This window comes from Silene latifolia, chromosome 4 (assembly GCF_048544455.1).
Source record: "Silene latifolia isolate original U9 population chromosome 4, ASM4854445v1, whole genome shotgun sequence".
NCBI classification, from domain to species: Eukaryota; Viridiplantae; Streptophyta; class Magnoliopsida; order Caryophyllales; family Caryophyllaceae; genus Silene; species Silene latifolia.
This window is the reverse complement of record NC_133529.1, coordinates 5,936,496-6,078,749: the sequence shown is the minus strand read 5'-3', so window position 1 is coordinate 6,078,749 and position 142,254 is coordinate 5,936,496. Positions and strand designations below refer to the sequence as shown.

The following is a 142,254-nucleotide window of genomic DNA, read 5'->3' as shown; positions in this document are numbered from 1 at the left end:
CAACAAATCTCACCCTAAAGTCAAATGTAACCCGAAAAACTAGCTCAATTATGCAAAACAAGCATTTAACTTCAATCCATAATTAATGAAAACCAAATCTAACAGCTTTAACCCCCAAGATTTCACTAACCCAACAAAATTATTAGGTTTTCAGCTCAATGATCATAATACAAGCTCATTAAATTATCAAAATTCAGCTAAAATAGAAAGTTTCCAGCTCAACTATACAAACTAATTGATAAAAAATTGTGATAATTACGTACCATATACACGCTCTGAAATTTCGAGAAGACGATCAGGTGGCTTACGATAGAAGAATCGGCGAAACAGCGCCATGAGATGGCGCTGTTTTCCCCAAAATCGGATCCAAAACGGGTAATCTTATCTGGATAACCCTAATTTAGAATCAAATTAGTTAGGGATCCAACAAAAATCACCTTAATTTCAGGTAAAATTAACAAAAATTGAGACACACCCAGAAGAGAATAATTAAAACCCTTTTCGTAATTCAGGATTTTATGAAATGGGTCAATGATCAAATCTTGAAACGTTCAAGAAAAATTGAGTCTTGAGAAAAATTCCCAAAAATGTGAATATAATAATACTATTATATTATATTATACAGAAAAATTGAAACACACCCAGAAAAAATTAATTAAAACCCTTTTTGTAATTTAGGATTTTATGAAATGGGTCAATGATCAAATCCTCAAATATTCAAGAAAATTTGAGTTCTTGAGAGAAAAAATCAGAAAAATTGAATATTTTTACTATTATTATGAATATATCGAATATAATATTGATATTTTATTGTAATTAGATCCAAATTGTGAAAATTAAATTGGGAGAAGAAATGATGATGATGATTGAAGGAAGAGGGAGCTGATCACATGGGGAAGGAAGGTGGGTGGAGGGAAAGATTAGTGTGGACTGAAAAAGGTACAATACACTCTCCTTCTCTCTTTCTCTCTCTACAACCTCTCTTCTTTCTCTCTCTTCTTCTGCAAAAAAAAATATTAAAAAGTGTTTATTGTAATGTCCACGTGGAAATTGAATTTTTTTTTTTACAGAGAAATTTGAGAATTTAGTGAAGGTTGTGGAATTGAAGAGAGGGAAAGAGAAATGAGGAAAAAATGATGAGTTATGATTATGGATGTGAAAGGAGAAAGGGAAATATGGGGAAGAAAAAGGGAAGTTTTTTTTGGGGTCATTAATGTGTTTTGTTGGGTAAATGGTGAGAAAATGAGTTTGTGATTATTTTTGGTGGAAAATGTAAGGTTGAATCATGTGTTGCATGTTCTTTTTTTTGCTACTTGATGGGTCAATCAAAATTATTACTAGGGTTTTGATTAAATTGAATTTAAGGTATTGTTGTTTTTTTCTTTAAGAGGAAATAAGAATGTTGGTGTTGTTTAATTGAATTGTGGTATATTTACGTTAGTTCTATTAATTTGTTTCGTCGATAAAGTTGACGATACCCGAAATTACATAGCTCGAATATGACACGAGCCGGAATTAAGCACATCTGACAGACCAGGTCTGAACACTTGTTGGACCCAAAATTGACAAGATCCAAAGTGACCTGAGTTCTAAAATCACCCGATCCAAAATGCTCTACAATGACAAGGGACGGCGCAAAATGGCTAATAGTTAGCCATATTTGAAAGTATTTTCTCTTTCACACACACACTTTACTAAATTGTACTCCGTACTATGTCATTTTCATTTTACCCTTCCATTACTTAATTTACCTTAACAAAGCATCACCTCCTCCCATCACTCCCTCATCCAAATGCACCCATGTGTTGATCACGACCACGCTTCCACTCACCACTCTATATCACCATATGACAAGACCCACGGGCCACTGGCCTTCTTCTACCGCAAATGTCATACATTAATACCTACGACCAGCCTCCCACACCAACACCATCCCCACATACATTGAGGAGTTTTGCCACTGAAGCACGAAAAGAAGTAGAGTTGTCTCATTTTGTAGGATGGTTGAGTAGTTCTATTCTCATTTCCACTTCTCGAGTATTGGAAAGACCAATTGGAAAGAGGGTTTATTGAGAAATTGCATGAATAATAATGAGATACAAGATGTCTATTTATATTAATACAAGAGTTCTAGTATCCTAATCTAAGTTGACGAAATACAATTGATGGGGCATATTCTGCACCGCTGACCAAGTCAACATATTGAGCAAGGTCAAAGATATCCACAGCAAGTCAACGACTTAGACAAATTAGCCGTCTGACCCCTCGGCTGTCGGCTGGTCTCGGCATGGCAACCCTTTGCCCGGTAATGGCACATATCCGCGTACTCATATCCAAGAACCCTCGGTCGGCCTGCCATAGGTCCATCGGCCGAGGGTAGAACGGTCTTTTCACCTGCTAGCCATTTGGCCACTTGGCCACTACGTGACAAAAGGTGAAAGGCTATAAATACTCCTCAACCTTCATTGAGGAAAGGATCCACATTTTAACCTAAGAAACACTATTCATCTGGTATTATCTTCCTTATCTCTCTACAATATACATTTAGTCAAGTAACAACAACTTATCCCATAAGTTTACTAACTTGAGCGTCGGAGTGAGTTCGCTCGGCCCCAAGCCGAGCCCTCAGTTTGTTCATCGTTTCAAGAGACCGAAAGGAGGATTCAAGCAAAGACGTCATTCTACGAGCTACGAGTGGTAACAAATATCTCTGCTGGAATTACACCGGAACAATTGGCGCCGTCTGTGGGGAATCGCTACTAGAAGCTAGTCACATTCATTCCCAAACAAAAAAAAACAAAAACCCACCCAAAAAGCTAAGAGGATGTCGAAACAACAAGACGCGATCGTGACCGACGAAACCGCACTCTACCAAGATGATACCTTCAACAATGCAGGTCGTGCGGCCCTCCCACCTACGTGAGTAATCCAACCGGAGTTCGGGATGCCAATAATACCGACACGCCGCTACCCGCCAACCAGTCACCATCATGGGACATGTGGTTGACGTAGCAAAAACCGAAAATGCTCCCCGGACCTAATGGTAATACGCTGCTCACACCGTCACGCCGACAAGAGCGGCGGAAACCGTCCGGGAGATCGGGGCCCGAAATGTGACTCCGAGAAATTTGAACGGAGCACTAGGAGAAGTCGACCCGGTCAAGTCGCCGGGGGAGCCCAAAGTGGGCGTGGTAGACCTAAGTCCTTCCCGCACTCATGGGAGGATAGCGTCCCCGCTTGCATGAACGAGGCTTACCCCAAAGGAGCCAGGAGTCCGACTCGGCGAGTTGGAGAAGAAACCCGAGTCGAAGAAGGAGTCCTTCCCGCTACGAGGGGAGGAGCCGGACTAGGAACGCGAGGAGCCGATCGCCGCGTGTCGTTCGACACGTGGTCAGACAGCCCCTCAGCGCCTACGTCCTAGAAGTCCAGGTGCCAACTAAGCTCAAGTTGCCACCCATATCATACAAAGGAGATAGTGATCCGGCCACCACGCCGAGGCTTTCGAGTCTTACATGTCGGTATGGGAGCAGCCCGATGAGGTCCGTGCGAGTTTTCCCAACAACTTTGCATGGGATGGCTCAAAGTTGGTACAAGGGGCTTCCCGACGGCTCGGTATACTATTACGCCGACCTAAGGGACGCCTTTTTAGCCCAGTACTCTTGCAACAAGAGAAGGGCCGTGGAGACGTCAGACCTCCTAACTATCAAACAGGAGGGGGGCGAGTCTCTACGAAGCTATGTGAAGAGATTCGACGGAAAGGTCCAGCAGATTCGAGAAATTAATCCCGAACTGGCGGCCTTCGCGCTGATGAAGGGCCTCCCAAGGGGAGACTTAAAAAACGAGCTCATTAAGTGCGGAGGCCTGGGTTTGGATGCCGCCAGGAAGATGGCCGACCAAGCCATCAAGGTAGAGGACTATCACAAGACCTGGGTAGGCCTCGGCGAGGCCGAGCACTCGAAAAGAAGAGCGCCGGGAGGACAACCGGATGAAAGACGCCGTGACAACAATAGGTCACGGTCGACAAGTCTGCCAGAAATGGGACTCGGCGGATGCCGGGGGGAGCTCAGGACCGTACTACCGAAAACGGTACGATGATCACACCCCCCTAGTCGTATCGGCCGCCGAGGTCTTCGCTTTGAGCAAAAACGAGGGTCAGAAGTGGGAAAGGCCCCCTAGGCCGAGGAGTGACGGTGACACGAGCGATCGTGAGTACCACGGCCACACCCCGCCACTTAACCAACGATTGCCGCCATCCCCGAAGAATGCCATTGAAGAACTAATCCGGAAGGGGAGCCTCGGCAAATGTTGTTGCGGTGGCCATAAACCGAGATCTTGGCGGGTCGAATAAAGCAATTCCGTCTTTGAACGGATAGGAGTAATCCATGTTGTCATCAGGGGCAACGAGAACGGTGGGTCCGCTCATGGGCACAAACAGCACCTGAATGAGCCATATCAGGCCATCAACTTTGTGCCCAACATAGCCACCCCCGCTTCCAACATCCCCGATATGACCATTGGGAAGGAGGACTACGAGGAGTCATCGCTCTTCACAATGACCCACTTACATCCACACTGGACATAGCCAACCACTTGGTGAAGAGGTGCCTGATTGACACAGGCGCCTACACAAACATTATGTACAGAGAATGCTTTCTCAGCCTCGGTCTGAGGGTTGAAAACTTAAGCCCCTGCACCAACCCGTTATACAGCTTTTCTGGGGCCGGTCTGATACCCCTGGGGTCAGTCCAATTGCCGGTGAGGTTCGGCGAGGGAGGTGCAGTCAAGAATGTTATGTCTGAATTCGTAGTCATCGACGGCACGTCTGCCTACAACGTCCTCATAGGCCGGGTCATTTTGAGCGAAATCGACGCCGTAATATCCATCCGGGCCCTGACATTGATATACGCCTCGGACCGGGGAGAAGCACATAAGCTCGTCTCAAAGAACGAGAAGGATCCCGGCGTATGGGAGATACACACTAGCGGCCCTTCCAAGACGGATAACTCGAAAGCCAGCATCGTTATTATTAGCCCGAACGGAGACGTGTTTGAGCACGCCTTGAAGCTTACCTCCTTGGCCTCAATCAACGAATCCAAGTACGAGGCGGTGATAACCGGAGTCGAGCTAGCTAGGGCTGCCGGAGCAGAACACATTGTGTTGAAGACAGACTCACTATTGGTTACTAACCAAATCAGAGGGGAGTTTGAGGCTCGGGACGACGGAATGGTAAGGTACCTAGAAAGGGTAAAAGCCGACATAGCGAAATTGAAATATTTCCAAATCCAATGCGTTCCCAGATCTGAGAACAACCGGGCCGACGCTCTCTCAAAGCTTGCCAGCTCAACCATTAAGAATGTCAGCCGAACCGTGCTGGTAGATATCAGGAATGCAAAAAGCATCACTGAGACCGTCGGCATGGTGGGCAACACAGAGACCGAGACAACGTGGATGACTCCGATAATGAAATACAAACTTACAAGTGAGTTGCCGGAGGACCGCATTCCTCGGCCAAGATAAAACGGATTGCGCGGTACTTGGTGTTCGAAGGGGAACTGTACTGAAGGTCCGTAATAAGACCACTCTTGAAGTGTGTCGGTCCGGTAAACCGACGCAGAGTCTTGCATGACAGAGATTCACGAGGGCGTCTGCGGACACCACATGGGGGCAAGAACACTAGCCCACAAAGCTCTCCGAGCCGGCTACTTCGCCCACCATGCTTCAAGATTCCGAACAAAGACCAAGAAGTGCACGAACGCCGCCGGATCATGCCCCGGTGATACACGCTCCCTCCCGGGACCTACAACCGGTGCTTAGTCCCCTTCCTTTCGCACAATGGGGGATGGACATGCTAGGGCCGTTCCCAACGGCCTCCGGAGGAAGGAAGTTCTTGATCGTCGCCGTTGATTACTTCACCAAATGGGTTGAAGGCGTAGCGATGCGGCGAAGACCACAGCGTCGTCGAAAAAATGTAATCTGGGAAAATGTTATAACTCGTTTCGGATTACCCCAAGTTATGGTATTTGACCACGGCCGAGAGTTTTGGAGTGACACGATAATGAACTGGTTAGAAGAGCTTGGCATCAAATTTGCATACTCCTCCGTCAAAATCGCCACCCACGAGCAACGGCGGGGAGAGCGACCAACAAAACAATCCTCAACGGTTTGAAGAAGACAGTTGAAGACCTTAAGGGAAGGTGGGCCGATGAACTACCCGGTGTCCTGTGGTCCCTTCGAACCACGGAGAAAGAAGCAACGGGGTACACCCCCTTCCACTTAGTCTACGGTTCCGGCGATCCTACCAATTGAAGCGACGGTGCCAACATTCGAACGGCTACCTTTAACCCGATTGGAAACGAGGAAAGCTTGAAAGCCTCCCTAGACCTGGTCGAAGAAAGCCGAAATACAGCACGCCTCAACTTGGCAGTATATCAAAACCGGATGAAAAGAGCCTACAACCGAAGAGTCCACAAAAGGGACTTAAAAGTGGGAGACCTAGTCCTAAGGAAGTCGGCTGCCACCAACAAAGGAAATATTCATGGTAAACGACGCCAACCGGGAGGGTCCCTACAAAGTGGTTGAAGAGATGAGGCCGGGTACATACCGGGCCGACGGACATGGGAGGTGTGCCTTTGATGAGCCATTGGAACATCGATAACTTAAGAAAATACTTTGTATAGCGGCGGAGGTGTCCAAACCCATTGTGGACACCCCAACGCACGATCATAACAAACAAATGAATCCCCCAAGTTTTCCATCGAAGTGTTTGTCCCCTCCACAATTGCCACCAGGCGGGCACTCAAAGAGAAGAATTGCTATCGAGCCATAACCCCGATTACCTCGGCCTTAGCCGAGAGCGACGGGGACACAATGACCGATACGCTAGAAGAATTGCTATCGAGCCATAACCCCGATTACCTCGGCCTTAGCCGAGAGCGACGGGGACACAATGACCGATACGCTAGAAGAATTGTTATCGAGCCATAACCCCGATTACCTCGGCCTTAGCCGAGAGCGACGGGGACACAATGACCGATGCGCTAGAAGAATTGCTATCGAGCCATAACCCCGATTACCTCGGCCTTAGCCGAGAGCGACGGGGACACAATGACCGATACGCTAGAAGAATTGCTATCGAGCCATAACCCCGATTACCTCGGCTTTAGCCGAGAGCGACGGGGACACAATGACCGATACGCTAGAAGAATTGCTATCGAGCCATAACCCCGATTACCTCGGCTTTAGCCGAGAGCGACGGGGACACAATGACCGATACGCTAGAAGAATTGCTATCGAGCCATAACCCCGATTACCTCGGCCTTAGCCGAGAGCGACGGGGACACAATGACCGATACGCTAGAAGAATTGCTATCGAGCCATAACCCCGATTACCTCGGCCTTAGCCGAGAGCGACGGGGACACAATGACCGATACGCTAAAAGAAATACTATCGAGTCATAGCCCCGATTATCTCGGCTTTAGCCGAGAGCAACGGGGACACAATGACCGAGAATGAAAGAGGAGGCGACCAATGTGTCATGTTTAAAAAGACGTTAAACACAGTTGAGATATGCATTCTAACTGCCTCGGCCATGCCGACGGTAAAAACGAAGGCACTCAATTAATGACGCAAAAAGACAAGTGAAGAATGATGATCAAATCCCCGGCCAAAGCCGAGGACCGATAATAAAACTTTATTGAAAATAATTGCAAGGAGAGTACAGACGACGGCCGTCCCCATAAGGATAGCCTAAACTCTACCTACCAAAGCTTTACAAAAGCGAGAAAACAAAAAAAAACAAAAGGTTACAGACTTGTGATTTGAAGCGCCAAAAGATGGCAGGGAGAGAAGGCTCAATAATTGGCCCCCGAACAGCTAAAGCTATCCGAGACGCCGGGTGAGTCTGGTGACGACCGCCCGTCTCCCTATGCCTGTTGCTGCCCTCCATCAGTAGCAGCAGCATCTTCGGTGGCCGGCTCAGAAGAGGGCTCGACGTTTTCAAGTGCCTTTAGCCCCTCAGCCTCCTTCACCTTTGCATCATAGGCCGCCTTGGCCTCAGCTATCTGAGCCGCCTTCGCCGCCTCCGTCTTCTCTGCAGCCGCGCCTCCGCAAAGATCGGCCATCTCGTCCGGAAAGCTGGTCAAATTTATCCCACGGGAAGGAGCCCTCGAACGAGCTTTTGTTTGCCTCCCTGGTCGCCTCCTCGGACTGGTCCCGGAATTGGGCGCACATTTTAGGGAGAAGATCATCTTGAAGCATTTCAATATCCTTCTCCTTTTGAGCAAGGGTAGCTGCGCGTCCCCGAGCGCCTCCGCTTTGGTTATGGAACAGATCCTTCCACTCTTCCCTCTTGCAACCACGGCGTCATAAGCGCCCTTGTACCCGTCCCGCTCCTCCATCATCTTGGCGGTGGCGGCATCGCCTTCTCAACTTTGGCCCTCTCGGCCCCTAGCGACTTCTCGCTTTCCTCCACGCGCTTCTTGGCGTGAAAAGAGATCCACTTAGCCTTCCCGGCTTCCCCTTTGCGGCGAGAGAGATCAAGTTTAAGCTTTGCGATCAGTGGCGAGCTTGGGCCATGGTCTTCTCCTGCTCCAGGATGTGGGAGCCGGCTTGTTGGGTCCACTTGGCCACCTCTTATATAGTTTCACACCCTCGCCACAAGCTCGGAGGGAGGAATCTTCCGAGCCGAGGAGTCAACGATGACATTTCATCACCCGCCTTCTCAATAGCCTTCTCAGTCGCTTCTCTAATTGCCGTTCAGTGAGAACGGCGGCTGCCGAAGGAGGATCTACAAAAATTTACACAGAGCATCCATGTCACCATGCATTGACACATCGAAAAAGCGGTCATCGGGGATGTCCAACGAACCAGCTAAATCCGAAACACAAGTTAGATCCGTACCAGTCTGGACCCTCTTCGTACGAGGGCCGGCTGAGTCAGTCTTCTCCCCAGAGAACGATGGAAGCGGACGGAGGCTCTTTTCTCTTCTTCGAGGAGAAAGGCCCTTAGCAACGGTCACCGCCCCATCAGTGATTTCGATGACCTCCACAGGCTCCTTCGAACCACCGGGGTCGAAGAGGAGAGCCGCACGTACGCACGCCGCCGCCAACCTCGGACGCCTTCTTTGTTCTCTTTGGCACGCCTCCGAGAACCCTTGTCTCCGTGCCGCCGCCGGATCCAGTGACTTCAGCTGCTTATCCATGAGTTCGTTGGGAGACGGTCTACGATCACGCAAGTCAGCCGTAGGATGCTGTTCAACGACCTTCCTGTCCTTATCAAGCCCCAACCTCTGCAAGGTCCTCTCAGACAGATCCTGGCCAAACCGGTCTGCAAGAAATCAAACAAAGGTTACATAAAAGGAGTAAAACAAAGCTCTGAAACAAGAGCATAACAGGCAAAGATGGGCCTCACACCGACCCCACTCACCCTGGCTGAGGGCCGGTATGAGGCCGACGCGCATAGCACTCATCCAAGAATAATCCGAGTCGGGGCAGCCATCCCTTCTCGGATCAAACAAACAGCATCGCCCGCTTCTCATCCGCAGTAAGAGGGACCATCGAAGCGTCCATCTTAACCTTACCCCGGGAGATACATTCCTCATACTCTTCCCGGTCCTCACACCGCAAGTAAACAGGGCTCTGGAAAGACCGAGGCAATGGGTAGTCCTCCGGCACTTGAACATACACCCATCGCCGTTGCCAGTCCTTGCAAGAAGTAAGTCTGGACACGGAGACGAAGTCTGGCTCCGCCTGCACGCTGTACCACCCCACTTTACCGGCGATTGACGGTCGTAGATGATGAAGGCGGCGGAATAAGTTGACTGTCGGGATCTCCCCCCTAAAAAGACAGAGCCACACAAAGCCGACTATCGTCCTCATGGCCAACGGATGCAGTTGGGCCACAGCGACGTTCATAGCTTTGATGATGGCCATGACGTATTTATTCAAAGGAAACCGTAACCCATACTCCAGTGCACGATGTACACGCCGATGTGACCGGTGGAGGGCAACAGACGCTGACCCTCCTTAGGGATAAGGATCTTGTACCCCTCACCGAAGGAGAAATGACCTCCGAAAAATGTTTCGCCGGAACAATGGCGAACTTATAGGCCCAAGCACGGTCAAGACCAGTCGTGCAGGCCTCGCCATGATCCGGGATAGACAGCCTCTCACCATCAGACGGAGTCCTCTCATCATCATCAGCGTCATCATCCTCATCCTCCCACTCCTCCAAAATTGGTGGATCGACTACGGGAGAAGGAGACCTAGGGCCCCCAAACCTTATTGGGATGACGTCTAGTATCCCCTCCCCATCAAGACGCGACGGGGAACCCCCCGGCGCAGAAGTGCTAGTCCCGGCGTCAGCAGAAGACATAATAGCAATAATTACTTAACAAAATAAAAAGTGAAGAAATTTGTTTGTTTACCTTGAAGAAAAACACTCGCCGGAGTAACAACTCTGAAAATTAGAAGACAAAGAAGCCCTTGAAAGTTTAGAGAGAAGAAAATTTTGGAGAATGAAATTGGTGGCCAATTTCACGGAATAACCGCCCTATTTATAGGGAAAAGCCCATAAGGAAGGATCAATCGTGAACGACCCATGAAGCGTCAACCAATCAGCGTGCGGACACGTGTCGGACATGCAACCACGGGATGTCAATCGTTGCAACAGCTTGAACGTCAATCAATGCAACGATGACCAAGCGTCTTCAACACGCCCATTCACATCTCTCCGCCTATTCACCTTCCTCAAAGAAATTCCCAAGCATCTGTCCTCCGCCGGCCACATGATCAACCAAGCTAGGTAGCGCCGGCTGGGGGCAAGCAAAAACAACCGGCTCTCTCAACCCTGGTCTCGGCCAGCGTCAGTTTCTTTTCCACATCGGATGCCCTTTACACATCCATGTGGAGGGGGGATATGGTACGGCCTAAGAAAGACCAGGCCGAGGTAAAAGAAGCCGACGCAGTAGAAGAAGCCGATGCAGAAATTTTTTTACAAATTACTTACGCAGAATATACGCTCAAACATACATCGGAGCCCATACCACGGCATAGACTACGCTGGGGGCAAATTGATGGGGCATATTCTGCACCGCTGACCAAGTCAACATATTGAGCAAGGTCAAAGATATCCACAGCAAGTCAACGACTTAGACAAACTTTAGCCGATGCGGCCCTCGGCACTGTCGGCTGGTCTCGGCATGGCAACCTGCCAGCCGGGGCACATATCCGCGTACTCATATCCAAGAACCCTCGGTCGGCCTGCCATAGGTCCATCGGCCGAGGGTAGAACGGTCTTTTCACCTGCTAGCCACTTGGCCACTTGGCCACTACGTGACAAAAGGTGAAAGGCTATAAATACTCCTCAACCTTCATTGAGGAAAGGATCCACATTTTAACCTAAGAAACACTATTCATCTGGTATTATCTTCTTTATCTCTCTACAATATACATTTAGTCAAGTAACAACAACTTATCCCATAAGTTTACTGACTTGAGCGTCGGAGTGAGTTCGCTCGGCCCCAAGCCGAGCCCTCAGTTTGTTCATCGTTTCAGGAGACCGAAAAGAGGATTCAAGCAAAGACGTCATTCTACGAGCTACGAGTGGTAACAAATATCTGCTCTGGAATTACACCCGGAACAACAATATTCACTTGAGTAATAGTTTTCGACTTTTCGTAATCTAATACATATATTCAAAAGTATAAAACAGTAGGAAAGTCTAACAAGACGGAAACCTAACTTGTTTTAGGAATTATTTTCAATACATGGTACTCTTAAAGAGCACGTATCAGTTACCCAAAAGAAAACCCCCCGTGATACTCTTAATTAAAAAGCACGCGTGAGTAGACCTCTGCCGGGCTGGCCGAGCTCTTTTGGTCGGACCCGGGCCAGACCAAGGGGAGGAGCGGGCTTGGCCGGGCTGGGACATGCTTGACTCGGGCCTAAGCTCGAGGCGGGCTGGGAGGGCCCGGACGGCGGGCCTAACCTTTTTTTATATATATAAAATAGACGAGCCAGGACGAGCCGGGTTGGGAAAATTGAACCCAGGCCAGGCCCGTGGGGTGGCGGGCTGGGGGGTCGGGGCCTGACCGGGCTGGGCTGGCCCGTGCTGTTGGCCAGCTCTACGCGTGAGCAATGGTTTCAAAGGAAGCACTCAAAGATTGTGTGTTCCCGCCCAACCTGCAGGGGCGGAGGGGGTGCAGGGGGTTCATTTGCACCCCAAAAACCCAGAAATGTTTGCTATGTTGTTTAATAAAGAATCAGTGTAAATCAGTTAGTCTAGTGGCCAAATACATGATTAGTGTGCCAGAGGTTTTGTGTTCGACTACTACTACAAGCAACTTGTATGTTTTTTTTTTCATACATAATAAGTTATTATAAAAGTAGCCCAGTGAAAATATACTCTCTTTATTTTTTGCCTTATTGACCCATTAAATTGGCTATGTCTTTAAATTTCATTTTAGAAGTAAACAGATCAAATCTAGGTTATTTACATATTATACTCTCTTTATTTTTTGCCTTATTGACCCATTAAATTGGCTATGTCTTTAAGTTTTAGTTTAGAAGTAAACAGATCAAATCTAGGTTATTTACATATTTTGTTTTTCAAGTTCTTTTTGTTAAAACTATTTATTAAAATATATTACCTGATTCATAAGAATTGCCTTCATTTGTTAAAATAGTACTCAAAAATCTTAAAGATTGGGGACTGTAAAACCATGGATTAGAGCTTGAATACATGGTAACAATGGTGATAACGATCTCCATTGATGAACACAGTGAAAAGTAAAGAAAGCTTAGTATGTTTAGTGAGATAAAGTTTGTTATAGAGAGAGAAGGTAAATAAGGAAAATGTATTATTAAGTTAGTTGAATATTTACAAGATGGTATTTATACAAGTGTGTTCATAACAAACTAACTAGTGTAAACATAACAAGCTAACTATCATATGTACATATTTCACAGCCCCCCCTCAAGGTGGGTTTGCCAAAATGGGATCAAACAACAAACCCATCTTGGAAGAAAGAAATATGTGTTGTTGATACCCCAATGGCTTGGTTAAAACATCTGCTAACTGCATACTGGTCTTCACATGAGCAGTAGTGATGACTCCTTCTTGTACTCTTTCACGCACATAGTGGCAATCTATGTTTAAATGTTTAGTCCGCTCGTGAAAAACAGGGTTGGCTGCAATATGCTGTGCAGACTTGTTATCACAATAAAGCTCGATAGGAAGTGGTACAGCCACATCAAAATCTTGTAGGAGTCGTTGTAACCAGACTATTTCTCCAGCAGTATAGGACATTGCCCTATATTCAGATTCAGTAGAAGACTTGGAAACAGTTTTCTGTTTCTTGGTCTTCCAGGAAATCAAGGCCTTGCCAAGGAAAGTGCACTGACCAGTGATGGACCTGCAACTGAATTGGCACGTTCCCCAGTCTGCATCACAATAGCTTGTGAGAATATTATCATTCTCAGCAGGATAGAAAAGAGCTGCATTTTTAGTGCCTTGAAGATATCTGAGCACATGTATGGCAGCCTTGAGGTGAGGTTCCCTTGGAGCAGTTAAGAACTGACTTAAATGTTGAGTGGAATATGAAAGATCTGGTCTTGTCATGTTCAAGTATAACAATTTCCCAATGATTTTCCTGTAAATCTCTGGGTCAGAGAGTAATGCACCATCCTGTGTAGACAACTTCAGTCCCTTAGGTAAGGGAAACTGTGCTGGTTTGCAGTTCAACATCCCAGCATCTGTGAGCAGATCATTCACATATTTTCTCTGATTTAAGAGCAAACCTTCTGAGGATCTGGTAATTTCAAGACCCAAAAAGTATCTGATTTCTCCCAAATCTTTAATAGTGAAAGCATTATGTATAACACTTTTGAGATGAGTAATATATGTAGTGTCTGAGCCAGTGATTAAAAGATCATCTACATATACTAGGACAGCAATAAAAGAACCTGTAGTCTTCCTGATGAACAGAGAATAATCTGATTTTGATTGAACAAAGCCTTGAGCAATCAATAGCTTAGAAAGCTCAATGTTCCATTGCCTGGACGCTTGTTTCAAACCATAGAGAGACCTCTTCAACTTGCAAACTTGACCGGGAACAGTCTTGGTATAACCTTCAGGTGGTTTCATATATACCTCCTCATCCAAGAACCCATGGAGGAAGGCATTGTTAATGTCAATTTGATTAATGGACCAACCCTTTGAGGCTGCTATGGAAAGTAGGACTCTCACTGTTGTGAACTTAGCAACAGGAGAAAAGGTATGTTTGAAGTCCTTACCTTCAATTTGGCTGTATCCCTTAGCAACTAGCCGAGCTTTGTACCTTTCTATACTCCCATCTTGCTTGAACTTGACCTTGAATACCCACTTGGACCCAATGGCCTTAAAACCAGGAGGTAAGGTGGTGATTTCCCAGGTACCATTAGTCTCTAAAGCTGTGAGTTCAAGATCCATGGCTTTAACCCAATTAGGATCAGACTTAGCCTGAGCATAAGAAGATGGCTCATGAACAGCCATCACATTATTTAAAGAAGCAACCATCTCAGAAGGATAGGTAGTAATGTCAAATACAGAAAAAGAAGATCCTGCAGGTGCTGCAGTAGCCTTCAAGGTAGGACAGATGAAATCATGTAAGTTGGTAGGTGGTTTCACTGTCCTAACAGATCTTCTAGGAGGAGGCTGTTGTAAAACAGTAGGAATAGTAGTATTTTCCCTTGTAGTGGAAGTGTCATGAGGAAGAACAGCATCATTAGAAGTATTAGGTATCATAGAAGTAGCCCTAGTAGTGAGATCAACACCATCATCACTTTCCTGAGGCAAAAAATTTGCAGAAGGAAACTCAGGAGAATGGGAGACTATAGGAGAAATGGGAGATGTTGTATCCATTTTGTAAGGGAAAAGTGATTCATTAAATACCACATCTCTGCTGACAAAAATTTGGTGGGAGGCTAAATCATAAAGTTTGTATCCCTTTTGTCCAAAAGGATAACCAACAAAGACACACCTCCTTGCCTTAGGATCAAATTTGTCCCTATTTCTGGATGACACAAGGGCAAAACATAAGCAGCCTATAATCTTCAATTCATCATAAGTTGCTTGCTTATGTAACAAAACCTCAGAAGGACTCTTCCAAGATAACACTGCTGTTGGCAACTTATTGATCACATAAGTAGCTGCCAACAAGCATTCACCCCAAAAACGCTTAGGTAAACCAGCATAAATCCTCATAGCTCTAGCTGTTTCCACAAGATGCCTGTGTTTACGCTCAACTCTTCCATTTTGTTGAGGTACACCAGGTATGCTCTTTTGATGTACAATCCCTTTAGCTCTAAAAAGTTTGTAACAAACTTCTTGCACTATTTCAGTACCATTATCACTTCTCACATTCTTGATAATAGCATTATATTGTGTGTGAACTTGTGTAATAAAATCTCCTATGATTGTTGAAACTTGCTCCTTAGTTTTCAACAAGAAAGTCCAAGTAACTCTACTGTGATCATCTACTATAGTAAGAAAATAATGTGCACCAGTGATAGATGCAATCTTATAAGGACCCCAAAGATCAATGTGAATGAGATCAAAAGGTTGTAATGCCCTAGAATCACTTCTAGTGAAAGGCAATTTATGCATTTTGGCCATGACACAAGTATCACAAAAATAACTCTTCAAATCCTCATTATTTAATTCTGTAATGTGTTGCATTTTTACACTTGATGTATGTCCTAATCGAGCATGAAGCAACTCAATCCTACTATGAGCATGACATCTATTATCAGCAGAACACAAAAGACAATTGCTAATACAATTATTACCCAACAACACATTACTACTAGTACTGTGGCTATTGTCTGCAGTGTTGCAAACAAGTCTTATTTGCTTGTACTTATAGAGTCCTCCTTCGCTGGAACAGGCAGCCAAGACATGATTATCCTGGTCCTGTATAACACACTTAGTGGCATCAATGGTCACACATAAACCAGAATGTGCACACAATCTTCCTAAAGACAACAAATTGAATTTGAAGTCAGGAACAAACATCACTCCAGAAAGTGTTATTTCAGAAGTTAATTGTATATCACCAACATATTCAACATTTTTGGTGGTACCATCTGGTAGTCCTATTAGAATAGGCTTAGATAATAGTTTCAGATTTAAGAGTAGGTGTTTTTGTGCAGTCATGTGATCAGTGGCTCCAGAGTCAAGAATCCATTCAACTGAGCTAGGTAAACAAGTACTAGAAATCACATTAGAAGCCAGGATAGTACCTGCATAATTCACAGATGCAGAAGAGTAATTCACGTGACCCTCTTTATTTTGAGATATAGCTTGCATAACTTGTTGATAGATTGCAGTGACCAAAGCTTGATCGACTTTGGGTGGTTCTGAAGCTTTGGAAGTGCTTGCTCCCATATGAGACCCTTCTGAAACACCAGCTCCCATCTGAAAACCTTTGTCTTGAAGACTGTCAAAAGGTGAGTCTTCAGCAAACTCCATTGCATTAGCAGCAAGTCTTTGAGCATTGTACTTCTGTTGATTATTGAATTTGCGTGCTTGATAACTTGCCTTCAGCTCAGGATGCAATATAAAACAAGCATCCATAGTGTGACCTCCCTTGTTGCAAGAAGAACACCAGCGTCCATCAACCTTAGGCCTCTTATTATTGTCCTTTTTCCACACATTCCATGGACCAGCCTTGACTCCTTGTGTCTTTGCAGCAAGAGCACTAGAATCCTGATGATTCTGCACAATCTGAGATATATTCTTCTGACTTTCAATTTGCTGAATGATGGAGTAAGCTCTATTGATATTAGGCAGAGGATCCATCGCCAGAATGTTGGACCTTAGATGCTCATAAGAGTCATTTAATCCCATGAGAAAAGTGATTAACTTCTCTTTAGATGCAGATTCCAGAAGCTTCTTAAGGATGTTGCAGGTACACTTATCCAATGCACCACAATTACACTGAGGGAAAGCCTCAATCTCTTCAATATCATCCCAACGCCTCTTCAATTTTGTAAAATACTCAGCAACATTATCATTATCCTGAGCAATATTCTTCAACTCTTTCTTCAATTGGAAAAGTAATGGACCGTTAGATTGACCATACCTTTCGCGGATTTCCTCCCAAAGTGAAGCAGCAGACTTCGAAGTGAGATACGCCTCTTTAATTCCCCCTGCTATTGTATTAACGATCCAACAGCGCACCATAGTATCAGCACGCATCCATTTCGAGAATCGCGTTGAAGTAGCAGCAGGTTTAGCAACCGTTCCATCAACAAAACCTTGTTTATTCTTCGATCCTAGTGCAAGAAACATCGCACGACTCCAGTGTGCGTAATTCTGGCCATTAAAGATCGTATTCGAAAGAATCATCCCGGAGTAATCGGAATTAGACAAGAACATCGGATCGTCATATTGACTGTTAGAATCGTTATCATTAACTTCAGGCATCTTCAATGTTGTTGCGAAAAATGAAGAATTCGCGAGAAAAAAAAAATTCGATAAAGAATTGAAAAATTATGGAAGCAATCACAAGATTGAGAATAGAAGAATGATCGATTTCGATTTAATCGAGGAATCGAAGCAACAGATGATCAAAATATCGAAGAAAATGAGAAAACCTAATTTTTAGGGTTTTTGATTTTGCGATTTGTGCGAAAAATTGAAAGAAAAGGAAATGCGGAAGCTTTGAAGATGTAAATCGAGAGACAGGAACTAGTCCTGCTCTGATACCATGTAAAACCATGGATTAGAGCTTGAATACATGGTAACAATGGTGATAACGATCTCCATTGATGAACACAGTGAAAAGTAAAGAAAGCTTAGTATGTTTAGTGAGATAAAGTTTGTTATAGAGAGAGAAGGTAAATAAGGAAAATGTATTATTAAGTTAGTTGAATATTTACAAGATGGTATTTATACAAGTGTGTTCATAACAAACTAACTAGTGTAAACATAACAAGCTAACTATCATATGTACATATTTCACAGGGACATTCCAAAGAATTGGAGGTAGTAAATAGTATCTACTTTTTTTGTTACGTTTTATTATTGTTGCTTATATTGTTTTAAGGCTAGAATTTGGTTCGTGTTTAAACTCAAAATCGGTTGGCGGAGTTCTTAATCCCCCATTAACCTTATACCATATGTGTTATTGTCCAATTTTCGCACCCCCTATATTGAATTTTTAGAGCTGCCACTGCCAACCTGGATTGTATAACAAAACCAAATTAACCAGTAATAAAATGATCAGATCTAAACCCGAGCCGATTGATCCATACATCACCTCGAACTATGGGCTTAAATTTAACAAGGTTGATGGCCCTGGAATGTTCTGGAAGTACCGAGTAATTAATTAGGTGAAAATCCCGATGGTTATAGGCTTATAGCCTATAGGCTTGTCGGACCAACATCTAGCGTCATTTCAAGATGGTACATAGATAGACCAGTACTGTTGTGCCAGGAAAAAAAAAGGGTAAAATGCTTTTTAAGCCTTGAGAAATGGGAAAGTTACACTGCTCCCGTAAATAATCCTCATCGATTTGTCAGAAAAGTGACAATAAAAAGTGAACTCAAATTATTCAATGTCAACATTCATCCTCAGCTTTTTAAGCTACGCATTTCCCTTTGTCTACATTTTACTCTTCTTTTTTCAACCCTTTTTCCTTCTCTTTCTCACTCCGTCTCACTAATAACCGTTTGCGTTATCTCAATTTCTAAACACAATTAAGTCTATTCAAGTTATAAGATAAAACTATAGAAAATGTCTTTAATGGTTAAGACAGAGGTATTGTGAACAATAGGTTCAAGGTTCGAATCCAAATCTCTTCTATTATAATACGACTAAGTACGCGATTTGTTAGACAAAAATAAATAAATTATACAATAAAACCAGTAAAACCTCATAAAGAATAAATATTATATGATAAAATATCACCACCCCCTACTTCCCCCTACTACTAAGAGAATAAAATTCTCTTAGTAGTTTCCCGCCCAAATATCTTCCCACTTTGATGGGTCTGTCTTATGAATTGTAATAGCACAAACCACGTTCTAAGTTGGGCCATCGACTTAAACTAATTGATTTTACATAATTTGGCATCATTACTAACATTTTAAGTTGATAATTCTTGGAATATAGTTTGCCCCACAAATTATGCAATGCTAACAATATTATTTCGAAAATCTCAAATCACAATATCTCGAACCACAATAAATTACCCCAATATACAATTTTTCATATCAATTAATCAGAGATAAAATTCTAAAAAATAACATCACATCATTTACCCCTAATATATTATGCAATCTCCCTTACTACTAAGTGAATAAAAACTCTTAATAGGTTTCCCGTCTATGCTACCTACTCAGAAAAATGGGCCAGCTCTTTGAATGGCAAACTAGATAATAATTGGGTTATAATAATTTATTGGTCCATAATAAATTGGATCCCACTACAATTCATAAAACAGTGTGATATATTGATCAATTACATCCCCTTACTATTAAAAGAATGAGAGATTCTATTATTTTTTTTCCCTAAACAATATTTACTCATAATTGGGCTCCTTTGTAAATATTAAACTATAAATAAATAATGGGTTACTAAATGGTGTTCCATTATACCATCTTATAAACTATACATAAATTCTTTACTCACATTATTAAATTAGTGTATATTTTAACAAAAATTACAATATTAGTTATACATTTCACATAAATATTTTATATGGATAAAAAAGAATAACGTGTTATTTATGTATATTAATCTGACAATCTTATTTATAATAAACAACTTTTTAATTAAAAAAATAGTTCTACTACAAACTTCATTCAGGCTAAAATGTCTAATTTTATCTCTGTTACCTCTTATTACTACACATTATTAAAATTTACTTTTATAGTGAGTTTAAATATTAAATTCTCTATGAAAAAAACGATCTAAGAAACCGCGCTTTCGCGCGGGATCTACACTAGTTTTATATTAAAAAGTGATAATCTTTTGTTATTATAATAAAGTGACCACTATTAACAGTGTCGTTATTTAACATAAAGTGGTCATTTTTACCCGCTGGACCATGCGATAGTCCACAATAGTTACATTTACCAACTAGTTTTGTCTCGCTGATCTTACTTAAGACAACACGATTTGTTATCCTTTATGATTAATACCTATTTGAATCAATTTTCCTATTGAATAGATATCTTCATCTAAACAATAATTTGTCTATTTAAAGAATTGAACAGAGACATCAGGTCATCAGGTGAGTGTATTGGAATTAAGCTAGTGACAATGCTCTGTAAATTTCAAGGATTTGTATTTAAGAGATTTTGATAAAAATAATGTAGTAAAAATATACTATATATGTTAAAATTTACACGAAAACCAGTAGTTTTTGAATTGAAAAAGGAAAAGTAGGGACTAAAAGAAGAAAAGTATGCTCAACAAATAAATATTTTGGATTTAGAACTCATATCTCTATGATACCATAGTCAAATTCATTATTTCCATTCCTTACTTTTGAACCAAATGACCCAAAAAAAAAAAAAAAACTTCATTCCAAAATACTTTAACAAAATATCGAAATGGATTATAACCAACCAATAGTCCAATACCCTTATATCCTAGATGGCTTCTTAAAATGGATTCTTAATTGCTTGCACTTCCACTTGGGCCTTATTGACAACTTAAAGCAGATGGTACAACTGAGCCCAATAGTTCACCCATCAACTTAAGAGAAGTGTATCAAACACAAAAATGACGGCCCAATAGTTTTCAGTGTGTGGAGGGAGACCATCTTGATTGTCACAACTTTATAAATCAACAATAGAAAAGGTTGCAACTTGCAAAAACTTCTTTTTTAATGTTCATTCCTTATTATTTCACATCGCAAATTATTGTGTAAGACATTTTATATTTTCGTAATGTAAAAACATCGAATAATTCAAGTTTTCAATTTTTTTTTAATGAAGTTAATATATACCAGAGAGACGTGAATTTCACTTCTTATTCATTTAAATCACTGTTTCTTGTAGTTGTTTCACCTTCTTAAGTTTGTAAATTTGTATATTTTTTTTGATGGGATAAATTTCTATAATTTTAGATAAATGTTATTAAGAAACAAATGAGACAGAAAAAGATCATAAGAAAAGGTGAATTGGTGGAAGTTTGAGTTCTCATTATCTATCTATTTATCTCTGTGCTTCTCATAGGATCTCAAATCATCCAAAAATTATGCTGTATGATTATGCGCGTATAGAAATAATTTTGTACAACCATTTATACTTAACAAGAGGAGTATCAACTGTCAGAGACTCATATATAATTCTAATCAACTGCACAGTTGCGTAGAAATTGGAAGTTTATGAGAATTTTAAGGCCCCGTTTGGTTGATCCAGGAATTAAACTAATGCCGGAAAATTCAATTCATGTGAATCACTTTCTTATAGACAAATTCACATGAATTCGGAAAATTCGTTTGGTTGCGGATGTTGGAGTTGAATTCCAAGGAGTTGCCAACTACCTAGGGGAATGTAAGTAGTTCAATTCCCCCATTATGTAGGCATTCAAAACTCCAAGGAATATTGAATGCCTACATTTTGCCAAAAAATTGGCAACCAAAAACTCTCTATTTTTTGTAATTCATGGGATTTTGCAATTCTCATGATGTACAAAGGCAACCAAACGATACCTAAGTTTTTCTATTTGGCAAAATTTTCATTTAACCAATCAATATGTCTAACTATTGTATTTGCAATTTTCCTGTGCTCGGTCTTTTTTTTGGATAACTAGGAAATCCGCAGCCGTTATCTTGAGTGCACACTGGGTAAACTCCCAAGTATAAGTGTTTGACCGTATACTGTTCCGAAATAACACTCCTTTGTGGTGCCGACTACCAACCAAAATAAAATGATGAATATTCAAAGAGACATAAATCACATCAAATGATTAAGAATGACTCCTATCCAAATCATTAAAGCAAGCAAACAGTAACCAACCCACTTCAACAATAATCATCAGACTGTCTTTTTCTCTTTATTACTCTTTTCTCTTTGCTTTTCTTTTACTTTTTTTTTTCCCTGTTGCTTTTGTTAGGGCAAAGGCAAGACAAGCTTGACCCTAGTACAGAAGTACAGCTAATGCTGTGTAGTTCAGACTTCAGAACTTCAATTTTTGATTGAAAAAAGCCAATGTCCCATAAATTACAAGGGAACATAATAGTTATTGAAGAATTAACTTCTCGAGACATTTTCGACAAAAATTAGCCACAAATTTCATGGGCCATATAATTTACATCATAATTTCCTCAACATCTAACCATCTATTAATCTGTACATATTAGTATATTACTTCTGTTAACGGATTGAACTCGATATTTTTATATGGAAGAGAACTAACCAACTTTGGTTTCTTTGACCTAAACCGGAATATATGAGATTTTGGCATCTTGGTTCCATCTTCCATCTCTCCAGCCACATTCCGGTGTTCTCGAGATTTTCAGTCAGTTGAATTATCTCCAGGCTCGCACATTAGACTGACATTAGAAGAAGAGAATTCCAAACCCGTGATATTGTTGAAAGTTCTGCTCATTTGCCTTCTTTTCTGACTGCAGGGTGCCGAATCAACCAATTAGATAATGACAATAACAACATATATACAGAGAGTATACATTTCCCGACATTTAACAGATTGTTATGTAAAGACAGTTAACTTAACCAGCTTATTCAGAAAAACTTTTTGACCAGAATAGTGAGTTACAGTTACCTCTTTGAAACCAGGATCTCCGAACTGCCTGGCGAATATGACGCTCATTTTTCTCTAAAAGTTCATCGATTCTGTGCGATTGAGATAGTAATGGTCCTGAAAATTCAACTTTCTCCTCTTGACTCTGTAATCCAGCATAAATAAAATTAAGAAAAAGCAGTATGGCTAAGATTAATTCAAATTTTCGACATTGGGTGGCCAAGTAAATATTAACTAACCATGTGATTTCTTCTGGATGCCATCTCTTTTTGGTAAAGGGCTAAAGATAACTCCTGTGAATGATACTCATCTGAGGTATCAAAAGAGTCGGGGCGATTGAAGTGGCTCCATTGTCTTCTCACTGTATGCTTTAGAGTCTCATTATGATCATGCCCTCTAGAAAGTGCACGCTTCTTTATTTCGGAATCACTTCTATTATGTGATGTGAAATAAGTTTCTAAACCATTAAAACTATGCTTAGAACTAGACCTACTGTGTGATCTAACAGATGCGTTATCATCTTTCCTACATTTTGCCCATGCAAAGCCGCTTGACCCTGGAACAGGAAGTGGGCCTGAATATGGCACCTCTCCTTGAGATGCGTGCTTCACATGAGAAGGTTCTTCCCGACGATGAAACGATGGCTTTGGTGGGTCCCTTCCTCTTATATCTTCCTCTGGATGAAAGAGCGCTAAATTTCCATTGATTTTGATCCTCTGAAGATCTTGTGGTGGCAATGGCAAACCCTTCGCAAGAAGCATTAATTTCAGTAAAGATTGATCTATTAACCTACTGTCTTGAATGACAATGAGTTAACGTAAGTTAAGAGGAAAACCTCAGGTGGGGCCTGTCGACGGGAGTCGTTTGATTTCTTTGCAGTTTTCCTTCCAGTTTCATGCCCTCGGACTCTTCCATTGGTTTTCTTCCTGTAAATCAGTATGGAACCAAATAGCAAAGCTCAATGTTAATTATATTGTCTGCCAATACAGAATTACAGACTACACCGACAATACCCTAGTGCTATACATGTCTCTCAGTGAAAGACAGTGTTACTGAATGAAGCAATAATAACAATAATAATTGCATCATGAATTGCATCAACGGATTGCCACTTCACATTAACAAAAGTGTCGTGAGTAGTGAGCATTTAGCTCCAATGAATTACCGGGCTATGGATCTCAAAGAGTTGTGTAAACAGATCACTTCAAAATACATTGATAATTCTCCCATCATATACAAAATTGTCTGCGTAATGAGCTTAACTGTTTTGTAGCACAAGTATAAGTCCTTATCCCACTCCAAGATTAGGAAGCAAAAAGCAAAACTACGAAGGGAAGGACCGAAAGTTGCAAAAATTACCTTCTAGCATCATCACGTCCTTTTGCATCAATTTCTTTATTAGGTGGGTATTTTGGCAAAGTTGACGGATCACACGCAAAAGGCTTCGTGGTAAAATACTGAGAGTGAAACAAAATGAACAACATTAGGAATTTGATTAATCTATCTCCATGGACCAAAGAAATTCTGAAGCTGACATTAGCTCGGTCCAACTGCCAACTTGGCTGTTAAAATTCAGAAAAGAAATGTTATACTCCGTAATTAAAAAAATGAGATAATTCTGTACCTCACAATAAAGGGCAGAAGAAGCATTGCCACGCTTGTATGGCTCAACTGAAAGCAAAGTCTCAATAAGGTCCACTGCTGTTCTTGGCAAATCTCTGCAAGTTTCCATAAGAGAACTTTCATAATGCTGCTGTGGCTTAAAAAGAGTCGCATGAGGAAGTTTAGATTTCTTCCAGTATTCATCAGGAGGAGATCCGCATAGCTTAAAGATTTTATGCAGCTGTTCAACCTATATATTGAGTGAAACAATGTCCCTCAACTTTTGCCGTAACAAAAAATGGCCTAAATACTTATACAAGGCAGTTTCACGACAATATTATCGTTGACCCATATCACAATTTATGGTATATATAATATATGTAGGCGTCTTTGATAAAAACAGTTTTACAAGATACTCCCTCCTATTCCAGATAATCGTCCCATTGTCCATTTTCGTCTAGTCGGGTAACTGTCCCATTGTCTATTTTTGGTAAGTGTTGTGTGGTCGAAATTCAATTCCATTTCCGTCTATTCACATAACTGTCCCATTGTCCGTTTTGTGTGGTCTAAACTCACTTTCTTAATTCTTGTGCCATTTTCACAATGGGACGGTTATGTAAAATAGGAGGGAGTACTTTATAAAAGAAAATTATGCTGAGAAGCCGTGAAGACTAATTACCCAAAAAAAAAAAAAAGAAACTTCTCCCACATGTCAAATTTGGTGTCCATTTGACCTAGATGGTCAACCGATTTCAAGTTTGATTCTTTAGAACTATTTTCATGTTATTATTTTTAAAAATTTGTAGATAATGTAAACTGCGCAATAATTGTGGCCAAACTCAAAATTATTTGACTACCATAGTCAAAATGGGACAATAAAAGGGATGCAGGGAGTCCTACATACAGGAAAGGAGGAGTTTGACAAAGTAATCACCTCGGTTCTCCCTTGAAGAAGGGGCTTTCCAAGGAGAACTTCTGCAAATACACATCCAACACTCCATAGGTCAACAGATGGTCCATAACTTGTTGCCCCGAGCAGCAGCTCAGGAGGCCGGTACCAAAGAGTTATAACACGACTAGTCAGTGGTTGTCGGTGTGATGTACTGCAGAAGTTGGCTAAACCGAAATCTGCCACCTTCAGGATCCCTTCATTATTTACAAGGAGATTTGACCCTTTAATGTCTCTATGCATTACACCTCGAGAATGGCAGTGTTCAATCCCAGACAACAGCTGTTTCATATAGCACTTGACCTGCATAATTATTGTAAGTCACATGCACTTTAAGCCCTAATGATTACCTCTGATCAATCGAGAATGAAGAAATAAACAGCGAACATATACTAAAAAACGAAGAAGAAATAGCATTGAACCACTGATTCCATCATTGTTATCTACTAAATGAGAATATCCGCAAAACATTTCAATGCCATCCCAAAATCGAGAGAGCAGTATGGTTTTCCTGGCACCACTGCACCAGTTTTTGAATATTCCTCATTCAATTACCGAGTTGAAGGGATGGTCACACTGATTCCATCATTGTTATCTACTCACATGTGAGCCAAACCCAAATTTTTGAATATTCCTCATTCAATTACCGAGTTGAAGGGCTGGTCTCACAGTAGACCATTCATATAATTTTTTTGTCCTTGAACAGGCACATAGAATGACTAATGATAATCAAGCACAATATACCTGTGACTCTGTAAACTTGATGTCAGGGCAAGAGACTAGGCCAGCGAGATCATGTTCCATATACTCAAACACAAGGTATATGCTGCATGATAATTTGGAAGCAACTATTCCTTCCAGTTTTATAACATTAGGATGATCAAGCCTGCGCAGAATCAAAATCTCACGAGCCATAAACCGCACACTCTCAGGCTCAAAATTATCAAAACGAACTTTCTTTAGCGCGACTATTTTCCCTGATTCAAGGTCTCGTGCTCGAAAAACACTGCTGTATGTTCCTTGACCAATCTACACCACATGAAAAAAAATAACATCCAATGAACTCACAACTCATACAAGACGAACTTACCTCTAAAACCAACTCATTAATCCTATAACTAAATGAAAAATACATAATGGCCGCTGCAAGTTGTTTTTTCGCGTGAAACCGTCTCATACAAATTTTGCATTTCAGGACGATGACAACAACAACAACAACAACAAAAACAACGGCATCATAGCCTTAATCCCATCTGACAAAAGAATAAGGAATAACACAAGATAGACTAAATTTATTCAAATCAATCATCATAAAAACAAAAATCCAAGAATGCAGCCAAATTAGGAAAAAAGCCAAATCCCATATACAACTCCAAATAATTGGAACCATATATCATACTATGTCTACCTTTTTCCATAAAAACCCAACAAAAATTTCCAGAAACAGCATATCACTCTCAGAACTAATAACATTCCCAGCACTTCACATGATCACTGTACCTCTGTACTAACATTAAAAAATATTCCTTTTCATTTCAAATATTTTAAGATAATAAAATGTGTATATACTCAAAACATATCCAACAATTTAGAAAAAACCCTAATTCAAAACTAGATCAACCATATTACAGATGAATTATTATAAGTAATCATTAAATTAAAAAAAAAAAGTTTTTTCCTAATTAACTTTTTTTAATTATTACTCCCTCCGTCTCAATTATTTGTTCAATCGCTACTAAACAATAAAATAGGTAAACAAATAAATGAGACGGAGGAAGTATTATGATCATTAATTCGTCCCACAACAATTCCCAATCAAAATTTCGACTCCTAACTTCAAATCCTAACCCCGTAACCATGTCTCACACAATTCTTTTGAACAAAACAAAACTAGTGCATCAAAAATTGAATTTTGAACCTACATTACAAGTTACAACTACCAAATTTTCAAATTTTAAACAAAATACGGCTTATTAAATAAATGATTGGGACGGAGGGAGTAATAAAAATACGGCCCCACCTTCTCTAATTTCTCAAAATTGTCGACTCGAAGAGGCAACCACCCATGAATAGCTTCCGTCGCAACAGCGCTAAGCCACGCCGGCCAACCGGCAGCGATTTGTTCCCCTTCCACGTACTTAGACAAGTTTCCAAGCCTCAAACTCACTGAGTCAGAACTCACTCGTCCCGAGTCACCCCGACTCGCCGTCGCCATTACTGAGTCGCCACCCACCGAGTTGGAGTAAAATTTCTTAGTGGACCCCGTATTTTCCCGGAAAACGCCGGAAAGGTCGAGTGCTGGAGTTACTGATACTCCACCCTTTGAACTCACACACCCCATTAAATAATTAATAAATTAATAATTATTATATTAAATGAAAAATAATTGGAATTACAAGAAAATTATGGAAGAATATAGTGAAATTGAAGAAAATGGGGTGGACCCAGATGAGATTAGGGACATTAGAGAGTGCCCAGATCGTTGGATTTGTTGTTAAAATTGATAGATTGAATTTTGGGGAAGAATGTGAAGTTATGAAGAGTGTGATGAGTGCAAAAAATTGTGTATGTGTGTTTATATATGGAGAGAGATTTTAATTAGATTCGACTTTCGAGTAACTGTGATTAGTGATCTTGGTTTAGCGCATGGTTTTTGGTTCTTTTTATGTTTCTTGGTTTCTTTTGTCGAATTTAAGAGTTTGCATATAAGACGGTTTTTAGCGGCCTTTGAGACGATAATTTGACTGTTCTTTTTTTACTCATATACTAACTTTTTCTTGTCAATAAATATAAATATTTTAGTTTTTTTTGTATTAATATGGTACTCCCCTAGGCTCTCTCCCAGTCAGCTGTCTACCTTTTATTTTGATACAAAAATCAAGAAAAGATGAGATAACAGTAAGTGGATTTGATAACACGAGGCGGACCAAATTGAGTGCGGAGGATCAAATTGTTCATCAAAACCAGTCCCAAAATAAAAAGATAAATAATTGATTGTGACAACCCAAAATGAATTATGTAAACAAATGATCGGAATAGAGGGAATATTTCTTATCTCTCCATTTATTTATCGTTAAAGTTTTCTAACTTTGACTCCAAAAATAAAATTGAAGAAGATATAAAAATAATATCATAACTGTTTTTCAATGGAAATTTGTGTAATTATATAATTGATTTTACAATAGTATTTTTTTTTAACGTTTCGTGTATATTTTTGTACATTATTAGATAGTCAGCGTGAACAATAATTTTCGAGATTTTTCACTACTCACTTCACTTGTAAGAAGATAAGTGAAACGGATTACTTTCGTTATGAATTTATGATGGATGATGGTCTTGATGGATGATGAAAGATACAACTATATTTTGAAAACTCATGTAAATAAGAAAATGTTTTTGTTTAAAATTACAAATTCTTCTTATATAAGAAAAATATTTCATGAAATAAATTGTTGTTAATTCCATAAATATTTTTGTTTGTTACCACAATTAGTCAACTTTTAAACGCATCTCTTTGAAACATTTTGGTGGGTTTAAAGTACTTTACAATTTAAATTATTTATCTCACACAATCTTTTGATCTTTATTTGAATGGTGGTGGAAAAAATAGTCTTACAGGTGAAGTAATAAACATCTTGGGTCCCCACTAAGATAATCAATCCATCAGGGGCGTAGCAGAGTTGGAGTAATGGATGTGTTGGAACTAAAACAATGTTAATAAACTAATCATTGAGGATATTATAGTATAAATCCGTTCTTGGAATTCTAATCATCGACTTAAATTTTTAATTGAGATGATGACACGGACTACATATTGTTACTCGTATTCATGGAGTGAGTTCAATAACCTAAAGTCTTAAAAATAGTACTATTGAGTTTAAATTCAATTTTGATAATCTGAAAAGTTATGATTGGCACTGACATATTTAAATTGGTCGATCATCATAGTAAAATATCATGCTATCAAAACAAAATTTTAAAATGGCATAAATACAAGTATCATGATTATCATCTAGTAATGGATCATTTTTATTCCGCTCGTCATACCCAAAAACCGTCTTATAAAACTTGTTATTCATAGAGTGAACTCTATAAGAATACAATGACAAATTACATATAAGCTTGATTCGAGCTAGACTACAGCTCAAACTTCAATTTTTAGGCTCGATAAATTTCGGACTGGAAATGAGCTCAAGCTCATAATTTTGAAACGATCTCGAGCCTATTCAACTTCAAATTGAGATTGACTTTCTTACCTCCTGAACAAGTACGGTGATAAAACACGCGGAGTAGGGAGTATATAATTGCTGCCTGCCATTATCTAATCAAAATCATTGGCCTAAGATCATGAGCACACATAAAAAGTCCTTAGTATTTGGAACCGTTATAATTACCAAGGATCCAATTCTTCTACAATTGCAACTAAGCTAAATCGGTAAATCCTTAGTATGTTGACTTAATGATGCGTGCTTTTTCATTGTTAAGTACCTTCTCTTTCGGTTTTTCTCTATAACCTTCTTTTCTCATAAACGAATAAAATATAATATATTTTGTTTATATGGATAACAATTGTAAATGGTTAGAATGTACGGAGTATTATTTTAGGCCTGACATAATGCCATGGGTTATGTTAGTGTATGAGCCGAACAACTTTTTCCAATTACCATTTTCTTGTCGTGGCATTAGTTGATACCACAATGGCAATATCACTTCCCTTTTTTTATCTATTTATGAAAGGAGAAGATCTGAAAGAGACTGTTCGTAGCATTGCGCAGTACTTTGTATAGCGCAAGGCTTTTATCTTTGTATTCATTATGAGTGGATTTTCTACGGAAATAAAATTATCAACCTTGTGTTATAATTGGCTCCTTATCCCCTACAATTCAGTTGAATTCACCTACGAATGTGGCACATTGATAAAATGAAAGAGGAGCAACAATTAGTCCCTAAAATTTAGTTAGTGAGTATACATTTTAGTTAGACATTTAATTTGGAGGTGGGACATTAGCATTAATTGAAAATATTTCTTGAAGTTAAATAAGAATCTTTGATCTGTTTTAAAATTATAAAATGATTACTTACTTTCGTCTTAAACAAGAATATCTACACGAGCAATTATTAGCACCAATAGGTTACAGATTAAATAGCTTATCCGAGAATTAATCGAGTGGGAGTTGAAAAAGTATGCAATGTGTGCACTTTCAAACCAAATACGACCAAACCTGAATAAATAATGAGTAATGGCACTATACTCTTGATTGTAAGGCAAGTTACTGAAGTTAGTGATGTAGGTATGCGGCGTCCATTATAATCAACCAAGTACAACAAAACTAGGCTTCATGTGGATTCACAAATTCTTGTTTCAGACAGACACTTTTCGTCTTATTTTTCAGACGGACATATATGACCATTTTATAGTTAAATGTAACCACAATAGAATAAGCAGTGTTACAGATTATGGTAACTAGTTTTTCAACAATAGTCACATTTAACTGTAAAATGCTTACAAAATCCTGTCTTATTATTTCAGACCAAAAATGCCCGTCTGAAGCAAGACGCACTATTGTGAATTAATTAACTACCTACATAAGATTAGCCCTAATTAATATCATTGTCTTAAGATTAGCCCTAATTAATATCATTGTCTTAATGCATATAATTAGTCCTCTAGTAGTAATGCGACACCACATTTGCAAATCAATTCACGTTTGTGTACACAAATTTTAGAATACAACGGTCTCATATCATGTTACCATTCTTTTGTTATAAAAAATCACTAATTTATTATTAGCAAAGAGTAATTTTTACACAAATAGAATGTCTTATCCCGTGAGAGTAGAACTTTTTCGCATAAATAACACAAAATTCAATATATTAGTATTCTAACTTTCGAGATATACGCACGATAAACACGGATCAAACCGTAATTCCAATGTGGTAATAAACCCACAAATTCTAAACTCATTTCCATTTATATAAAGTTTAAACCTTTAGCCGTTGATGACATTAGATCCACATCCGCAACAATGTGCAAAATTCCCTCCCTTACCTCAATTGACTAAAAGTCTCAACGTCACCGCAACATTTGTTTTTTGGCGTAAAGGGAGCCACAACTACGGCGAATATGATGCTGACAGGGTTCGAACCCAATCACTCATTAGTGAAGACTAAAGATGAATAGACTATAAGTCCAATATATGATGTTTCAGTAACTTTTTACCCCAAATGATGACACAAAATTTAGTCATGGAGTATCCCACTTAGCAATATAGCAAGCATCTCAATGATAGTAGTAAATCAATATTTATGATTATGTTTTACAAACTTCAACATATAGATGATAGCATTCATGATGTATACCCAAACCAATTAACTCTTAAGATTAGTCCGCTATCAATAATGATTAATGAACTTGCTTTTCGACGACCAATATATTTGATGTAATCATCAACTCAAATGTAATTTCATACACAATCACCGATCTTCATGGCTCACATAGTCACATTCAATCTGTCGCAGGGTAATTTCGACAATCCAATAGGAATAGTTAATGTCGGGCAGCCCGGAGAGTCTGAGACTGTCATGAATCTTCAGTATATGGCAACTTGCAAGGGTTGGTGCGATCTTTAGCCTTGAATGTTCCCAACATTTCGGCAACAGATCTGCAGCGACATTCGTTCCCTGGTCGTATGACATCCCCATATACTGCCATCTCAATTATATCAAGCTCCTTGTCTAAAAGAGGACAAACCCTCGTATCAGTAAAGTCAGTGACACGAATTACAAACGAGTTTAGGTAAAAGCAGGCACCGTAATGAAAATATGCTCGTAGTTCTGTTGGGACGTCTGAGCAACAGAGATGGCAGCTTAACTTAAATGCAACAAGGAATATAATCAAGGTTGCCAGGAAAAAAACAGACAAATCATGTCGGGAAATTTCATTCACCTAGCAAGGAAATCTGAACAAAGCTGAGTTTATCATAAACTAGTCACCAAGATTAGATGCAGGCATGCAGCACAAATTATTTCTGGACTAAATACAAAGTAACTTCACAGCTATTCGTTAACTAGTACTCCGTATCTGAATGAAAAACATCGCAGCATGTAATACAGCTAGTTTGTATACAAGGTGTACTAAGAAACAAATTTTGTCCCATACGGTTTCATAATCATGAATTCATGAGAAATTTGTGAGCTAGAAAACAGGTTACGAGATGTCAAGGGTGTAACGTAAAGGAGGGTGGCTTCCTATGCGGCTGTAATTTCAAATACGTTTACCAAATGAGCTAAATCTTCATTTAATATCAGAAAATTAAGTTTATTTCCATGTTTGTAGCTTTCTTTTTGACCATTTTCTTCCACAAGACCACAAACACAGTCGTTATTGTCAAAAAAACACGAGATTTTTTTTTAAAACAAAGACAGAGATTACTTGCATTATACGAAGTACATGTTCGGCAATTTTAAAATAAATAAAGGACAGTGAGGATTAAGTCGTGAAAAATCGTCAAAGTAACAGTTAAAATGTCAGCATTTTTAACGGAAAGTAACGTGGCAATGGTCTACAATTCTGTCATATAATGTAGCATGGACATTTTATGCTACAGCAGGAGGAAGACTTGTGCAAAATGAAAAAGAAATCCAAATATCTACAAAAATATGAACGGACTTGGTTACTGGTTCACTCAACCTTCGTGATACTGGAATCATTTCAAGCGTATTCTATCATGGCGGTTAATTAAAATCTACAGCGTATCACATATATTTGTGGTGTATTCTTTATGAATTTGGTAACCTTAGTATCCACATATCCTACCAGTATTTTCTTAACAGTCAGAGAATCATGCCAAAACACAGGACCATTGAATGAATTGACATGTTTACAGGTTTAACTCCTGCAACTCTGAAAAGGATTTCGTACTACAATCATGTACACTGATCTTAACTCAAGGTAGTTAATATGATGGTTGAAGTATACAACCTCGGTGCCTATAATGACGTGAGTTGGACATAAGCAAACCTTTCCACTTCAAAAAAGACAAGGTGTCCCCAAGTGAATCATGACTGAAACAGGACAACCAACTACTAATTCTTGAATAAGAATATGTGGGCGGTTTTATGAGCTGTTTTAATTGAGGAAGCAACATAACATGTTTTCAGAAGAAGCTATTCATTTCGGTGCTATAAACCGGGACAACTAATTGTACCAAAATGATTTTCATGTACTATGTGTACATTGGGGGTGCCCCTACAGTAGAAAGCTTTAAAATATCTCCTGAAATTGTGGATTTGACACAAGACGTGTTTTATACAGATGACCACAGAATCACGGAAAAGGTCGGGAGACAATAATGAGAACAAGAAAGACTAATGAATTGTAAAGAAAGAGAAACATTTTAGAAAGCTCCAATAGTTAGCCTCAAGTTACAAATGAAATAATTTGAAAAAATAGGCTTTTCACGGTGTTATGGATAAATATTATATCCAGCATTCGGTTCAAACTGAAATTAAAAAAAAGGGAAAGACAAACAGATGAACATACCTGTGAATTTTAAATCACATGAATATCCTTTCAATAACTTGGGATCCATCTCTTTGTCAGATTTGTATCGGTTGACCCTAGTTTGAAGGATTTGACAATTGTTAGCTGTGGATTCACCTCCTACAAAGCCAGTTTGCAAATGTTCAAGGCTTCAAGCATATTTTGACAGTATAAGGTGTCTGTGCTAGGCAAATAGAAACAAGAAAAATAGAAAACACCAAATAATTGAACAAGCTCACATTGAAACCGAACTGTTCATTTCTATGCTCAAATTTATGAAACTTCTTTGAAATATTTCAGAGCCAATTAGGATCACCCAATCTAAAATTAAATCACCTCATACAAAACATAAAGCTTGGGTAGCAAAAGCAAAAAAGATATAGGTAATCCGTAAGTTTGGTTCCTAATCTTCCTACCGCTGAAAGCCTGAAACAAATCACATATAGTTCCGTAATCCCAAATCAAAGGTAAAGCAAACTCTTTTCATCCAATATTGTTCACTAGTATCACTACTTCGTTCCTTAATAGATTAGCTAAACAGAAAAAAGGTCCAGACGGAAAACTGAGAACAGATTTTGACTTTTGACAGCTACACCTGCAACGACACAAGTACGCAACCCTAGCCACTGGAGAGTTCAGCTTAGCTCTCTACATGTGCAGATGTGCCTGATACAACAACAATTCTTCTATAAACCGTTTTACATAAGCATTATTGTAAAACTAAGTAATTATTTAGCTGAAAACCTCCACAAATATAACTTCCACCAATCACCACTTTTCCTAATAAGGGCATTAAGGTCTTTTGTTATATGGTTTTACAATGTGATATTGTAAAGCCGTTTTACAGAAGACTTACTCCTGATACAATGGGATCAAAACCCTAGGGCTTAGGGATATACAGAAAACTCAAACTAAATGCACGCCAATTCTATCCTTTTAGTTTGTCTTCTCCAAAACGTATTCTTTCCTCAATCCCAAGTATGCCCATAGAGTGCACGGAGCAAAAGAACAGGAAATAAAAGAGTGAAAAAAACTGCAGAAAATTCAGTTCAGCAATACACGGATACGAGTAATGTTTCTGACAAAGCTGAATACACAACTAAATGGCAACCATACTAAGCAATATAGCTCACAGCCACAGTACACATCTTGCATCCTAACTGTGCACGATCTGGCCTGATTGTTCATCTACCAGTTTACTGATTCAATTGCAAAAAAGACTTGCACTTTATCTGAAAGACAAGTGTTTCCCTTTCAAATCTCTATTGTTTGTTAAGAAACAATGTAAAATGATTCCTCTCATTCTCTCTAGTCTCTACACCAGGTGGAAGAACCAGGATTTCTAGTATTTGGGCAAACAACAATAAGATTAACCCAAAAAAAATCGAAAATTTAACTAAAAATTTCAAAATTCAGGGCACAACCGTGAACCGCCCCTGCTATCCCCAAAGTTCCGCTGCTTTCCACTTCCTTTCACCCCCACACAATTGTTACCTTAATTAGAGATGTTACATCCAAACAATAAAACTTCTTGGGTTCACCCCACACAATTGTTACCTTATTGAGCCTAATAGAGTCCTTATGTCATGGGATGATAAATGACAAGCTTGGTTACGCGTCCAAGTGATCACTTAACGTCTAAAACTGAGTTTAATTGACGGAAAATAAAGTTCAGGGGTACACTTAGTGATAATGACAACAATTAGGGGTACCATGTATGTTTTAAAAAGTATAGGGTACCTAGAAAGTCGAAAAATTGAGGGGTACCATGTAGATTCTTCTGAATTATTTACGGAAAGCTGTCTCAAATCAAATATTCCAATTGATTTGGTGTACAATGACGTGGTACCGAATAAATTCTCAACAAACAAAGGGTACAACAACAACATTACCCCACCCACAAATTGCGGGGTTAGGGGAGGTCGGATGTACGCGGTTTTACCCTTAAGCAAGACAAAGAGGCGGTTTCCGAGTGACCCAACAAACAAAAGGTGAATAATAAAATAGGAAGAGAAATAGGAATCAGACCTTTGGAAAAGGGGACAATGTGATCATACTCAAAGCATAAACAACCAGAACAATTGCAGAAGCGTTTACAGACAATGTTACCAGCTGCATCCTTTCTCCAACGATCAGGATGACGTCCTGATACTACATCTGCACTTGCCCAACACATGTTCTTCGCCTTCTTGTCAAAGAACCTTGGCCTCCCATTGTTGTTTTCTTTACTGTCCCCTGATACTGCTGCTGTTGGTGCTGATGATGAAGAAGAAGAAGATGCAGATGATGTGCTCATTTTTTGGGTTGTGAATTGAGGCGCAGGACTAATACGGTATATGGGTGGGTGAGATCGAACCCGTGACTTATTATCGCGATACTAAACCGTCTTAACCACTAGAATAAGACCTCTTCAAAAATGGAGCCGGAACCAGTTATGGGGTGATGGCTTGAAATGGGTCCTTTTTAGTTGGGCCCATATTCTTGCAGTATGCCAGTAAGGCTGTCAATCTTCATCTTAGTTTTCGGTAGCATTTATTGGGCCGATTTAGGTTCAGACCCGAATAATACATTGGATTCAAGTATTCGATTTGGATTGAACCCGCATTAAATTTATTTACTCCCCTTCATCCCGGTCATTTATTGTCCTATTCTATTTTTGGCTGTCACAAACAATTGTTGTCTTTTCTATTTTAAGATTGCATTTGATGAACAATTTGATCTTTTACACTCAATTTGGTCCACTTGTCATCTTATAATTGACCACTTACTCTTTCCTTGATTTTTGTGCCAAAATCAAAGGACAACAATTGACCGAAACGGGGGAGTCTTAGACTATCCCCAAAGAAGAGTCAAGTTAATTGGGTCACCACCTATTTTTACTCTTAATACCATCTTATTTACCTTTGATTCATTTGCACCCTTCCATCTAGAAGGTCATGACCTACATTATCGACTTAGTTTTTTTTTTTTTTTTTTTCACTTTTCAACCTTCCTACCAATCAAATGTGAACACCTATTGGGTCACAAATGAGGTCAATTTGAGAAAAAGAGACCATTAATTGACCTATTCTTACCTTGGCCTCTCCTTGGGTCATCCGAGTTTTATTTTATGCTTAATTATGGATTAAGATAGCTCAACAAAGTCATGACCTCATAATTGACCTTGTTTGAGCGTGGTTTTAAGTTTGGTCTTCGGTCCTTGTCTTTTAAAGTAGGTCGTGTCACTAGTGCTCGTTCAGACAAGAATAGAGATAGAAGCAGGTCGTGTCTCTCGACTCTCGTGCCCGGTTGTATTTCGTGCCGGTCCATCGTGCCCGGAGAAAAGACTGGCATGGTTTAGGCACGGGACGTGGACTTCGTGTCGTGTCGTGCCGGTGAAATGAAAATGACAGCCATGCAAGACACACAATTTGCCGTTTGTGGGCATGTCCATACAATTCCTCCCCTTTATCTTTATTTCTTTGTTTCTAAAACGTGCCCAAGCGTAACGTGCTCAATTGGATCGTGCCATACCCGAGCTAGTCACGTTTTTCTTTCTCAAACTTCGGCCTAGGTACGGTCCACGACCTATAACGTGTCGTGTTGTGCTTGGTTGTGCAAATCTTATGTAGTGCTAAAATGGGTTACAGGTCGTGCTAGGGCATCAGCCAAACGGCTCGCGAGCCCACTTCCATTCCTATAGACGAGAGGAAGTATATCCAACGATTAGTTGATTACTACTCCATAATATCAAACTTTAGAATTTATTTTAAAACTCTTTAATTTTCAGTATATAATATTAGACAAGTACTCATTAAAGTTTGTTCGTAATTAAATCAAAATTTATTAAATCATATAAAAATTCAACTTTTTTATCATTTTTTTTGGTTAGATAACTAATTCTTCCATAAATATGTATTTCATGAATTAAAAAAACTTGAGAAAAAAGAAGACTCGTTGATAATTCTGCAAGCAGAAAGCCAGAAAGCAACAAAAGTAATAAATAGAAGAGCAGAGAATCTAAGACTTTCCATCTCTCTATCTCTTTCTTTACACAAAGTCTTTATCTCACACATTTTTCAGCAAAACCAACCCATCATTTCATTATCCCTACAGACACAACTCTCACAAAAATTCCAAAGACACCCAAATAAACCAGGGCGGAGCTAGGAATTGAATTTAATGAGGACGAAAAATCTCGACGTGAACAATCGGGTAATGTTTAAGGAAAATTCTAAAAAAGTGGAAATTTTGAGTAAAAATTTGGAAATTTCTGACCGTCAGCAGGTACGCTCGCCCCTGCTATCCTCCCTAGATCCACCACTACTGACGAACCGATGTGATTCCAATAAAAATACTAATTATTGTTTAAGACGAGATTATCGAAATATTTTCTTTGAGGGACATCAACTTAAAATGTCAAAATGTTAAGATGAGATAAAAGCAAAATGTCTAAATATTAGAAAAAAAAAAAAAAAACTTGTCCACTAGAAGATGCTCACTATTTAACCGTTTTAATATCAAAACGGATATATCCGTCATAAGATAGACGGATTGCAATAAAATACAATAAACATTCACATTTAACATTTTTGGAGTGAATGTCCTTTCATTTACTCCATTCCTATTGTTATTTCATTCCCTTTTCCAACCATCTTTCTTTCTTTCTCTCTCTATATATCTTTCATTCATGGATGGCATAACAGATTCAATGCCACAAATTTTACCCTTTTAAACTCTAATCAATTAATATTATTTTATCGGTTTGTGAGAGGAGAAGATCGGAGAAGACCCGAAAGCAAGGATTATAGGATTATAGCTACTGTGGTTTTTCAGGTAAAACTTGCTGAATTTTACTGTTTTATGCATATGGATTCTTAATTTTGCTGTTTTTTTAGTGATTCTAAAATTTGGGTTTTTCTCAGTTTTTAATTTACAAAAATGGGTTTCAATCAAAATCACATTTTTCATTATAAATTTTGATTTTGCTTGGTATGTTCTTACACGTTTCATCTTGTTTTTGCATTTTTTTTCATCAAATCTAATTCTGTACAGTAAAAATAGACTAATTTCTCGAAATGTGGTCAAACTGTGAAAATTTTCAGTTGGTACTGGGTATCGTCTAGGACGGTCATATCTATCTTAAAATTAAAACGGGTTAAATAGTACGAGTACCTTACTTGATAAATGGAACAAGTACTTTATTTGACTCGTGTTAAGTCTGAGACGGATCTCCGCTTCATAAACAAGAATTTTGTGATTTTTTTTAATCCATTTTTGTAAGTTGTCATTTTTGGTAGTATTTTGATTTTCCTGTTAAAATTAACAATCTTTCACCTACAAATATAATTCTTCACAAATTCTTGTTTCAGACGGACACTTTTGGTCTTATTTGTCAGACGGATAAAATGTTGCCATTTTTTAAGAAAATGTAACCAATTAATTCACAAAATGTTATGACTATAGGTGTCATTTTTTACCCTGAAAATGATGTGAACAATAATGGTAACATGTTATCAGAAAATAACAACATTTTATTGTAAAATGATGACATGATACCCGTCTTATTTCAGACCAAAAGCAATGGTCTTAAGAAAAACGGACCGATAATTCTTACCTAATACTTTGTGGTACGACAGTCTGTCTGAGTTATGACTTATGACTTTATCTAAATCTAGTGAATTCAGATTTGTACTCCGTAGTAAATTCTTTGACTTTTTCGGTTGCTAATTTAATTACAAAGTACGGAGTATGATTTTTATTTATGAATTCTGTTGCTATTGAATTTTTGGAGCCCAATTTCTCTCCATTTCCTAAAAAGAAATGGAGAGGCAAGTTCTTATTAATGGTCCAGATCGCATTTTGACAATATCTAACGGTTCTAAATTTACGCATAAAAATAAAGGAAAATGAGAATGAAAGGAGATATTAATATTTAAAGATATTGTGAGAGGAAATGGAGAGAAAGGAAATGGAGAGGATCCATTTCCGAATTTTTGTATGTTACATCATTTTTATGCTAAAAATGTTCAATTAGTCTCCCGTCTATAAAGTTCTGGATATTTGGTCCGTCTATAGTAGTCTATGACTATAGACGGATATCTCCCGTCTATAATGAGAATTTGTGAAAAAATGTTATTCCGTACCATTTAAAAATGGTCACATAAGGCCCATTTGAAGCTTCAGACGGAATATGCCGTCTGAAACGAGACCTACTGTTTATATGGACTACGAGTAGTATTAAATTGCTTACGTTCTCAATGAAACAGACTATGCATAATTATCCTACAATTTTTTATTTTAAGACGGTTATAAGCGTGAAATGGATCTAAATTAGCTCATATACTAGGTTTGTTATAAGCAATAATTAATACTCCCTCCGTACCGAACTCCCGGTCAATTGTTATCTTTTGGTTTTAGCACAAAGAACACGGAAAGAGGAGGGGGCTAATAGGATATAAATATAATAGTTGAGGGTAAATCCTGACAGCCTCCAATAACTCATGAAGTGGAATTTCAGCATATGGGCACATGGTACGGGGGAGCCTGTGCACTAAGCACTCTTCGAGCCCAATGGCGCTCGAGTGAGGCGGCATAATAGGATATAAATACAAAATGGAAAAGGACAACAAATGACCGGGATAGAGGGAGTATTTGTGCTACAAATATGTTTTTGAATTCATTCATTTCACACTGTAGAGTGTGGACGGTCTTAAGAGAGACTTGCTACTATTATCGGTCGTGAAGTAGGAATAAATTTAGCGCAGAAATTTACATATACATGGATTGCTGAATCCACAATTCATCCTTAAAAACTTTGAATATTAGTTCTGCTATTTTTTTTAGTGTAGATAAATTTACATATACATCTATTACTTAATCCTAGCATACAAGTTATTGACTGTACCGATAACAAACTTGATAAGTTTGTTTTGCTGAGGGTGTTCAATGTAATGTAAATTGTACAGGGAAGCTATGCAGTGCCACAGCTACTTGCCAGTGTATCATTCACATTATGATCTTAATGTGGACATAAATGCTGGTTCTAGGCCTAATAATAACGGCAATGGAATTTTTCGGACTGAGCACTGCAACAATTATGTGTCGACTTTGTCAGTCCCACGAGCTATTTTCAGTTATAAGGAGTTGGTACGCCAGACAATGGTCATGCATGAAGCTACATTTAAGGATCAGGTAACATCCTGCTTCAAACCCTTAAGTTTGTTGATGCTGTGCTGCAATCTAGTCAAACTTAAATGTTCGCTTTCCCATCATATGCAATCCTCGCTCGTAGTTTGGAAACCAATTATGTGATATGTGCAAGCCCTTAACATCGCTCTGCGTTCTGTTTCTGTTACTTGACCGATCACCAATCATGTCATTCTTAGGATTTTAAGTAGCAGTCAGTTGATATAATTCTCGATGAACTTCCATTATACATCCCAAAATAACTTCTTCATGATTTCACTGGGTAAGGTTAAGTACACTCGGACCCTTATCTTGCCGTAGATAGGTGCCTTCAAGGCACTAGCCTAATGTGGTTGCGAGAAATGTTAGTTGCTTTGCCTTCTATTTTTTATCATGGCAGCACGCAGCAGGACACACTGTAGTAAATTTTCGAGTCATACTTCAACAGATGATGAGTGTGAATGAGCAATTGAATGATCTGTGTCTAAATTTTGCTGCCAGGTTCAAGAATTGCATAGACTTTACAGAAGGCAAAGGGAATTGATGACTGAAATAAAAAGCAAAGAACTTAATTTAAGTCACATGCAATTCGTGGCCCGATCTTCAAATTCTTCGTCAACAATATTATCCAGTTCTTTTCGGGATAACCCTTGTATAAAAGTAACAAAAACTGTCATTCATGTCGCTTCACAAAATGATGAACATGTGGACGAATATCCTTTTTCTAAGGGAAGGAAAATAGGGGGCAAGCTATTAGACCTTGAGCTTCCGGGTGAGGTGTACATTGACAGTGATGACTGGGAGTCCTTAGGAGATGCGCGATATGCTGAAGGCCTAACTTCAGCCAGCTTTCCTCCAAGCGAACTATCCAAGCTCATTGTTGAAGCTGATGGTGTCGACTGTATGGCTTCTAGAGTTAAGACTCAGTTGAACGACGATTCTCTAACAAACATAAATTTGGAAAAGAAGCATGGACTTCTTGAAACTAAACCCGAGGTGCATATTAGTTCGTCTGACAAAAAGCCTTTGTGCACCTTAGAGAAAGGTCTTTTAATTCAAGCACTCCCATCCTTCAACGGCGATTTCTCAAGGAAAAAGGTTAAATTGAACCACAGAAGTAAAGGGTATGTTGGAAAAAAGTTTGATGCTGGTTCAAGCTCAGGTAGCTGCTCTGAGCCGAAGTTGGAGTCAGTTGCTTGCATGTCATCCATAACCTCAGTTCACTTGAATTATGTGAATGGTTCAAGCTCAATTGATTTGAACTCGCCTTTTTTCGAAGCTCCTGAGGTTGACCCTTTTAATGGGAAAACTCTTGTTGATAATGCAAAGCAAAATGAAATTAGATCTTTCGATTCTTTGGCTGGCGGAACTGCGAGGAAAAACAAAAGATTTAAAGTGATTGATATTAATTTGCCATGTGATCCCACCACAGATGACGAACCAGTCCCTGAAAGTGCTCTAACAGGCCATGACTTCAGAGATTCAGCTAAGATTAACTTAAACATTTCTACGAGGGATGACGAAAATGCCCTTGGAATAGATTTGGAGGCACCTTCTAGCCCACAAGTTGAGGAGGGTCCTCCGCCTAAAGGAAACTCTGAAGAGAACTGGGCTGAAATCCCGGGAGAACTTGCACAGATTGCGGCCGAGGCCATTATTTCCATGTCATGCAAAACCCGTTTGTTCTCAGAGACCAAAGACTGGCAGAACTGCGGAATTTCTGACAGTTGGAATCTAAAATGGTTTGCAGAATTAGTTACTTCCGTTTCCACTGAGCTAGATAACGAAATTGATGATTTTGAGGCCATGAATTTGAACCTCCCTGAAATAAAACCAGAAGAATATTTGAGCGGAAACCATATCGAGATTTCAAGTCAAACACGAAAGGGTAGAACGAAAAGGTCAAAGAGAAAAGACTTTCAAAGAGAAGTTTTACCTGCTCTAGCTTCCCTTTCAAGGGTTGAGGTGACTGAAGATATTCAGATAATAGAAGGTTTAATGGAAGCTGCAGGTACTCCTTGGCATTTAAGGAGTAGAAGAGCTTGTAGAATGGGAAGGAAACCTCGAGGTATAAAAGAACCGCCATTTTCTACTGAAGTGTTGGAATTGACAGAAGAGTTTGTCTTGAGTTGGGGCAGAGACAACAGGCGGCCTAGAGGGAACAGAAGTCCAGTGAGTCCTGCAGATGTTACGTCAAGATGGCTCGAGTTTCATAAATACTTATATGACACCGTCTCATTGTAAGACGGTACTGATTACTCATACAAGACTTGGTGACTTACTGCTCAAGTTTGCAGTGTGATAGATTCCTTGGGCGGAAACACAGTAGATAACTAGATAACATAGAGCTTACATTACAGACCCGTCTCAGGGACTGATATGTGCAGTTATTGGTTGGAAGTCGTAATTATTCAGATGACGAATGGCCTAGTACACAAATTTTTACAGAAACACGAGAAGGTTACGTTGTTCTAAACCAAATGGCGTAGAACTGGTCGTAGATATTTAGCAAAGCCTATGTAAGATCCTCTGACTGTAATTTTTTTCCCGTCTTCGGATTGGAAGCTTAATGGAAGAGCAAGAGTAAAACATTCCTCTAATCAAGTTGGTTTTCCTTGCAGCAAGAGTTTTGGTATGGTAGGTAAGCATTTCAGGAATTAGCATTTGGAATCATCTAAGATTTATTGACATGCCTACACTTTATGAAAAGTTCTACTTTATTAGTTTGACATTGAGGCAAACTTTGGCTCAATGACAAAAACATTGTGCTTTCATGAGCCATCTTATTGAGATACCTTGCCGATATTACACGTTCGGTTTCAAAAGAAGCAAACTCAAGCTTCATATAGAAGCAAGCTGTGAGCTTAAATCTTGGGTGTAGTATACTAATAATGAGGTGGATTCTTTGTCATAAGAATCTAAGATTTTCGCTAACAGGGAAACAAGCAAATGTGTTTACGGTTAATCTTACTCGTATTTGACATGTTGCCTATTTGACATGTTGCCTATTGACATGTTGCCTATTGATTGTAATGCTACCCACTAGACCTGTCAAACGGGTCGGGTCATACGGGTCACGGGTCGGGTTAGGGTCAGAATACAGGTCAAGAAATCATTTTTAACGTCTTTTTTAAACGATTTTTTTTAATTTAAAAAATATTTTTTTAAAAAGTAAAATATATTTAAAATTATTATTTTAATCATATTCATCATATACAATAATTATATTGATATAATTATTAAAATAAAGTTTTTTTAATAATTATTTTATTATTAAATATTATAAAAGTTATATAAAATAGACTTTTTGGTTGAATTTTTAATTTTAAGTAATAAAAAAATAATTTTTTAACTATATTTTCAAATATAATATATAAATATTAATATTTTAAATAAAATTCATGATTTTCCCTTGACCCAACGGGTCGACCCATTCGGATCGGGTCTCGACCCTAAAATAACGGGTCATTTCGGGTTCGGGTCAAACGGGTCGCGGGTCGAAAAAACCGGATTTGTAACCCTAAAACGGGTCGGGTGGGTCGGGTTTTCGGGTCGGGTCGAATTTTGACAGGTCTACTACCCACCTATTGTAGATGGGTTAAGAACCGTCTCTGTGTTAAGAAAAGGATGCGGCTATGTACACCGACTCTTGCTTACCTTACTATTTGCGAGAGTCCTGGAGATATTGAGTAATGTTTTTCCTATTGTTGTTGTTGTATGAAGGGTAGAGGTATCCAGAACCAGAAAAGTCATGGTAACTGTTCAATGGAGTTAAAAAGGAGTATAATTTACGAGTTTGTTGTATTTTGTGAACTCGGATACAAATTGACCCGGCCCAAATGATATGTCATATGTTTGGCTGGTATGCGGCATGCTCCATAGGATCCCTGTAAAAATGTTGATGTTGGCAACATGGCCCAAGCTCTTTTTCCTGACAGTGGCATTATTAAGGCTTCAATATGATGCTGTGGCCTGTGAACTAGGGAACATGTGCTGAAAGTAAACTAGCATGTCAATAATTTGTTACTGTATAACTTACAATCATTCATCCAAATGGAAAAACTTCTCAGGAAAGTTTGATTGAAGATTTCCCTACGCGGCTTTAACTAGTACGGAGTACAAATTCTCATTTAAGACGGTTGTAAGCGTGAAACAGATCTAAAGCAACCCATATGACCGGTTAGTAATATTAAGTGCTAGAGATGTTTTTGGATCCGTTTCATGCTTAAGACGGTCTTAAGAGAGTCTTATTATTTGCCAGTTCTTTCTACAACACGACTACAAAACCTGCTGAACTTGCGGTTCCTGGTACAAAATCTGTTCTGCATAATCTACTGCTGATAACATTAATTTTGATTTGCTGACAGGAAGGAAATGTCTGGTGGTGTTCTATATTTCAAATGCTTCAGGTCCGAGTTGAGTAAAATGGGGACTCTGATGAGCTACTTGTAGCAGTTCAAAGTCGTCATATACATCACGGAACGTCTCTAAATTAACTTCTGCATTCTGAAGAGCTGATAAACACAGCTCCTTCTTCCATTCTTCCAGGTGCGGAAATCCTACATTATCTCCATACCTGTCACAGTACTGCCATAGAATATACACATTGTAGCATCGTTCAGCTGACAAGTTCACAAAACAACATTGGAGAAACGAAACAAACCCAAATTACCTCAAAGTCCGCGAGATCATGAGTGTTATGTTTCGGAATGCCAGAGGCATCCTTTGTCTGATAAAGCTCTTTAATAGACTGCATCATTTCTTCCCATGACGGGAGCTTTCTTTTGCCAGAAAGCAGCTGCGCTACCCATTTCCCTTGTGACTCGAAGAAAGGGAAACCTATGAGCTGTAAATTCATAAGCCAAAGCCATTCATTGTCTTTGTTAGCAATGTTTCAATTCTCGTATAAAATGTTCTGATTAGCCGCGTTTAAATTTGGCCTCTTTAGGATTACCTTTCGAGGAATGCCGACAAAAGAAAGAGAAGGAGCAAGGGAAGGAGGGAAAGTGTGCTCATACAAAGGTCCAACTCGGTCATCATCCACTGTCACCATTCCTTTGGTGTCAAGGAATGGGAATGTATATGAGTACCTACATCAAACAAGGTTTGTTATAGTCAATCATCATGTTTTCTTAGCTATTTTTAGTAGCATTTTAGAGTTCGTATGCGACGCTTTTGGTTCAAGCTAATGAGTTTCACAAATTCTTGCTTAAAACGGATATATCCGTCTTAAACTTAAAACGGAGAAAATAACTGGATGGGACAAAAGTAGAAAGTACATCTAAGTGGTCTACGAAAAGTAGAATGTCCCGCCCCATCAGTCTAAATGGGGTATAAGTTGACCCGTTTTAAAATAAAGACGAAAATACCCGTCTTAAGAGAGATCACCTGAATGAGTAGTATGAAAATGTAAGCAAGTGCTCATGAGTGATAGTTCAAACTTTTGTATGGGTAAAAGTTAGTACAAAATTACTCCGTAAATACTTAGATGGTGTTCCTTAAAGGGTTTGCAACAACTTTAGATGGAAACTACTCAAACTAGCATCCTCATGTCATAGAAGTATAGAGCTATAGAAGATTCTCATGAGGTGGCCCCCCTTTAGGCATGATCTATTGATTCAGCTAGTCTTGCTATAGACGGATATATCCATCTATAGCTAAAGACGGGTCAAATAGCTTGAAAGTGGTGACATTTTTTGCCCCACCACCTCACTTGTTGCTTGTTCTATTAGGAATGTGGTATTGTATTTGGCCCGTCTTTAGTTATAGACGGATATGTGCCGTCTATAATGAGATTTTGTGCTATTGATTAGTCTAACAACACAAATTCTCGATTAAGGCGACAATATCCATCAGACAAAATGAGGGTGTCTAATTGCCTAAGGACTTAACAAAAAATTTGTCATATATATACAAATAGAAGAATATTTAACCCGATTTTATTATAAAAATGGATATTACGATCCTAAGGGAGACTTACTCGACAAACAATTAAGGTGCTTCATGCATTTAAATTTTTATAATTGGTATTCAGGATCAAGTAGAACCTTGTGAGCAATGCAATGTGCATGCTTCCATAAGGGATTATTAAACTCTTGAGGTACTCTTGACTTGTTGACTTTCAATTGCTTTTACAAATGGAAAAAGCAATGATTGATGTCTCCTCCTATGAGAAATGACAATACTAAATAATGGCTTACAAAAGTCCTTTAATCTTTGAATTTAACATTTTAAGGCATTATAAATATTGACCTGGAAAAATTGATCTGATTTGAATGAGCCGGTCTGAATAACCTGATCCGAATTTGACCCGTACTTGAAATAAGGACTCGAATATGATTCGAAACCCTAATTGACCTGACCCTATTCAACCCGATTCGAATGCTTATTATCGCCTACTAACCAGTAACCACTATCCCGAAAATGACTCGGCCCGACACACCCGAATCCTTGCAAACACAACAACCCGACTCAAACCTACCCGATTCACCTGTTTTTATAGATTATATTGTGACTTGTGAGGGTATAAAGATTGTAATTTTGTACTTTGAAAAAGTGAACTTCTATACTACAGTATCATAAAACAAAGTGAACTAAAATGGCATAGTCTAATGTTAGGAAGCCTCAATAAATCACGCAAATAATACGCCTCTTTTAGTCACTTTTCATCCTTTTTCGTGGAGTATATTATCTGACTTTAGCACTCCGAAATTCCGAATCGTCCGAATTTAGAATTTGAACTCAGTGGTGGTGAAAAATTTCAGCGGGGCGAACGGTAATGGTATAAGGGAAACTCCAAATTTCTAGAAAATTTTAACTACAAATTTTGCGATTTTCATCCGCCAGCGGTTCCACCACTGCGAATCATTCTACTTGAAAACAATGTCGCGAAATTCACAAGTTGTGACCGTCACTAACATGAATGGCTTAATTCACAAATTATAAAATAAGATTATCTCACACCGTGAGCGTCGACAATCTATTTTTAACATTTCGATGGGTTATCCTCTTATAAAATAGGACTGTCTCATAATGTGAAACCGTCTCAGGGTAATAAATTAGTAGTGTTACATACCCGGTGCAGTAAATGATGGTATCAGCAATGACCGAAGAGCCATCAACAAACAAAATACGTCCGTCTTCATGTAGACAGTCAATCTGCAGTACAATTAACGATAATCATTGACCATTAAAATCTGGAAAATAACACTAATTGGCTAATTAATCAATCAATCAGTCAATCCATATATCAACTTTACTTAGAATTCAAGGTCAAAAAGTTTGTCAAGCTACTCTTGTCTCTAGACAAGTCAATTACAACACACGACCGATCTTTTTCCATAGATGATCGATAATGACTGACTACTACTCCTATTAAACATATTCCCTCCGTATTAATTATTTTAAGGTAATGGTGGGCTGAGATTCCACTTTGTGAGTTATTAAGGTTGTCAGGATTCGAACCCGTGGTCTATGGCCTATGGTCAGATTGGTTAAACCATCTTAACAAAAGCTTAAATTAATGGTTGAAGTCCCAAGATCAGTTTTATACTCTAACATACCTCTTCAGACGAATGCCTGTTAGCTTGAAGTAAATATTCCATTTTAGAATTGAGGGGTGAAATTCGAACCCGTGACTTATGGTTACACGAGCTCTAATACCATAATAGATGAACAATCTCAACCAAAATCTTAAGGTGATGGTTGAGGTCCAACTATTATAATTATTCTTATTAATTAATATGAGTAATCTTAACAACACAAATTCTTATTTATGACCGTTATAGCCTTGTGACGTCTAACAACTGTTATGACTTATGAATAATGGTAAAAGAAGAAGGGGATATAATATAAGCAATCCGTCTCATTGTAGACAGACACTATCCGTCTAAAGTTATAAACGGATAGTGACCCTCTCACAAAATGCAAGTAAAAGGGTAAGTGGGGTATATATTTTCACCCACTCGCACTATCCACTCTCATTTTGCGAGAGAGATACTATCCGTCTACAGTTTTAGACGGATAGTGTCCGTCTAAAGTGAGAATTTGTGTAATATAAGATATGGGAGGAGTATCCGCGAAAGTGGCGATTAGCCCCCAAAACTTTAGCCAATTGTGAGATTAAGTCCCATCACTTATAAATGCAGTAATTAAGCCCCATAACTTTGATAAAAAATGAAATTCAACCCAGTTTTTTATTTATAAACGTAGTAATTAGGCCTCATAACTTACAAATATATTAATTAAGCCCCATAACTTTAGCTTATTGTGAGATTAAGCCCCCATAACATTTCACTTTTGCGAGATCAAAATTGACTAAAATTATAAAGGCTAATTACTACTTTTGCGGTTAAAAATTCTTACCAATGGACGAAGATGTAAATTGTGGTGTTTGGCAACGACTTTGGCAAAACCTTGAGTAACATGAGCAGATTTGGCACTCACATACACTTGTTTGGCCACTCCTGTCAATTCTATTGATAAATCTTGTCCACTCAATGAACATCCTACTATTACTACTACCTGCAATCCATCAACACAAACAAGTTAACAAACACTAGTTATCGACTTATTGTTTGTGACCGTCGTATAGTATGACGGAGTGAAAAAGTAATCATATTGTAATAAAAGTTCACTATTTTATGCTAAAAAATTCAAACGGTCTATTCCATCTGAAAATTTCAGACCGGTCTTATGTGACCATTTTTATGGTCAGTTGTAATCATGTGACTACTTTTAAATGATAAAATGTAACCATTTAAATGTGGTCACATATGACCATAAAAATGATCACATAACGTCTGAAATAAAAATTAGTGGGTAAATTTTAACCCGAGCATTAAGTACAGTATTTTTTTTATCATACAATGATCAATTTTTTACTATTGCATCATATGACGATTGCATAGTATAATTTGTATTTCAAATCAAATTACTTGTTTTTCGTGATATTGATTATATTTTTGTTGAAAATTTTGTAATTTAGGGACATGGTTTTGGGGACACAACTCCAACTTGCTTCTATTTTTCTCATGATTGCCTTTAAAATGAATGATTCCAAAGGAAATGTACAAAGTATAGTTTAAGTTTGTGCATGTGTTTATCAATAATCGTAAACTTGGTTTTTACCTCATTTCCAAATGGCTCAGGGACCCTGTATACATGACTATGTATTTGTCTCCTCTTCCATTGGTCCATTCCTTCAAACAAGGACAAATTACAATGAGTTATGGAGTATATTTTTGTAATAGTAATAAAGTACAAAATATCGTTTATCGGAATTGAGAGACTCTGTTCTAAATACGTGTCAACATTTAATTAGTACATTTTTGTAATTGTAATGTACGAAGTATCGTTTAATGAAGCTGAGAAACTCTATTCTAAATGTCAATTGAAATTCAGATATAATAATACAACAAACTCTAAACAGAAAAAGTTATTTATTTACCTAAGTAATTATTTGAACGCGATTTAACTCTCATATTTCAATAGCCTATGTTCTGAAAGCTCATCGAATATCCTAAAAACGTCATTGACTTATAACTGTCAATAAACTATCTTAACCAAAAGCTTAAACTGATGGTTGGAGTCTCAATATCGGTTTTATACTCTAACATGCTCCTTCACACGAATGCCCTTTGGGTTTGAAATGTGGATGTGCAACTGTAGGCCAGGCCTCCCTATACAAGCGGGTAAAATTCGAACATGTGACCTTTTGGTCACACTAGCTCTGATACCATGTCAAGAAACCATCTTAACCAAAAACTTAAACTGATGTTTGAGATTCCAGAATCGATTTTATATTCTAACAATAACATCAAGCATAATGCAAGTAAAAGTAGACTAGAAGACAAGTGAAGGGGATGTATAGCTTTCTTTCACTCTCACATCAAAATGGCAAAGCAACTACATTAATTGCCATAACCACTTAAATGATAATGGTACTTCAAACTTGTACTACTATCACTTGTATTACAAACTAAGAAAGGTAAGCTTAAAACTTTAGAAAGCATGATGATGGTGATGATGAAAACATACACATACCTTTGATTGTAGGCAATCTAGGATGAGAGTAATGGCCGGAAGCAACCACCACCGCGTCAAAAACCTCTTCAACCACCACCACCCCCGCCTTATGACCACCACCTTTAACAATCTCTTTACTCTTAACAACCCATTTAATATCATTTCCAACCTCACAAAATTCCTTATTATTAATACCAACATACTCAACCCTAGTATTAAACCTAATCATATCCCTTAATCCAAAAAACTCACAAAAATCATTCAAATACAAAAAAACTTCTCTATGACTTGGAAATCTTCTCATATCCCTTCCCTTCTTCTCCACAAACGGAAAATCGGAATACCCCATAATCTCCCTAGGAGACTGTAACCTTAATGATTCATACATACTACTATGTACCTTAAGAAATTTAGTTGACCTTCCTAAAGGATCTTCTCCCTCGGTTTTCGGGTCGTATAGCCATTGTCCACCAATGTCATGGTTTTGCTCAATGACTACCACCTTATGCCCTTCTTTCCTTAGCTCTCGAGCCGCGACTAACCCCGATGGTCCTGCCCCTATCACACATACATTCTTAGATTGGCTCATGGTTGTAAACATGGTTAGATATGGATATATCTGTCACAAGCTAGACTAATTGTATATATAACTATTAACTATATAACTTATAAATTTAGTAAGTGAATTTTTAATGTAAAATAAGGTGTGTGAGGTTATATATATATATAGAGTTGCTAAGGTGCATGTGTTTTTGGTGTTGTGTAAGGGAAGATTTGAGTCATAATTTCGCTTTCTGATCAATAAAGATGGTTTGTTACAAAGGGAACATGAATAACCATGACAAATCATTTTCTGTTTAGTAGACAAAATACTAAGTCTTTCTTGTAACGGGTATATCCGTAATCCGTCGCAAGTTTATAATGGGTCAACTATCATTCACGTGGGTGAATTATAGATAAGATAAAAATTAAAGTGTCTAAAAAATCACAAATAATTTGTTTTTATTTTTATATGTGGGTTTTATTTGACCCGTCACAAATTTATGACGAATATTGTCCATGACAAATACGAATTTGTGTAGAGAAAATAGGGGAGAAATTGACAAAGGTAAGGAGATCAGGTTTAAAAGTATACTTAGAAGTAAACGTTCAATTTTCAAACGTGTGATTTGGTTTAAGTTTTTTTTTATGAGAATATGCGGAAAAAGCAACTTATTTACCTTCGATTGAAATATTTTTTGAAAAGATTAAAAAAAGTAAACAAATAACTATAACATATGCGTAATATTTTGGATATTTGGTTTAAAGTGGGACTTATATGTGAAGGAGAGTGTAAAGAATCTTAATAAAGTTCCACATTGATAAAAGAGGTGAGAGTTTACCATTTTGTAAGTCAAGGGATTACTTTCTCTATTGCTAATTGGTTTTGTGATGAAACTCCCTTTTGACTTATGAATCAAACACTTTTTTTTCCTTGATGGGCGCCGCCGAGACCAATATGTGAATTTAACATGGTTTCCGGGGGTTTAGTCCTGGATTGTGAGGAAAGACGAGTCTGAAAATGAATTGACGTTTCCGTCCAATGAAAGAGAAAAACCGGGCGACATTTGACGGCTCCGAAAAGCAACGGTGTTCTCGTTCAACGAAACAGATTCAAAAAGAATAGTGTTCATGTTGATTAATCGAAAAAGGGAACAAGTTCGAAAAAAATGACGTTCCTGTTGATCAATTGAGACCTTACATGTGAGGAAGCAAAAGTGTCATATACTTTATAAACCAAAGATCTAATCCAACCATTGCTAATTGGTTTTGGGTTAAAACCTACTCGGACTTATGAGTCGGACACTCTCTTCCTCGATGGCACGATCCAGACCCATATGCCAAATTAACAAAAAAACCGATTGCAGAGTATGTTTTTAGGAACTAAAGGAAGCCAAGCAACATCGGCTAACAAAATCGGTGCCGACTTTGTGGTTAGTGGGATCAGGGATGGAAAATTGTCTTGCAAACTTACAATTTTCATAAATCGTGCTTGAGCTACGCTTTCAAAAGAAGCAATAGAGTTCAGCTTAATTGAAAATTGAAATAATGCTTTAAAATTTAGATAAATTACAGCTTTGTTTTAAAATAAAAAATACTCAGTATGTATATATGTTAAAATGTTTTCTACGTTGGATTGAGAATCCAAAACATGTGACTTAGGGAAAACAACTCGTCCGCAAAGATGAAGTCTAGTGGTTAAAATTTAGTTAAAATTTCCAGGAGACCTAGATAAACAATCTTGTGGAACATTTTTTGTGTGAATCCATGTATTATAGACTTCGAGTCTATCACCCTCGGGTGGCTTACCTGGTATCCCAAAAATAGCGGTTGCGGATTACCTCCTCACCAAAAAAAAAAAATCATTGCTAGCATTGTGTGTTTAAGTGTTTTGAGAATGTACAAAGTATAAAAAGTCCGCCATGAAGGGGTTGACTTGGTTTGCTAAAACTGTAACTAACTTTCTACATTATATAGACATTGAAAATTCTTACATTTTCCAAAATTTATGTCAATCAAACAACCCATATTCTTTAAAATTCTAAGATTTTCTAATCTCGGTGTTTTTCAACTTACATCCAAATGACTTTTAAGATTAGGACGTGAATTTTCCAAAAAAGGAAATGTTGTTAATAATTCATACATTATCCATCCTAGATCGTGAAATAAATTTGCTTGTTTAAAAATTAGGGTAGGTCCCATACAAATGCACGGTATTTTAAGTTTTGGCATATCTATAGAGTAAAATAAAATATAAATGTTACATAATTGTATTTAACGTTAAGACATTGCCAAAGGAATTACTGCAGTTATAATGCGAAGAATTCAAATAATGATAGCTCGGGAGTAATAAGAACAATAAAAGTTTAGAAAATTCATATTCTTCACACATTTATTTTTGCAACGCAACAAAAGAGTACGAACAAATTATAATTTTAAAGAAGGCAAACAAATATTTAAGGTGGCCGAAAGTTCGAATCTTTAATCATGAACAATAACGGCCTTGAAATAGACAACTTTCTTAAAACAAAAGGTATTGAATTTTTCAATCGAGCAAATAGAACTCTAGAAACGCGTTATAATCGTTATTATGTGATAAAGTTAAATCTTTTCAACTCCGTAATTAATATTCCAATTGAACGTATTTCATCTTCTCTGTTTGTGGGAAAATTGTAAAAGACACCGGTTATTTTCAATGACTAAAAAAACAAAAAAAAATTGATAATATAATAAAAATGAATAGGAAAGAAAATGTTATTTGAGGTAGTTTTAAAATAGGGAAGGAAATATTATTTAAGATTGTCAATTTATAGCCCTTTTGCTAAGGTAATTAGAGTATCTAAAAAAGGCCCAATTATGAGGATATTTTATTTAGGCGAGAAAACTAAGAGAATTTTTATTCTGTTAGTAATAGGGGGAAGGTTCCAATTAGAGAAACATTTATAACTTTCCAATAATGGAACATAATAAAAGGTTGACTATATTCCTACATAGAGCATGTGATTTTGATCAATATGAATAGTAATCGAAATTAGAAGGTACAAAATCTCACTTTAGACAGATAGTGAAAATGTTTGGTAAATGACGGATTGGTAAAATTTCAGCATATTCAAGACTTTTAACATGTTTGACTCACCAATCTACTATTTTGAGTGTGTTTGACAAAGTGGTCGGAAAGTATCGGCTCTCATGGCGGGCTCTCTTGACGTCCTTTCTTGAGTGTAGGAATGTCAATGGATCAAGTTTTGTGAGATCCAAACCCGATCCACTTACCTATTGGATCATATTATTGATATTCAAACCCGATTCATATCCAAAATTTCCAAATCCATAACCGATCCATTATACTTTCTCCAAATCCATACCCGATCCACTGTATAATCCGGAACCCGATCCAAAATTTGATTTGACTATATAAAAAAAATATTTTAAATGACAAAATTAAAATTTTAAGTTTAATAAAGCCTAAATTTTGAAATATATTGGATTGAATCGGGTTCGGGTACGAATGGATCGAGTTTGGATTTGGTTTAGGTTTTCCAATAGTGGATTTAGATATGAGTTTCTAAATAACTAGTATTGGTGCCCGGCTCCGCCCGGGCTACCTCTACTTACCATTATTTTTTTTTCATTAAATAAAATTACTTAAAGTTGCATAACGCATAAAGTTATCATTAATATATTTTTTATAATGTATCCTAAAATTACGATGAAATAAATTTTGAAACAAATTCACTACTCCCGCTATAAATATTTTACTCTTATTAATGAAACAATAGTAATAACATTTCACTACTTGCTCATAATCATAGTAATTTTAACTACTTCCGGCGTAATTATTGTTACTGTCACTACTGCCGTATTAATATTGATAATTTCACTACTCCCGCCGCAATTATTGTTACTTTCACTATTGACGCATTAATATTGATTATTTCACTACCCCAGTTGTTGTTTCTACCGCTCTCACTAATCTCGTTGATAATATTGTTACTTTTACTATTCAAATGAGTGATTACTATCATATAACTATATCCAATGTTACTATAATTCTTTTATTTACTGATGAAATTACTTTTACTACTTAGGCATGTAATTTTAAGAGGATTATATATTTATATAAATATATTACATATATGCATGAAATCAAAATCGAAAGAATTATATATTATGAAATCTAACTTGAATTATTTATAACCTACTTATTATATTTTTGTATGTTAAATAATTAACATCTCTATACATCTAATAAATTATAAAGTTTAATAAAAATTCATAGATTTTAAATTTAATATATAATTTTATGATGGTAATAATTAATACCAGAATAAGTGTGCATGTTTATACTAATTATTTTTTTTTATTTTAAGGAAATTGACCATTTTAATTAATTATTTTATTTTAAGGAAATTGACCATGTTTAAGAAAATTATCAAGCTTCTATATAATTTAATTTTAACCCAAACTATATAATATTTGCATTGAGATCCCTTAATCGGGTCCATCATACGGTGCTATTGATTTAAAACTATATAGTATAATTAATTTATATAACTTTCTTTGATTGCATTGAAGTCCCTTGATGTCTGGAATTAATATATAGTATTGATGGATCGGCTATGAATTATTAAAAGTGAGTTTGGATCGAATTTTTTTCTTCGGATCGATGTGGTTTCGGTTCGGTTTGGGCTATAATTATCATCCCTACCCGAGTGTTCATTTCACTTCAATCTCGATCTTAGAACGCTTAGGCGTCAAAGTGAGAGTGTGGATAATTAATCAAATGGGTATGCATAACGGTCATCGATCCCTCAGATCGTGTGTGCAATTGTGCATAAATTGACTCAATTTGGGAAGTATAACACGTTGACGATGGACTGTTAACGGGTGGCGCACCGGGCACGGTTTGCTCGTGGATGTCAAGAGAAGTCGGTCTGTGCCATGTAGGTTTAGAGTAAACTTGGGATTATGTTTGTGAGTTTTCCTAATACAGTATTAAATACTTCATCTGTCCGGTTATTTGTTTAATTATTTTATTTTGGGAGTTCTCAGTTAATTGTTTATCTTTCTATTTTGTGAATGTCTTGATGGACAATTCCATCTTCCACACTCAATTTGGTACACTTGTCATCAAATAATTTGGTCCTTTCTCTTTCCTTGGTTTTTGTGCTAAAATCGAACGTAAACAAATGATCGGGTCGGAGGAAATACTTCTATTTAGTGCTGGTTTGTAAAAGAGTTGAGTATTTCATACACAAATTTTAATTCATCGTACCCGATATTTTCAAATTTCAATATTACCCCTATCATAGTATCATACACAAAGTTTCCAAATTATGAAAAAAAAAGTATATGATAGAATAAAGTTTCCAAATTATGTTCGTAAAATATGTATTTTTTTTTTCTAAAAAAAAGAAATTAATAATTATTCGGCCCGTTTATAACCCACGGTCTCCAAGTCCACATTCAACCTTGTCGCGCCCTTGGCAGTTCGCACCTTTCAAAGTCTCTCCTCCTCTCTTGGTTCGTTCCATTCCCTCTTACTTTCTCTTCAATTTCACGTCATTTTCGAAAATTAGGGTTTCTGTTTTTTGATTTGGGGAAGAACAGAACGCCGCATTCTTTACAATCATAGCTTCATTTGATTGAATCTGCTTTTATTTATACTGTTGGACCTCCCTCTACTGATGTTTCTGTTGAAATTAATATTGCCCACCAAATGTTTGTTAAAAGTCCTCAATGAGAAAAGATAACAAAAATTCTCTGTGACAATTTGGGTTTGTATAATTATGAGTAAAACTCTTGTTTTTATGGCTAGGAAGGTAGGAATGGCAGTAATGCAAACGGGTTACGAACCTCGTCTGTAGTAGTATTGGGACGTTACGCGTTGAGCTAGCTGACATTTGCTGGAAAAGTAGTAGCATGCCAATGACAGATTTTAGAACATGGAGTGATGTTATTCGAGCTAAGTCAGTTCATGGCAAACATGATGAGGTCCTCTCACATTTCCTCTTGAAAGTGCGGCGTCCATTTGGGTTTAAACCTGATCATCATATTCTACAAACTGTTTTAAAATCCTGTGCTTTAATCCCGGCTTTTGGTTTAGGGAAAGCTGTACAAAGTCTTGTGATTAAGCTCGGACATATATCTTGTGTTTCGGTATCTAAGGGACTGCTTAATGTGTATGCTAAAGCGAAAGCGTTTAATGACTGCAAGAACCTCTTTAACCAGATGCCTAAATGTGATACTGTTGCTTGGAACACTGTCTTAGCTGGATTGTCTGGGTCCCTTGTTCGTGATGCGGAAGTGATACGTTTAGTGTATAAGATGCACACTACTAGTGAAGCTGAGTTCAGCCCTGTAACTATTGCTATTGTTCTCCCTGTTTGTGCGCGGTTGGGGTGTTTGAGTGCTGGTAAGAGCATTCATTGTTTTGCCATAAAATTTGGATGGGTATCTGAGACACTAGTTGGAAATTCACTCATTTCCATGTATGCAAAATGTGGACAGATTCACGATAGTGCATATGCATCCTTTTGTGAGATTGATGACAAGGATGTCATCTCATGGAACGCAATAATTGCTGGATTTTCCGAGAAGGGTTTTTACAATGATGCTTGTGTTTTGTTTAGACGTATGTTGGTCGAGTGTGTTGCACCAAACTATTCGACCATTGCAAGTATTCTACCTGTATATGCTACTCTAGGTGGAGATATTGCATATTATTTGGGTAGAGAGCTGCATGCTTACATTGTTAAACATACTAAGTTGCAAAATGACGTTTTTGTTGTTAATGCGCTTACGAGTTTTTACTTGAGGATTGGTCTGTGTAAAGATGCAGAAACCTTGTTCAATGGGATGCTTTCAAGGGATCTTGTTTCCTGGAATGCCATTATTACTGGCTATGTCTCACATAATGAATATAATCAAGCAATTCACTTGTTTCACCAATTAGTTTTGGGGAACACGCTAAAGCCAAATTCGGTCACTCTAGTTTCTGTCCTCTCTGCTTGTTCTCATCTGCATAATCTGAAAATGGTTAAGCAGATTCATGGATATGCTCTACAAAATCCAATATTATGTTATGATACAACAGTTAGTAACGCCTTGATAAATTCATATGCTAAATGTGATGATTTATATTCATCTTGTAGGACATTCATGATGATGTCTAATAGGGATTTAATTTCCTGGAACTCAATGCTTAGTACATGTGCAGATAGTGGCTGTGAATTGGAGGTGGTCAGTCTTCTAAATCAGATGGTCAAGGAGGGATTAAGGCCAGATTCCATCACCTTGTTAACATTGATTCGATTTTATGGAAATTCCTGTAAACCATTGAAATTGAAAGAAGCTCATGGGTATCTTTTGAGGGCTTGTCATTGTCAAGGTATCCTGGGTTCTTGTATACTTGATGCATATGGTAAGTGTGGTAATTTGGATTATGCACGAAAAAAATTTCAGATACTGTTGGGTGAAAAGACGGCAATGTTGGACTCGATGAAACCAAAGCTTAGTACTACTAATATACAGGGTAGACAAACAGATCTCTTGACCTGGAATCTGATGATAAAAGCATATGTGTCGAACAATCACCATGAAGACGCTGTGTCACTGTTGCTAGAGTTGCAACAAGTTACAGGCATGAAGCCTGACACAACCACCATAATGAGCATTCTTCCCATGTTCACGAATACGGCTTCAGCCAATTTGTTGAGGCAGTGCCATGGATATGTCATCCGAGCTTGTATTGGGGAAGCTCAATTGATGGGAGCCCTGATAGATGTATACTCTAAATGTGGCCATGTAAGATCAGCTGCTAAGCTTTTTTGGTCAAGTTCCAATAAAGACCTAATCATGTTCACATCTCTAATTAATGGTTATGCCATGCATGGTATGGGTAAAGAAGCACTTGCTCTGTTCAACCATATGCTTGAAGTGCGTATGAGGCCAGATCATGTAGTCATCACATCCATCTTATCGGCTTGTAGTCACACCGGTCTTGTGGATGAAGGATTGAGCATTTTTCACTCTATATATAAGGTTCATGAAATGAAGCCTACAATGGAGCAGTATGGCTGTGTTGTAGATCTTCTTGCTCGACAAGGCAGGGTTAACGATGCATTTAATTTTGTCACTCAGATGCCAGTCAAACCCAATGCAACCATATGGAGTATATTGCTAGGTGCTTGTAGGACTTACCACGAGGTGGAATTAAGTAAAATTGTTGCTGATCATCTCCTTAGCTCTCCAGATAAGGATATTGGGACTTACGTCACAATGTCAAATCTTCATGCGGCAGATTCAAAGTGGGATGGAGTCTTGGAAATCAGAAAATTCATGAAGACAACTGATTTTAAGAAGCCCACAGGGTGCAGCTGGATGTAGATAGAAGGGGAAAACTGTGTATGCCTGGTGACCTTGACACAGATTCAACATGTAGCATTTGGTTGGCCTGAATAGAAAAATTGACAAGGCTTTCATATTTTGGTGACTGCCTATTTTGAGAAGGTACTCTCTTCATTAATTTGTATTGACCGTATTTTTGTTTTCAGAATGTTCAAAATCAGTTCAATATTTTCCATCTATGTAAGAAACAACCCACAAAAACACTTCCACGTGACCATGGCTCCAAGCGTCACTCACATATTTGTCTTGAGACTGCTGCTTGGATGTTTGATCTCAAACTTTACTAATAGCCTAATAGGGGTGTCACTAGGACGGTGAGAGTTGGTTGCATCCAATTTCTAATGTATCTACAAAAGAATACTTCCGTTGAAATATGTGTGAGACCTTTCAACCTTGGTGTAGAATGAAGGACAGTTATTAATTAATTTTATAACCATCCAATTAGTAGTACACTTGTGATATGATCACTCGGAGCGATATAATTGTTTAAGCCTCCAAAATCACTACTTTGCCTTGGCAAGGAGTATTCTGTTGTGATTCCATATATAGAGTTTATATTTAAGAGTTTAAATTAGTCCAAACTTGTTGGTCCAAGGTATGCTATTTCATCACCCTTGTGATTAATCTTTAGACACTATTATTAATTTGATATGTGTTCTTTGTCTGAAAAGTTTGAACATTTGTAAGTCTCATATCTATATTGTCATTATGTCGAGAAAGGAAATGTCCATCAAGTCTGCATGTGTATATTGTAGCTCTTCATTTTTAGAAGTTTCCCAAGCGTAATGTTTTGGTTGCTCATTTTATCCGTTAATATTCCAGTATGTAATTGAATTTATATATTTTCTATAGGAATGGCTGATTATCAGCATACGCTGCCCAAGCCATCATTGTAACCAGAGGAGTTCAGGAGGACTGTGAGAAACTTCTGGGCTACTACAAAAACAGGACAAACCTTAGTGTAAAAGAAGAGATTCTGGGTTCACTTGAGGCCTATTGAATCTGATATGGGAATGTATTTGATGGCACACCGCTAAGAGAACTTCAAGCGGGTGAAGCGGTCAAAGCCAAAAATGAGCAAAATGACCGTCAAGCTGCACCAAGTGTTCCACAAAATGTCAGAACAAGGTTCAACCTCAGACAAAGGCGTGGAAGTTGCAGACTTGCAGCGCTAGTGTCTATAACTTGTTCAATGAAAGTCCAAGCCCAAAAAGGGGATCACAAAGGGTAATTTGATGCATGATTTCATGTATCCTTAAACCTCAAATGTGTTTCAGAGGGGAAATGGCCTTACAGGTATGTCAAGCTGTGTAATAGACTTTATACATGAGTTGGTTCCCACCCCATTATTGCATCTTTCTAGGTTGATTGAGAGACCTATTTTAAATTTTTAACCTTAAACCGAGTTGCAATTATTCCTCGTATGCAAATATTTGAGTTGGATTGATTTTATGTCTCGACTTTAAAGAGGTTGAAAGCTGGTGCAAATGGTTAGTAGATTCACGGCATTATGCTCATGGTGTTAATTTTCAAGGTAGTTTATGTATTTGATCCTGCTGTAGTTCTCGATGTGTAGTAGTTACTATGGGGGTTCACAAGGTTTTGACCTGGGAATTGGTGATTGTTGAATGCTTTTCAAAATGGGCTGGATGGTAGACATAAGTTGCTGTGTTTATATATTAACATGTTTTTGCTCCAGGCATGTAGTGTTTACAAATGGTGATACCGTCTTACTAGAAAACATTATCCGCCTCACACTTTTGAATATGGTCAGTTGATGATACATATTATGTGCATCCTCATGCAGCCTAGGTGTTTATGTTTCTTATTGCTTCATTTACTGCGAGGATGATTTGGGAAATTGAGACTATATGTGGAGTTGATCTTTAGAGAGTACCCTTCAGCCTTAGAGATACGAGTAATGTTGGATTCAGTTCAACTATGATAAAAGGAAGTTTGTCATTGGAAGAGAGCGATTTAACAGTGAGTAACTTGGTTTGAGATCTTATTGTGCAATTCATCGAATTCTTCAATAGGATGGACTATTATGATAGTCTTGCAGTGGGAATGGGTATTATATAGGAGCTTCAACGAGGAACTTATGTCGTATTTTTCACTCTTGAGGACAGAAGTGATTTCATAAGGGAAGAAGCGTATGATATGAGTTCTATTAGAGTAGCTGAAACTGGTAATGGACAAGGTACGATTATTATGACCATTTGTAATGATTTATCGGGGCTGGTAGGATATTCATTTGGTATATCCAACGGTTTAATAAATTTTATGCTTCCTCGCCATGAAATTGATATCGCTCAAATTTGTGCTGTATGTTGTGAAAGAATTGCGAGCTATTGGGTGCATAAACACGACTAGAAGTCTGTTACAAGTTAGTTGAGTTGCTATACAGTTTTCTCTAGCGCGTCTAGTGTAGCTATAAATAGCCCTTTAGCTCTTAGTTTTGATCATTCAGATACTGTGATCAACTGTCTCTCTAGATTCCTATTGCAATTGACGAGTGTATTTTATATCGAGTTTGCACCTTTCTCGAGGTTGGAAGTAGCGTTTAATGTGCCGTTTGTAGCCATTATGTCGTATTATGCTCCTAGTTACGGTTTTGTGCTCCCTTACGAGTTGTATTTGATCTTATAACGTAGGGTCGTGAATTGAGAAGAAGACCAGCACATCTGAAAGTGAGATGGGGGCATAGCCGCATAGGAGTAGCCGAGTAGGGGCTTCTGCTAAAGGTAAGAGGTACGGAGGCGTGAGTAGTGCTCTCTCATCATCAGGAGAGCATGGTAGACGGAATCAAGCCCGTCAATTTTATTATGAAAAGATTTATTATGTTTATTATGAACAATTTATCGTGAGTAGTGCTCTCTCACAACTCACAATTAACGAGAAATAGCCAAATAGGTATGCACCAAATAAAAGAGCCACTTTGGGTCACGAACTCACAATCAATGACAAGAGTTGAACATAACAACAAAATATATACGTAAAAAGTGGTCTCGAGAAATTGTGTGAGCCAAATTATATTTATATATTCACTAGAAAAAAAAAAAAACTAGATGCATAAAATAGAAAAAAAAAAAAAAGTGGCTATAATAATTTAGACCGACAAACAGGTTAGGTCGTGTTTGTGTTTGTGTTTGTGTCAATTTTAAACGGGTTATCACAACCCCAATCCTAGCCCGACCCATTTATATTTCGTGTCGTTTCCTTGTCAATCCAATTAGTTAAATGGGTCACAATGTCTTAACCATAACCCACTAATTTCATGTCGGGTTCATGTCGCGGCAATAATTGCCACCTCTAGAGTCTAGGCAATATGAGGACAAAATGTGACTAGTTTAAGCACACACACTCGGACCCCAATTTTTCTCCTCTTCTTTTTCTCATGTGATTTCCTAACAGCGAAAATATCTTCCATTTAAATTCGTTTTTAATTAATGTTCTTTGTTTTTGCTCGATTCTTCTTCCCCTATTTCATTTCAATCGAATTATAATTCATACGAAAATTACTGCAAGTCGATGTAATTTCCTTTACAAGGTAAATTAATTTTGATGATTTATCATATTCTCCAGATCCACTTTTTTTTTTTTGAATTTGATTTATTTTGTTTGCCTGCTATATCAATTTTAATGGTAATTATTTGAATTTGTTTTTCATATCGATGCGCAGAAGTTGTGTTTTTGATGTATATTTTGCTTGATTGATTGTTTTTATTTGTTGGCCGGCCATGTAGCTATTGGAATTGTTTCTTATGTCGATGCCAGAAATGTACATTTTCCGTCTCAATCATTTGTTTACCTTTTATATGTATCGTGAGGAGTATTTTAACAGAGGTAAACAAATGATTGTGACGGAGGTAGTACCTACTACCTAGTATCTATATACTTCTTAGTCAGTCTAATAATTTGGATACATTGCTTTCGCTTTTGGTTTAAGATTTACCTTTGGCGGATTGTTAGTGATCGGAATAGAAATGTAGTGAATTCTTGAAACACTTATAACCAAAAAATTAGCGAATTTAAGTTAAGGAAGGGAGTACTCAGTAGTCCATACTACTCTCTTTGTCTTAGTCATTTGCTTACCTTTTACGGAGTATTATTTTAATTAAAGGCAAACAAATGATTAGGATGGAAGGAGTATTTACCTTTGACGGTCAATTATCATATTTGATCAATAATAGTGTGTTTGGATGGAGGGATTTGAAGGGAAAAGAAAGGGAGGGAGAGTAGGAGATTTAAAATCCCTTGTTTGGATAACAATTAAGGATGGAGGGAAATGGAGGGGGAGGGATTTGGAGGGATCCATTTTCCCTCTTTCAAGCCAAATCAAAATCTCTCAATCATAAGAAAGATTTGGAGGGAAATTGTATCCAAACACCTACACCTTCTCTTCCCTCCCCTTCTCTTCCCTCCCTTTCCCTTCTCTCCTTCCCCCTCCCCTCCCTTTCCCTCCGACTTTGTTATCCAAACAAGGCCTAATGGATGCTCATTGTAATAGGCTTGTAAGTTGATTGAGCTACAAAACTTGTTTTGGCAGTAAATTCTTTCGAGTGTGTTTTGTTTTTGCTGGATATGTTGTTAATTCTTATTTGATGTATTCTGAGGTTTTACTGCTATTATGGCAAGTGGGGTTGTCGTGCTTAAGAATTGCCGCTGGTGATTTTGTTTTAAGCACTGTTATGTGATGTTGGTAGGCCTGTAGTCTTCTATTTTAGTTCAAATATTTGTCTAAAGTTTTCGCCCAATGGTGACATTAATCTTTAGAATAAATAAGCGACTGATGCTACGTTCATCATGTCCATGACATCACCTCTTGCTCTCTTGAGCTTAAGCAGCGTGTGTATGAATGTGCTTGAGCTTAGTCTTTTTGAATAAAGAATTAAGAATTGAGCAACGGAAGTACGTAGAGCGTGAAGTGTTCCTGATGAATGAATGGCAGTTACGCTGCAAGATTAGAACCAATTAGGTTATCTTCTTATGAACTTCAGCCTTCAAATTAGTTGAATCTCTGAACTTTAATGTCACTTGGTCTGTCCTCCATTGAGTAAGTTGCTGCTGACGTATCCACAAGCTGGTATTTTTAAAATTCAGAGTTTTATTGTCTTTCAATCCCCGTAGTCTTTTTTCCAGCGGCAACCAACGAAATATCTTGACCTGGAAAAGGTTTAACCAATAACAACAGAGCCTTACTGTCAGATTGACATATTGGGCTGCTATTTTGATCTCAAAAAATTTAAGCCAATAATGAAACTAAAATTGTACTCCCTTCGTCCCGATCATTTGTTGTCTTATTCCATTTTTGGGTGTCTCAGTCAGTCATTTGTTGTCCTTTCCATTTTAGGATTGCATTTGATGAGCAATTTGATCCTTTACACTTAATTTGGTCCACTTGTCATCTTATAATTGGTCCCCTTCTCTTTCCTTGGTCTTTTGTGCCAAAACCAAAGGACAACAAATGACCGGGACGGAGGGAGTATGTTGTTTCGCTTTACAAGACACACAGGGATTTGTTACATGCAATAGTGATGTCTGAAAATTGTTTGCTTTTGAATCTGGCACACAGGACATAGATATTTGTATATTTGGTTAGGAAAATTGATTGACTCCAAGTATTATCCATGGAACGTGTAATTCTAGCCCACTTTATGTTTCAAGTTTACTCTGCATGTTCCATTGTAAATTAGTAATGTGATGTCTGGTCAAATTAACAGTGATAAGCCTGAAAATATACCTAATTCTTTTCCATGAATCAACATACAGATTACGTTTAAACTGGAGTTTTGGTTGTTTCAGTGCTTATTAAGAGACTTTTGTGTTTCAGAGCAAAACTCCCAGTATTGAAGCTGATGAATAGCTGATAATGCGCAGAAAAGGGAGGGCAAAAATGTTTTGTCTGTGAAAGCAGAAAGGAAGAGAGAGGTCTCATTTTTTCTTCTTGAGTTGTTGGTTATCATGTGGACCTGTGCTTCAAATGCCATTTCGGGCTGTGTCAAGTTAAAAAATGATATTCCAACTCATAGTGCTGAGTGCTCAGATGACGATGCATCTTATGATACCAATAGAGAGGAAGGACTGGAGTGTCCCATATGCTGGGAGTCCTTCAATATTGTGGAGAATGTTCCTTATGTGCTCTGGTGTGGTCACACCCTCTGCAAAAATTGCGTCCTGGGACTCCCTTGGGCTTCTCTGAAACTTTCTACTTTACCTGTCCAGCTTCCGTTCTTCATCACTTGCCCGTGGTGCAATTTACTTTCTCCTAGGTTGTTTCATAAAGGCGTCTTAAGATTCCCTCGGAAAAACTACTTTATCCTTTGGATGGTTGAGAGCATGAATGGTGATAGAACAAGGACTTACACATCAACCCACGGGGATTGTCACCAAGCAGGTTTGATGAACGGAAATTTCGGTGTAATAAGCCCATCTCACATTAGACACCATAGGGAAGTTCCTGCTCCGCACACGCCAGAGAGGTCAGAGGATAACCATAACCCAAACCTTGTGCATCGAATCTTTAATAGAGAGAGATTGAACATCACACTTCGCAGGTCTTTGGCTTTTGTGGTTCATTTAACGGCTAAGTTTCCTCTTGTCATGGTATTCCTTCTAGTCACTTTGTATGCTATACCAGCAAGTGCAGCAATTTTAGCCTTGTACATCCTCATAACCGTTGTTTTCGCCTTTCCATCCTTCCTCGTGCTATATTTTGCCTACCCGAGTTTGGACTGGTTGGTTAGAGAAATCCTCACTTAAAATGTGTCCCTCTTCCTTTCTGTGCTGAGGAACCGTGTTTCTCGGCCTTTTCCAAAAAAAAGATTCAATTTGCCGACTACCCTTTCACTTGAAGCAACCACAAGTATTCAATTCTTACTTCAAAATGTTCTCCAATATCAACTCCCGTGTTCCGTGAAGAGTATAGTTCAGTCTGGTGGCATTATCAGCAAATCGTTTGTAGGTAAGAGCGTCCTTCTTTTCTTCTTTTCACCTTGAAATCCTTCATCTGTTTGCTTTATTTTTGCTGGTGTTATCTGTTATAACTTAAAAGTTATCGTAGTTTAGTCTTAGTCATCATGGACTTCTTGTGAATTCATAGCAGTGGCAGAGAGTTTCAGAGTTTAATCCAACTTCGACCTGCAACTGTATCGAAAATCAGTATCATGTAAGATTATCATCAATTGTTAAGTTTAGGGTTTTAGCGTTATGCAGTAAGTCTAGTCTTGTTTAAGGGATTGAAACCCAAACACCATGGGTCACTTGTACGTTTAGGGTTCCATCTGTTTTAGCAGTTAGTCTTCCGAGAGACTGTTTCACATCTAGCAATTGTAAAATGTAGAGTTGATAAAGCTGTATTAGTTGTATTTATGAGTAATTTGTGGATTATATGAAGCCATTTCACAAAAAGTACAGCATTCAGATGCTACATTTAGATGTATATTGAGACCGTCTCTTCATGGAATTTGCGTTAGTTTTGATGGGCTAGAGTTCAGTGAGCTTGATGTGTATTATTCGATGAAGTTGTGCCATTCCATGAGGCCATGACCTTCAGTTGAAATGGATGTTGCCCATCTTTTGGTCTGTTGAACATATTCAGATGCTTGAAGAATATTCCGACTTTTTGCCCAAAAAAAAAAAAAACAAATGGTGCCTCAAGGATATGAAGTTATAAACAGAGGAAAAATTCTTCCAGAAAACTTGACATGGTCTCCACAATGAAATGTAGAACATTTAATTTTCAATCTCTATGACAGTTGGATTTGTTTTTTATTATTGATTTAGATTTTGCATCAGTGTTCAGCAAGTAATATACTGTTGTAAATTCGATGTTTTTTTTTTTCTAGAGCAAGATTCGGGTCAATTCGACTCCAATTCATTTTGGGACTACAAGTCTTTGTTATTGTTAATCGATTTTTAGTTCAAATTTACAGTTGAATGCTAATTGGGTTTGTATTGATATACTGTCACTTGATTGCTACCACAATCTAAATTTACGGTTGCATCATTAAAGAAACGAGTTTATTATTTAAGGTTGCACTCGTATATTTTGAGAAATATTGCCTATATGAACTCTTTGAAATGACTCAATTGTAAATCCGCATTACAGAATATAGATGATACATTCGAAATACACTTGAATCGAAATAAGCATTACCCAAAAGTTAATCTCATACTCCGTAATCAACTTTTTGCGTAAATAAGATCGTCTTACATTAATCTTTCAACAAAACTGTTCTCAATAAAATAGTAAAAATTAAATTATGCACTAAAGTACTAGTGTCACCTAAAATGATTCGAAAGTCCTGCGGCCCGTAGGGACATGAAAAAGATAAGCTTTTGTTTGTTTCAAGCGTGAACGATAAATAAGGAAGATGGGTTATGTGACTTGTATTGTTGTATTGTATGATGGTATTCTAATGTGTGTTTATCATCATGAGCTTTCAAAGATAATATATGATGATTGATGACCTCTAAGCAATTGAGAAGTGCTAATGTGGTACCATTTTGCATTATATGAGTGTAAAAGTAAGTGTAAATTAATACGGATTAGCGAATTTTTTATTTTCCTCTTTCAAAGTAATTTAGAAGAGTAGTTTTCTTACTTATTATTTTTTCTCACTTTTTAAATTATACTCCCTCCTATTCACTAAGTTCTTCCACAATTGTTTTGGGTAGAATTTAGTAATATGATGATATGTGGATGTAAATGAAAGTAAGTGAGAGAATGCGGGGTTATAAGTCATTATAACAACAAATACTAGACAAATAAAGAAAGTGGAAGATCTTTGTGAATTTGCCGTTTTAGGAAATGTGGAAGATCTTAGAGAATAAGAGGAAGTATAGGAGAGAGTTCGAAATAGAAAACGGAGAAGTCACCTATCAAGGTGATAGGCTTTGATTAGCCAATCGAGGAATCAATTCAAGCATTATCCATACATATGTAGATGTTCCTTTCACTGAGTTTCGTGCCATCCTTCGAGAAGACATATTTAGGGGTGGCTATCCCTCGTGTAATAGTTAGTAATTAATTTTATTATAGCTTTGCCCCTCTTTAACACAAAAAAAGGTGATAGGCTTTGAACCTAAAATACATAATCTCAAACTATGAAGGTGTCATATACTTTAATACCAATAAAATATACTCCCTCCTATTCACCATTTTCTTCCCTATTTCCTTATTCGGATTATTCGGGTTTTCTTCCCTATTTCTTTTTTTGGGTTGATTTGTGTGGTCCAAATTAAATTACATGTGGGGTAGTGTTTTTGTGTGGTCCAAAATCGGTTTCTTATTCCTTGTGCAAAAAGGAAAGGGGAAGAATATAGTGAATAGGAGGGAGTACTTGGCAATTTCAAGTCAATGTACAAGTTTCAACCACTCATACTAACTCAGCCAAACCTAATTCACATATCTCCATTTCAATCATCGATTTACCTTTAATTAAAATAATTATTATAAACAAAGAAAATTAAGCAAATTATTAGGACTGAGAGAGCGTGTAAATACAAATTGGAGTAATATGTTTTCATAGGATTAATAAGAGTCCAACACAAATTCTTGCTTAACACAACATACCTGTCTGATACAATAAAGTACGAATAAGGTAGTATTTAACCTCTTTTATACTTAAGACGTATATAACTGTATTAAGAGAGATCGACTAATAATCTTAATCTATCACACCTTCCCCAATTAGCTAAACATCCAAATGTAAAGTAACATCAAGCAATTAATTCATCCATCCCAAAATGTCCCATTACTCCATTAGTGTATATTAATAGAAAGATTAAGTTACAAAGTAAAGCAATAATGAGGTAATTAAACAATAAACATAAACGGCCGTTTCTTTTGGCGGGACCCTTACTTGTTTCTCAACTAACGCGCTTTCTCCCCTAAATTCCTCCGCATACCTGCCTCCTTCCCATTGTGTCATCACACTATTTTCATTTTTCAACAACTACCCTTTCCCTCATTTTCTCACAAATTATAAAATTAATTGTAATTATTAAAAACTAAATTAAAGAAATTAAGAAATCTTTTAATTTCTCAAAAACCCTTTTTTGCCCTCTTTATTTTCATCTCCCTATTTTTCAAGGAATTTTTCAATAAGGTATGATGAATTGATCATTTTTTTCAAGGATTCGAACTCGTAACCTATTGTTAGGCTACCTCATACCTTTGTCTTAACCAGTAGGCTAAGACACCTCTTGGGTGATGAATTCAATTGATGATTGTGAACTATTGTTTCTTTCACCTTTTTGGGTTTTTGTTTTGGACCCTTTTGATTTAGGGTTTATCTTGATTGATTGATGATTAAAAGATTAAAACTTTGATTATGATTCATGTTGTTTTCCATTTTTTTGATAGATGTTTGCAAATGGGTTTGTACTTTGTATGTTTTATTTGTTGGGTTTAAGGAAGAGTAGCTGTTTAATAATATGGGCATTAATTGATTACTCCCTTCGTCTAAATCATCCGTTTACCTTTGCTTAAAATACGTCTCAAAAAGAATATAAAAGGTAAATAACGATTGGGACGAAGGGAGTATTTGTCGTAAAATTATGTGAATTGGGGATGTCAAATTGTCAATACCATTTTTTTGTTGATTCCTTTATTTTGATTGTTTTGTGCTTTGTTTGACCAATGTATAAAGTTGATTCGAACGGTTTTCAAACACCCCATAATTGCTTACCATTTCTTAGTGATTTTGTTGACCAGTTAACATGATTTTGTAAAATAGGTTATTGATTTTTTGAAGTAGAGGATAGGAGATTGTCTTACATAAATTTGATCTAGAAGTTGTCGAAACGTGCGCGGGAATGTGCATTTGTGCCTACTTATGCCTGTAGTCTTAGATAGGATTGGATAAAAAATTTGAGCTAGGTTTGAACTTTGAAGTTGGTGTCAGGTGGAGGTTGGTGTGACATTTTTGCTTAGGCAAATGTGAAGCTCAACCCAACTGAAAAAGGGTTTTGTTGCTTACTTTCTACTCCTTGTGTCGATGACTAAGCCTCATTCGACCTTTTTCTCCTCACTGCAAAGTCAATTAGGCCGGGGCCTTGCTCATCGAAATAGCGGAAGTACTAGTTCCTACATCCTCATTGTATCATTGTATGTACATTGCGACTTGTGAGGACGAGACCCTTTGTCGTTTGCTGCAGCCTTTTTTTTTTAATAGTACCTGTAGGACCAAAAGTGACCTGATAAAAAGGAAGATTTTAATGTCTGTTCATAGTCAGGAGCCCTATTAATATGTTTGTTGCTTAATATCACCAATTTCCCCATGTTCATCTTCTTATTTGAGCGCATTCGACTTTTGATGGTATTTCTTATGGCTTTTTGCATTTAAAGTTTTATTTTCTTACATATGTATTGCTGTTATGTTAACACTATATAGGGTTAGATACTTGTATTAGTGTTTTTTTCGTTTTATAGATTTCTAATTTGTTTCCGTCTTAGCAGTCCTCAATCTAATATGTAGTTTCTATTGCTTTAGGGTTCCATTTGGCAAGTACTTGTTCTATAAAAGATGGCAGAGGAAAACATTGACAAAACCATTGCATCAGAAGAACTGCAGTCTGAAACTGATGTTATAATGAAAAATATTGGTTCTCATGAGGTAGAGCCAAGTGAACAGAGGGATACGGATTGCGATGTTGCTACTTCTGAAAGCACAGATAGACTGAGTGACGAAACTGATGATGTAGTGAAGGAAGAAGGTGAAGATTTGAAACGGGATAATCAATCTGGAGATAGCACAATCAAAAAGCCATCTCCGGACCACAAGGTTACTGTCCGTTCTCGTTATCGTCGTGCTTCAACCGGTTCCTGTCACGATGCTTGCAAATATGGTCACAAGCACGAGTTTGAGAGAACACCCAAGAAACCTCTCATGGGAATAATTAGAGAGAATCGGCCTTTAAAGAGGACAACTAGCGGTGAGAACCTCGCAAGAACCGTGAAAGAGAAAGAAATTAAGGACAAAGAATTAAACCGCCGCCTCTCTCTTCCTGGCACGACAGTGGATAAAAAACCGAGAAATCCTTCGTCCAAAACCGATGTCACAAATTCTCCTAAAAAGGTAGCTTCACCTCAGTCAAAGTTGAAGAACGTCCAAACTGAAGTAAAACCACCCTTAGTTCGCAGTCCTTGGAGTTCATTCGGCAGAAGTAAAATCGACATTCCAGCTGCCAAGAAAACAACAAAGGACAAATCCAGTCAAAAAGATAAAGATATTACTTCAAAGGAAGCGGGCAGCTCCAGTGATAGTAAAAAGGTAAAGGCAAAGGAGACAGTGACGAACTCCTCAGGGACACTTCTGAAGAAATCTGGAAGCATCAGGGCAAGACTTTACAAGGATTTCAAGAGTTTCTCCCGTTCAAGGCGTATGAGTAGTTCAGAAGACACTAAAGTGAGCACATCTAGCGATGTGCGTGAGAAACCAAATCTGCTCTCCAATGAAGAGTCGCCAAGTAGTCCTGTTAAACCCAGAAAATCTAATGTTACTAGAAAAGGAAGTCGATTTGGTCTGCCATCATTTTCCCTGACATCCACGTCAAAGTCTGCTTCCTCTGCAGCACGACGGTCTGTTCATCCTAGAGGTGATCGTGGGCTGGGCCCATCAACAGAAGAGGGCGGATCTAAAACAAATACACCAAGAGCAAAAGCAGCTGTCAATATCAAGCCAAAGGTTAAAAAGACAGGAATAAGCCGTTCAGAAGAGAAGGATGGTTCAGCCTGGAAAGTAAAATTCAAAAGAGGGACAGTGGTGAATCTTCAAGTTGCAAGTAATTCTCCACGCAAACTCCGTTTTAAGAGAGGAAAAATTCTGGGAGAAGATCAAAATGGTAAAGCTGATGATAAGAACTTGAAGAACAATGATACGGGTAATGAATCACGTGATACTAGACCAGAACATGAGAAAGTTCAGCTAAGACGGCAAGAAGGGTCTGCTAAAAAGGACAATGTAGACATGAACAACGTTATTGAAGAAACTGCAAGCAAGCTTGTCAAAACAAGGAAAAGTAAGGTCAAAGCTCTTGTTGGTGCTTTTGAAACTGTGATGTCTTTCCGTGATCGCAAACCTTTGGTCGAGACTACTGCTTCCTGATACTAAATACTGGTAAGCATTATTGTAGCTCCCTTTATGTATATAATACGGTAGCTTTTTGAAAGGCTACATGGAGTTACAATGTGGTGTGATTATTGAGTAGGTCTAGCAAAGTTCAGAAGGATTTGTTTTCGTGATTGAAGTCTGGGAAATAGTTTTCAACTTTCTCACCCAGTTTATGCCCTTTATTTTCTTATTTTCTCATCCAAGTGTATTTGATATCTCATACAGTATATGACTATACTCGGCCATTATTTTTGGAGCTGTTTTTCCTGATCTTTGAAACGATCTTATCTTAAGAGGCTGTGCATCGTTTGCTCTTAATGGACAGTACTTTTCTGCTACTCTCCATATCTATTGTTAGGATCAAATTTTCGGAGATTTTTTCCCCCTGTTTGAACTAAGAATAATTGGAGAGACTAGAGAGTCGGTACTTGAATGTTACTTCCTCCATCCCGTTAATGTTGTTCTCATTTGACTAAAGGTCAGATGTAAGATTTAGTGATGAGATGTCATTACTTCTTGACTTTATACTTCATCTGACATCATTGTTCAGTTTCGAGAAGGGGCACATTATTTCAAGAAGGACCTTATGGAAATGGAACATCGTAAATGGGAACAACGTAAATGGAATGGATGGAGGGAGTACATGATCAACTTGGTGATACAATTTACAAACAATAGAGAGTTCAGTTTAATAATGTGTAATGCTTTAAATTTTTTTTTTTTTTTTCATATTTCAATTATTAAGGACTTGACAGGCTCCAATGCTCCATTGTCAACCTAACAATAATTTGGAAGAAAATAATTACCTACCTAGCATCATCAAATCATGAGTAGCCCTCCATAAACTTAAAAGAACATTTTTTTACTCTTGGACATGATATTAATCTCAGTTTAGCCTTGCTATTAGACTCTACTGCACGGGATGATTTCAGTCATTGCACCGTGATCTGGCTAAATAAGGCATTAAAATGAGGACATGGTGATCTTCGAAACTTTTTTTACTGTTGCAAGTCTTGCAACAGAGTGTCTGTCAAAATTTAATACCATGATCGTTGAGACACGAAAGGAAATGACTTCAAATATGATCATCTGGTAGAGTTTAGACACCAAGCATTTGTTGGCTTGTTGCCTAGACAGGTTCCTGCTTTACTGGACTTGAGTAAAGTATTAAACCTTAAAACCATTAGAAATAGTTTATACAGAAACTGGAGACCCATAAACATTAGGTGAGAGTTGTCATACTCTGATAATTGAGGTTACAGTTGCTCAGGTGCTGTTCCAGCCTGTCAGATATTGAAGAATGATTCAATGTAGAGAGATAGCTTAATAATTAGAATTGGTCATGTTGTTTTGGACATATTTGTTTGTTTACAAATATTGCATACAAAAAGGTAGACATTTAGAGACCTTATATCCTGACCAAGTAACCAATGCATTTCGGTCATTGCAGACTGCGGTTTTAATCAACTCGGTTTGGATAAGATCATGTTCTGTCATTCTGAGTATAGTATGAGATGGTCTAAGTGTCTCACATTTGAGACCGACCCAAAACATTGTATTCGTCATTTAATAATCATATACTTAACGGGTCGGACATACATGTAAGGCCGTCTCGTATAAGTTTGTCAACTATCGAACTGTTGACATTGGGAACATATCAGAATGAAGTTCTTTTTTTTTTTTTTTTTTTTGAATTTTTGCAAGGGACTTGAACCTGATAGGTTGTTTGGTATGGGATTGAACATGTGAGGATTAACAATTGTAGCCTTGTAGGACATAAATAGGCAGCCTTGCTCCAGAATACTGCCAGAGCATCTTCTTTGTTTCTCTTCATGTGTACTCATCTACTATAACATGTACTTCCATAGGTCAAAGACGAGTGTTGAAATTTTAGGAGAGAAATCGGAGAATAAGAGAAGTATTTCTACTTACTCGTATATATATTCTGCATCCCATGTATATTGTCCTCATTTGACTTTGACAGTTTAAATGATCTCAAAACTATCATCGATATCAAAATGTGTCTTGGTAATTCAAATCTGACAACATTTACGTTGTCTCTATTTATATTCGGACAAACTGATTCGGAGTATTTAAAACTGACTTCGGTTGACCATCAATGTCAGATGGAGGCAATATATTTGTGATGAGGGTAGTACTCAGTAAATTACTTCTAATAGAGGAAGTACATTTTTTGGCAGTTATTGTGTATACTAATTCACATCTTATCAATGTTTTTCGGCTGAGAGCTACTTTAAGTCTGTTACTGTAGTTGCTAATTTATGCCTTTAATTGAAGGACATTGTTTCATGGAAGATTAAGGAACTTTAATGATCCTTAAAACGCGGACTTTTTTTTGCCATGGACCCCAATAATTTATGATCCTTAATCGGGTATATACTCTTATTACTTTCTGTTTATCCGATTACATGATCATCGACAATCTGAGTGTTGCAGAACAATGATCTGGTGCTTCCACAACCAAGAAAAGGCCATGCAGCAATACAGCCTAAACAGGTCATAATCTCTGTATTTTTCTTTTCTATACATGAAGTTCAACTGTTGCCTTTAATTTTTTACTGTTGTAGTCTTGTAGACATCACCAAATTCATAAATACCAGTGTATATTTCGAGACTTGTACTCCTTCCGTCCCAATCATTTGTTTTACATTTGATTAAAATCCTCTGTCACAAGAAAAATGTAAACAAATGGCCGAGACAAGGGAGTAAGTACATGAAATTTAATTAATACTGTATTTCAAGATACAATCATTATGGCCCCACTTATATGATGAGCATATCAAAATTGTGGTGTACAACTGTTTGGCTAAGTTGGGTTTTATATGCTATGCTTTGAAATGGATTCTCTTATCCTCCTTTGTATTTTGCTTTAATGTTTTTGGTCCACCAACTTGCTATAGGATGTGATGCTCCAACCACCTCTCTTTCTGTACTTGTAAAGTTTGTCCTTGAATTTGAGAAATGATCTGACTTTAAGTTTTTCCAGCCTTTATACCCACTAAAAAAGTGTGTATGCTTTTCAATTTTTCATGAAAACTTCTAAGATTTGGATAGACTTTCTAATATTTTGAATATAGTTATAATAGGTTTGCACAATAGTGGCAATCAGGTGACTCGTGTCGAGTCTTATCGTGTTCTGGCTTTGTCGGTTCAAAATACCCCTCTGGGTCAAGTGTGACTCAATCTTTTTCATGTTCGGGCCATTTAGGCCGAGTCAAAATTTAGGCTCTAGTTTACAGAAGTAATGATGTAAACCTGTTTTGTGGAAGATTTTCTGAATTTTTTTCTTGATTCTCTGGAGTGAAAATCTGAAACTATTTGAATGATAACTTAATTACTTGTACTGCTCAATTTATGTATTCTCTAGAGCTGTAACTTTCTCACTTTGTCTTTATTCTGTCCTTGTTTTTCCACATTGTATGACTGTTCAGGCTACTTGATCTATTATCTGTCAATATATCAGGTAAACTGTCTGGTTGCATGGTTGCAACTTGCATTATTGCAGTAGGTATTGTGCAGTGATTCAGTGACAGGGAAGGTTTGAAATGTACCGTAACTGTATGGGACTAAACTAATTGTAAATAGAGCGTAACTAAACTGAACTGAATTTTACCGAACTGAATAATGTAATTTACTGACAAGAATTGTACTAAACTATATTGAGTTCAATGAAATTTACTGAAAATGAATTTAATTCAACTTTTATTCCAGTTTTGTTATTATATTCATCGTTCAAATAGAATACCTTGCATAGTTGCATATTGCAGAGATATGCTGATAAATGACATAGAGTATATTCGAGGAGGAAAATGCTATCTATATCCTAAAGCATTTACATTTACCAAAACTGCATTCGAGTAACTAAGAAGCCTCTTTATCATAAATTACAATCTGAGCATTATTGAACATGGTTATTTGGCTGTTGTAATCGATGATTTGTTGGTTGTGCTTGTGTTTGCTGCTGCTTCTGTAATGCTGCTATCTTATTGTACAGCTCTAAATTCATTGACTGCAAAGAAATTCATAATGGAATATATTAGTGAGCATTGATAAAAATTTATAACCGTGAAGAAATCTTATGAACATCAATTACAGAAGTAGACTTGGCAAATGGATCATTTGAGTCGAGTATGGATCATATCATATCGGCTCAAAAGTTTCATATTGCTCCCTCCGATTCAGAAAACTTATCATTTTACCTTTTCGGGTTGATTCATTAGGGCATATCATTTCCTTTCTGGATTAATTTCCAAATTAGGAAAAAAAACTTGCATTTTTCTTTCTGTTTTGAATAGGAAGGAGTACTACTGTACTAGTTTGAACTTTTGAGACCAGTGGGATACAATGCTTTACTTGCCTGTGCCAGAAGGGTATTGTAGGAGTCCTGCAGATGAGCTGAACTGCTAGTTCCAGGATCGGAAACTGTTTTTTGGTTGGCAACAATCGTTTGGGGGACAACAAAGCCTGGTGGCACAATTGTCGAGGCAGAATTGGGATGTAGCGTCATTGACGGGATTGGCTGCGATGCTGGTGACTCGAGCATTCCAATCCCCATACCAAGGCTAGCACTCATTCCCATTCTAGCAAAGAGAGACATCTGATGTAAATGTTGCTGCATCCCTAGAGGCATCATAACCTGGGGCATAAAACCTGCATGGCTCATCATCTGCAATTGTCCTTGAAGCTGTTTTAGGTACTCTATCACCTCATCCAACATTGATGCTTTATCTGTCTGTTTCAATTTTGAACTCCTTTTAAAAATGAGTATATTGAAACACAATATAGTAAAACCGAAAGTACCTGACTACTCTTTTAGAAGTAGTTGCTATAAAGTTTATTTATGGGATTCTTGGGTAAGTAACTTTCGGTTTTACAATATCTTAGTGTAAAATCACCTTACAAGAGACTGTTTCATAGTACAATATAGTTGATATACATAAATTTAGTTATTGCTTTCACCTTGCTTGCATTCGGAACTAGCTTTTGCAGAGCTTTCATCTTTTGGTTAATCCTGTCTCTTCGTCTCTGTAAATGAAAATGTTAGTCAGAAATGCTGAATTCGCTCCTGTGTCACATATTATTTCTTGCATTAAGCATTGAATGTTCTATTGTGAATTTTCCTACATGGAATTGAAAGTGGTTTCCTTAAGAGAGACGTAGCTAATTAGTCAGGAATTTTAATGAATGTTACCCTTTCAGACTGATTATGAACAGCAGCTGCCCGCCCTTTTCTCGTTGTGTAGGACCGACCCGTTTCTCCTTTAGCCTCTCGTTCTTCCTCTTGGTTCTCCTGAGTCACAAAAGAATTACATATTACCCACAAGACAAAGCTGGGGATAAATACATCATCTGCGCTCCTGCCTATGCCGGATAGTCTAGTAACTGATGCATAATTATAGTTTCAAGCATTACATGGTTCAGAAATCTGTATTTTCCTCTTCTGAGGATGTCTGTCTTAGTCTTCGACAAGAATTACACAGTCAAAACAGGCAAGGTAAGTTATTTAGTGATATCTTTCTATATTTATCATTAGTTTTTACTTTTTACAGTCAAAAGTTGTGAAGCAGGCAGAAAAAAGAATTCTAAGTGAAAGAAGATTGATGTACCGATCCATCTTGGCCAGCAGAATCGTCGTCATAGGTTGTCTTGGTCCTTATGCTACTCCTAGGTGACTCCAAAGACCATGTCATCATAGTGTTGTCATTATTTTCCATAGAAAATGCAGCGTTTGCGCTAGCGCACGCACTTTCATGGTCGTTTGGCAAACCACGATGCTCAGTCTCTGAGCGCGTCCGCTTCTTCACCGATCCTTGGGGAGGATATGGGCCAGATTTCTGTACTTGGCCAGGTTTCTCGGCCCATTTACCGCCACATGATGCCACAACTGATCCAACATGTTCTATGTTCTGACCTGCTTGCTGTATTGCAGGTATTAAATTTGGGGCTTGTTTGCTGCAATAGGCTGCTTGATGAACTATGGACTCTAGCGTGTCACCGACCGCACCACCACCGTCACCTTCCCATGTGGCTTTTGGCGGAAAGGACGTGGCCGAGATTGGAGAAGGGAAAATCCCTCCTAGTTCATGCATGGCCAGCTGTCCATTTTCCCATGTGAGCTCTGTTACCTCAAAATTGGACCTGCAAATTTAATGCATACCAAACTTTAGGCCATTAACATTGACAGTGACAGAAAACCTAACTGATTCGAAACTTCATAAGATATCCCTTCTTGGAAGCTGATTAGAAACTCACTCACAACCCTTTTGCCAAATTAGGAAGACAAGACTATCAATTTCAACCTTTAAGAACTCGGGGTACATCCCGAAAATCACTCAATAATTTGATTCGATTTGAAGGACTGCTTAGTGGTAGATTGGTAGAGATTCATGTAGAGACATGATTCTACCATAAAAGGGTGAAAATCAGACAGATGCTTATATATATCAGTAAAGTGGATATCTAACCATTATTCCTACAACACTAACAACATTATTCAACTGTCTCCACAACCTTTCGCCTATGGCGAGGTAAAGGGCATCAGATGTACGTAATCTTGCCCTTGTGTTAAAAACCCATGACGAAAACTGCATTAAGAATTGTACCCTGCACACACACTTTAGTATGGAAAGGAATGTACAAGACCATGTATTCGTAAACAAAACCATACCAACCCATCTATGTCGTGCCTGCTACACGACACCCTGCAACAGCCAACAGGGTGTCAGCGGTTTAGATGTACGCAACTTTATCCTTGTAGAACTAGAGGTCGTTCACATACAAGGAAAGTGACTGTTACTACTATAACAACAACAACAAAAACAACATTACCCCAGTGCCTCACTGGCTCTTGCAAATTGCAGGATAAGGGGGAGTCGGAAGTAAAGAAAGAAAATGCATACATTGGAACAGTTTGAGAGAAGGTAATATGTTGAGGTTGCTGCAACAAAGAATGAGCATGAGAGTCTAAGAAGTCCACGTGAGAAGATCTGTTAGTCTCATCTACTTGGTTTATAATAAGCTCATGTCTTTGCTTCCTAAGATTCCCACTTGTTACAATACAATGACTCATTATTTCTTCTCCTCCTTTGCTTTTTCTTTTCTCTCTTTTTTCTGTATGATAGCTGGAACTTTATTTGTCTTTTGGGTATCTTACTAATTTTAGTTTGTTTTAGAATGATTTTAGTACTCAATATGTGGTAAACCAATGAGGAGGTATGTTAAATAAGGGGTTGCACATATCTATCTTAAGAAGATTTGAGGGGTCTATGTGCTTGCTCATGTATTACATATGTGGTCAGTGAAGGACTTTAGTTATGTCGGGAGGGGGTCTGACTTCCGTTGATTTTTCATATTTCAGTGTAAAAATATTATCCAGCCCTCTTAGCTCAAATGATTGAGTTAAAAATTAACGCATGAAGTCAATAGTTTAAACATCAGTCCCCCTTCTCTTTTACTCTAAGACCTGTCATTGTACGTGGTTACAGTATTAAACGTCGGTTTTTTGTTTTCTTCATGAAACAAGTCATTGTATAATTAGCATAAAATATCACCTCATATGTGGTCGTGATAACTTTGAAAAATGTCATAATCAGAGTGGTTATGATACTATATCACAGCTTACCATCCAAGTTTAATGAATGTTATTTCAATTTTATTTCCACAATATACATGAGATCTGTCGGCTTTTTATTATTTCTTGCGATGTTAAAAAATCTAGTAATTTTTAATGTCTTAGGGAGTGAAAATTCAAAATTACAAATTAGTTGTATATTAATTATTGATTTTTGATTTTTTTGGCTTAGGGGCCCTAGGTTATCAACATCAAATTTTAAGGCTGTATGGACCATGCAATGTTCTTGTGTCCCCCTTGATGACTTGTTGAACTCTTAATTAGGGTAGGAGGCTGCTGCACGGCCTTTACTGACTTGGTCCTTTCACACTCATTAGTCTACCCCTCTTGATTTTGATGTCTACTTATTGGGCTCCTTGGTTAAATACCCATAACCTTATTTAGGACGGACATAGCCATTTTATTCGTAAAACATGCTTATCACATACTCATAAGCAATTAACACTTAGATTAACTGGCAAGGGGTTGTTTTAGCTTAACCAGTGGTTTCGTGTTCGAGCCCTAGAAATGCAATAGTGTTAAAACCATGAGGAATAACTTTACTGCCTTAGTGATCCTAGGCAGCTCAAATCCGGATGATTTCGCCTGGTTAAATAATGTGCTATCATGACAATTTGAAAGGGTATTATTTAGATGTGATAAATTTACACGGAGTATTTAAGTTTATTGATTATGAATTGAGCTAGCTTAACTATTGTTATCATGATTGTACATAATATTTTAAGATCTGGTACGGGAAACATTGTCACCGTTATGATCATCACAAGCTTGAATTTCAACTTGATGTTTTGATTTTCCAATAAGAAGACAAATTATAATATATTTTTTTTTTTTTTGTCAGATAAAGAAAGATTGCCTAAACTACAGAAGTAGCTAATTATAATTTTTTGTGAATCGATACAAGTGTTTTTTTTTTTGGTATAATGACGGGACTTACGCTAAAAATGAAATAATATAACTGGAAGCTAAGCAAGAAAAATAAACTTCTACAATATCCTCTCGAAGATTGTCTCAAAGTATCGAGATACACAGTAATACAGTATGGATGTTCTGAGACCGCTAATTAGCCAACCACCCAATTTTCGCTGCTAATAAGGTTATTACAATGGAGCATAAGAGGACGAATCGCATTAATGAAAAGGTGATCATCATCATTGACCAGGCTTATTCAAGTAGTATTATACTATTATCCATATGAAAAAGAAGAGGATCAAATTGACCACTACAAGCGATTTCAAGACGTGATACAAAGGATTATGAGCTAGTTAAGAGCTGCACACCCCATAAAAATGGTAAAAGATTTTATAAAATTACATGTTATCCTGAAAAATCTCTATCTCTTCTTGCTAACCCTGTCTGTATTGAGGAGGGTTCATTCATAACGCCTATTTAGTGATTTTGAATTAATGATAAAAAGATAAGACATGGTTTAGCGAGTTATCATTAACGTATAACTATATCTAGATCCCCAAACAAAATAACAATACATATATAGGGATCAATCATCATAAGTAAAGAAGTTACTATTACTCGTATCCCTGTTCTTTAGGACTTAATTGCAGCTCATTTCAATTCAATTCAGTTAAGTTCTTCTTTTCACAAATGAATTCTTATTTCAATAATCCAGTTTAGTTAAGCTCCAATAAATTCATTTCAGTTCAATTCAACTCCATTAAATTTAGTTCAGTTCAAACAGTTTCAGTTTAAAAGAACAGGGTAGAAAATCTAATCTTTGAAGTGAACTTCTAAAAGCAAACTAAAGTAGACCAATGTTCAAACCTAGTTTTTCAATTTAACTAATACTCAAACCTAGTTGATTGAATATTTTCCAATTTAACTAATGCTTAAACCTAGTTTTTGTTATTGTATGTCCTATATATGTTATCGCTAATACTCGTATTGTGGTCCAATTCTTAGGTAAAAATAGCATAAATTTATATTTATTTAGAAATAGGTATTATATTTTCATGGAAACCCACAAAGAAATTTGTCTCAATCCGCTACTAGTTATCGACATCGTCCACTTGTCAATTTCTCATCCACTAATAATCCGCACAAATGGTCTCCATTTCTTGGTCTTTGTGTCAAAACAGGTAATCAAACTCAACGGCCTACATTTTTTTTGAAGAATGAAAGTTGTACCACCAGTCCACCACAAACAATTATTACCTCTATTCAACTCTAAACACAACATTTTTCTTTTACACGTTTGCCAATGCACGATTTGTAACGTAATATCTTTAGTTTTACATTGTGAAAAAATATAAAAATTCGTGTTCTTATTGTACTGTTAAGGGTGGTATTGTTAAAGGTGAATCAAACAAGATCCCACATAACCATATATTTTCTTAAAGATACTCTTCATTTATGAATAACATAAAAAAAAAAGGGTCGTTTGGTTACCCACTAAACAACACATGAATTTAAATTCATGTGAATTGCAAAATTGGCCTAATGTTTGGTTGCCTCAATTTACATGAATTGGGAGTTCCCATGAATTCCAATTTCTCTTGAGGAAGTAGCTTACCTAGATCCCTTATATAAGTGAGAATGCCTATATGAATTGTAATTTTTACATGGCAACCAAACAATATTTTCTAATTCACATGAATTCTAAATCATGTGTTTTATGACTTCTAGGCAATACAAATTCCTACATGCAACTAAACGACTCTAAAAAAATGTAGTATTTGGAGTTGAATGGAAGGAGTTAGGGATGGCAATAGGTAGGGTCTGGGTAGAGTCCACCTAGACCCGGACCCGGACCCGAGATTTTCCCTTTGGACCCGTACCCGACCCAGACCCGCAATGGTCTAAAATTTGAGGACCATACCCGGACCCTATGGGTAAGGGTAGGGTCTGGATCTACCCGCGGGTCCGAGTTTCAGTCACTTTAGTAACAGGATTAACAGCTATGAGGTCTATAATATTAAAAAAAAATTCATACTATACTACTTTAACATTATGAGTTTATTAATCTCTATTGTACACTACCAAATCCAATATACATACCAAAAAGATTAAGAAAGATAAGGAAGACCTAAATTAATTTTAGGTCCAAATACATGTGAAAAAATCAAACTCGGAACCCAAAAATCAACACCATACTTGATAGCCGTCTCCATATGACCGTCGCTGGCTGCCGTTAATGGTGGTTGTCGGTCGCCGTCTATTAGAGAGGTGGTTGTCGGTCGCGTATCAGTGCTATGGTGGTGGTTTTCTTGTGTCAGTGGTGGAGTGGTGGTATTGTCAGAAGAGTTTGGTTGAGTTTTATCACTTTATGGGATGAGGGAAGAGAAAGAGGCTTTAGACCCGGACCCGGATCGAAAATATTTTCTTAAGACCCATACCTGACCCATACCCATTGGGTCTGAAAAAATGAGACCCATACCCAACCCATTAAGGTCCGACCCTTAGGGTCTGGGTCGGGTCCCCGACCCACTGCCATCCCTAGAAGATGTACGAAAATCGAAGAGGTCTTAGAACGGAGGTAACGAGTTCGAATCCTCTTCCTATTATTCTGGCCTTAACCAACAATTACGAAAGCACACTAGTAAAGCCACTCAATTGAAACTTGAAAATTAAACAGAGCTCCTTTCCCCGCTAAAAACCCTTGAAAACTCCAATTCCATTTCCATGGCGGAAGAACCTTCACCACCATCTCCAGAACTCACTGAACAACAAAAGCTTATCATTGAAGCCAACCGTGCTCGTGCCTTAGCCAAGCGGAAAGCATTCTTATCATCCCAACAACAACAACAACAACAACAACAACAACATTTTCAAAACCCTGATTTAAATCCACATTGGAGGCAATTCAAGTGCAGAAAACTCATCGATAATTCTAATTCGATTCCGAAACAAGATACCCTTTTGCCTTCTAAATTCCGGGTTCGCCTCGAAATCTGCGCTCCTGATTCCTTCTCCATTACCCCTTACTCTATTCCTGGGGTTTCGTTTCCGGGTCAAGATCATTGCTTTAGTGTACTAAATGATTGTCTTTCTAATGTAAGTGATTTGGGTATTCTTGAATTTTTCGTTTTGGTTTGCGATTCTAGTGTTTGAATTTATATTTTGTAACTCCCTCCGTCCCAATCATTTGTTTAGCTTTGATTAAATTACTGCTCACAAAGAATTACTCGATATAAAGTAAATAAATAATTGAGAGGAAGGGGGTATTTGTGATGAGAATGTGCAATTGTTAAATGGGAAAAATTAGTTTTTGTTGAATGAACAATCTCAATCTAAACCCTAAGGTGATGTTTGAGGTCCAATCAATACTTTAATATCCTAATAATTTTGATGTAGTGATTGTTGAATTAACTACTCCATCCGTCTCAATCATTTGTTTATCTTTGATTAAAATACCTCTCATAAAGAATAGAGAACGCAAACAAATGATTGGCACGGAGGGAGTACATTTAAGTGCCATGATGTTTGAAAACTTCAAAGACTTGATAAAATTTTGTGGGTGACATGAGGTTCAAGTAATTTTTTATTGTGATCTAAGATAGGAGTATTTAATATAGGTAAAGGAGAAGTATTTCTCTTTTCTTTTGCCAATCTCTATGTTTTACGCGATAGCCATTTGAGTATGAGGAGGAGGAGGAGGATGTAGTGTGAAGGTTGTTAATTTAAGTAGAATTTGTTTCTGTATTTAAGCTTAAACCGCCTATAGTACGCACTTATTGCAATATAATTTGTTTTCATAGGTTTCGTTGCTGCATTATACACAACTCCATGGTGGTGGGGATGCCTCTGTATATAAGCTTAGAGATTATGAAGCGGTAGTTAAATGCTTAAAAAACTATAAGGACATTGAAGTGGAAGAAATCCCTTGGACAACTTATAATGTGGTCGCGAAGCTATTTCATTCTTTCAATATGGGGCGATGGCTACCGTGCAGGCCTGAGCATTTACCTGATGAGAAGGTTGAGGAGTTGATGCATAAATTGCCAAGAAAGTTATTGACAACACTTCTACCCTTTCAGCATGAGGGACTAAAGTTTGGGTTGCAAAGGGGTGGTCGGTGTCTAATCGCTGATGAGATGGGGCTTGGCAAGACTCTTCAGGTGATGCTGGCTTTTTTTTTTTTTCGAGTTCACTGTCGTTTTTCTGATTTTGAGTTTCAATGTCCTGTTCTTTTTCCATGTTTGAGCCATTTAGTTCACCACCACTTTCAAGATATACTAGATTCTGTTTCAATTTTGTTAGCAACTTTTCTTTCAGTGCAAAAAGCTGCTAGTACAATAGTACATTATAATGATATAAATAAATATCTATTCAAATGAACGATGGTGTGTGGGAAAACCATATTCTCCTTCGACGCTTTCATCATTATACACATTAATTTCATTGGCTATTGATTTCGTGCTGTTACCAAATGCCATGCCTTTATCTTATTTCTTTCTAAGCTCCCAGCGGTTGTTTTTCTTTGCTCGAATTAAGGTAGAATTTCTAATGTTATATCTGGTTTCTGAATAAGAATTTGTAGAGCAGCTCTACCGATGGAAGAGAACATGGTTAGAGTGTGTTGAATTATTTTTTTCATTTTGGTTTCAGGCCATGGAAGAGGACATGGTTAGAGCATGGTTAGAGTGTGTTATAATGACAACAACAACAACAACATCAGAGCCTTAATCCCACTTTCTTATATATTTTACTTTTTAAGTTTTTATAACAGAAATCTGAAATTCGATTTTAAAACCTGTAAATTTATCTTGACTTTCCATTACATTTTCGCTCCCCTTTTATTTTTCATTTTCCCTTTTCTATTCGCATTTTGAGGTGTACGTTCACCTATGGATGGTTCTAAAGGATGATTCATGTCAGCCGACCCCAAATCATTTTGGGATTAAGGCTCTGATGTTGTTGTTGTTGGTTTCAGGCCATTGCTATAGCAAGTTGCTTTTCTGACGAAGGTTCGATACTAGTTGTTTGCCCTGCTATATTGCGCTATACTTGGGCAGAAGAATTAGAGCGTTGGCTTCCATCTTATTTGCCAGCTGATATCCATCTTGGTATTGTTTCTTGATGATTATTAACTATCAGTTCATTAGCCAGTAATTTTCTGCTATTTCTCATGTGTCTTTTTATCTTTTCTTGCTTGTATTTTTTCTAAGCGGAAGGCCCGAGACAGTGTATTTCAGTATTTGGATAATTAGGGCCTAGGGAGACACCTCATTTCTTTGTAAGAAGTATAAAATTTTCTCACCTATGGTAGACTCTACCTGAAAAGTTTGGGCGTGTTCTATACATGGTGTCTTTGCTTCAGCGATTTAACGCCTTGGCGTCATGCTTCGGTTTTGATTGTTATTAAGGACATTTCCCATATGCCAAAAAAGTTCTACTAACTTGGTCTCTTCATATATAGCTCTCATATTGAAATCTTATTAACTTTAATGTTGATTTATGAGACTCAAGTTCCTTACCAAGCAATCTAATTGCCTTGTAACTAGATATATTTTCTGTTGTAACCTTCATGCCACCTGTAACTTTGCGCATTGTTATTTTCTCACCAGTTTTCTTTTTGGTAGAATATTATAAATGTTTAGCAGTTGCTACATAAAAGTCTAGGACAATTGATCTACTTACAAAGTGAAAACTACAAAGCTGTCGATAAACAAACATTTTTTTCATGTGCTGTCTGAACTCTTCTGAGGAACGAGGATGATAAGGAATGACACCAAAAACTCATTTTCTCATCAGTTTTCTGTTTTGCTTTCCTTCAAGGTGCCCTTATACCAGAAATGGACGGTCCATATTTACTTAAAATTGTCATCCAAGGGTCCATATTTTACCTAGTAAAATGATGCAAGTTATTTTCAACTTACAACCTTCATCTCCCCATTACTTCATAAAACAAGTTTAGAGCCCTTAGTTGACATTTGTAGGTTAATTTAGAACGTTCAGAGGCCATCATACCTCCATGTTTTATAACCACTTAAGTGTAAACTATAGAAAACGTCTGTCTCAGCTGTTTGCACTATAGACTCTAAGAGCCCGTATTAATCTTACTTGACTCTATGTGTACCAAACTTACGCCATTTTTGCTTCAGTGTTTGGGCGCCAGAACAATCCTGTGCATTTGAAAAGGTGTCCAAAAATTGTGGTAATTTCCTATACAATGCTTCATCGCTTGCGAGAGAGCATGCTGCAGTTGAAATGGGCTGTCTTGATAATTGATGAATCACATCATATTAGATGTTCAAAGAAGAAATCAGAGCCAGGAGAGGTAAATCATTCTGGCTCCATCTGTTTCTAAAGCTTTAATGCCACAATATTTGATTGTAGTTTACCAAGCCGTGACATGTACCAAAAGAAGTTATGATGTTATTTTTGTAGCTCCAGCTTTTATTTTTGATAATTGTTCCTGCAGTTAGCCTATTAGCTTTATGGCTAAAATGACACACTTCACATATAAAATTAAGAGTATTCTGGCCATTGAGAAGACAGCTTGTTTGACAAGCGCAAAACCACTGATAAAATTCATACTAGAATTCTCATCAGTTCATGTTTGTGCTTCTGGATTTTGGGTGGGTGGGGAGATGGGGTTGAGGTTCTCATGCTTTTCACACGAGTATTTTGCTGAAAGTTACTGCAAAGTGGGTGATTGACAACTTATAGCTCTTTATTTTGTTTCAATCTCATTTTCATATGTACTTTAGTCTTACTCCTCATCCCTTGGACGGTTGGACCTAAAAGCAGAATTGTTGTCATGTTGATTTACTGACGTCCATTGTTTCATAATTTTCATCTGAACTATATTATTTTCTTTTGTGATAGATAAAAGCTGTTCTTGATGTGGCATCTCAGACAAAGCGGATAATTCTGCTGTCAGGAACACCATCATTGTCAAGGTTGCATGAATTATTTTTCGTTTGTTGTATTCATGTTACTGTCAGTTGCAGTAAACGTTTTAATGGTGAAGTTCTTGCTAGGTGATCATAGACCTTTCGACATCTTTCATCAAATAGATATGTTATGGTAAGTTAATGTGGGATTAGTTTTTGCTTGAATACACCCCTGTTCTTTTCTTTACTAATATGATATTCTTCCTTCTAGGCCTGGACTACTGGGGAAAAACAAGTTTGACTTTGCGAAAACTTATTGTTCCATGAAACTTATGAAGGATTCCCAAGGGAATTCGTTCATGGTAAGCATTACATCCTTCAACAAAGAAATTTGCTGCTCCATCCTTTGTTAGGGTTAGTTATAATAAAAGAAGCTCGACAATTAACAGGACATGGGAATTTCTTAAGCTTGTGCTCACATGTGGTTACCACCTCTTTTTGTTAGTTCTCTAGTTGGTCTGAGAGGCCATCCAACTGAGGCTAAGAAGAGAGAAAGGGGAGCCCGGGCCACACAATAGGCTAAGTTAACAGCTGAAGAGGCTAGGTCAATGTTTCATCATCCATTTCTTTTAGCTGGACTTTGATGTCTATCATTGTCTTATATCGCTTCAAGAATGTAAGCTCAAGCAACTTGTGAACTAGTGCTAGAGAGGGATAATCCGCCAGACACAAGTTGAACCCGGACGGAAAATCTTGAAACTCTCTAGTCTAGATCATTAGTATCATACTATCAACACACACATTCAATATAAGGAACATATGTGTTCCAAACAGCGCTTCATACACTGAGCACAAAGTAGTTTGAATAGGAATTGATTCCATTGAGTTCAGCACAGAGAAAAAAAGCAATATTTGCATTTTGTTCTCTTCCATAAACTCAAGCTAGTCTCGATTCCAAACTTGCTTGCCACTATTTTTTTTACCAGTCTAGACTCTAGATAATAAGCTGAACCTTATATATTCTTGTTTATTCATTGCAGGACTTCTCAAGGGGTACCCGTTTGGAGGAGCTGAATGTGTTACTTAGACAAACTGTTATGGTACACCTCCTCATTTCTCTGTTTGACCATGGATTACTTGCTCTTGCTAATTTTCTCAGTTATAGTTCAGTCCAATGAAAGAATGAAGTTGTCATTTTCTATTTGATGGTCTGCAGTTTTCATAGACTATTGCTGCTGTCTTGGAGATGTTTATGTTGCACCTTCAATGATAAGACACTTGAGAATAACTAATCACAAATTTAAGTCTATCTCTCTGGTTGACTGTATGGGTCCTATTCTTGAATGTACTGGTTTTGTCTGAAATTTTGATGTTCTAACTCATATTTTAATATAGTTTTTCTCTCCATTCAGTAAAACATTACTTTTATGAAACAACTACAACCACTAGATCGTTACGAAATTTAATCCGGGACGTTCATTTCTTTGCAAGTAATGGAGAGGATCCTCACTCGTAAAGAAGTTATGACTTTATCATCAAGTCTGGAACAAGTGGGAAACTCGAAATTGTGTTCTTGAAGCTTGAAAGTTAGAATATGATTGGGTTAAATGATTAGAAACTTAATTTGTACGAGTATCTTTTAGGCTGTAGGCGACTTTTTTGCTATTTGATTTTGTGACTATATCTTTCACATAATTTCCGTTTGAAGTGAACATCATATTGCTCAACATCTAGAGTTACATATGTTTTCTGACATTGTCTAGATACGACGGTTGAAGGAGCATTTATTGGTTCAGCTACCACCGAAACGTCGACAAATCATTATGCTGACGTTGAAAAAATCAGATGTCACTTTTGCAAGGAATGTTGTTGCAGCCCAGGGAGAGCCTTTGTCCACCATTGATGCTTGTGAAGAAGATGATGAATATGGTATACTTTCACATTTGAGATTTAGAACCTTTTCTCTTGAATGTGCTCTTTAAGAGGCCACTATTATATCTTCCAATGTGTCATTTCTAACACTCTAACAGTATAAATTCCTGTCGCTGTGTATAGAACCAGGCCAAGGTTGCTCATCGCGAGATATGATCAGCTGATCATGCTCCTATGGGAGCTTTAATTATGCAATTATGGAGGCTGTTTGTATATATCGATGTATAGCTCTTTATGACTTATTTCATATTTAGAATATCTGAACACGAGCATTGCTGCAAATAGTGCATATGTTGAATGTAGAGATGGACAATGCAGAGGTAGACAGTTTACCTTTCTATCGACCACGACATGCTAGATGACTACTTGGCTAGTGTATTTTAGGAAAGGGTGTCTCGACTCTAGTATTGTGTCCCTGCATGCAATTTTTCTGGTTGTAATGTCAGCGTTATCACAAAACTATTTCAAATTTAAAAGTGTATTTTTGCTTTTTTAAGACGAGGTCTCTGTGCCTAAAATTCTAGTCATGCCAAGTCCTACTCTTGGATATGTATCCGTGTCAAACACTCATACCCAAGTCAGAGTAGCATAGCTGCTAATCATCCTACTGTGCAGATGAAACTGAAGCTAGCTGAGGGAATTACAGTTCCACTGCATGGAATTGTTGTGTTTTTATGCTTTCCCATCAATAGCATTGAATTTAGTGCTTGCATTTCCTTGGAAACATTAATTTGTTTTGAATAAAATCACACTTTAGTTTTGACACAGTGATTTATCATAACAATGGTTCAAGCTATCAATATCAGATTTGTTTTTTATCCGTTTCTTGCATAGTTCGTCATATTTACTTATGAGCAACATGTAACAGGTTTTGAGACCAGTAAAAGCAAATCTACAGTGTTTTATGTAATTGTATAAACTGAAGTATGTATCCATATTCTGCAGGCAATGGAACACGTAGATGTCAAGAAGAGCTTTCTGATCAAGTGCTTGGTATTGCCAAGGTCTCTGGGGCGCTTGAGTGGCTTTCCCTTCACCCAATTTTTACTGAAGCAGACGACTCAGTTAATGTGGAGGTGGATGCCAGTTCTCATAAAATGATAATATTTGCTCACCATCTCAAAGTGCTTGATAAATTACAGGTGGGAAATTTATTCGTCACACTTCTTATCTGTACCAATAATCCTCTGTAATTAGCGTAATTGTGTGGTTTATGGGCTTGATGATCGACAACACGATTTGTTGTTGGGTAATATTAATCAGAATCATAAAGTCTGAGATGGAACAATAATGATAAAGTGGAGACGGTGAAAATCACAATAGTAAACTGAAGATTTCTCTATTGATGCAAATCTTTCTCTCTCGTCACCTCATTCTGTAGTTGATCCGTTCTTGTATGGCTACCCATCCACCATAGCTACGTAGCATCTGCATTTTTGCAACATTCATGTTATGAAAGCGACATTGATTCACGGACCAACATTCAATGCAATACAACATTGTCCCTCTAATTGTTGTGTGCTAGAATTTCCCTTTCGAAAATTCATGGCAATCTTCCACTTCAACCAACCTTCCATGATACTATGAGCAACATAAACCATCCAATTATTCATCTTTTGCATGATCTATCTTAGATTCTTAGATGTCGAAAAAAGTGACCGCCTAACTTACACTCTACATATTTGGTCTTGTTCTTGCTCAACGTAAAATCTCTATATTCCAGATTTTGTCTCCATATGTATAACTTACTTTCGGTTTCCATATTTCCAATGGAGCCAAAGACTCATTACTCTTTGGTTCTGGATTATAATGCAATAAATTTAAATGGCTCGCTAAAGTGGCAACGCTTCTCCTCTTGTGAAGTAGCGGTACTCTGTTGCAGTCATCGATGCAATTTTCATCCTGGGTCATTCGGAAACAGCCTTTTGTGTTGCTACCACAATGGTTAAGGTTGCATACATCTGACCTCCCTTACCCCGCAATTTACAGGTGCATGGCACTGGAGTGTTAGTGTTGTTGTTGTGTTGTTGTTGCCTATGTAACTGAACCTGTCTTAGATGATGTTTATATATTTAGCAGAACATAGAAAATGTAAAATTATGTGTGAAGTGTTATTGTCCTGTTAATTTTATTTTGTTAGTTTTATAAGATAAAGTGCCTCCATAGCCGATCATATTTGCATAAATCCAAATTGGTTCTTTGAGATGTTCGTTCACAAACTCTTTTCGTGTCTGTGCGCACTCATTCCCATGGTTTTGTAGTATGACTCATTAAGTTTGAAATTACACAATCTTTGACGTCACATTTGTTCTTATACAAAGGGATTGAAGTAGTTTTACTCTCTTCCAGCGACATCTTGTAATTTCTCCATATCTTGGCAAAATGTAAAAATGTATGTCTTTTTTTTTTCTAAAAAAAAATTGGTTTCATTTTTGCTAAACTGTTTTGTGTGCATACACTTCTGTATTTTCTCTCTTAGAGTGTGTTTCTCAACTGCAGGGGTTCCTTTGTAATAAAGGCGTTGGTTTTGTACGCATTGATGGTAATGTTCTTGATTGTGACCGGCAATCTGCAGTGAAGTCATTCCAGTCATCAAAGGAGGTAAAAATGCGCCCTCTCTTCATTTAATGCTTGCTTGATAATCTATTGTTTGTGTTTTTGCTTTATGCTGTCTATGTGTCTCCTTCAGCTTTCAAACACTCGTTCCTTCCAGCACCCTCTTTCCATTGTAGGACTATTCTAATGCTAGTTATAGCTTTAGAGTGGTTACTGCAGACAACATTACCCTAGTCCCTCATCCCTCAAGAGCTCCACAAATGGGGTAAGGGGTTTTGGCATTTTTACTATACTTACTGTAAATCGTGCTATAGGATCTCTCTTATTTATGAATTACTTCCAATAAGCTGGCATATGTTCCCTCCCACAAGCAGAATTAGAACAGATTCGTATGCTGCGCTCGTAATTGAGGGGATGAACCACCTATTATTGTAAATTATTTACATTCAACTAAAAAATAAGTTAATAGTTTACGTCTATCTCTCTTTAGATGACTATTTTACTTTCAAGTTATGTTTCTAATTTTGACTTCTTGCCGGAAATCTAAAGACTCTGCCCAACCTGATTTTTTTTGTACTATTTTTGAGTGTGGTGGATTGACTTATGGTGGAGTTACTGACTCGCATCGTTACTGTTACCATACTGTGAACTTTTTTTAGGTCAAGATTGCAATAATTGGCATTCAAGTTGGCTATGCAGGACTAGATCTTTCAGTGGCTCACAATGTTGTCTTTTTGGAGCTACCCAAGGACCCAACTTCCTTGCAGCAGGTCTGGTTGCTTTGAGAAGTTGTTATATTAATTATAACATGATTAAGACAACACAGTTTTTACCCTATTTGCTGTAAGCGCAAATACTAACGATTTGTATGTAAAAACTGCTATATTCCATTGAAGTGAACGCAAAACGTATGTTGAAACTTCTACTAATTAGTAATTATTATCATAAAATAGCCTACCATGCTGTGTGTTTGTGTCATGATCACAATACGGGTAGTCCATGTAGTATGGCTTCCATTGAGTTTATTCTTGCATATCAACGGGGAGGGCTTTGACAGGAAGGATGGCTAGATTCCTAGGGGGGAAGCACACCTGCTACATTTTTATAGCTGTGTCTTTATTTAACATCACTTTGATTCTTGTTAGCCAAAGTTTTTTAGGTTTGACTGATATATTAAGGCACTTGAATACTGATCTGTATTATTTATCTTATGATCTTTAAGTAGTTTATCAGCTCATTTTGGGATGAAGGGTCTGATGTTGTTTTCGTTGTCTTTAAGTGGCTAATGTAGTATTGGCCATGTACGATTTTTTCTTTCTTATATGTTTTTGCTGAAAATTTACTAGTTTTTCAGTCCCTGTCGTGCTTATTGCCTTATGCAGCAAACCTTTGACCATGATTGCTTAGCCAGAAATCTGTGGATCTCTAGCATAAGTTTGTAACTGGTTTTAGTTCAGTTCAGGCCCTATAAGTTCTAAGTCCAGGTCCTGTCCGGTCCTATAACGTAAGTTTAGATCCGTTCAGTTCACTTTAGAAAGTTTCGGGGCCAAAAGAATAGGGCTACTTTTTTAGCGGATAAGTTATCTAACAAACCCTTTTGTTTTCCTTTATAGTTCTATTCATAGCAATTTGTTTTTTTGTAGCCCTGGAGTCTTGACAAAGAAATCTGTTTTCATGTATTTCACTCATGCAACTTACCACTCATGCTACTTTTGTAGGCTGAGGATAGGGCACATAGACGAGGACAAACCAAAGCTGTCAACATTTATATCTTTTGTGCAAAGGTTGTATTCTCTTCTCTATAACCAACCTTTCAATATCTAAAAGAGTATTTCTAAATTTAGTATTTGACAAGCTGAATCATTTTCACGTTCTAGGATACATCTGATGAATCACGCTGGCGAAGGTTGAATAATAGTGTGCAACGTGTTTCCTCTACCGTAGATGGCAAATACGATGCAATCAGAGGGTTTGCGGTAATTTTTTCTATTGTTTCCTTCCGACAATTACCCATTTGGTGTGATTTCACAAATATATTTTTCATGTGGTCTTTAGATTCTCCGTTTCATTCACAACTATTTTTCATTACGGTTTTGCACAAGCTTTAAGAAATCTAATACAACAATATAAGTTGGATATGTGGTGATCAATATAAATTGCCAAATTGTTGAGAGGTTTTTTTGATTTATCATTTATTTTCATTCATATACTCCTTCCAGTTTGCTTATTATTTGAGACTAAAATGAGACTGTTATTGGTTTAACATTTAACTTACTAAATTGGAAAAAAATGATTATATATGAACTTACAAGGGTATAATGGTTATCGATATCCTCTGGATAGAAGCATACCTTCCGCCTCTGTTATCGCGGACTCGGTTAGAAGTATCCGACACGGCCCACACGGGTGTGTGTCCAAGTGTTGAGTGTCCTACCCATGAAAAGAATCCTGTTTTTGGTCTGAAATGAATTGTTGAGTATCCTACCCATGTCTGTGTGTCAAGTGTCCAACACTGGTATGTAAGTTATTAAGAGTCCGAGAACATAGATTTTCACATAGTAGGTTGCACTATAATATTTATGATCTCGTTCTTTTGAGATCACATATGCTTCCAAATCGTTCGTCTCATTTGACTTTTTAATGTCAGTTTTAAAACTTTGAACACAAATAAATATAGTAACTATAAAAAACGATAATATGATAATAAAATTATTACTTATTGGTATACTAAATTATATTCTCAATTGAAGAAACTAATACTCCCTCCTATTCACTTATTTCTTCCCTCTTCTATTTTGCACAAGAAAGAAGGAAATGAATTTGGACCACATAAGACACACAACCAAGTGGTTTACTAAACGTCTATGCTTCTTATACATACGGGTTTTCGAGATACAACTTTCTTGTGTTTTAAACGCATGGGTAAGGCTCTAAGCATGAGACCTACCTTATCTTACCTTAGCCATAGTCGGGAGCTTTTGGAGGCACTCTAGTCCTGATAGTTTAGTCACCGTTCATTCCATGTTATTTTACACAATGTTCATCTTGTGTCATTCGGAAGCATCCTCTTTGTGCTGCTAACATATGATTAAAGCCGTGTACCCCCTTACCTTGCAATTTGTGGGACCTCTTGAGGCACTTGGGTAATGTTGACATGTTGTATAGTAAATATTTGCTGTCTATGAATTGAGGAATATATATTAGAAGTGTGAATCTTAAGAATATTGAACAAAATAAACATCAAGGAATGAGAATTAAGTAAGTTGTTTTTGAAGACATACTGTCAGCCGTTTTTAGAGTTGAAGGATTTGAAGGACATTTCAGTTTTTTGAGCATAGGATCTGTGAGTAAATATGAATATTGAGAAGATCGACATATTTTGGGATTGTAGTTGCAGAGTGATATGTTGACATTTTTTGGGTTAATCATCTATCCTTGGTTCTTTACTTCTTCAATTTCTGTATTTTATGAAAAGCCTTCAACTTGAGTACATTTCATGACAATGACAGGTTGACAACGTTTCACATTTAGGAAAGACAAATGTCTGTCAAGGAGTTAATTTTGATAATGCTGGTCCACTTTCTGAAGAGCATGATAAAGATGACAACTTACCGCTGGGTACAGCAGATTGTTGTGCTGATGACAAGGTAATTCTTATTATGGTTATTTTATTATAGCATCTTGCCGATTTTCTATTTTCTAATATTAATGTTAAAGGATCAATACTGCACAACTCTACTGAGCCAGGGAAAAAAAAATCCGTACTGGCTTGATTTTGTGTGTGAATTATTTACAATAATTTCATGCTCTACTGACAATGTGGCCTTCAACATTTTTGTTACTTCTTTTCTTAATGGACAAATTTATCCGTGCTGCAAATCTGCAAATTTTGCAAAGTTTGATGTTGCAAATCGAAGTCATGGTGAATTGAGAATAGAGAGGAACGGAGGGATTAACTTGCAAAATTTGCAGAAGAAAGACTGTAGTTATAAACATAGATCAACATAGTGCTAGTTTGGACTCCTTGCACTGTTGCACATATCTTGGGATGGAACAAGGACTTATTTAGAGGATGCCATATCTTATTATCAGTGTTCATAGCAGAAGTTGATCTTGTGTATTTCTATAATATGACTTCATTTTCTGCCCTTTTAAAGCCATCTTTAGAAATTTCATGTGTTTCAGAGAAATTTCTTGTTCGTTGTTTTATTCAGGACGCTGATAAGTTTGATGTTGCTAATAAGTTAACTAATGACAAGTCTGATCATATGACCCAAGATCAGAGGGACATCCAAGCAAAAATAGATACACTTCGATTTGCGGTAAGCATCTAAGCTAACCTTCGAGCTGCTTGATTCATTCATGCTCACTGGTAGCAGTTTGACTAAGGGCATGTTTGGCCTAATTTATGAAAAATAAGTTTTTATTTCTCAAGTTTAATTTTCTAAAAGTGCTTTAGTGCTTCTATTTCTAAGGGGAAAATGGTGGTTTTTTAGCTTCTAAAAAATTCTTTTTAGCTTTCGCAAAATTGTGTGTTTGGCCAATTTGTGTTTTTTGGGCAAAATACACTTTAGAAAGCTAGGCCAAACATGGTCTAAATTGTGGCTGTGACATGCCAGCTGATTACTTCACTTGTTCAACTTTTCCAGTGTATAACTAGTACAGTGGTGTTTTGTTATTTCTGGCTTTGGTTACAACATCTGTGTCTTGATTCCCAGGTAGAGCTGGCCAGTCGGCCGGCTCAGTCCAGCCTGACACTGAACAACCTATATCATGGATTCCTAATTTCGGCTACCCGTGAAGCCAGGACCATGAAAGCATGAACCCTGGTTGTTTCCTTGGTGCGTGTTTAGAGCCCCACATCTTTTTGCATCCCCTTAGCCGCTGCTGGACCCATATCACATTCCCACTAAAACCAAACAAAAAGCCAGGCCTGAACCTGCACCTGATTCTTTCATGGTTGGATTCTCAACCCTTGGTTCCATCTATTCTCAGGATGTGTTATTGATGGAAATATTCCTCAATAAGCAATCTTGCATATAGAATACAGGATTAGGAAAATCCATGTCTTTTTGGAAGCCAAATCCAATGAAGATGTTGTCCAATGTCTTTGCTTAATAATGTATGGTTGCCTTTTTCAGTGATAGGCTAATTTATCTGGGTTATACATTCTGATGTAACTGTGAAGTCTAGTTAACTTTAGGAGAACTATTCGAATACATCCTAAATTCCTAATTCCTATTTGAGTTATAGGTGAGTCAATATACTGGAAGAATTCACTTGTGCACCTGCGAAGATGGAGATGATGCAAGAGTGACGTCACTATCTGAAAATTTCCGACTAGAGGAGGTCACCGTTGATTCCATTGAAAAGGAGTCTGACTTAGTCAAAAAGAATTCTGGATTTCACTATGCTATGCTAAGCTTCATTAAGGAATGGACGAGCTTAAAGCGCATGGACCAGAAGAAGTTGTTTGGAAAGCCTTTGCAGCTACCTTTAGCCATTGAACTATTGCGTCTCACTGAAAGCATGGGCCACGATCGCAATGTATGTTTGATAGACTCTTGCCTGTTATGGAGTATAATTTTCATCCACATATTTATGACGTTTGTTACTATATTTGTATGCTGATCATTTATCATAAGCTTTTTCTTTCCTTTCCTTTCTATTTCTATTTGTCAGTTTTCTTTTCATTATTTTCCGTGACAATTTTAAATGTTGGTCGACTTCAAATCAGATTGGGATTAAGACTCTCTTGTTGGTGTATTATTTTTTTTTATCGTAAAGAAACACGTATCCACTGATTTTTTTTGATTGCATGATAACAGGGGCTACTGAAGGGAGGGAGTAAGAGAAGGCATACACCAGTATGTGACATAAGTTACCCTCTACGATTAAATGCTGTGGTAAAAGATGTTTGTATTTGTGATGCTAGAAAGAAAAAGAAAGTTTACATGCAATTTTGGACACTGGCTGATGAACCTCTATGCAAGCTCTGTCAGAATCCTTGCTCGTGAGTATCTTTTTAGCATAGTTGCACATTACAGATACGACCTGTATTGGCTGTTTGTATCTGGTCAGATCCATGAGTCAAGAGGATTTTTTAACCAGCTTTCTGATTTCAGGGGTGTCAATGCCAAGAAACCCAAGGATTTTCTTGATCTTTTCTGCTCATTGGCCTGTTATGGTGATTATCGTTCCAGAACTAGTGGCAGCTTCCTTCGCCAGGTTTGCATACCCATTGTGCCACTCTTACTGATTTGACCTTTTCCTGTCTTGTACTTTTGTTTTCAGCTGTGCATTACGGTGTTTCAGGAACTTTTTGAAGTTGAACGTGGTGTTTGTACAAACTGTAACTTGGACTGCCACAAGCTTGTGCAGTACCTAAAACCACTCTCAAAGGAAGACCGTGAAAAATACATTGAAAGAGAGGCACCACAGTTAACCAAGCATAAGAAATTGTAAGTTGGCATGCCACTAGATTTGTTTTGAAATTTCGGTGTAGTTGTGGCCGTTGTTTTTGGCTGTGTACATGACATGCAGTCTTTCATTCAAGATAACACAGTTTGATATTTCATTTTAGAGCAATTATACTTTTCCCACAAAATAGGCGTCTCACATACGACACTTGTAGAGTTGTAGCCATGTTTAAGGAACATAGGTAACTGCCTTTCCTGTTAATTGCCATGAGTGATAGGAGCTACAATTGTGAATCCGCATAGCTATACTCACGAACGATATTGAAGATGGTGTAATCATCATACGGACCTAAGTTTCCGAAGGCTCATTGCTCACGACTTCATGAGCCATGAATGTGATCTACAATGTTCTCCTCTACTTAACTAGCAATTTGTTGTACAACAGCAAATTACAAATGCGCCGCATTTGAAAATGCAGATGGCCACTGCTAAGCGGCTTTTAATATTGTCCTCCTGATTTGAAGTTATTTATGATTCTTTCTAGGCATGACAAGCTTGTTAGTGAACCAACTGAAGGCAATGCCTGGCACGCGGACCACAAAATCGCTGTCTTTCTTGGAGGAGGTGTGATTTCTCTCTTGCAATCTGTTATCTGAGTATAAATTTAAGGATCCATTTTGTTTTATTCCATCATTATTGAGAACCAAAGAACACATATGTATTCTAAAAACAGCCTAAAATTCCTTTCTGGTGCAATAACACCCCAGTGTTAGGGTCTGTCTGAATTGTTTTACTCTTTCTGCTGATAATGAATGTTGTTTATCAGCCGTGGTAATGTGTCACTGATTAATACTTTTCTGTTCACCATACTTTTTTTTTATATAAATAACAGGAGAGTGCAAGGTGGAAAATATGAGGACACTATGTGTGGCATGCCATGCTGATGTTACTGCCGCACAACATGCTGAACGTTGCTCGGCCAGAAAGAAACTTAGAAAGGCCACGACAGATATCAAAAACAGTCGTAAAAAGCTTAAGGTAACACCTGCTTCATCTTCCGTGTTCAAATTTGAAAAATTATATTGTGTATTTCTTTTAGCATTTTCCCTTCTTTGAAAGATCATAACAAAACTGATTGGAATTAGTCTGCAAAATCGCACAAAGTATGTTTTACCCAATCATAATTTTCTAAAATATGTTTTACGAGTTTTTTGGCCCCATCGAGACAATGGAAGTGACATTTTCTCAACAACAAATTCAAAAATACTTTTTGGACATCGGATCTCAATAAAAATCAAAGCAGGGAGTCGAGGACTATGAAAGTGGAAAACAGGTTAAATTTTGACACATTGCCAAGGGACCATTTGTCTAAGATGGTCCTGATAATACTCGGGTGGTTTTGTATAGGAGCATGGTTTACCAGCAAGTGAAGATAAAAGAGAGGATGATGACCTACTAATTGATGTTCCTGGGAGTAGTTATTCTGAAGTGAAAGCAGATGATGGCGGGATCAAACTGCCAGAAAGCTCGTGCAATGAGTAACATCTTGATTGGGTTGAGTTGACGGTCATCCTTCTAATGATCGCCTTTCTAGAATGATAAAAGCGTCTCCCAGGTTTTTGTTAATTTTTTTTCTTTTCTTTTTGGTATTAGTACACACTACACATTGTAAAGAACAATCAGTCCTGCAGATTGTATAGAAATGTATTGCTTCTACAGCTGTATATATTTACGGTGTAGCCGATTCATGTATACATATACTGCCAAATATAATACTGGTGACTTATAAAGCCTTGATCATCACATTTCTTCCCTATTGTTTTTTACTGCTTTAGTGTCATTAGTTAAGGGGTCAATAATCCGAGTCGCCTGATTTACTGCAGAATTGCGTAATTGAATACTGATTGTCCCAACAGAGCAGAAAAGTTGTCCTGATCTGATAAAGTTCTCAATAGCATTTGAAGAAAGCTCAATGTCAGTAGTTAAGCTGTTTGTATAGACAGCCGGCAGCTTGTTTAGTTGTTTACAGTTTACGCCGACAGTAGTTTGCAGTTTCCATGGCAAGCTTTGTTATACATGAAAAATGTACATTTGACTGAATTACAGTTTCAACATCTATACAATGCACAATTCTGAAAATAAGAAATGTAATTTAAAAAAAAAATGTGAGAAAAGTTTACCAAACTGTGAAAAAAATGTAGAAATTATGAGAAGGGATTCAGGGAAGGGCAAACCAGTCAGAAGTTCAGGCTAAAAATGAAAGTTGGTCTCTACCAGTTATGACCATGGTATTAAATCTCGACTGTGACTCTGGTTAGCGGAGTTTATGAAGATTCTGAAGGTTACTGATCCATAGCCCTTTTGACGCTGTGTCGGTCACATTTAGGTGCAGCTATGGAAATTAGCTGCGATGACCGATGGCAGGATCAGGATCAGGACCAGCACCGATATTTAATACCATGATTATCCCTGGCCTCGTCAACCAAAATTAGCCAAGCACATTCAAATATTTTTAAAGTACACCAAATGTTAGGACAAGACCATGTTTTGCAGTGTTTCAGCTGCGACTTAAGTATGATCGTTACTACTAGGACCACGACCATTGTGAGCCCCTAAACTTTCCACCATGAAAGCTGACTCGAAGGGGATCAGCAACGAGCTATTCTCTTCGGGTGGCTTAACGTTATTACTTGCGTCTTGGAGCTGCAAAGCGTACTCTAGATGCCATAGTACATCCCCCATAGACGGCCTATCTACTCCATACTCTGCCAAGCATTTCTCTGCTGCCTCGACATACTTCTTTAGAGAACCCGGGCTAATTGCCCCTTTCAAGTTAGGATCTATGATGTTCTCAAGATTGCCCTTTCGATAGTTTGACATCCCCCACTCCGCTAAGTTCACTTGGTCCCTTGACAAGGAAGTGTCAAGGGCAGGACGGGCAGTAAGGACCTCGAGAAGGACAACACCAAAGGAATAAACATCTGATTTCTCTGTAAGTTGTTGCCTACGGAAGTACTCTGGGTCAAGGTACCCAAAGCTGCCCTTCACGGCAGTACTCACGTGAGTTTGCTCGATTAGGCAGGCCGCTTTGGAGAGTCCAAAGTCACTCACTTTCGCTACAAATTTCTCGTCCAACAGGATATTTGTGGTTTTCACATCCCTATGGATAATGCAATGTGCAGCCCCGGTGTGCAGGTAGTGAAGACCTCGGGCTGCTCCTATACAGATATCAAGCCTCTGCTTCCAAGTCAAAGGAAGCTGAAGCTTTGACCCGTATAGGTGTTCCCGAAGCACACCATTGGACATGAACTCATACACAAGGCACATTTCAGCATTCTCATCACAATACCCAATGAGAGACACAAGATGGCGATGTCTGAGCTGAGAAAGCATCTGAATCTCGGTTTGAAACTCATTGATCCCTTGCTCTGACTGAGGATTACCTCTCTTAATCGCGACTTTGGTCCCGTCTTCTAATTGACCCATGTAAACCTTCCCAAACCCACCAACCCCAATCACCGCGTTCTCATCAAAATTGTTACTAGCTTCTTGCAACTGATTAAACCGAAAGAATTTCCCAACCCCATTGTTAGTCGAATAAACCATGCTACTCTTTCGAGACCCAAACATGACACTAGATTTCCGCGAACCAGTATGACTTTTGCTAGATAGGAAAGTATGGCTTGAAGTGAGTGGTAGCAGCCACGACGAAAAACTATTACACCTTTCCCAATCTTGAGGCCGCCTTTGCCACCGGATAAACATGCCAATAACGAGAACACAAGCCACCACGCCTAAAACCAGGCCGACCACAGCCAATATCTTCATGGTCTTAGCCCCTGTCGTCTCGCCCATGTAGTTTCCATTCACATCAAACAACCCACTTAGACTTCCTGCAGAATTGCTCATTTTGATCACCTCTATTCCGTTGAGGATGGCATTTGGCTGGCTCGAACCGCCACCTGAGGCTGGCCCCACTTGGATCATAACTGAACTATTTGTAATTGTTGTCGAGTTGATCACGAAATCCCTGTTTTTAATGTATGTTTTCCAAGGGTTAGTAAGACCAGTATAGATGATAAATACCAACAAAAATCAAAACATACAACATGGCTTTGAATATAATTATCCGAATGTAAAAGATTTTCGTATACACATTTCGATTAAACCATCTCAACCAAAAGCTTAAACTGATGGTTGGAGTCCCAAGATCGGTTTTATAGTCTAACAATTAACAACAATAACATAGAGACTAGTTCAGTGAATTACTGTAAATTTTTTCATCATGTTCCAATAACGTAGTTAAACTATATAAGCGTCTCATATTATATACTCCCATCCAAACTAATAGGAATATTTATAATAGTTGGACCTCAACCATTATAAATATTCCTATCTGCGGTGATGCAATCGCTTAATCTTCAACAACCCAACTATTATAAATATTCCTATTCCAGACCAAAGGTAACATGAACCCACTTTTTGTGAGGAGAAAAGTGGATCCATGTTACTTTTGGTCTGGATGGGAGGGAGCATATGACTCGATTTTCAAGATTTTGAGCAACATTTTACAAACCAACAACAGATTTTTCGTGTCAAAAATAGCTAGGACTCTTGTCCAAAAAACGCATCTCAACCACTAGGCTAAGACATGGAAACCAATATATATAACGGAATAATGAAATGTAGGAAAACGACAAATACTTTTTTTTTTTGACAGCAATAAATAGCATAACTTACAAAAGGACAAATACTACTACTGAAGAACAGACGTAATAAAATGGTTCTTATAGAACTACGGGAAAAAGATAAGCAAAGAAATGGTTGTGAGACGGAGGGAGCATATATATATACCTGTAATAGGCGGTACCGAGGGCCGAGGTGAGGATGGACAAGTCAAGACCATTAACACCAACCATCCCATTCAAATACACGTTAAAATACAACTCGTTCATCGCCGCGCTAACAATGTCACAAAAATGTAGCCTTACTAGATAATTATAATTATCTTCAACGGGTAATTTCCACGTCAGATTAAAGTTAGGCTCCGCTGTACTAGCGTTGCCCACCGCCATCTCAGCCGCCGTGGAGTACACCCACTGTGGCGCGATAAACTCGGTGGCCCCACCGTCTGGGTACTTGACCTCCTTTGGAGCAATTCTTGTATTAAACGTCCCTTTCGGAAAGACATTGTACCCTACGTCGGTCAACCACGTCCTCCAGAGAGTATCATTTGACGGAGTAATGAGTGGCCCACCGACGTTCACGCGGTGGGCCACCTCAAAGGCATAATTTGAGACTCCATCGATGACACTGCCTCCTGGTGGGACAGAGGAGGCAGTGTCTGGGACGAGGTCGTCTGGGACTGAGACGACCTCGATGGCGTTGATGAAGGCTAGGGAGTTAGTCTTAGGTGTGAATTTTAAGGTGAGTGTGTTTGAAGTTATGTTGATTAAGTATTCTTTGAAGACGGGATTTGGAAGAGAAGGAAGGGTGAAATCGTGTAAGAGGACCGTTTCTTCGGTTGAGACACCGAAAACCGCGGTGGATAGGTTGTAGGTAATGTGAGGGAGAGGGTAGAAATAAAGCCGGACGAAGTGGAAACCTTGTTCCGAAATTGGAAACTTATATGTTGCCTCATTTGGAAAAATTCTACAAGAGGAAAATAGTTGTGGAGACGACGGGACCACAATGTCTGTGTCGTTGTTGTTGCTGTTGTTGTTATTGCTGGTGGTGGTGGTGTTGATAGAATTAACGTTGACTTTAACGTCTTCGTTGGTGCTAAGGAAACTAACTGTTGATGGGTCGGACTTGAAGGTCCGACCATCAAGAAGGGTAACGTCCGCTTGTGCACCGCAGGCAATGAGGACGTTATCCTTCGGAGTGTACTTTTTTATATTAGGTAGGGCAAAGATGGCTGTCGGAGATGAAGGGGCGCTAGCAGGAGCGGTGGTTGTATCGTTTGAACTCTCAGGAGGAGTATTCTGAGCAACAATTGTTAGAGCGAAACTGATGAAAAATAAAAGAGAAAAGATTATGCTAACATAGGAAAATTTCGGTCTCGGTCGAGGCCTAGAAAACTCTTTTCCGTTGATCATGGTGTGTTTATCTTTGTTGGTTGTTGATTGTTTGGCTAGTTGTTGACTTGTTGATTATGTGGCCGGCATGGCTATAGTAGCGCGTGCTGGTGGTGTCGACGGTGGTGATGGTTGTACTATAAATAAGCCTAAGAACGAAAATGTGGAACAAAACTTTGTATGTTTTTGTATTTTTTTTTTGTGTGTTTTTTTTAGGGATGATGTCTACATGGTAAGGATAGAATTTCAAAAGTGTAGAATTAGTGTTGTGGGGAGCGACTAAGGTAAGAAGGTTGACATAGAGAACGTGCTTCATTGTATGTAGTCAAATGTCAATTTATTGAAATGTAATACTCATAAAAAAATAAAAAAATATAGAGTAAGACCGGTTTTATATGATGAGACGGTTCATTTTTGTAAAAGAATTATTCATTTAATGCTAATAAATATGTTGTTTTTTTATGAAAGGATCGTTTCACAGTGTAAAACTGTTTCACATAATAATTACTGAATACTCATATTCTACATTTATTTCTTTGTCAATTAACACCATTATTGAATATTAGCATCCTATTGTATGTTTGTTATGTTCCACTAATAACAGAAGAATGGCGGTTGGCGGCATAATCGCATAATTGTGCTATATTCTCCTTATTTTAATATGATGAAATTCGTAGCCACTACTTCTTTACTAGGGTGTATATTGGATAATTCTCGAGAGAGAAAATATGATAACTGGCTTACATATCAAGTCGATCATCAGTTTCATCACTTTTATTAGATAGAAATTCTCAAAATCTAGAAAACATAGTCTTAACCAGAAATTATCCTAGCAAGATTATTCATAGATCCGAAACCCTGAAATTTTAGCCTAAATTTTAGCTTCCGTAGCGGCCAATTGTGTTATAGTATTCTTTTTATGTGGTGCTCATTCATGGACGAGTTTTACTCTTTCATAGACGTAAATGACCATAATACCCCTTTTATTTTAATAATTTTCGTTTTACCCTTCTTTCCTTCTCTCTCTATTTCATCTACTCTTTTCGCTCACTCACTCTAACTATCACCAACCAACCACCACTACCCGTCAACCACCATCCACCACCCTCACCGCCGCCTCCCTTGTACCACTGGTCGGTCTTGATGACCTCCTCAGACCGACCATCAAACAATCTCACAGATCCGCTTCCCGTCACATATATCCCCTTCCCTAACACAACTGAAACACCCTCTGCCACCACCGATACGTGAATAACACCACCCGACCACCCCGGACAGTGCACTCATCGTCCATCTCCTATGATGCCACCACAAAAACTGTAACAAAATTGAAAAAAAAAAAAGAAAAAAAAAACGAATCTGTTGAACTACAATGGCCGAACACTACTCTTGGATATACCTTTATGGCTTAATTTATTGCTGATTTGTTATGATACCGGTAAATTTAATTTACCGGCGACGGTTTAAACAAACCCTAATTTAATTAGTGTAAATCAATTCTCCTCAATTTGATATAATATAATTAATAAAATTAAGAATTATAATGATTACTACTTGATCAATACGAGAATTATTAGCAACCATAATTGTATAATTTGACGGATTTGATCAATTTTATGGATTTGATTAATTTGTGAGGGAGAGAATTAGAGAGAGTTTTTTCTTTTGATTCTAGTCAAAGGGCATAATGTGGAAAAATAATGGAAAGAAGTATATGAAAGAGTAAAACTCGTACATGAATGAGCAACTACGTTCTTTAATTGCATAATATAGTACTATGTTTAAATAGGCCCCGAACACCTGAAAAATGGTTTAATACTTAGGGTCGTTTGTTTCGCGCATGAGTATGAGTTTGGAATCAGGAATCATACCTGGGTGGTATGGGGTTGGAACTTCATTCCTCATACCTTGTGTTTGTTTCAATTATATGCGGTATGGGTTTGAAACTAAGCTAAAGTTGAAATATGTAAAATTCAATACTTTAAATAATAATTTTAACATATAAAATCATGAAAATAAAGATTTATTCAAATAATTATGTAAAATGTTTCATTTACAATATGTCATAATATTTTTTTTCACATTTTTGTTTATTATAGTTTCATACCCATGGGTATCAATCTCATACCTACCCCCCTCCTTGGGTATGAGAAACTCATACCTCATGGGTTTGAGGTATGTGTATGAATCCTCCAAATTTGCCAAACAAACACTTGGTATGGGTTTGACTCATTCTAAACTCATACCTCATATCTTTTGTGCTTGAACCAAACACCTTCTTATTGGGGTTAAAATTGAATAGGGTAAATTTTGAAGCGATATTGGACATGTGGTATAAAAATTGGGAGAAAAAGAAGCACAACCCGGTACAGCCTCTAAAACGGCTTAAATCTAAGTGTATAATAAATACATGGTTTTCGGGATTTCAGGGTCCAGGAACAAAAGTGTCTGAAATCATACATACAGTTCCTCGAGTCAGATAAAGCAGCCACACAAATTTTGAGAAGCAACATAGGACATTTGAGGTTACCGGTACGTGATAAACAAGTCCGCGGCGAAAATCGGGTACTCATTAAAATAGATGAATACTTCTTATTTAGAGCTGAAAATCGAATACGGTAACTCATGAAGCAACCCCTGACACGTGGTAGAAAAACTAGGAGGAAATGAAACATGACCTGGTACAACCTCACAAACGGCTCAAATTTAACTGTATAATACACGACTTTGGTATTTCAGGATCCCGGAACAAAAATGTTTGTAAATCATACAGACGGTTCCTCGAGTCAGATAAAGCAGCCACACAAAATTTGAGAAGCAACAGAGGACATTTGAGGATACTGGCACGCGATAAACAAGTCTGCGGCGAAAATCGGGTACTCATTAAAATAGATGAATACTTCTTATTTAGAGCTGAAAATCGAATACGGTATTTCATGAAGAGACCCCTTACACGTGGTAGAGAAACTTGGAGGAAATTAAACATGACCTAATACGACCAACCAAGCAGCTCAAATTTAAGTATATAATACACGATTTTCAGGATTTTAGGGTCCCGTAACAAAAGTGTCAGTAAATCATACAGAAGGTTCCTCGAATCAGATAAAGCAGCAACACAAATTTTGAGAAGCAACATAGGAAATTTGAGAGTGCCGGTACACGATAAACGAGTCTTGGATGAAAATCGGAAAAATAGATGAATACTTCTTATTTAGGACTGAAAATCGAATACAGTAACTCATGTAGCGACCCCCTGACATGTGGTAGAGAAACTGGGAGGAAATGAAACATGAGCCGGTACGACCTCTTAAACGGCTCAAATTTAAGTGTATAATACACGATTTTCGGCATTTCAGCGTCCCGGAAAAAAATGTCTGTAAAGGAAGTTAATGTGCCACATTCGAACATGAGACGAGTTCAAAGTCTGTTTCAACTAGTTTTACCTCAACAATTCACACAATTAAACTACTCAGTAGTAAATTGCGAGAGCTTCTTAGACCATACTATCTGACAGTCTGATAGTGCTTTTTAATGAGGTTGTTACAAAAGGGTAAAGCCGCTATTAGGAGCCTGAGGGCCCCTACTATGTAAGCACCTTTTTGACTTGATACTTACTATCTTTGGGTAGTATGGTGAGCATACTGCTATGGGGACAATGTTTTTATTCCTGATTATGTGGACTCATTTAGTCAGGGGCGGATCCAGCCCAAAGGCTAGTTGGGCTGGAGCCCAACCTATTCTTGAGGAAAAAAGTTAATATATATTAACATGTAAACATAAAGCATGAATCTAGAATTGACATAGTGGTAAAATATTGGCTTTTTTTCCAATTGACGCAAGTTCGAACCCCCAACAAAGTATATTTTTAATTTTTAATATTTTTACCTATAAGATCACTCATGAGTTATGATATGTTGTCTTTGAATTTATACGGGGTATATCATTTTATGGGTATATGCTCTTTCACATACGCATTTTACTCTTTTACATACGCAAATTACTTTTTTTACCCCTTTCATTTTTTTCTCTCTCTCTCATCCCCCGTCTCTCATGCTACATTTATACCCTAGTAATTAAAGAAACCAATCAACCCTTCCCCACGTGCCACCACCACGGCACCACCATTCCCGACTAACCACCTCTATCACCAGCGACTCGCCGACCTGACACCAACCTCTTCCCCAACCGACCACCACAGCACAAATATTACTATTTCAACCAGTTGTATAATAAGCATTGTACAACCTTATACATTAATCCGAGCTTATGTGCAATTTTATTGAGTTTTGTAAGAGTTTATTTTTTTTATGTTTAAGTGTGTGAGTTCAAAAAGTTAAAACATAGCTCAGATTCTTTTTAACAAAACTCAAAAAGTTTAATATACAGCTCGGATTCTACATCATACAACCGTATACAACTGGTTGTATAATCTACTAACTGCACAGGTGACAGGACCATGCCATAACTTCATCAATGAACTACCCTTCACGCGGTCCGCACAGGTGACAGGACCATGTCCTCATCCACTACAATCGCACATTGTACATCTTCTCAGTTCACTCATGTATGTTTGAGTTCATTAATTGAAAAATAAAATAAAAAATTGACAAGACAATTAAGTTTGATTGACAATTTGATTGAAATCTTAAATTGACAGGCAATGGACGTTGCATTGGTCTTTCTGACGAAAGAAATTCATCGTAAGAAATTTGTCCTAAATCAATTTGACAAACAATTAAATCTTGAATGACAATTTGATTGAAATTGCAGTTGTGCACGGCCGACTGTGTACTGCTTTATGCAACACTAAATAATCTAACACAAATTACACAATACTCCCTCCATTCAACTCCACTTTACATGTTTGCTTTATCACGTTTGCCAACGCGATTTTTACGCGGTAAATATCTTTAGCTACGTATTTGCAAAAATTATAAAAGTTAGATATTTTTAATGTACTTTTAAAGACGAATCAAATAAGATCCCACATGAATATATTTTAACTTATGTATCGAGAGAAAATTGAAGTTGAATGTCCGCTTGTGAATAGTGTACAAAAGAGAAATATGCAAAGTGAAGTTGAATGGAGGGAGTACAATTTTGTGAAATACAAAGCAAATTGATTTAGATTATTTATAAATTGAGTAATTATTAATTTGATATGAGAATTAAGAAAACTTGAACGAAATTGAATTAGGTTTTAGGAGAAAGAGAAAAGTTAACATTAAGGTTCTCATTGAGGAGAGGTTAGTGGTCGGAAACAATGTGAAAAAAAATGTATGTGAAAGAGTAAAAGTCGTATGTGAAAGAGTAACACCGAATTTTATACTTACCACTCTTTGATTTATGTGGTTTCAAGTATAGTAGTCTTGTTTACTAATGCAAGACTTTGACAACATAAAAACAACAGTTTGTTCAATTCTTCTATCCAAATAATCAATTATTGTAAGAGTAGGAAGTTTACTTATGGATTTTTTTTTATTGTTGTTTGCTACATATTTTAGTTGCCGGAAAAGAACCATCGGAGAGAAAAGGTAAGAAATGGAGGAAGGAAAATGAAACTAGGGGAAGAGAGCACGTGACAATTCCGAGGAAAAGTTATAATCATCAATTTCAAGGCTCCTATTACGTTTTCGGGGGAAAAAAAAAAATTTATAGCCCACCGTATATCTGATTCCTGGATCCGTCTCTGATAGAGATGATTCTTTTTGGTGGCGGAACTACTTCGTATAAGTTAGTTTACCCCTATAACTAACTAACAAAGGGCTGTGTTGTGTAGTTTCCGCTCTCAAATGTTTCGCTCCAAATCCCTCAAGTTTTAAAGGTAAGTCTCTAATTTCACTGTTTACCCTTCCTTCTAATTTGCTATTGTGCGCTCTCCGTCTCGATCAATTTATTGTAAACTTGTGATTAGGTTCTTAGAATTGGGGTTGAATTTAATTTCTATTTTTTTTTAATTCGGAATTTGGTTTTATATTTGCAGTGTTTAGGGGAGTATGAATCTGATGGTTAATTTAATTCGACTGTTCCATACCGAATCGGGTGGAATTGAGCTGTTTAACTTTTGTCGAAAAGTATCAGTCATTTGATGCAATTCTCGACACAATTTTTGTATTGGATCATTCGGAAACAAGCTCCCCCAATTTACGAGAGCCCTTAAGGCATAGGGATAATATTGTTGTTCATTTGTTGTTGCCTCCCCTTCACGGCTTCAATTGCTAACATTGCTGTTCATTTGTTGGCGGTGTTGTTATTGTTGTTGTTGCCTCCGCCTTCAAGGCTTAAATTGCTGCTGCAATTGCTAACATTGCTGTTCATTTTCCTGTTTTCGTAGGTGCGTATATATAGAGAATGAGGATTGTGGGGTTAACAGGTGGGATTTCATCTGGAAAAAGCACCGTCTCCAATCTTTTTAAAGCACATTCAATTCCCGTTGTTGACGCTGACATTGTTGCTCGGGTACTCACCTACCTTCCCCCTCTCTCCTTCCTATCTTCCCTTTAACCTCAATTTTTATATTTTATATTTCAGATATATTTTATTAGGTATTTTTGGTTGAAATCAACAATATGTGTCCCAAATGGGTGCTTTAGAATATTAGCTTTGTGTATATTTGGCAATGGGGTTAGTTTTAAGAAGCCTTTTGGCCGTGAGACGAGGCATCCGTTAAATTCCTTAGCCTCATTTAGGGCAGCTGGTGAGTGTTGTGGGTGTAGTGTTTATCTGTATTCCCTACTCTCAATAATTCAATCGAGATAATTGCTTATTAGACTCGAGAATTTCTTAAATTTTTAATATTCAAAATCGTGTGATGTTTTTTTATCATGTTCGTTTTTCAGGATGCATTGAAGAAAGGAACAGGAGGTTGGAAACAGGTTGTGAAGGCATTTGGGGACGAAATTTTACAGCCTGACGGTGAAGTGGATAGACCGAAGTTGGGGAGAAAAGTTTTCTCTGATCCAGAAAAACGTCAGCTACTAAATAGGTCTGGATTTTTTTTCTACAGAGTCAAATTAAAATCACAAAATATGTCATCTCATTGAGATTGTAGTTTGAAGATTGTTTTCGTAACTCTTCTGTCTCTTCAAATCTTACACATTGCCAAATGATGAATTTACTCTTCATCCTCCCCGATAGTTAATTACAATTTGATCGCCTTCGCATTTACGTTTTTGAACTTGGGATGGATAGTTGCTGTCCTCAAATATTGAATTATTTTGAGAACAGTCAAATTATTTGTTAATTTCTGGCTTGGCATTCTTCAGGCTACTGGCACCGTATATTTCTCGTGGCATTGTCAAGGAGATCGTGAAGCTGTGGTTGAAGGGGCACAAGGTTATTGTTCTCGATATCCCATTGTTATTTGAGGCCAAAATGGACAAATGGACCAACCCGATTGTAGTTGTATGGGTTGATAGCGAAACTCAACTAAAGAGATTGGTTGCTAGAGATAGAATAACTGAGGAAGAAGCTCTTAACAAAATCAATGCTCAAATGCCCTTAGATTCTAAGCGAAGTAAAGCAGACATCGTCATTGATAACACTGGATCACCTGACGACCTGAATGAACAATTCCAGAATGTGGTGCGCGTAGTTGCCCGACCTTTAGCCTGGAGCGAGTTCATGCTTTCCAGAAAAGGGGCCTTCTCTGCTCTTGCTTTCATTGTTCTAGGTATCCTTATCGCCAAAAGAATATCTAAATGTGATGGCTTGTAGCCATTTGTTTTCTGACCCCATTGCTCTTATGTTCGGAAATAGTGTGCATGTCGAATGCTGCTTATTTTTCTTAAATATTGGGAAGATGCAGCTCAGTAGTCAATACTCAGTCGTTGATGAAGGTTTTCTTCTCCGTTCGCTTGACTGGACTAAACTCAAATGAACTATGTTTCCTCTAACCAAGCGAAATTATGTTTGAATGAGAAGTGCTTATTAGATCTCACGTTTTTTTTTTCTTTTTTCTTTTAATTGATTATTAAAATTAAAAATTTTCTCGTCTTCATCATCTTTCCTGTGTTTAGTGGGTTTGTTGAGCAGAGAACTCATACCCATGGTTCTCCATCTGAGGAGAGGAGTAGACCATTTCATATTGAATATTGCATTTTTACGCGTTTCTATTCGCTTCCTTGTGGAGAGGATCCAAATTGGAATTATACATAAAAAATTGACTTTTGACCAGTCATGAATTTCCACAACACACCACAAATCGAACTCAGTGACGGAAACATTGTGAAACCATAAAGATGTGACAAATGATAAAATTAGAGACTTAGATACAATTCAGAAAGGCTCAAAGCCTCAAAACCAAAACACTGACATACCAAGCAAAAACCCACAGCTAACACAAGACAAGTCGAATGGTCAAGCGAAACCTTGACCTATACATAACACACACGAGTATAATTACATTAACGAACTGAGACACCAAATAGACAGCGAAGTGAGTTTGCAGACTAACGCAACTTGAAGTAGAGGATCAAAATAATGACAAGGACCACCACAACAATAACACAGCCAATAATGTATTTGTTTTTGCTCATTCTCCTTGACATTGCCGTCAATATCTTCTTGCTTCTCCCAAGATTCTCATCCACTCCATGAAGCTAAATAAAATAGTAGAAAATATTTGATTAGAGAAGTAAAACAAGCATGGATATTATATCACATAGGACACATTCATGATAGTATAATCATGAGACCACCAATTTGAATATTAATTGGGGGTTAATAAGCAGATTGGTACGGTTAATAATTGAATGTCGTTGCTCTTTCATGGACAACTTTTACTCTTTGATGGATTTTTTACCAATTTTTTTCCCTTCCCTTACCTTTTTCGAAAAAAAATAACCAAATTCTCTCTATCTCTCCCCCTCCCAAAACTCATCACATTCGATTCAAATTATTCAATTATGGATACTGACTCTCATGTTGATCAAGTATTGATCCTGATTTAATTAATTATGCATGAATTAGGGATATTTAATTAATTAGGGTTTACAAAATTTGGTGTTTATGAAAAATGGGAACAAAGGAAGGGCAGCTGGAGTGGAAGGGGAAGGAGCAGGCTTCGGACGTCGGAGGGCGGCGTGTGGTGGCTGACGCCAAAAGGCGAGGGAGAGGAACGACAGAGAGACGGCAGGGATACGACAGGCTTGCGAAATGGAGGCGATGGTTGTGGAGTGCTAGTCCAAGGCCTGGGCTCGTGGGGTCGGGATGGTGCGGCGGTTCTGAGGGAGGCCTGTATGGATGTGGTGGACGTCGCTGGTGGGTGATGGTGGTTGTATGTGGTGGTATTTGGAGTGAGTAATATGAGAGGTTTATTGGAATTGGAACAAAATGGTAAATGAGAACATAAAAATGATAGGGGTATAATGGTCATTTATGTCCATAATTAAGTAAAACATGTCCATGAAAGAGCATAACCCTAATAAAATGGGTTGGTTAGTCTGGCGTTATATTTATTAATATGAATGTGTCTATCAGGAGATTGATTCATGTCAATAAAACATCCAAAAATGCTAAACAATTATTTAACAAAACAAAAAAAGTGCAAGTGGGGATATCACTAACTGTGTTATTAGTATGCAAAAGAGCCTGACGCTGCTGATGCAAGTCCTCCAAGATGGAGACGCCAATGTCTTCGGTCTCCTGCATAGTTCTCCTGCTCTGTTTGACCCTATCTGTTGACTGGTTCAGCCTCTCGGTCGACATCATCAATCTCCCTCTCTGATCAGAAGATGTCTGTCTCCATATAGACAAAGACCAATAAAAAAATGCTCCTTTCAGCAAAAAGCCCCGTACATCAAGGCCATAAAACATAAGGTACACATCTATTATGACATCCTCTACTGAGAGATAACTGTGATCCATCTAGAGAGGCAAGCCTTGCCTTGTTTATCTTTTGAAAATAAACAACTGTATAAAAACGATAATACAAACATGGTTGCTTTGATGGATCAAACATGTCAAATTTCCATCGTATATCTCCATATATATTTGAAGAATTTTATGGTCAAAATTGACATCACTTGACCATCAGAATCAATGAAGAGAACAGATATACGGGACACGGGTGGAAAATAAGACATAAGAGTACAAAGGAACTTCTAGTGGAAGACATGAAATACGAAGCTGCTGACATGAAAGTGCAGTAAAAGAACATGAAAGTGCAGTAAAAGAAGAAACGAACGCACAAACCATCAAAGCATCAGCCATTCCAGATTCCAGCAATGCATCTCGGGCAGCTTGGCTGTCAGTTGATGAGAGTCTTTTAACCTCACTCTTCAAGTTATTCAAGTCATTTTTGTATTCTCTCAGCTTGGCAAGAACCACAGCTTTCACATTAGGCTGTAGCGTTCTCGCTTCTAAGTCCATCTTTCGAATCTAGATTACCAAAGACCAAGAACATTTATATTTATAGCAACTGAAGAATTGGTTAAAATATTGATGTTAATGTAATGAAATAGCATCTGAATAGGTACCAAAGCCTCAGCATTTTCCAATCCAGTTTTAATTTCAGAAACTTTCTGCTTCTTCTGTTCTGTAAAACAACAGTGAGTAAGTTAACTTGAATGAGTGAGACTAGAAGCTATATCAACTAATTTGAGTTAAAAGTTAAAACAGACATAGGTTGTTTCCGAATGACCCATGAAGAAAATTGCTGTCATAAAAGATATTAGCACTCTTCTACTTCATGATATAAGAAGCACATAGAGTTTAGCGATTATATCCCATCATATTCCAAGGCCTAAGTACAGAGAAAAATTTGCCTAGTCGAAAATGGGTACACAAATCAAAAGTAGTACTACTACGGAGTACATTGTAAAAATTATCTACATTAGTCCATGCTCCAAAATTTCACCGCAAGGAAACAAGATGACACAACAAAATGACCTTGTCACTATCTTACAGGTTACAACATTTCTAATATCAGAGGCTTCGCACTATAGTACCTAATTACTCCCTCCTATTTAGCCTAATGTTCCCCTTTCTCTAATATATGAGAGTATTATAACCCTTTCTCTAATATATGTGAGTATTATAATGAAAGGGGAACATCAGGCTGAATAGGAGGGAGTATATTACAACAGATTCCTCTAACCACTTGAACTCAAAGTAACCCATGATCCTTTTGCAAGTTGCAAATTCACCAAACAACAATCATAGAGAAAATGGCAATAACATCATACATCGACTTGTTACTTTAATTGTTACTCTAATTCACTTTGGGTTACCAGATTCACTTGACCCAACCAATTGCAAATCGGTTAGAGCTTAACCTATCATGGTACTAAGGTGCTTTCTTAAGCTGTGTATATTGAACATTATAAAAGAGCATAGAATATATCTAATGTGGCGCATTCATAACAAATAAACGAAATGAGGTAATTCAAAAACATCTAACCACCTCTACCGCAATTCAAGCTTTGCAATTGCCACAAAGACATCAGCGAGATATTCAAACCACACTAACACCAGCACAATAGAAACCGACCTTTCTCCCTATGTTCCTAATTAGCCGATCACTCTTCGCTTCTCAATCTTAGCACAAAACAACGGTTTCCCAAACAACATATCACAGATGGTCCACAAATGCTCACTTAGTACTACACATTTTGCTATATACTTACAATAAACGAGTTATGTCAATTATCCTACAAAAATTGAGAAAAGCGGTTTCATCTCATAAAAACCTAACATACAAATGTCAAACACTAGCATCAGCTCATTAACAAACATTCGATCCCATACGCTGTTTCCTCAATCATCAGATTATTATAGATTCTAAAACGTAATCCTAATTACTCTATCACCTTATATCAACAGCAAAATTCAACAAAAAATCCCTACTATACATACAAAAAAAACAGTAAATTCATCAAAAAAATGAAGGAAAGAAGTGAACCTCCTTTGAGAAGAGCAGCAGCAGAACATTTGCGAGTTAAATTTGCAGAAATTTCACAATATTGACGTTCATATCCTTCAAACACTTGACTCATTCTTACGAATTTTTCCTTCCGATTGTCAAATTACTGCCTCAAAATCTTCAATAACCTTCAATTTTATCCAAAATCAACAATCGATAAAAACAAGTAAGCTAATTGATTAATCAAATTGAAATTAGCAGCAAGGATCAAGTTGAATTACAAATTGATAGTAAACAAGATCGATAAACTGCGATTATACAGTAAAATAAAGAGCGAATTACCAGAATTTGATCGGAAAAGAGATGTTATAATCAGTTTTCCGGGGGAAATTAGGGTTCGTCGTAGATCTCCGGTGATTGGATTAAAGCGGGTACTTTCCCAATTTGTTCGGCAGTAGACAGATTGATCTAACTAAATTGACATAGAGGATATACTATGCATCTTTATTTTTTAAAAATAATAATAATTAATTTTTAATATTAGAAATACATATTTCACTCGTACTACGTTTTTTTACTTGACTTAATACGCTACTCATTACTTGTCTTCTTGATGTTGGAACGTTTTTTCTTTTAAAAAAAATTCGAAAAAAAGTGTTTTGAATTGTACTTGAAATTATTTGCGTTAAAAGCGCACCAGAAGAAAAAAAAACTACTTGCACTAAATATTCTCTATTTCCTTCTCTCTATGACTCTATGTCTCTATTTCTTGTTCGTTTCCTCTTACTTTTTTATTTTAAATTATTAGTGCTCATTCATCTCATTACTTATTTGCACACTTGGATCATTCCAAAATAAAATCCGGATCGTTAAAAGGAAATGTAAGGAAATGAAGATAACCTAATTTATTTTGTGAGTATGGTAAACTAACAACACAAATATAAATTTTAGGTGCATTTGTGGGAAAAAGAAAAAAGTAGAAAACAATAGAGGTCAAGCTCAATCCAGTCTGGTACTTAATGGGCTCGGCTTGGGTTGGAAGTAGCTTGTATGACACTTGCCTGGACCAGCCCGATCTCATGTTTGAGCCATGCCTAGGTGTAATCAGGCAGCCCGGCTCGATCCTTCCTCGCATGGCCCCCTGAACAACCCTACTGCAATGTCCTAATAAACACTATGTATTCTTTATCGAACAAGTCTTATCATAGTGGCTAAAATAAAAATATTCTGCATCATAAGTCAATCAAGCTTGAAATCTTGAATAACCTATTTGCACGAAAAGGTATATAAGGAGTGTTTATGTACCTCTACCGCTCTTGTGAAAATGTCGAAAATTCACATAAAACCTAAATGTTCTATGTATTTTTATGTGTAACTTTACTAGTTACAAGTATAAAATTTTAATCATGTAATATCTACCAACTATAAATTTTCATTTCAACAAGGCTTGCTTGTGATATCTCACATCTCATTCCCGTTGAACATGATTTAAATTAATTGTTATCCGCGAAACGAATGTTTGAATCCGCTTTTTTTTATCTTAAAGCAGTCAATGAATCAGTCGCAAGCATTCTTTCTCACCCAGATTTCCTCTCGTCAAGTCACCACATTTGCTAATTAATGAACCTAATGAACATAGGGAGTCTAAATAAAATGAACTCGGGGAAAGTTGTTTGAACCTAAAATTAATGAACCTAATGAATTCAGGTCTATAGATACGGTATTTAAAACGTGTTTCCTAATAGCACATGTTAATAAGTTAATTAAAGAAATATTATTGAGAATATATTGTGATAATTTTGTAAGAAATATGGGACTAATACAATAATATATGTGGACATATTATTAATTCGATATTAATTGTATTTATGCGTTATCTATTAAGTTAAACCCAAATATAAAGTGATCCACTACGGTGTATTAAATACAGTTTTATTTACGTCTTAAAAAGTATGAGATTTCTATTATCTAAGTGTATATACTCATTAGACTTGCTAATGCATGATGGGCACATTAGACTAAAAAGACTAAATATTAGTCACCTGAGTTATGGTCCTGATAACACACAATAACGTAATCTTCCCGTATCACACACCCAATCAGTAGAGAGATCCTTTACAGTGCGTTTGTGTACTAGAAGACCTAATCCCAAGACCGTTCCTTCAGACGTTTCATCCCAACCTTTCGCCGTACAATCATTTACGCTTTCGCATATGATATTTATCGAATAATTTAGTATGAAGTTATTGGCGTTTAGCCAGATTAAAATTAACAAATTTAATGTACAAAATTATATTTACCATGACTACTGAAATACTCTCAACATTTTTCTTTAATTATATTATTAACATGTGTAACACATATTAGAAAAACTGTTATAGATATACAACCAATTTGAATGGAATAGTTACAAAATACAGCTAGTCTTGCTATCGACGGATATATCCGTCTATAGCTAAAGACGGGTCAAATAGCTCGAAAGTGGTGACATTTTTTGCCCTCATCACTTCACTTGTTGTTTGTCTTATTAGAAAATGTGATATTGTATTTAACTCATCTTTAATATAGACGGATATATACCGTCTATAATGAAATTCAGTTAGTCTTTTTTTTTTTTTTTTTTTTTTGATGACGAGGGGTTGAATCCCCCGGGTCCATGCAGTGGCCAAGTGATCATCGCCCCAACTGGTAGTCGAATCCGGGACCTCTCAACTCCTGCACTTCTGCAAGCTTCAAGGTTTAACCCGGCTACTACTGAACCTCTTTAATATAGACGGATATATACCGTCTATAATGAAATTCAGTTAGTTTTGCTGAAGACGGGTCGGAGCAAGTGACGGGTAATGTCACTCACAAAACGGATAGGGGGGAGTGGGGACAAGGTGGGGGCACCCCATGTGCTTTCCTCTCTTCTCTATTTGGGTCATTTGTGAGAGAAAATGGTATCCGTTACTTCAAAGGGACGGATACGTGCCTTCTTCAATGAGATTTTGTGTTACAAAATTAACAAAGGATTAGGTATTCAAAGTCGAACAGGTGCAACACACAGAGACTGATGGAATAAATGCATGCAGGTAGCCCGTAGCCATAAGAAAAAACCATTATCGTATAGTTCTGACTTTTTCACGCGAATTTGAGCGAGCATGGGGTCAACCTCTGTTACAATGCTCAATGCATGGAAATAGTCTACCCAAATATTCATCAATTTTAAGTATAAGACAAACAAGTTGTATAATGAAGGCTAAAAATATTACAATTTTAAATATATTTAACTTGTCTATATATCCGCTTATAATGAGATTATTTGAATAGTGTAATACACACCTAATTTCACTTTTAAGTTTTCCAATCTCTTGCATGGACCAATATTTTCAATTTGGACATGATAAAAGTAACGATGGACCGATGGTAATGGAACTATGTATGGTTATATTCAGTTATGTATTCATTTTTTTAAAAGTAAATTTTATTCAAGGGTCCGAATTTTTTATTGGAAATACAATTATTTACGTACAATAGGAATAGTAAAGATATCATAAAAAAATTCTATTAAAAACAATACTAGGAAATAATTATTGAAACGGTTTAGGTAATATTTCCAATATTTTCAAGAGCACATTTCGATGCATGCAGAATCATGACTAGTTAGAGCCCCCGAAAATGTTTTTCAACTCCTTAACTTGTTGAGCATCCAACAATGTAATCTTCTCAATAATCTGACTAGGAAGATCATTAGAACCCAAAGACGCAGAAGTAAACATGAAACCAGGATGAGCACTAGCCAAGCTCACAAATGCAAGTGCAGAACTTTCACCAACATTAACTTGGAAATGAAGCAAACTTTGAGGAAATATCATCATGTCGCCCTTATTCAATGTCTTAAAATAAGCGGTATTATCCGAGGCAATAAACCCGGCAATAATAGTGCCATCAATGACAATAATAGTCTCGGATACTCGGTGTGTGTGCAATGGGATAACACCTCCCACACCGATGTCTAACCTTGCCATCGAAATGCCTAAGCCGTTTAACCCGGCGAATGTAGTATCGATTGCTGGTTTTACAAATGAGAATTAAACATGGTATTGGATGTGTTTCCTGGTCACACCCAAGCCGAGAATACAAAGTCATCCACTGTTACATTAGCCGGGTTCTTACAAGGGAACCCTGCTGGTCCGACCGGATAACTGTAGTCTGCTACACAGAAATCATCTACGATTGCCGATGAAAGTGATACAAAAATAGAAAGTATTGTAATCAATAGGGTTATTTCATAAAAATAATCCATCCTATTTGTGGTATGCAATAATCACTCCATCCTATCAATAATCTCAATTAAATCCAACCTAAGCACCACACCTTCTAATAATGAACCACCTGATATTTTTTTATGTCTTTGTGTATTAAATAAACCATATACTTGATTCATCACTTGAAAATATTACACATAAACATTACATATACCAAATTTGGTTGTTTAAAAACTATCAAATATTCAAAAATAAACTTAAAAAAATATCAACTGGCTCGTTATTAGAAGATATGGTGCTTAAGTTGGATTTAATTGAGATTATTGATAGGATGGAGTGATTATTGCAGACCACCAATATGATGGATTATTGTTATGAAATAACCCTAATCAATATTGCCTTGGTTTTTTCCATAGTTGTATTTTTGAAGTATTATATTGGAAGTTATATATGTATCTTGGTTGTATTTTGATGTAATTGTTATATTTTCTTTGAATTTGAGATCATATTTATAATAATACAACCTTGATTTGGTCAATATTGGACGCTCCACAAATGGTTAGATATCACAATCCATTACATAGTATTTCTTTCTTATTACAACCACGTTCATTTATTGCAAGATTTGAAACAACGATATATTCAGAGACCTTTCAAATTACGCAAAATCTCATTGAAGACGGCACGTATCCGTCACTTTGGAATGACGGATACCATTTTCTCTCATAAATGACCCAAATAGAGGAGAGAGGGAAGCACATGGGGGTGCCCCACCTTGTCCCCTCTATCCGTTTTGTGAGTGGCATTATCCGTCACTTGCTCCGACCCGTCTTCAGCAAGACTAACTCTTCAAATTATCTATCAGTAGGTCTTTATCAGTAGGTCTCATGAGAGACCGTCTCTCACTAGAAAAAAATAAATGATGTGGATCCCTCACCCCATTATGAGAGATGTCTCTCAATAACCTATTGAGAGACCGTCTCTCACTAATTTAGTGAGAGACATAATAGGAAAAAAATAAATGATGTGGATCTTTCACCCTATGATGAGAGATGTCTCTCAATAACGCTATTAAGAGACCGTCTCTCGAAATTTTTTGTAATTATCTAATTAGCTAGTGGAAGCCTAGAAGTTATACTTTTCCAGTTGTTTGGAAGGACTTTTCTGGATAATTTTAATGTTTGACGAATATAATAGCCAAACATAAAAGTCTCTAAACCGCAATTGGGAACGAAACATGATCTCACTCACTTGTACAAATGCTTCGTTTAAAATTCAGCATCATCGACTCGACTCATCACCATCAAATTTCGATTAACCTAATTTTCTTACTTTATAAAAAAAAAGCACAAATTTTTATCCGTGAATCAAACTTTAGCATCGTCTATTCAGAACACAGATATTTGTGTAAGACAATTTTACATAAATTTACCATAAAATAGCAATTCCTCCGTTCCGTTCAATCGTTGTTATTGGACACTATTGATGTGCCAACACTATTCCGTCATAAGTTTGTGACATCTCACGAGTCACGAGAAATAAGTGGGAAAGCGGGTGAGACCTTTAAAACTTGAGGGAGGGCGCACAATAGCAAATTAGAAGGGTAAACAGTGAAATTATACTGACCTTTAAAACTGGAGGGATTTGGAGCTAAACATTTGCGCGGAAACTACGCAATCCTTTCTTAGGGTATGATTATTAGTACGACTCGTTAAAGTCTTAAGACTCTGGCACATCAGCTTTTCACTAACTTTTATTATTTTTTTATTGTTCAACTCAACTCAAACTCTATACATTATCTCAGTCAGACTTATTTCAGATTCTACCTTTTCACTTTTTTTTTTTGAGAAAATGAAAAAAATAATATAAATAAAATAACATGTGGTATCCATTCATTAGATACCTCCCCTTGAATATTGTGTCAAGACCCCACAAGAGTCTTAAGTTGAGTCTTGGATTTCCAAGACTCAACTTAAGACTTTCTCAAAACTTGGGTAGATTATTACGAATCTTGAGTGAGTTTTGTCTTAAGACTCATGTGAGTCTTCAATAATCTTACCCTTAGTTAGTTATAGGGGTAAACTAACTTATTCCGCCACGAAAAAGAATCATCTCTATTTCCTTCTCTATGACTTTATGACTATTTCTTGTTCGTTTCCTCTCACATTTGTAATTTAAATTATTATTGCTCATTCATCTCATTACTCATTTGCACAGTCGGATCATTCCAAAATAAAATCCAGATCGTTGAAAGGAAATGTAAGGAAATGGAGAGAATCTAATTTGTTTTGCGAGTATGGTAAACTAACAATACAAATTTGTACGTCTTAACTTTATAGTTCCGCGAGCATGGTACAGCTAAAAAGGGGTTGACATTTGTTGGTTCTGGATCGTGATAAAATAAAGCAAAACTAACCATTTTTCACGTAACCTTGATCAGTTTCTACAACCACCCTTTTGTTGCTGATCGTACCCCATATTCAGGGGCGGACTCACCTAGTAGCCAGGGGTGACGTCCGCTACCCCCAAACGAAAAAAAATGGTTTGCAAGACGATTTTTTTCTATTCCAATTATTGCTGAACAGTAGATAAGTAGATATTATTCCATTAAATGTACAATAAACATCTTCAGGTTTAATGGTAAAGGGCTTGGTTTTCCACCAATTGCCCTTGTTCAAATCCCTTTACATGCATATATAGAGTAATTTTTTTTCGTAGTTGCTCATTCATGTACAAGTTTTACTCTTTTATGTACTTTTTTTCATAATTTTTCCATATCATGCCCTCCTTTAAAAACAAGTCTCTCTTTTTCTCTTTCTCTCAAGATCAATCAAACCCTCATCAAATTACTTACTATGAATCTTAATTCTCATGTTGATCAAGTAATTTCATTGCTTATGCATCAATATTTCTTATTAAATTAAGGTGGTGTAAATTAAATTACCATTGATTAAATTAGGGTTTATGAAAATAAGGATTGAACCCACCTGTATTTAAGTTATTGCACAAATTAGAGTTCGAGAAATCATCATCATCATCATCATCATCATTTAATTCAATACAAAGATGTTATTCACGCTGGAAACTTAGGAACAAACAAAAATTTTAAGAACACTGAGTGACATGCGTCAATATTCATGATACTATCCAATTAAACAATAAACTAATTATCTAAAGGATGTACAAGCAAATTCCAATGCCTGGAAGGTGAAAATTACAAACTAAAATTGGAAAAATGCATTGTAGATTTGTAGTTCGTCAAATACCCGAATACTTTTGGTAGATATTTTGCCATCCTAAATTAATAGCAGGTTTGGGCGGGTATGGACTGCAACCACGCAAGAGGGGGTCGACCGGAGTAGGGGTGGTGGTTGGATGGTGGCGGCAGGGGTGGTGTTGAGATATGGAGGTAGAAAATTGAAAGGGAGAATTGAAATGTGAAAAAAAAATGATGTTGAAATGAGAGGGGTAAAATGGTAACTCATGTACATGATTGAGTAAATCATGTACATGAAAGAGCAACACCCTTTTTTTTTGCTACCCCATACATTAAATCCTGGGTCCGCCCCTGCCCATATTAAGTCTTTTATTTATTACTTTAATAATAAGCACTCATTTTATCGTTGATTGCAACCACTTTCGTTGTTGAACCATTTTACATCATTCGTAACTGTGTGATTGCTTTTGGTATCCCTTTTACAAGACTTCCTTCGAGCCAAATAAAACCTCTCTAACATAGTCGAGTAAAAGCTTTTCGAGAAAATTCTCTTACACCTCATTCTACTCCTTTGCTTTCCCTCGCCTCCGCCTCCCAGTTATCGTCCGCATAAAATGTTATTCACACGCCGCAGTGCCTGCATAAACAAAAAGAAAAAAAGGCACCTATCTACTGAAAAATAATTGTAGCCACATTAGACGCGATTAATATTCATGTGGGATCTGGGTCGAATCAAGTTACAGATAATCCTCTCAAAGTCGTAACAATGATAATCTATAGGATCTAGTCGGCTGAATCCAGTAGCGAAAGCCCAAAGACCACTCAAATGTTTATAAAACTAGACAACAGAAAATGCAATCATAAAACTCAGTTGATTCATTCAATAGGGATAGAGGTTGTCCTGTATAGTTAGTTCCTCGCTGAAGGGGAGCGCCTTCGGCGACAAGACTACTCACAACAGTCCACGGAAGATGGAATTCGGTTATTAGAAGCCGCTTCACCAACTTAACCCTGATCATCACAATGAAGAACATAGATGAGATCTATATCAGCGTTTTACCAACGCTTTATGGCGCTCTGATTGTGAGACGCATTCGCTCATACCATCAATTAAACCGGATGAAAGAAAATTACAGAATTGACGGTCCAAGCCCGTGACTCTAGCCATGTGTGCTCAGTGCTCACCATTTCCCCTCCATGGATGGATAAGCCTCCTGAAACTGATAGTGTAGATAGCTTCCTCAATCACTTTTCAGGGCGCGTCATCTTCATTATAATCATCCTCTTCATCAAGGTCAGCAGGAGATGGATCTCCATTAAGATCCACATCCACGCCATTCACTCCCCGGACAAACTGGCCACGAATCCGAGGTCTTCTCTCGGCAAGCCTTTTCCGGTTAGCATACCTTACCTTTTTATCAAAACATCTTTTCTCCCTTTTTTGCCTAAACTTTGACAATGCGGCTTCCCTCCTATCGACTCTACTCAAACCAGCTTCACTAGATGGTGAATTGCCATATGATGGTGGTTGTTGGTTAGCGGGTAATTGGCCTTGTTGAACACACGTACTCATTGGATAATAAGGGAAAGGTGGCATACCGGGCATACGAGGAGGGCAATGAGGAAGATGGTTGTAATGCGGCATCATATATGAAGCCCCATGCCCTTGAACATCATTCTGATACATGGGTGTTGATGGCATAATGACATGATTCATGGTTCCCGACATATAGAAAGGATGAATATAATGCTCAGCAAATCCCGAGACATCAAAATGCGAACCATTTCTCTGTTGAATGTGGGCGTGAGATAAGCCTTCGTCACTAGAACTATTCGGGATGAATCCGGCAGAGACGGAAGGGGTGCAGGACCTTTCTAAGGAAGTAGAGTCGAGTACACTAGTACTACCAGGTAATTCATCTTCGAGTGAGCTGTTTCTCCATGGCTCTTTGATTTCATACCTCATATCATGCCATGTTTGTAATTTGTCTTCCACTCTGGAAGGTTGAGAGGTATTGTCTTCAATATGCACAATTTCAACCTCTTGGAAGTTGCTGTTGCTTGTCGTATTTTCATCAACATCGGTCCCTGACTGGCCATTATTGTTAACAGTGTTTGATTTGACATAAGTGAAGAATGCAGAACATTCACCGATCTTTAGCTCACTCTTCCTCGGAAACGACACAACTTGGCCTGAATTAAAAAAAAAAAATCCGTCAATGTAATTAAGAAAGAAAAATGAGGGAGATGAATGTTAATTGGTGAAACAGTCGCAAATTTCCATGAGCGAAAACACTTCCCATCAACAGATCTTTATGTCAAAAAAGGAAAAAAAAAGCCTTGATAATATGAAAATTAGCAGAGTAAAAAGTCTATCGTCCCAAAGCGGTCCAGAATATAGTTTCATCTGTTTCATCTTCCAAAGTTCCGTATATATCAATACATTCTAAAATAGACCTATGGCAGTCCTATCTCGCTCAGACCTAGTTTCATACAAATCATTACTTGCTATTATTAAACTTAAGTTCAATGGAGTGCACCCACAAGACAAGGTATCCTTTTGCTATCACCACTTGTGAGGTAAAAGAAAATGCAAGTAAACAGCACACAGATCATATGTAGGGAATCCATAGTTTTTACTTTTTACAGTCGATAAATTATTAGAACCAAATTCAAACATAACAAGAAGAATAAATAAAGATGCGTAGAAAATCTAGAAACTTGCCTGTCCGGCGGTCACTAATTCCTGGCACACCAGGCCGACAGTTGAAAGAATCCATAGGCATTGGTTCAGAAGTGGCTTTGTTAGACTGTAGTAGTAAACAAAAAAGGAAGCAAGTAAGAGTATGATCAACCACATTTTTATTTTTATTTTTATTTTTTCAAAAAGATAACATCTCTACTAGTCACAAAAGAAATAAGGTATCACACAGCATGTATCTATACTTTCTTAGGGTAATAGAAGCAAGCAAGGCCTACGTGTCCCGAAATGTAGGTTGATACCTCTTCGATACACACAACGGCTTCATCCAATTGAACTTTCTTAATATCTATAACACAAAACTGATCTGTATTCTAGCCTTCTAGGCATCATTAGAGAACGGCTGTATAATTTTTAAGTAATTCCAGTATTACAAAGCTAGGTCAAATCTGTCTAAGATATGAGATTTAACAGGAAAAACTAAATGAACATGGGCATTAGAATTTATCCAAGAAAAGAACTAATCATGGAAATATATAGATTAGTCGAAAATAAGATGGATTACAAACATACATCGTCCTCCTGTTGTTCTGCCATGCTCATCTCAGGATTAACACTTTTCCTCGATTTATCATCTGTATCATCTGAGAACAGTGTGGTGCTATTTGTATTACCATCACTCAGATCAGATGCCACTAAATCGAAGTCGTAAGTTACGATGTTCTTCTCTGGGAGTCCAAGCTGCCAATAAAGGCACCAACATAAGAAAATATTTCGTAGTATAAAGACTAAAGAATATTATCTCAGGACAGTCACGAATCCACAGACGCTACAAGCAAAGCTTATGCACATATAAGCTCTCTTTATTTTACACGAGAGAAACAAATATTACTTGCGTCTAGAAAAAGCTACTTAGGATGTACACGCATCCACAAGCTACACAACGCGGCAGGGTGGGATATTGGTACTAACCATACGCCTTCTCCTCCACATGTGAGTCCACAAGTTCAACAGCTCATTACTACGCAGTGGCTTTACAAGGTAATCTGCCGCTCCCAGCCTCAAACACTTCACAACAAGGGAAACTTCATCTAGTTTTGACATCACTAAGCAAAAGAAAGAGTAATGGAGATTATTAATACTCGATAATGTGAGCGAGAAACAGAACTATAACAGTATAACATACTGATCACAGGTATTCGTTGAAATTGCAGGTCTCGCATAATGTACTTCAACAACTTGAGTCCTTTCTTCATAGGAAGATCAACCTCACAAAGTATGATATCAATACTAGGTCCCTCTGCATTAAGGGCATTGATAACCTGTCTAGCTGACTTCACTGCAGTTACTGTAAATATTTGTACAGAAAAATGATCAAGTTATGTGCAGATCAAGGAAAATACATATGAAAACAAGAAATAGCTGCATTTAGCTCTAAAAGGCTTACTCAAAAATGTAGAAATTACTCATTTTTGAAACAAGAAGATAGGTGGAGTGGTGGACAGGTTTAATTAACTTCCAGAACTAAGAACATGGAAATTAGGTGATTACAAGGTCTTTTCCCAGTGCATTATAGTTTATGAATAAAAGTTAACTGTAGAACGAAAATTTGTTACTACGTTTACTAGGTCTTCTACTCCAAGTGCCTGACAGCCTGAGTATGGGGTACAAAAGCTTTGTGCATTAACCTTAATCAAGTAGTAGCCATTTTCCATAACTATTAAATCTTCGTCTTCGGGCAACTGGAAAGAAGCTAGCCATGATCTTTCTAACAAACTTTATATCAAAGCTTTTACTCTAAATCACCCAGAAGGCAAGAAGCTGTTTGTGGCTTCATACTAGAAAATTCACAAGATGGAAGATTCTCACCTTTTACAACATTAAGTCCATGTTTGGTAGAAGGTAATCAGACTAATCACATCAGAAATAGACTTGGCAATCAGGTCATTGAGTGGGGTACGGGTCATCTGTTCAGATCATCATTGCGCATACTATACACTATGGGTCAGGCCAAGTCATTTCAATAATGGGTTTGTTTGGTGTTAATTTTAGGTGTCATGTCTGGTATGTTTGCAGATGAACAAGGTTCATCAATTCAGGCAAAGGGTCTGTTCGGTGTCATAGTCAAGACTCAAGTTCAACAAGGTCTCATTAATTCAGGTTTCAGGCATTTCTAAGTCTACTTTGAGTCTCCAGTCAACTTACTCCAGTCGGGTCATTTTGCCCTGGCTAATAAGGTTAATGTAATTTTTATTTAAAAGAGAAAGAGAAGCGGTGAAAAACGAGTGTATGACTATAGGGGCATTGTGTCTTTAAATGACTATCGGATGTTCAGATCCCTTTTAAAACAACATATATAGAATCTAAAATACAACTTTTTTGGTCTATTACCGACACTAATCGAAAAGAAGTTTTAAGAACTCTAAATGTCTCTATATCAAACCATATGCCAATTCGGTTACCTAAGTCATTCTGATATGTCGTAGAAAATTGCAATGCTAATTTCGAGACATTTTATTCCGGGCCCCAATAGACCCTAAACCGTGAAAATTACCTTCAAATCAGCGGTTTTCGGCGATTTTACGAATCCAGAAAGATTTTTTTGCTCAATAAGTACTTATTTATAGGGCCGTTATAATTGGGAAGAAATGGATTAATAGTTGTTATTTGAGGCTGAAATCGAACGGGGTAACTCAAGAAGCGATTTTGATTATGATTCTGGACACGTAATAGAGAAATCCGGAGAAAAAAGAAACATTACCCTGTACGACCTCCCGAACGCCTTGATTGAAGTGTATAATATACGGTTTTCGGGATTCCAGGGTCCGGAACAAAAGTGTCCGAGACAGAGCATTCCTCGGGTTAGCTAAAGTGGGCACAGAAAATTTGAGGAGCAACAGATGACGTTTAAGGTTACTCGTATGCGAGAAACGAGCCTCGTTCGAAAATTCGAAAATTATTATTTCAGGCTAAAATCGAACAGGGTAACTCAAGAAGCGATTCTGGACACGTGTTAGAAAAATAGGGAGAAAAAGAAACGTGACCCGGTACGACCTCCCGAAAGGCTCAAATTAAAGTGTATAATATACGGTTTTCGAGATTCCATGCTCCCGGAACAAAAGTGTCCGTAAATCACACGACAATTCCTTCCTCGGGTCAGATTAAGCGGGCACAGAAATTTTAAGTAGCAACAGAGCACGTTTAAGGGTGCCGGTATGAGATAAACGAGCCTCTCGCGAAAATATGATAATAATGAAAAAATGGATTAATAGTTGTTATATGCGGCTAAAATAGAATGGGCTCCTCAAGCTACCCCAAAAACACGTGGTACAAAACCGGGAGAAAAAGAAACGTGGCCGATAGAACCTCCCAAACGGCTCTGGTTGACTTGTATACAACACGATTTTCGAGATTCTAGGGTCCCGGAACAAAAGTGTCCATAAATCAAACGGAGAATTTCTCGGGTGAGATAAAGCGGGGACATAAAATTTAAGGATCGTTATTTACGTTTAAGGGTACCGGTATGCGACAAACGAGCCTCGTTCGAAAATAGGATAATTGGGAAAGAATGGATTAATAGTTGTTATTTGAGACTGAAATCGAACGGGGTAACTCAAGGTTATAGAGAAATCCGGAGAAAAAGAAACGTGACCCGTTACGACCTCCAGAGCGCCTCAAATTAAAGTGTATAATATACAGTTTTCCAGATTCCCGAGTCCCGGAAAGAAAAGTGTCCGTAAATCAGACGGAGCATTCCTCCGGGTCAGAGGGCACAGAAAATTTGAGGAGCAAATGGATTAATAGTTGTTATTTCAGGACGGGGTAACTCGAGAAGCGATAAGCGATACTGGACACGTGGTAGAAAAATCGGGAGAAAAAGAAACATGACCCGGTACGACCTCCCGAACGGCTCAAATTTAAGTGTGTAATATATAGTTTTCGGGATTCCATCAATTTCCCAAGGGTCAGATAAAGCGGGCACATAAATTTTAAAGAGCAACAAAGGACGTTTAAGGGTGCCATTATGAGATAAACGAGCCTCTCGCGAAAATCGGATACTATGAAAAAATGGATTAATACTTGTTATTTGGGGCTCATACAAAACCGGGAGAAAAAGAAACGTGACCCGATACAACCTTCGGAAAAAAATGGATTAATAGTTGTAATTTGAAGCTGAAATCGAACGGGTCAACTCAAGAAGCGATTCTGGACACGTGGTAGAAAAATCGTGAGAAAAAAAACGTGATCCAGTACGACCTCCCGAACGCCTCAAATTGAAGTGTATAATATACGATTTTCGGGATTCTAGGGTCCGGGAAACAAAAGTGTCCGTCAGGTCAAATCGGCGGGCATAGAAATTTTAAGTAGTACAGAACATTTAAGGGTGCCGATATGAGATAAACGGCCTCTCGCGAAAATAGGATAATTATGAAAAAATGGATTAATAGTTGTTATCTGCCTGAAGCTACCCCAAACACGTGGTACAAAACCGGGAGAAAAAGAAACGCGAACCGATACAACCTCCGACGTCTCAAGTTGAAGTATATAGAACACGATTTTCGGGATTCTAGGGTCCGAGAACAAAAGTGTGTGTAAATCAGACGGAGAATTCCTCGGGTCAGAAAGCGGGCATAGAAAATTTGAGTAGCTTAAGGTTGTCGGTATGAGATAAACGAGTCTCTCGCAAAAGATTAAGAGTTGTTATTTGGAGCAAGCGACGCGGGACACGTGGTAGAAAAATCGGCAGAAAAAAAAAACGTGACCTCTTACGACCTGCCAAACGGCTCAAATTGAAGAGTATAGAACACGATTTTCGGGTTTCGAGAGTCCCGGAACAAAAGTGTCCGCAAATAACACGGACAATTCATCGAGTGGGCACAAATATTTCGAAGAGCAACAGAAGACGTTTAAGGGTGACGGTATGCGACAAATAAGCCCCTTTCGAATTGGGAAAAAATGTATTAATAGTTGTTATTTGAGGCTGAAATCGAAAGGGGCAACTCAGAAAGCGATTATAAAAGTAGGAGAAAAAGAAAGGTGACATGGTACGACCTCCCGAACGCCTCAAAATGAAGTGTTTAATATACGGTTTTCGGGATTCGAGGGACCCGGGTCCCGGAACAACAAAAGTGTATGTAAATCACACGGAGCTCGGGTTAGATAAAGGAGGCACAGATAAGGAAGTGTGATGGAACTTTGGGTAATGTAACAATTATTACATAGATTAAAGCAACAAAAATTCTCCAAGACTCCAACTCACTTTAACTCTCCAAGTCATTATCTCTCTTTGGAAAGTCACCTCTTGTGCTTTTTCACATACGAATTTTACTCTTTCACATACGACTTTTACAATTTTACCCTTATCATTTCCACACCTAATTAATTTTTTCTCATCTCCCTTTACTTCACGGCTTCACCTTCCTTCTAACCCACTCCGCTAACCTTGCTCCAACCGACCTCGACTTCCCCTTTATCTGATTATCCTTATCCATCCTTCTATACAACAAAGTATTAAATATGAAGGAAACAAATCTATTCAAAAGAAACTTTAATTAATTGACTAATTATGCGGAGTACTCATATGAGGTTGTATTTCATGTGCTTTAATGGTTAATCTTGATGAAGAATTGAAGTACAGGAATATGGTTGATGCAATTAACACTTTACTTTGATTCCTTTATGTTTGAAATTGAATTACAGGCATAACGCTAATGCAAGATTAAAATCACATCCATGAACAAACAATTCAGGATTGGCTTAAAGACACATCGATGAAGATCAATTCAAGAGTATGTTGAGATTCAAGAACTCTGAATTTCTTTGATCTTTAAATGATAACCCCTGATAATTTCAAGAAAACATATTAATAATTAATAAACAAATAAGCTACTCCACTAATTGAAGAACTGATTCATTGTTCCAAGTTTTTAGAGCAATTAGATTCGATTTTGGAGAAAAAGGCACATGTAAGAGTTAATTTGTTTAGGTTTGGGGAAAAGGGTATATTATGGAAAGATACTGAAAAAATGTATGTGAAAGAGTAAAATCCGTATGTGAAAAAGTAACTCCGTAAATTTACCAATTGTACTCCAACAACCATAAAACTCCACAAATTACTCTCCAGCTCATATTTTGGCCCCACCCATTTAATTTATCGTTTACTTAATTATTTATTAATTAGGAAAAAAATAAAAAATAAAAACTACTAAGATATAAAGATCTATGACTCATTAAAGTTGAAGAGTTAAACTCTGCCTCAACTAGAGGCAACTAGTCTTCTGAAGTCCTGTTGGATAACTCTCCCATGAATTTATTTTGAGAGTAAGTTGGAGAGTTATCTAGAGCTATTCATTGTAGCCCAGATTGACTCTCCATTTATCTCTTCTCTTCTCTTGGAGAGTTCCGTGGAGAGTCGGCCAGTGTACAGACAAAGTATATAACCTAATTTTATGTAAAACCGATAAAATAGAAATTGTTTACAAAACAGTCCATAAGACCATCAAGCCCTTTTTTCTCCATAACCAAAAGCTGTACTTAAAAGCATTTACCAACTGTCCAAGAAATGTATCATCTTATAAACGAAAAAGAAACAGAGAATGCTATTAGCTATGTCTGAGTTTAAAAACAAGCAGACTCTTAAATTCCATCTTCCTACATCTAAATGGAGCAGAAACAAGTTCTGCACATATTTTTTGAAATAGAATAACCTGTTGATTGCATGCTAAGAAGATCTCAAATAACTACCACAATTCAATGGTCAGTTACGTATCCACCTATATTTCAACCATAAAGTCGCTATTATATTCCGACAATTATCATGATTCATGATAATCATTGGCATCTCACAAATAAAACTACACACATAATAGAAACGCTGCCATCACAAACTCACGAGCTTCATCAACAAGACTTTCTCAGGAAACAAATTTACTTAACACCACCCAATCCATTTAATGCAACCATACTCAGCTGACAAATCCACGTAAAAATGACAAGGACATACCCAAAAATAACCGCATCTTATCTAGCTAGATCAACGGTAAATCATGCCCACAGCCCACTCTACAAGACACTCCAATGCAATCCACAGTCCTACACTCCTTCAATAATCACAAATACGCTGATCCTCTTCATTACAAACCTAATTATTAAAATCCAATCATTCAACACTCCAATCCGATCCCACAACTTCTAACACAATCCAAATCCCAAATCCTCAAACAAGATAATCATTTTTCAAACTTCCACATAAATACATAATCCACCAACACCAATCTCAATTACTCTTGTTTCTTGCTAGTCCTTCAGCCTCAATCATTTGTTTACCTTTGATTAGCAATACGCCTGTTGGGGTTTTTGGTACAAATAATATAAAATGCAAAGACTCACAATATTTTTGTTATGGACTTAACCACAACCTAACCTTGTATTATTATTCTTCAACCTTAACAATAATACAATCAATCTTCCAACACTTAGCTACTAGCTAAGATTTCCAACTATGCTTAACTCGGGATATTAAGCATACACTCACTCTTATCCAACATGACTTATGACCCTTATTTATATAAGCTCCTAAGTCCTAACTTATCTAGTAACATTAAGACTCATTAACATCATCCTAAATCTAACTTCTTATATTTACTCTAATTATTTATATCTAACATAAAATAACATCTCATCTTAATGCTACTAATTAAATTCATAACTTAAGGTACATCAATGTCATGTTGGGGTTACTTTCCCAACAACGCCAATACCTCCCTACAAAAATCTACTGACAAGGGTGGAGAGGGTATTTGTTGATAAGATTTTCAAGCCGTCTTACACAAAACTAACTCCACAAAGCCGCACACAAAGGGTAGTACTTTCTATTTGGATTGATGCACCCATAAAAAATCATAACCCAATACAAAAACTTATATAAGACGGTTTTACATAAACTTTAATTAATACTCCAATATATCCAACCCTATATTACAAGTACAACAACAAGAAGCATTAACACTAAAATTAGAATTTAGCAAAATTAACAAAATAAATTGAATCAAATAAAATAATACTCACTCCGTCTCAATCATTAATAAAAAGATAAACAAATAAATAAGAACGATAATAAAAGTAAAGAAATTACCCTGATAAAAACAGTTGGAAAGGAGAGAAAAAACTTCATGACAACCGTTAACATCATTATCACACAACAATATCCGAACTTTACTTCGATCAATAAACTGTTCATTCTTCTTCTTCCCGCCATTGCCGGGCCCCACTTCTTCATCGCCCATCTTTCAAATTTTTCAAAATTCCCGCAAAATTAATAGTTATATTATTATAAATAATATTAAAAGGAGCTAAATCCCGCCATATTTGATTGGAAAATTGAGAAATTGATTAATTAATTGGGGATTTAATTAGGGATTTTTGGAGGTTGATGAATCAAATAAGAATAGGAGATGGACGGTCGGATGGAGTTGATACCGGCCGACCGTCCCCAGGCGTAGGTTAGCAAGCTGCAGTGGCGCAAATTAACTCTTTTTTTAATTTTTATTTTTATTTTTATTTTGTAAATGTTTTAGAGCATTTTAACTTGATAGAGTTGGAAGATGTCGTCCTAGTTCCTCCTACACTCACCTTCAATTCAGATTTTTTTAGATATTTTGGTCTTTTCTTCCCAAAAAGGTGGCAAGTGGCAACTAGTGGGTGAACCCGATCGTATTTGGGTCGGGTCATTTTAGATTTATTTACATACATTTCATTTCTCAAATTATCATTATAGACGGACACTATCCGTCTATACGTATAGACGGATATTATTTCCCCTCACAAAATACCCATTTGTCATAAAGTGGGAAGTACATGGGGGGTGCCCCACCTTGTCCCCCTACCCATTTTATTAGAGGTCTTTACCCGTCTGTTCGCCCCACCCGTCTATACCAAGACCTATTGTTTCATTTAGGGTCAGATTATTTTGGGTTATTTTGGATATTTAGTAAGTTTCGGGTGTTAAGTTGTTGGGTCATTCTTTGGGTCAACACAAATCAGGTCATTTTTTATCGGGTCATCAATATAGGTTATTAGGGGCCGGTATTTTCGGGTAAATGGTTAAAACAGTTTAATTAGTACTAATATGAGTAACAACAAAGAATATCTTTCAAAATTAATCGAGCCGTATTTATTATGAAGCATTGCAACCACTAGCCAACCAGTGCACCCTTTATTTGATTGAATACTTGTAATTTCGATGCAACTTCGGATCATTTCGAATACGGTTAATTACGGATCGGGTGGTTTTGAGTCGGGTCACCTCGAGTCTGATCAACATTGGGTCAATCAATGTTCGGGTCGGATCGGCTAAACTTGGGTTCCGGGTCAGGCAAATTCGGGTCACTTTTTTGTCTCGGGTCAACCAAATCGAGACAGGTCCGCTTTGTCAGGTCTATGTTTTTCCAATTTTTATAATTATTATTATTTTAAAATAATAAAAATTTCAAATGGAGTTTTAGCCATTTTAACAAGTTTCTTGCATTGACCCAGACTTTGCCTTCTACAAGTGACTATTTTATGCAGCAATTTTATTCCAAATTTATTTTCGTCAGGTTGTCATCCTTTCTTAAAGAAATAGGTTACTTTCCCAAATACGAAAACTAGGCAAGAAATTCCAGGTTTTGTTAGATTTGGGGAAATGTATAGTCTATGAACTGGGCAAATATCAACAGTGATTTGCGACGACCCTATAATAGGACTCCTATTTATTAATCCCGACTCCATCAATTAAAAGCAAGACCTAGAGACGATTCAAGTAAGCTAGAAGAATAATCCAACATGATCTCGCAATTCCGTCAACAGAGTCGAACAACGTTCAGACTCCGGTCACCCAACCAATGTCTCATATATCAAAGTCTACAATCCAAGACCAAAGATCATCGCTTCAAATCTTACCATCAAGGTCCAACCATGCACGAAAGATCCAACTTTTATCACATACAAGAGTTTTTAGAGTAGAACCACTACCCTTCGAGAAATGGAGACCAAAAAATTGCTCCATATCTGCTCGATGTAAAACAACAATGTACAAAAAGCGCACTTCTATTGCATAAATCAACGGAAGATAACATAAATAGTACTCCTACTCCATAAAAGTACTAATCCGTAATCCCATCAAGAAGCACTGGCCAACAACGGCAAAAATTCCGTCGAATCTCCATCAAGAAATCCAACAGTGCAAACAAAGATCAAACAATTATATTAGAACAAGGGCATGACTTCAAGCACAAGAGGCCACATAGTAGTTCAAAGTTGCGACAAATATATTAGACATGCAGATATTTCAGGAACCTCCTCGAGGAGCAGTGGTATGCTTCTGTGTGCGTGAGTGCTTCTGTGAGTTTTTATGTGTCATGGCAATACTAAACTCTTCAAGGGAGTATGAAAAAAGTAAAAAACACAGAAAATTCCTTCAAAGGTCCTCAAATAATCCAATATACATACACATAGAGAATATAAACATCAGACGAGCTAATCTCTACAAGGCAATGTGGAGTCCTGGACTACAACACCGTAACTTCTCGTGAATTTCTTAGCATAATCCAACGCATAGAAAGATCGCTTTTATCAAATTCCTCTATCATAATTCCGCAATATACAGATGGAGCGCAAGCCCCTCCTGCCTTTATCACATTTTCCATAAAAACATACAAAAACAGACGTACTAATCTCTATAGACGGAGCAGGGTAAAAGGTAAACCACAGAGGCTGAAACGTTCATCCAATTTTCTAAGCGTAATTCAACTACTTAGCGAAAGCTCCAGCCATCATCAAACATACTTATATGTTATAACCCAATAATAAAGGCAAAGGTCCAACCTTTTATAACAATTCAATGACAGTAATAAAGCATAAACAGCAGAAGTACAAATCTTTACACAGCAACATAGACCAGAAAGACCAAAAAAAATCTCGCCACGACCCAATAAGGTTCAAAAGATACAGCCTTTTACCACATAAAATCAAAAATATCGATCTACAAAAGCAAGAAAGTTTCTTCACATTTGCTGAACACAAAATCCAAAAGGGTAGCTAACAAATAAGGCTACTTCAATGAACAGCAGGTAGTTGAACCCAAAATATATGCTCACGAATTTCAGTAGTAGTATGTAACTAAGATGTGATACGAAAACTCAAACAAGTAATCAACAAACATCGCTTGCTAGGACTATATGGAGACATATAAACTTGAACAAGTAACCAAACAAAAATCACCGTAAATTGAATGAAGTGTATGGAGTTTAGATATGGAGTTCAAAACAAAGGACACTGCCTTAGACATTTATTTGGGCAGTCAACAACAGAAACAAAGTCTTGGTCCAAATATAACTAGGAGTCGGTTAATGAATCATTGGCAACGGAAGGTTAAGCAGTTAAAAAAAAGATGGAAACAAGATAGAAAAAATGAGCAAAATAGTCAAAGTTAAATATAGCCAGCCATACATGAACTATATAAGTAAAAACACAAGCTTGATTGCTTTCTCCACCCCCCTTAACTAACCGCAACTACAATAGAGATAAGGTAAATAGTAGTAGTGACTAAAACTTCCAGCTCAAACTACTCACCAGCAAAAAAACCTTACTCGCCAGTGATAAAGCCTTCCTTACGGCCCTCAAAGCCAGGCCTCATAAACTTCTTCTCTCTTTTTGCCATCTTGGTTTGCTTCTTAGTATTCAACTTAGCATTAATATTAGCTTTCCTCTTCTCCTGCTTTGCCTTCTTATGATTTTCAGTAGTCTCCAACCTCTTCTTCCATGTTTCCTTGCTCTTCTTCTGCTTTCTTATGTCATTATCTAAACTCTTTTTAAGCCGATCGGGATTATCGTGCACTTTCTTCCCCATTGCCCTGTCAGTGGCCGCTTTCCAAGCATGCTCTTTTACGATATTACCCTTCTCTGGATCCTTCTTCGCTTCTTCCAACTCCAACGCTCTCTTTAACTCCTCCTCCTTGGACAATTTCCTCTTTTTATTCTTCTTCTTGTCGAACAAAGCTGCATACATGGATGAATATTATCAATTAAAATGGCAGTATCCAGTTTCGTACATCTTGTGTCAGCACTTCAATCATAATCTATGTAACTGAGACTCGTTTAGAAGCATGGGCAAGGTTTTGAGCATGAAGTGTTAGACATGGGTTCAAGTATCAAGAGTAGGACATGGCTTCGACTGTCCAATGTCAGACATGCAGACGTGTCCAAAGTCTGGTTTGACTAGATTATAATGTGAATAATTGGTACTCCCTCTGTCCCCGTCATTTGTTGTCCTTTTCCATTTTGGAGTGTCTGAGTCATTTGTTATCCTTTCTATTTTAAGAATGAACTTGATGAGTAATTTGATCATTCTCATTCAATTTGTTCCACTTGTCATTTAGTTATTGGCCATCTCCTCTTTCCTTGTCTTTGTGCAAAAACCAAAGGCCAACAATTGACCGGGACGGAGGGAGTAATAATTAATGTTTTGGCTCAGAATGAAGGGTCCAAATATCATAGTTATGCCCAAGTGTCAAGTATTGAGTGTCGGACACACTATGCTAAGTAATACTCTCTCCGTCCCGGTCAATTGTTATCATTTGGTTTTGGCACAAAGACCAAGGAAAGGGGAGGGGGCCAATTACTAAATGACAAGTGGAACAAATTGAATACTCATCAAGTTTATTCTTAAAATAGAAAAGACAACAATTGACCGGGAAGAGGGAGTAAAAAGACGTATCCAATCTTAATGATCATATATTCATAACTACAATCACACATTGAACTGGAGAAACATACATATGCTAGCATATAACCAACCACAGGATAATTAGCAACTTTCCTAGGTAAACATATGAATGAGACGCACTAAAATGAAATAGATAAACAAATGATCGAGACGGAAGGGGTACAATTTAATTATAATTAAAGTTAAACAAATGAGAAAGAAAATCTCACCATCATCAATGGAAGCAGCCAACTTAACCTTTCCAAACTCAATTTCTTTAGAAGCTTCTTCAACCTCTTTCTCAACATGAACCCTCTCACTCTCTTTCTCTTTCTCACTCTTACTCTGACTCCCCTTGACCTTCTTATCCCCTTGGAAATCGCTCCGTTTCCGCTTCAGCTTCCATTCCTCCCGTTTCTCCGTCCTCCGTTCAAACCCCTCGCCGCGGTCACGTCCAGCTTTCAACGCTTCAAGCTTCCGTCTCATCTTCGCCTGCAACTCCTCGTATGTCACCTTCCTTCCTTCATCCTCATCCTCCTCATCACCATCACCATCGCTGTCGCTATCATCTTTAAACCTCAAATTAATCTCCGATTTCTCGGTTTTGAGCGATTCATTGAGAACATCGACGGTTGTTTTAGACGATTTCTCCGGGTCGAATCGATTGAGCTTTGCGATACGGAGGTTTTGGATGGTTTTGCGTTTAGCAGAAGCTTTAGCGGCTTTAGAGAGACCTTGGAACCATGGTTTGTCTTCGTTTGAAGGAAGGTAGAACCTTGCTGGTATGGCTTCCACTAGCTTGTCGAAGAAGTTAGCGTGTTCGTGAATTAGGGTTTTGATGTCGTCGACGGTGGTGGTGGTGGTGTCGGCGGCGGAAGATTGAGTTTTTTTCTTCATTTGAAAAGAGGCGTAGAAGAGAATGGGGGAATTAGGGATTAGGGTTGCGATTTCGGTTTGTTTATACGGAGTACAATCCTTTCATTTCTCCTCGTGGAATACTTTTATCTGTTTATTGGTCGTACGGGATGACAACGAGTCGGGTCACGGGTGTGGGTTTGGGTCGCGTCTAGACTTGATAAACAGTCAATCAGATCGAGTTTGATTTGGATCTGGTCAATTTCGGGTTTATTTAATTCGCGTCGGATTATTTTTGGTTGGGGTAAATCATATCAAGTTATTAATTTATTAATGGGTAATAATAAGAGTTTTTTGTCAAAAACTACCTAATATTTATCTTATTTTCATAAATACTACCTAAAATTTTTAATTTTGCGAGCAACTACCTACATTTTCTTGACTTTTGTCGGACACTACCAAATTGAAAAAACCGATCAAATTAGACAAAATTCTAACTCGAAAACATTATTTTTGGCATTGAACATACATTATTTACTATATTAAACCAACGCCAACTGTTTTGATTAGCTACTAACACATTTATTTCAATTTTTTTTTACTACAATTTTGACTAGTTTGACCGAGATTGTGGCTAATTTGCACAATATTATGATTAATTCGATTGGCATTTTTGACTTATTTGTCGGAATTTTAGTTAATTTGGAAAAAAAATTGTCGAATTTGCTCATTAATTTCAATTTGGTAGTTTTCGACATAAGTAAAAAAAAATATTAGGTAGTTTTTCGCAAAATTAAAAATTCTAGGTACTATTTATGAAAATAAGGTAAATATTAGGCAGTTTTGGACAAAAAACTCTAATAATAAGTGTGTAACAACCATTTGGATCAGGTTATATTGGGTCGAGTCAATCGGGTTCCGGTCAAACTCGGGGTCTTGAGTTTGGGTGTTGGGTCAGGTCATCCGGACCATGTCAATTTTGCCCCGTCTAGTCGGGTCCGTTAAGACATGGACCATAGTATTAACCTTGGACCCAAACTCGACCTAGACCGATAAGGGTCTAAATTTAGTGGAACCATGCCCGGACC

General features: G+C 37.5%; 15 protein-coding genes and 1 pseudogene across 18 annotated transcripts in view; 6 read left to right on the top strand and 10 right to left on the bottom strand.

Moving 5' to 3' along the window:
• The window catches only part of LOC141652735 (formin-like protein 20), a 15,869-nt gene extending 14,714 nt beyond the window's left edge, over window positions 1-1,155 (bottom strand). The window contains exon 1 of the mRNA XM_074460329.1: window positions 264-1,155. Within this exon, the coding sequence (XP_074316430.1) occupies window positions 264-336 (73 nt within the window). The 5' untranslated portion in view covers window positions 337-1,155. The remainder of the gene's footprint in view (window positions 1-263) is intronic.
• A 21,077-nt stretch (window positions 1,156-22,232) lies between these two features.
• Window positions 22,233-27,671, bottom strand: LOC141652733 (protein IMPAIRED IN BABA-INDUCED STERILITY 1-like). Its single transcript, XM_074460326.1, has 9 exons — window positions 27,329-27,671; window positions 26,053-26,337; window positions 25,294-25,611; window positions 24,382-24,609; window positions 24,117-24,214; window positions 23,593-23,683; window positions 22,997-23,503; window positions 22,779-22,902; window positions 22,233-22,620 (listed from the first exon to the last, which is right to left on the bottom strand). Exons 1-9 carry the CDS (start codon window positions 27,647-27,649, stop codon window positions 22,601-22,603), a joined length of 1,992 nt encoding a protein of 663 aa, XP_074316427.1. The 5' UTR covers window positions 27,650-27,671; the 3' UTR covers window positions 22,233-22,600.
• Window positions 27,672-31,577: 3,906 nt separating this feature from the next.
• LOC141652728 (uncharacterized) lies at window positions 31,578-36,355 on the bottom strand. Its single transcript, XM_074460321.1, has 3 exons — window positions 35,879-36,355; window positions 33,851-33,970; window positions 31,578-32,043 (listed from the first exon to the last, which is right to left on the bottom strand). The coding sequence occupies exons 1-3, from the start codon at window positions 36,144-36,146 to the stop codon at window positions 31,889-31,891; spliced, it is 543 nt and encodes a 180-aa protein (XP_074316422.1). The 5' UTR covers window positions 36,147-36,355; the 3' UTR covers window positions 31,578-31,888.
• Window positions 36,356-37,861: 1,506 nt separating this feature from the next.
• On the top strand, window positions 37,862-43,621 carry LOC141652727 (uncharacterized). Its single transcript, XM_074460319.1, has 3 exons — window positions 37,862-38,665; window positions 40,798-41,023; window positions 41,519-43,621. The coding sequence occupies exons 2-3, from the start codon at window positions 40,805-40,807 to the stop codon at window positions 43,259-43,261; spliced, it is 1,962 nt and encodes a 653-aa protein (XP_074316420.1). The 5' UTR covers window positions 37,862-38,665; window positions 40,798-40,804; the 3' UTR covers window positions 43,262-43,621.
• A 1,388-nt stretch (window positions 43,622-45,009) lies between these two features.
• LOC141652726 (flavin-containing monooxygenase FMO GS-OX-like 9) lies at window positions 45,010-51,873 on the bottom strand. Its single transcript, XM_074460318.1, has 7 exons — window positions 51,062-51,873; window positions 50,147-50,217; window positions 49,382-49,540; window positions 48,093-48,175; window positions 45,972-46,107; window positions 45,690-45,863; window positions 45,010-45,604 (listed from the first exon to the last, which is right to left on the bottom strand). The coding sequence occupies exons 1-7, from the start codon at window positions 51,642-51,644 to the stop codon at window positions 45,407-45,409; spliced, it is 1,404 nt and encodes a 467-aa protein (XP_074316419.1). The 5' UTR covers window positions 51,645-51,873; the 3' UTR covers window positions 45,010-45,406.
• A 5,175-nt stretch (window positions 51,874-57,048) lies between these two features.
• LOC141652725 (putative pentatricopeptide repeat-containing protein At5g08490) lies at window positions 57,049-63,013 on the top strand. Its single transcript, XM_074460317.1, has 3 exons — window positions 57,049-60,094; window positions 60,845-61,288; window positions 62,647-63,013. The coding sequence occupies exon 1, from the start codon at window positions 57,506-57,508 to the stop codon at window positions 59,969-59,971; it is 2,466 nt and encodes an 821-aa protein (XP_074316418.1). The 5' UTR covers window positions 57,049-57,505; the 3' UTR covers window positions 59,972-60,094; window positions 60,845-61,288; window positions 62,647-63,013.
• A 312-nt stretch (window positions 63,014-63,325) lies between these two features.
• On the top strand, window positions 63,326-67,431 carry LOC141652724 (uncharacterized). Of its 2 annotated transcripts, none has more exons than XR_012547234.1 (2): window positions 63,326-63,542; window positions 65,826-67,431. XR_012547234.1 is itself a non-coding variant. In XM_074460316.1 (2 exons), the coding sequence occupies exon 2, from the start codon at window positions 65,957-65,959 to the stop codon at window positions 66,752-66,754; it is 798 nt and encodes a 265-aa protein (XP_074316417.1). In that variant the 5' UTR covers window positions 63,348-63,542; window positions 65,765-65,956; the 3' UTR covers window positions 66,755-67,431. The 2 variants fall into 2 exon arrangements, 1 of the variants encoding a protein (XP_074316417.1); XM_074460316.1 differs by having other exon boundaries at window positions 63,348-63,542; window positions 65,765-67,431.
• A 2,490-nt stretch (window positions 67,432-69,921) lies between these two features.
• LOC141652723 (uncharacterized) lies at window positions 69,922-73,382 on the top strand. Its single transcript, XM_074460315.1, has 2 exons — window positions 69,922-70,104; window positions 71,491-73,382. Exon 2 carries the CDS (start codon window positions 71,524-71,526, stop codon window positions 73,102-73,104), a length of 1,581 nt encoding a protein of 526 aa, XP_074316416.1. The 5' UTR covers window positions 69,922-70,104; window positions 71,491-71,523; the 3' UTR covers window positions 73,105-73,382.
• Window positions 73,383-76,906: 3,524 nt separating this feature from the next.
• Window positions 76,907-80,315, bottom strand: LOC141652722 (transcription factor PIF7-like). The gene is made up of 6 exons (XM_074460314.1): window positions 80,031-80,315; window positions 78,738-79,269; window positions 78,323-78,421; window positions 78,091-78,156; window positions 77,489-77,863; window positions 76,907-77,140 (listed from the first exon to the last, which is right to left on the bottom strand). Exons 1-6 carry the CDS (start codon window positions 80,198-80,200, stop codon window positions 77,030-77,032), a joined length of 1,353 nt encoding a protein of 450 aa, XP_074316415.1. The 5' UTR covers window positions 80,201-80,315; the 3' UTR covers window positions 76,907-77,029.
• Window positions 80,316-84,306: 3,991 nt separating this feature from the next.
• On the top strand, window positions 84,307-101,275 carry LOC141652718 (uncharacterized). The gene is made up of 23 exons (XM_074460308.1): window positions 84,307-84,769; window positions 85,474-85,833; window positions 86,649-86,781; window positions 87,820-87,995; window positions 88,547-88,620; window positions 88,712-88,747; window positions 88,826-88,916; window positions 89,595-89,654; window positions 90,318-90,483; window positions 91,432-91,628; window positions 92,986-93,087; window positions 93,702-93,812; window positions 94,761-94,826; window positions 94,920-95,018; window positions 96,552-96,689; window positions 97,257-97,364; window positions 98,296-98,589; window positions 98,871-99,055; window positions 99,168-99,270; window positions 99,358-99,503; window positions 100,006-100,085; window positions 100,354-100,499; window positions 100,869-101,275. The coding sequence occupies exons 1-23, from the start codon at window positions 84,398-84,400 to the stop codon at window positions 101,001-101,003; spliced, it is 3,378 nt and encodes a 1,125-aa protein (XP_074316409.1). The 5' UTR covers window positions 84,307-84,397; the 3' UTR covers window positions 101,004-101,275.
• Window positions 101,276-101,506: 231 nt separating this feature from the next.
• On the bottom strand, window positions 101,507-105,824 carry LOC141652719 (putative receptor-like protein kinase At5g61350). The gene is made up of 2 exons (XM_074460309.1): window positions 104,316-105,824; window positions 101,507-103,491 (listed from the first exon to the last, which is right to left on the bottom strand). The coding sequence occupies exons 1-2, from the start codon at window positions 105,557-105,559 to the stop codon at window positions 102,030-102,032; spliced, it is 2,706 nt and encodes a 901-aa protein (XP_074316410.1). The 5' UTR covers window positions 105,560-105,824; the 3' UTR covers window positions 101,507-102,029.
• A 5,406-nt stretch (window positions 105,825-111,230) lies between these two features.
• Window positions 111,231-113,385, top strand: LOC141652720 (dephospho-CoA kinase-like). 2 transcript variants are annotated; one of them, XM_074460310.1, is made up of 4 exons: window positions 111,231-111,362; window positions 111,873-111,997; window positions 112,378-112,523; window positions 112,804-113,385. In XM_074460310.1, the coding sequence occupies exons 2-4, from the start codon at window positions 111,890-111,892 to the stop codon at window positions 113,252-113,254; spliced, it is 705 nt and encodes a 234-aa protein (XP_074316411.1). In that variant the 5' UTR covers window positions 111,231-111,362; window positions 111,873-111,889; the 3' UTR covers window positions 113,255-113,385. The 2 variants fall into 2 exon arrangements, with proteins under 2 accessions (XP_074316411.1, XP_074316412.1); XM_074460311.1 differs by having other exon boundaries at window positions 111,328-111,362; window positions 111,887-111,997.
• A 364-nt stretch (window positions 113,386-113,749) lies between these two features.
• LOC141652721 (vesicle transport v-SNARE 11-like) lies at window positions 113,750-118,072 on the bottom strand. 2 transcript variants are annotated; one of them, XM_074460312.1, is made up of 6 exons: window positions 117,744-118,072; window positions 117,441-117,589; window positions 116,017-116,075; window positions 115,733-115,918; window positions 115,106-115,276; window positions 113,750-114,138 (listed from the first exon to the last, which is right to left on the bottom strand). In XM_074460312.1, exons 2-6 carry the CDS (start codon window positions 117,532-117,534, stop codon window positions 113,989-113,991), a joined length of 660 nt encoding a protein of 219 aa, XP_074316413.1. In that variant the 5' UTR covers window positions 117,535-117,589; window positions 117,744-118,072; the 3' UTR covers window positions 113,750-113,988. The 2 variants fall into 2 exon arrangements, with proteins under 2 accessions (XP_074316413.1, XP_074316414.1); XM_074460313.1 differs by lacking the exon at window positions 117,744-118,072 and having other exon boundaries at window positions 117,441-117,605.
• A 2,852-nt stretch (window positions 118,073-120,924) lies between these two features.
• LOC141650978 (auxin-binding protein ABP19a-like) lies at window positions 120,925-121,689 on the bottom strand (annotated as a pseudogene).
• Window positions 121,690-125,551: 3,862 nt separating this feature from the next.
• LOC141652717 (two-component response regulator-like APRR1) lies at window positions 125,552-136,115 on the bottom strand. The gene is made up of 7 exons (XM_074460307.1): window positions 135,704-136,115; window positions 128,756-128,917; window positions 128,542-128,675; window positions 128,139-128,310; window positions 127,887-127,891; window positions 127,594-127,678; window positions 125,552-127,061 (listed from the first exon to the last, which is right to left on the bottom strand). Exons 1-7 carry the CDS (start codon window positions 135,852-135,854, stop codon window positions 126,121-126,123), a joined length of 1,650 nt encoding a protein of 549 aa, XP_074316408.1. The 5' UTR covers window positions 135,855-136,115; the 3' UTR covers window positions 125,552-126,120.
• Window positions 136,116-138,939: 2,824 nt separating this feature from the next.
• On the bottom strand, window positions 138,940-141,299 carry LOC141652732 (uncharacterized). The gene is made up of 2 exons (XM_074460325.1): window positions 140,542-141,299; window positions 138,940-139,605 (listed from the first exon to the last, which is right to left on the bottom strand). The coding sequence occupies exons 1-2, from the start codon at window positions 141,206-141,208 to the stop codon at window positions 139,193-139,195; spliced, it is 1,080 nt and encodes a 359-aa protein (XP_074316426.1). The 5' UTR covers window positions 141,209-141,299; the 3' UTR covers window positions 138,940-139,192.
• Window positions 141,300-142,254: the final 955 nt, after the last annotated feature.

Bases quoted from the DNA above. Each gene is read 5' to 3' on its own strand.
- LOC141652723 (XM_074460315.1), top strand. From the start codon at position 71,524: ATGGCAGAGGAAAACATTGACAAAACCATTGCATCAGAAGAACTGCAG.
- LOC141652724 (XM_074460316.1), top strand. From the start codon at position 65,957: ATGTGGACCTGTGCTTCAAATGCCATTTCGGGCTGTGTCAAGTTAAAA.
- LOC141652732 (XM_074460325.1), bottom strand. From the start codon at position 141,208: ATGAAGAAAAAAACTCAATCTTCCGCCGCCGACACCACCACCACCACC. The intron at 139,606-140,541 runs GTGAGATTTTCT...CCATGTATGCAG, and splicing joins GGCTGCTTCCATTGATGATG to CTTTGTTCGACAAGAAGAAG.
- LOC141652717 (XM_074460307.1), bottom strand. From the start codon at position 135,854: ATGGGCGATGAAGAAGTGGGGCCCGGCAATGGCGGGAAGAAGAAGAAT. The intron at 128,918-135,703 runs GTAATTTCTTTA...AAATATTTACAG, and splicing joins TTCCAACTGTTTTTATCAGG to TAACTGCAGTGAAGTCAGCT. The intron at 127,062-127,593 runs GCAAGTTTCTAG...TTTTTAATTCAG, and splicing joins AATTAGTGACCGCCGGACAG to GCCAAGTTGTGTCGTTTCCG.
- LOC141652726 (XM_074460318.1), bottom strand. From the start codon at position 51,644: ATGTTTACAACCATGAGCCAATCTAAGAATGTATGTGTGATAGGGGCA. The intron at 46,108-48,092 runs GTATGTAACACT...TGTTTGATGTAG, and splicing joins ACCATCATTTACTGCACCGG to GTACTCATATACATTCCCAT. The intron at 45,864-45,971 runs GTAATCCTAAAG...ATGAATTTACAG, and splicing joins TTGTCGGCATTCCTCGAAAG to CTCATAGGTTTCCCTTTCTT.
- LOC141652719 (XM_074460309.1), bottom strand. From the start codon at position 105,559: ATGATCAACGGAAAAGAGTTTTCTAGGCCTCGACCGAGACCGAAATTT. The intron at 103,492-104,315 runs GTATATATATAT...CATTAAAAACAG, and splicing joins CTCGGTACCGCCTATTACAG to GGATTTCGTGATCAACTCGA.
- LOC141652727 (XM_074460319.1), top strand. From the start codon at position 40,805: ATGCAGTGCCACAGCTACTTGCCAGTGTATCATTCACATTATGATCTT. The intron at 41,024-41,518 runs GTAACATCCTGC...TTTTGCTGCCAG, and splicing joins AAGCTACATTTAAGGATCAG to GTTCAAGAATTGCATAGACT.
- LOC141652721 (XM_074460312.1), bottom strand. From the start codon at position 117,534: ATGAGTCAAGTGTTTGAAGGATATGAACGTCAATATTGTGAAATTTCT. The intron at 115,277-115,732 runs GTTTGTGCGTTC...ATATGGAGACAG, and splicing joins GAATGGCTGATGCTTTGATG to ACATCTTCTGATCAGAGAGG. The intron at 114,139-115,105 runs GTTAGTGATATC...TATTTTATTTAG, and splicing joins TTTTGCATACTAATAACACA to CTTCATGGAGTGGATGAGAA.
- LOC141652718 (XM_074460308.1), top strand. From the start codon at position 84,398: ATGGCGGAAGAACCTTCACCACCATCTCCAGAACTCACTGAACAACAA. The intron at 89,655-90,317 runs GTACACCTCCTC...GACATTGTCTAG, and splicing joins TACTTAGACAAACTGTTATG to ATACGACGGTTGAAGGAGCA. The intron at 97,365-98,295 runs GTAAGCATCTAA...TTTGAGTTATAG, and splicing joins TAGATACACTTCGATTTGCG to GTGAGTCAATATACTGGAAG.
- LOC141652728 (XM_074460321.1), bottom strand. From the start codon at position 36,146: ATGAGCACATCATCTGCATCTTCTTCTTCTTCATCATCAGCACCAACA. The intron at 33,971-35,878 runs GTCTGATTCCTA...CTGGCTTTGTAG, and splicing joins CATTGTCCCCTTTTCCAAAG to GAGGTGAATCCACAGCTAAC. The intron at 32,044-33,850 runs GTATGTTCATCT...GTCCTCTTTTAG, and splicing joins ATGTGATTTAAAATTCACAG to ACAAGGAGCTTGATATAATT.
- LOC141652725 (XM_074460317.1), top strand. From the start codon at position 57,506: ATGCCAATGACAGATTTTAGAACATGGAGTGATGTTATTCGAGCTAAG.
- LOC141652733 (XM_074460326.1), bottom strand. From the start codon at position 27,649: ATGGGGTGTGTGAGTTCAAAGGGTGGAGTATCAGTAACTCCAGCACTC. The intron at 26,338-27,328 runs GTGGGGCCGTAT...CATGTGGTGTAG, and splicing joins ATTTTGAGAAATTAGAGAAG to ATTGGTCAAGGAACATACAG. The intron at 23,504-23,592 runs GTTTTCCTCTTA...CTTCTTGCGAAG, and splicing joins GTCGACAGGCCCCACCTGAG to GGTTTGCCATTGCCACCACA.
- LOC141652722 (XM_074460314.1), bottom strand. From the start codon at position 80,200: ATGAGTCATTGTATTGTAACAAGTGGGAATCTTAGGAAGCAAAGACAT. The intron at 78,157-78,322 runs GTAACATTCATT...TTTCATTTACAG, and splicing joins TTCATAATCAGTCTGAAAGG to AGACGAAGAGACAGGATTAA. The intron at 77,141-77,488 runs GCAAGTAAAGCA...ATTTCTTTGCAG, and splicing joins ACAATACCCTTCTGGCACAG to TCAATGAATTTAGAGCTGTA.
- LOC141652720 (XM_074460310.1), top strand. From the start codon at position 111,890: ATGAGGATTGTGGGGTTAACAGGTGGGATTTCATCTGGAAAAAGCACC. The intron at 111,998-112,377 runs GTACTCACCTAC...TTCGTTTTTCAG, and splicing joins ACGCTGACATTGTTGCTCGG to GATGCATTGAAGAAAGGAAC. The intron at 112,524-112,803 runs GTCTGGATTTTT...GGCATTCTTCAG, and splicing joins AAACGTCAGCTACTAAATAG to GCTACTGGCACCGTATATTT.